Source organism: Rosa rugosa, chromosome 1, assembly GCF_958449725.1.
Source record: "Rosa rugosa chromosome 1, drRosRugo1.1, whole genome shotgun sequence".
Taxonomy (NCBI): Eukaryota; Viridiplantae; Streptophyta; class Magnoliopsida; order Rosales; family Rosaceae; genus Rosa; species Rosa rugosa.
Genome location: NC_084820.1, coordinates 23,444,320 through 23,588,498, shown reverse-complemented (window position 1 = coordinate 23,588,498; position 144,179 = coordinate 23,444,320). Strand labels below are relative to the sequence as shown.

At 40.7% G+C, this 144,179-nt stretch overlaps 4 protein-coding genes, 3 long non-coding RNA genes and 5 pseudogenes across 16 annotated transcripts; 5 read left to right on the top strand and 7 right to left on the bottom strand.

Moving 5' to 3' along the window:
• Window positions 1-8,107: 8,107 nt before the first annotated feature.
• On the top strand, window positions 8,108-9,956 carry LOC133724323 (cysteine-rich receptor-like protein kinase 10). The gene is made up of 7 exons (XM_062151018.1): window positions 8,108-8,210; window positions 8,298-8,427; window positions 8,581-8,711; window positions 8,839-9,049; window positions 9,172-9,409; window positions 9,516-9,664; window positions 9,751-9,956. Exons 1-7 carry the CDS (start codon window positions 8,208-8,210, stop codon window positions 9,822-9,824), a joined length of 936 nt encoding a protein of 311 aa, XP_062007002.1. The 5' UTR covers window positions 8,108-8,207; the 3' UTR covers window positions 9,825-9,956.
• An 18,351-nt stretch (window positions 9,957-28,307) lies between these two features.
• On the top strand, window positions 28,308-32,311 carry LOC133724317 (uncharacterized). Of its 7 annotated transcripts, XR_009853605.1 has the most exons (7): window positions 28,308-28,902; window positions 29,012-29,113; window positions 29,667-30,013; window positions 30,138-30,219; window positions 31,376-31,584; window positions 31,773-31,822; window positions 32,020-32,311. It is a non-coding gene; the product is annotated as an uncharacterized LOC133724317 (long non-coding RNA). The 7 variants fall into 7 exon arrangements; XR_009853608.1 differs by lacking the exons at window positions 31,376-31,584; window positions 31,773-31,822; window positions 32,020-32,311 and adding an exon at window positions 30,411-31,369; XR_009853609.1 differs by lacking the exons at window positions 31,376-31,584; window positions 31,773-31,822; window positions 32,020-32,311 and adding an exon at window positions 30,457-31,369 and having other exon boundaries at window positions 28,309-28,902; window positions 29,759-30,013.
• Window positions 32,312-40,049: 7,738 nt separating this feature from the next.
• LOC133724861 (uncharacterized) lies at window positions 40,050-51,909 on the bottom strand (annotated as a pseudogene).
• A 9,560-nt stretch (window positions 51,910-61,469) lies between these two features.
• Window positions 61,470-70,388, bottom strand: LOC133724318 (probable LRR receptor-like serine/threonine-protein kinase At1g56130). Of its 3 annotated transcripts, none has more exons than XM_062151008.1 (25): window positions 70,142-70,388; window positions 69,607-69,805; window positions 69,447-69,518; window positions 69,294-69,365; window positions 69,133-69,204; window positions 68,711-68,782; window positions 68,307-68,378; window positions 68,124-68,195; window positions 67,947-68,018; window positions 67,785-67,862; window positions 67,594-67,665; window positions 67,189-67,260; window positions 67,034-67,099; window positions 66,548-66,640; window positions 66,332-66,397; window positions 66,032-66,076; window positions 65,356-65,420; window positions 64,885-65,264; window positions 64,185-64,383; window positions 63,925-64,086; window positions 63,266-63,384; window positions 62,817-63,027; window positions 62,493-62,724; window positions 62,240-62,390; window positions 61,470-62,034 (listed from the first exon to the last, which is right to left on the bottom strand). In XM_062151008.1, the coding sequence occupies exons 1-25, from the start codon at window positions 70,272-70,274 to the stop codon at window positions 61,621-61,623; spliced, it is 3,261 nt and encodes a 1,086-aa protein (XP_062006992.1). In that variant the 5' UTR covers window positions 70,275-70,388; the 3' UTR covers window positions 61,470-61,620. The 3 variants fall into 3 exon arrangements, with proteins under 3 accessions (XP_062006992.1, XP_062006993.1, XP_062006994.1); XM_062151009.1 differs by having other exon boundaries at window positions 66,548-66,601; XM_062151010.1 differs by lacking the exon at window positions 66,548-66,640.
• A 4,161-nt stretch (window positions 70,389-74,549) lies between these two features.
• On the bottom strand, window positions 74,550-75,480 carry LOC133724325 (uncharacterized). The gene is made up of 3 exons (XR_009853612.1): window positions 75,334-75,480; window positions 74,903-75,084; window positions 74,550-74,777 (listed from the first exon to the last, which is right to left on the bottom strand). It is a non-coding gene; the product is annotated as an uncharacterized LOC133724325 (long non-coding RNA).
• A 7,542-nt stretch (window positions 75,481-83,022) lies between these two features.
• On the top strand, window positions 83,023-85,293 carry LOC133724320 (cysteine-rich receptor-like protein kinase 10; annotated as a pseudogene).
• Window positions 85,294-99,804: 14,511 nt separating this feature from the next.
• Window positions 99,805-117,348, top strand: LOC133724838 (cysteine-rich receptor-like protein kinase 10; annotated as a pseudogene).
• LOC133724324 (uncharacterized) lies at window positions 104,314-113,618 on the bottom strand. Of its 2 annotated transcripts, none has more exons than XR_009853610.1 (3): window positions 113,398-113,618; window positions 113,160-113,317; window positions 104,314-104,520 (listed from the first exon to the last, which is right to left on the bottom strand). It is a non-coding gene; the product is annotated as an uncharacterized LOC133724324 (long non-coding RNA). The 2 variants fall into 2 exon arrangements; XR_009853611.1 differs by lacking the exon at window positions 104,314-104,520 and adding an exon at window positions 105,569-105,628.
• A 1,280-nt stretch (window positions 117,349-118,628) lies between the features above and the next one.
• Window positions 118,629-122,204, bottom strand: LOC133724322 (uncharacterized; annotated as a pseudogene).
• A 1,445-nt stretch (window positions 122,205-123,649) lies between these two features.
• Window positions 123,650-136,075, bottom strand: LOC133724830 (probable LRR receptor-like serine/threonine-protein kinase At1g56130). Its single transcript, XM_062151709.1, has 28 exons — window positions 135,823-136,075; window positions 135,613-135,701; window positions 134,948-135,016; window positions 134,656-134,715; window positions 133,647-133,878; window positions 133,103-133,298; window positions 132,943-133,014; window positions 132,791-132,862; window positions 132,630-132,701; window positions 132,212-132,283; window positions 131,803-131,874; window positions 131,620-131,691; window positions 131,443-131,514; window positions 131,281-131,358; window positions 131,090-131,161; window positions 130,691-130,762; window positions 130,538-130,603; window positions 128,483-128,548; window positions 128,184-128,228; window positions 127,507-127,571; window positions 127,036-127,415; window positions 126,319-126,517; window positions 126,059-126,220; window positions 125,400-125,518; window positions 124,951-125,161; window positions 124,633-124,864; window positions 124,381-124,531; window positions 123,650-124,179 (listed from the first exon to the last, which is right to left on the bottom strand). Exons 1-28 carry the CDS (start codon window positions 136,073-136,075, stop codon window positions 123,766-123,768), a joined length of 3,735 nt encoding a protein of 1,244 aa, XP_062007693.1. The 3' UTR covers window positions 123,650-123,765.
• A 1,416-nt stretch (window positions 136,076-137,491) lies between these two features.
• Window positions 137,492-138,109, bottom strand: LOC133724822 (uncharacterized). Its single transcript, XM_062151684.1, has one exon. It carries the CDS (start codon window positions 138,107-138,109, stop codon window positions 137,492-137,494), a length of 618 nt encoding a protein of 205 aa, XP_062007668.1.
• Window positions 138,110-139,523: 1,414 nt separating this feature from the next.
• Window positions 139,524-141,731, top strand: LOC133724820 (cysteine-rich receptor-like protein kinase 29; annotated as a pseudogene).
• The last annotated feature ends 2,448 nt before the right edge of the window (window positions 141,732-144,179 follow it).

The window sequence follows — 144,179 nt, the reverse complement described above, 5'->3', positions numbered from 1 at the left end:
AGATTTCATTTGGTTAGTCTGCCACCCCTCCTTCCTTGTCTAGCTCGGTTTTTCCTAGCCGAAGTAGGAAAATATGCTAAAGTTGACTTTTCATACTTCCATAGTAGGCTTTATTTAGCCTCTAAATATATATTTCGAGCTTGTCGACAATATATAGCTTGAGCCACTGATATTGGCTCAATTTCTCCAAGACGTGCCTTGTCAGGCCAAAATGTTCATTTTGGGTCCAAACAAGAATATCGAAACCAGAGTTTTAATAAAAAGCCCCAAATCGCATTTCGAAACCCTCATTTGATTTTGAATTTTTGATTGTGATAAGTTTTCTAGAAGAACAATCTAAAGTCTAAACATCTAAACATCGATCTTCAAGCTCAGTAAATCAATTAAAGATTTAGAGAAGAGATTTAGAGAGCTTACCCTCGCAGGCTCTCGGCCGAGAGAGAAGATGGGATCGGAGCAGATGGGTCGAGAGAGATTGAGAGAGTTGGGAGAGGTCGAGAGAGATCGAGAGAGTTGGGAGAGGTCGAGAGAGTTTTTTTCTTTTCTGAAGAGAGACTGAGAGAGTGTTTTGGCAAATGAGGTCGTGCGGCCAGGTTTTGAGAGTATTAACCTATTAGGGTTTCTGCGGATCGAGTGCATACAAGTCTATGTAAGCTTGGTTTATGACCAATCATAATTAGACAAGTAATAAAATTAATTCAAAAATTAAATTAAATAAAAATGCGGTTCGGGCGGTTTAACTCGGGCGGTTTAACACCTGGACCCGATTCCGAACCGTTATGAACCGGTTCGGTTCGGTGAGACGTCAAAACGACACCGTTTTCAGTCGGTTCGGTTACCGAGCCGGAAAATTCGGTGCTGTCGGGTCGGTTACCGAATTTCCGGTTTGTTATGCCCACTCCTAATATATGCCTCAATCTGTAGCTGAAAACCCTATCGTTGAATATCAGTTAATTATCTTCTTCTTTTCCTTTACGTTTTCTTTGCATTTGCTCTCCAGTTAGGGCCTTTACCCTAACATTTGGTATCTAGAGCTAGCCGTTCAATGGGCAAATTGAAGGGGGGTGGGAAACCCCCATCCGATGACCCTCACGTTTCCGGTGAGCTATCTCACTTGGAATTTGAGCTTCAAGTACATCGTGATGAAACAAGTGCACAATTAGATGAGATGCAGGCTTCCTTGCATGATTCCATGGCCAGCACTCTGGCTAGCTTCAAAGCCATGCTGCTGGATGAATTTAAACAGCAGCTCTCTAATTTCACCAAGGAAAGCTCGGGGACCCAACCACAACCCACCCCACTCATTCAGAGTAGCACAGCCATTCCTTAACCCGATGGCTCTGTGAAATTTGGGTCCCTATCTTCTCCCATTGTCCACTTGGTTCCAGTCCCGACATCGGAGGAGTCCTCTTCAGCGGTGGTTAGATCTGAGGGTAATTTCACACAACTCCCCCCTGTTACGTCTTCCTCCTTCAATAATGCTAATGATGTGATATTGTACACCACAAATACCATGACTACTCAAGCTGTGAACATGCATATGAATACAATTGTTCCTAATTATGGCGAGAAGGACAAAGGAGTAGTACCCAACATGCTTGGTCCTACGTCTGTGGGAAATGTTTATTGTGATATCCCTCCACAGTTTGATAATGTTTGCCATGGGGCTCCACTCCAATTTCCCCAGCCATGTACTGCATTTCCTGCATCACATGCTTCTTCTTTGGTTTTGCAGGATAATAACCCCTTTGTTATGACATATTCTGGGCCTTATTCTGTTGCCATGCATCATTTCTCTTCAAAACCCCTCCACTTTCCCCTAGTCATAATCAATCACAGGCTAAAGGGACCTCACCTTTCAGTGGTACCAATGCTTTACCTACTATGGCCACAACCACAACCACCCACATGTTCCACCCACCTCCATACTTCCCTCACGTTTCCACACCTTTTTATCAACCTAATTTCCCTGTTCAAATGGGCCACCCTCAACCCCAATTTCAGAATCACTTGTTCCAACCCCCACATGTGGATCCCAATTTGCCTACTATGAAACAAATGCGGTTGAAATTTAGTGTGTACAGTGGAGGAGATCCAGTGGAATGGTTAAACAAGGCTGACCAATATTTTGAGTTTTATCAAATACCAGAGGATAGGAAGCTCTCAATTGCCACCATGCACTTAACTGACAAAGCTTCTGATCGATGGTATATGTTCAAGGATGAATTCCCTAACACTTGGCAAGGACTTGCTGACCTCTTGATGAGAGAGTTTAGTGGTTACAATAGGTCTGAATACCAGGCTGCCTTAGCTAGAATGAATCAAACTGGAAGTGTGGAACTCTATAAAGAGCATTTTACAAAATTGTCTAGGAGATGCCCTGGGTTTCCACCAGAAGTACTCCTCTCCTGCTTCATTGGTGGACTCAAGGAGGACATAAGAGTGGATGTGCAAGCACAAAAACCACGATCCCTGTATGAGGCTTGTGAACTCGCTAGAGTTTATGAGACAAGGAATGAAGGGCACAGAAATTATTTTAAGGGTTCTCATTCACACAACACTCATAGGACTACTGTGACCACTTACTCCCCCATCACCAAGTCCACTTCAATTAATCATCAAGCCAAGTCAACAGGTCCTGTACTCACTTCCAGAACGGGTCATACCAGTAGTGGAAATAGAAAACTATTAGATGCTGAATATGAGGCTAGAAGAGCTAGAAATCAATGTTTTTTCTGTGAAGAGCCATATCAGCCGGGACACAATTGTAGAAAAAGGGGCAGTTGATGGTAATGGAGATTGTTCCTGATGAGAGTGAACTAGCTGACCCCACTGATGACACTCAACTATTGGAAGTTCCTCCTATTGTTGACTTGGATGAACCCCTGATTAGACTACAAGTCATGGGTGATAACCACTCCAAAGCCGCCACTATGCAGGTTAAAGGCCGATTTAATGGGAGAACAGTTCATGTTCTGATTGATTCTAGGGTAACTCATAATTTTATCCATCCACACTTGCTTCGGGGCACTAAAGTGCATGTTCATCACTTACCTCCACTGAATGTTATCTTGGCTAGTGGGGCTAAAATGAAAACAAAAGGTGAAGCTACCATTGATCTTCAGTTGCAGCAGTTTCTATTTACTGATGAGTTTTACATACTACCTGTAACTGGTTGTGAAATAGTATTGGGAGCAGGATGGCTCAGATCATTGGGGGATATCTTATGGAACTTTGATACTATGAGGATGAGGTTCACTGTTAATGGCTCTGAGTTTCAGTTACAGGGTGAGACCACTATTGAAGCCACTGTAATAAATTGCAAGGCTATGACAAGGCTGCTCAGGAAGGAAAAAGAAGCTATGCTAGTTCAGGTTCAGCCCACCTTACAGAGTCAAGTGGTTTCGATACAGGACCCACAAATCCAAGCTTTGATTAACAAATATGATGAGCTGTTTACTACACCATCTACTCTTCCACCAACAAGGACTCAAGATCACAGGATTGAATTACTACCAAATACTTCTCCTGTGAGTGTCAGACCCTATAGATACCCTCATTTTCAGAAAACAGAAATCGACAAAATTGTGCAAGAACTGTTGGAAAATGGTGTGATCAAACCAAGTGTCAGCCCTTTCTCTTCTCCTGTGTTACTTGTTAAAAAGAAAGATGGCACTTGGCGGATGTGTGTTGATTACAGATCACTTAATGCTGTGACTGTTAAGGGTAAGTACCCTATCCCTGTAGTAGATGAGCTATTGGATGAAGTTCAAGGATCATGTATTTTCACTAAGCTGGATTTGCGGTCAGGATACCACCAAATCAGAATGAATCCAGCTGATGTGCACAAGACTGTTTTAGGACTCATAATGGCCATTATGAATTTTTGGTGATGCCATTTGGGCTTACCAATGCCCCTTCCACTTTTCAGTCTGTGATGAATGATGTACTCCGGGAATATTTACGAAAATTTGCCTTGGTGTTTTTTGATGATATTTTGGTCTACAGCCCCTCCATGGAGACACACTTAGATCACTGGGAAAGGGTGTTTCAAAAGCTACAACAGCATTCCTTAAAGGTTAAACACAGCAAATGTAGTTTTGGAGTTTCTCAAGTGGAGTATCTAGGCCATGTGATTAGTAGAGAAGGAGTAGCTGTTGATCCTGTCAAAATTGAATGTATCAAAAACTGGGAGAAGCCTAAGACTATCAAAGGCTTGAGAGGGTTCCTAGGGTTGGCAGGCTATTACAGAAAGTATGTTCGAAATTTTGGCATCATTGCCAAGCCATTAACTGACATGCTCAAGGTGGGGGGCTTTCAATGGAGTTCATCTTCTGAAGCTGCATTTGAAGAATTAAAGCAAGCCTTGATGAGTACACCAGTCCTGGCATTACCTGATTTCACCAAGGAATTTGTGGTTGAATGTGATGCATCTGGCATTGGCATCGGGGCCATTCTATCACAAGAAGGTCACCCCATTGCTTACTTAAGCAAAGCTCTTGCTCCTAGACATGTGGCACTGCCAGTTTATGACAAAGAAATGCTAGCTGTTGTCTTTGTCTTGCAGCATTGGAGGCCCTATTTGCTAGGCAATCACTTCAAGATCTTTACTGACCACAGAACCATCCAATATTTTCTTAATCAAAAGATTTCTACACCAAGTCAACAAAGGTGGCTACTAAAGTTGGTTGGGTATGATTACTCAATACACTACAAGACAGGTAAGACTAATGTAGCACCAGATGCCTTGTCTAGAAAAGATGAGCTACATGGAGCTCCCTCTGACGTCATTTCTAAGTATGGCAACTTGTCTGCTACCACGGGTATCTCTTCTCCAGTTCATAGCTACATTAATGAAATCCACGCTACTTGTTTGAAGGATTTGGAGGTAGGTGAAATTATACGGCAGTTGGAACAGGACCCCACCTCTCAACCTCAATACTCACTAGTTAACTCTCAATTGTTATACAAGGGCATGATTTTTGTACCAAAGTCTGATAATTGGAGGACCAAGATTATTAACGAATTCCACAATGGGTACTGTGGAGGACATGCAAGTGTACATCGAACTCAAAAGAGAGTTGCTAGATCTTTTTCCTGGCCCGGCATGCACAAGGATATTAAGGCATATGTTGCAGCTTGCCACACTTGTCAACAAAATCATTATGAAACCATCAACCCACCTGGCTTGCTTCAACCAAATGTGATACCAGATAAGGCCTGGACCAACATTTCTATGGATTTCATTGAAGGATTACCTGCTTCTGCTGGGAAAACAGTGATAATGGTTGTGGTGGATAGGTTCACCAAATATGGTCACTTTTTGGCTCTGTCACATCCTTATACAGCTGCCGTAATTGTTCAGCATTTTGTTAATGGCATTTTTAAATTACATGGAATGCCTGAGTCTATAATTTCTTACAGAGATCCTGTGTTCCTCAGCAATTTTTGGGAGGCTTTATTCAAAGCTCAAGGCACTGTTCTCAGCAAAAGTTCAGCTTACCACCCCCAAACTGATGGTCAAACTGAAAATCTTAACCGAACTCTGGAGCAGTACTTAAGATGTGTGGCTGGGGAGAAACCACACACTTGGACTAATGCCTTACCTTGGGCTGAATGGTGGTATAACACTTCCTATCATTCTGCAATTGGCATGACACCCTTTCAGGCTTTGTATGGCTATGAACCACCTACTATCTCCCTTTATTCTCCAGGGTCCACAGCAGTTGAAGCAGTGGATAGCCAACTCAGGCAAAGAGATGAGTTGCTAGCCATTATCAAACGCAATTTGCAGACTGCACAGGCCCGAATGAAGCTCTTTTATGATCGAAAACACACGGAGATATCCTTTTCAAAAGGGGAGTGGGTGTATCTGAAGCTACAGCCATACAGGCAACAAACTGTGGAAAAAAGACTTATTCACAAGTTAGCTCCAAGGTACTATGGTCCCTACCAAATTGAGAAGAAAATTGGTCCTGTTGCTTACAAGCTTAAACTGCCAAGCTCTGATCGAATGCATCCTGTATTCCATGTATCACTCTTGAAGAAAAAGGTGGGGAACGCTATAGTAACCTCTGCTCATTTACCACCTACTGTTGATCCACATAATCCAAGATGGTATCCAGCTCAAATTTTGGACAGAAGGATGTTCAAAAAAGGGAATGCACCAGTAACAAAGTGGCTGATCCAGTGGCTAGGAACATCTGAAGAAGAAGCTACATGGGAAGAAGTGGAGGAGATCATGCAATGCTTTCCTGATTTTCAAGCTTGAGGTCAAGCTTATCTTATGGAGGCTGGATTGTTACGAAAATAGCTTAGAAATGGTATCCTAATTAACTGGGAGAAGTCAGTCTCGTGCATGTGTTTGGCACGTGGTTAATTAGTTCATTTTGTTAATTAGTTGTTAGTCTAATTAAGCATGTTAAGAGTTCAATTAAGTCTCTGCTCACTCCATGTGCGACACGTGTCCACATGATAAGGGCTATATATGCCTCAATCTGGAGCTGAAAATCCTATCGTTGAATATCAGTTAATTATCTTCTTCTTTTCCTTTACGTTTTCTTTGCATTTGCTCTCCAGTTAGGGCCTTTACCCTAACAGCTTCGAGCGGAGCTGACAGGGACGGACCCAATCTTCTTCTTCTCCCTTCTTCCACGGTTGCATACCGGCTTCTTCACTGTTGCAGACCAGAACCTAACTTCTTCGTCGTCGTAAAATTAAACCCATTCAACAAAACCTTCAAATCACAGTGGCAACTCCAATCAAATACTGAACCCATTCAATGAGTTATTGGACAGATCGGTGAAGTCAACATACTCGAGCACATCGCTGGAGCAATTTACCGGAGCTGCTTTATCTCGAGGCGCCGCTTGTTCAGATCGAAGTGACCCAACGCTTACTGCAACATCGAATCGAGCGAGGAGAAGCCTTCGTCGGCAGCGACAGCGGAATCGAGCGAAGAAGAGGAATCGAAGAGAAGCCTCCGATGACCGCGGCGACGCGTTTGTCTTCGAAGCGGAAACTGGACAAGTATGCCGAGGAGTCCAGATATGGCTTCGTTCAGGTTTGAGACCCGAGTCTGAGAAGAAGGCAGCTCGATCTCGGAAACTGCAGTCCATAAACGTCGCAGGAGCTAACAGGGACGGCGAGAGAGAGAGAGAGAAGAAGAGGTCGTGATTCTGCAGAGGGAGAGAGAGAGAGAGAGAGAGAGAGAGAGAGAGAGAGAGAGAGAGAGAGAGAGAGAGAGAGAGAGAGAGAGAGAGAGAGAGAGAGATGTTGAGTGGCATGATAGTAGTTGTTTAATAAGGTTAAGGGCAGAATAGTCATTTTAGTTTAAATTGGGTTAGTGGGAACAAAAATCTGTTGCTGGGGTAAGTGGGATCATTTTGGATCATTTTTGTGCTTTGGGTCAAGAACCCTTTTTTTTATTCTTTTGTTTTTTATTTTGCAATTTACCATATTATCATTATTGATTAATTATATTTCATAGTTTTTTAATATATAAAGGTTAAATCGGTAAAAAATTTCAATTTTGGAGAGCAAGCTCTCTTCTCTTAATAATAGTCTAGATATAGACGCGCGTCTTTATACAAACTAGCAATGTGCCCACGTTTCTCGCGGGTGATATAATGGAAAATAGATCGACTAAAAAGAATAGTGATTATTTATTTTTTGGACATAAAAAAGTGGCGGTTTGGCTATTTTTTCAATTCACACTTTTATCTATTTATATTTTATTAACTTAATTTGATAATTATGTTATTGAAGGGTATTATATGCATTTCAAAATTTGGTGAAGCCCTTTGACACCAAAAGAGGGCCTCCATTTATAGTAGTAGAGATAGAACTGTAGTCTATGTTTTGTACGTATGAAATGAAGGGTATTCTGTGATGCTATTTGTTACTAAGCTGCAAGATGTTATAGTACCATGGGCTCGGCCAAGCTTATTGCCACTAGTACCATGATGATAGTTGAAGATACCTCTTCAATAATTGGAAATATATTATTTATGTGGACTTCTTTCTTTGTTTTAAATTAAATATTTTCATATATTATATAAATATGTAATGTATTATTATAATATTTACGGGAAAGGTGATGCCTTGAGGCACTCGCCTCACAAGGCACTCACAAGACGACTTCGCCTTTGCTTTCGCCTTTGAAAACATTGATAACAAGTAACAAGTCATTATTTAATTTGATAGTCATGGTAATCTATATAGCTATCTGTGTATATAACCGGCAGGATGCTTAATTACAAAAGAATAAGAATTCTAATTTTGCAGAACGGAAGAAGAGTAATAATTTGCGGACTGTAATCCTTGTGGTTGTGCCAATCACTGTGTCTCTGGTACTAACTGTATGCATCTGCATTTATTTAAGAGCGAGGAAGACAGAGAAAAAACTTGATCAAAGCAAGCTTCCAGGTACTGGTCAAACAAAATGAACTCCTCTGACATTTTTATTCTAGCTACTTGATTTGGGGAGGCCTATTACTGCATGTACTAAGCACTTGGATTTAATTATGTTACAACTCCTTAATTTTGGAAACTGATCAAACTTGTTGTATTGCTCCTTAGGCGCCGAAGATGCAGATGAAAGTAGAAGTGCAGAATCCTTGCAATTTGACTTTGGCACCATCAGAGTTGTTACAGATGATTTTTCTGAACCATATAAACTCGGACAGGGCGGTTTTGGTTCTGTATACAGGGTAAGGATACATCATCATATTTAAATGATCATTCATATCAATTATGTGCCAACTTAACTATAAATTAACTATCCTATGTTTTCCTTGAATGTAAATCCGATCCTATTTTGTATAAAAACTTTCTCAGGGTAAGCTTCCCAATGGAGAAGAGATAGCAGTGAAAAGGCTCTCTATGGAATCTGGACAAGGAGAATTAGAATTCAAAAATGAGGCCTTACTACTGGCTAGGCTTCAACACAGAAATTTAGTTAGACTTCACGGTTTCTGCTTGGAAGGAAATGAAAGGCTTCTTGTCTATGAGTATCTCCCCAACGCAAGTCTTGATAACATCATTTTTGGTATGACCGACTTCTGTATTTTCTTCAACTTCAAAAATCTACTATAGAATTTTCATTTGTGTGACACATGCAACAAACACTATAACAGATCAAATCGTTTTTCTTGTCTGATATACATGTAGATCCAATCAAGCGCGAACAACTGGATTGGGATAAACGTTATAAAATCATAGAAGGCATTGCTCGAGGGCTACTTTACCTTCATGTTGATTCTCACCTGAGGATTATTCATCGTGATCACAAAGCTAGTAACATCTTAATAGATGCAGAAATGAACCCCAAAATTTCAGATTTTGGCATGGCAAGGTTGTTTGTGCATGATGAAACACAAGGCAATACTAATCGTATTGTGGGAACCTAGTAAGTACTTGACAATGCTACAGAGCTTATAATATCAATAATTTTGTTCATTTTGATCCATTTTAGTGCAGAGCTAATTACCTAGCTTCTTCTTGTTCAAATGCAGCGGATATAAGCCTCCCGAATATGTGAAGCATGGACATTTTTCTGTTAAGTCTGATGTCTATAGTTTTGGCGTGTTGATTTTGGAGATAATAAGTGGACAGAAAAATAGTTGCTTCGATCATGGAGAGAATATGGACTCTTCCAAGCTATGTAAGTAAAAGGAAACATGTATAGTTTTGGTGATGAAAAAGAAAATTCAGTCTCTGACTTTATATATAATGCACAAATCAATGCAGGCATGGAAAAGCTGGAGGGAAGGGAAACCTTCAAATGTGATAGATCCCAGATTGAAGAAAGGTTCAAGGGCTGAAATAATGAGATGCATACACATTGGACTGTTATGTGTGCAAGAAAGTCTAGCTGATAGACCAACCATGGCTTTAGTTATCCTCATGTTCAATAGCTACTCTCTCAGTCTCCCAGTACCCTCAAAACCAGCATTTTTAATGTATAGTAGCGTCAGATCCAGGAGAAACTTTGTCTCTGTCAAAGTAACCGAAAATGATGATGCTTCATTAATCACTGAAGTAAATCCTCGCTAGAGCTTGAAGATTGATCGATATAACAGCACTTTTTCGATCATATTGTAATTTAATTAGCATCCATCCGTTTGATTCACTTTGGTACTAAACAGTGCGATTCATTCATTTATTGTCTAGATACGTGCTAAATAGGCCTTTGGTATAGACATTAATCAAAGAAGAGTACGTGCAAAGTCGGCTGCTATTCTGTTGCTTCAAATTGGTTTTGCAGTGGCTCTCATTTGTTTATTAACTTCTCTGGTACCATTTTAACTAATTCAGTTTGATGGGGATTTGCCTCCTCCTTTGTTATTTCGAAGTGTACGTAATAGTGACGGTTTAGTTTTTCCTCAATTTTCATCGCCAAAAAAAAAAAAAAACGTTTTTCCTCAATTTCATTTTCTTTAGCTAGTTGTATGTTGTGTTTTTATTATGAAGGTTTTGGCTTCATCTCCCTCTTTTTTGGTACCACTTTAACTAGTTCAGTTTGATGGGATTTGGCTCCTCCTTTTGTTATTTTGAATTATAATAGTGACGGTTTAGTTCTTCCTCAATTTCATTTTCTTTAGCTAGTTGTATGTTGTGTATCTATTATGAAGGTTTTGGCTTTGTCTCCCCCTTTCAGTTTCAAAAGTAGCTCTTATAAACAGCACAGTATGTGTTCATGTGTATATTTTACAATTCGATTTAATTACAAATCAAAATTTGAAGAAGCTTCGTTTCCTTAGTTTTTTTTTTTTTTTTTTTTTTTTGACAAGCCTTAGCTTTTTCTTTTAGAAGTTTCCTACTTTCCTTTATTTACAGAGTTATGGACCAAGATTATGCATTAGCGCAAAAACCACGAACTTATGGCAAAGAAAAGGAAGAACGTAGTCATCGTTCCACAAAAACACTACAACTTCAATCCATGGATTATTCTTCGTTTTCTTTTCTTCCCAAAGATTAAGTCTTGAAAAAGACCTCACTATTCGTCTGTTCGTAGTCCCGTGACTCCCGTCTCCATCAACATTTTGGAACAAAGTTTACTTGTTCTATGAGGTTAATCTTGATCGATTTGGCTAGCTGGACAGACCGAGTAACATGTTCGGTACTTGACAGTTGCTCGCCTATTTTTATGTCCAATACTCCAATAATGTCATCTTACCCATCCATTTCTTGCACTATCCAGAAAAGGTATGGTATTGTTTCATCTCTAAACAGTACATACACATATAATGTTTATGCGAATTACTTTTCATATATATATATATATATATATATATATATATATATATATATATGAGGGTAGGTAACAATATAACGTAAATAATGTGGTAGAATCTGTTCATGTAACCTTTTTTTTTTTTTTTGGTATATGGAAGTTACATTATTACTGAATGTATGATTTTCGGTTGAGTTTTTCTATTGGAACCTCCAAATTTACTCACTTGACCTCACTCTATTTTGAATTATTAAATGACATATATAACCTACTATAAAATGACTACTAAGGACAATAATTATACCAAAGAAATATTATATTAATTATGTCAAGTGAGCAAATTTGGAGGTCCCAATAGAAACACTCTGAAACACTCTTTTCGGTTTCCCTTAAATCAAATCATGGGTTCGAGCACCCACTACCTAATGACGAAGTCATGGGTTCGAGTCACCATGGGGGTAGGAGTGAAATCCTTTGATCCTCTTTTTAAATAAGAAAAAAAAAATCAAGGAAAAAAAGGTAACATGTTCACACAAGATATTGACCACCCACCAATGTCGTGTAGGTTGGGCACCGACTAGTTACTGTCACTTGCATGAATTAATGCATAAAATGTGTGAGAGAGAGAGAGTGTCAGGACCCACCCCGAGATCTCACCCTAGAAACCGAGGTGGCCCTGCGGGGCCCACTCATCGAGAAAATCCTACTGAAAATTCGGCAAAACCTCTCCTAAAAGTGGACAACCCAAAAAAAAACCTGTTAACCATAAAATAACACTTCTAACAATCACTCTCAAAACCCCTGGAGCCACCCTGCTCCCAAAATTGAACAACGCCATAATTTAGAGTGATAAAATTATCCGAGTAACTCAAATTTACAACCAAGTTATAGGTTACAATATTAATACAACAATTTAATGGTTATCCTAGAACCAAAAGAACAACGATAAACAAAGTAGGTTAGCAAGTAACCTACGAAGGATAGATGGCAGCGGTGGTGCTAAGCCTCAACTCCTAAAGCCGAACAGCTACACTGTAGACTGGGCATTAGAAACCGAAGGGCCCAGGGGAAAGTACATAAAAACGTTGGCGTGAGTGGACAAAATAAATAATTGTAAAGAAAAGGGACTTTATACTTTCCCACATTTATTCCTTTAAAAAAAATTCGATGCATGCAACAATGGTAAAACATTTATCTTTAAAATCGAGAATCTCGTAAAGACAAGCCAGCCCCGCTGGTTAAGGGAAATCAGACTAGCCCCGCTAATCAAAAATAATATAATAAGTAGGGGAAGATGATAGCCATACGAGTGAGCCTCCCAGGCTAAAGTACTCCCATACTCCCATATATACCCTTACGCCACTAAGTGTAGCGATTAGGATACTGGGCTTCAGCATTACTGTCACAAAGACAGTAACCAGCGCCACAAAGGCGGACTCAATGCTAGCATGATAAATAATCACCCTAGGTACGGCATAGGAAAACATGAGAAAACCAAAATCAGTAAAGCTTCCCCGACTCTCAAAAAAAATGCGTGCACGAGTACGGTTCCCAACCGCACTTGGAAAAATCTCTAAATAAGAAAATCAATAAATCAACGACGTGTCCCACACGCCAAAATATTCTCGGGTCAATGATGAATAAGCAGGAAGTTCAATAATGAACTAATATTTCATTTTGCAAAATATCATGGAAAATACTTCGTTGAAAAACAACATAGATCATAATTTTGAATCCGAGCATAACAAAATCAATATCCGAATTTTCATGAAAATCATCATTGAAAGTAATTCCACGAGATAAATCGAAATCAAAATCCGAAAAACAATCATATGCTCGAAAAGTAATATGATAATTAAATAAAGCACTAGTTCAAGAATTAAATACATACATCATTCTTTAAGAAATAAAAGTCTACTCTATCTTGCCGTCGGTCAGAATCCTCCTCAAATGGGGCCTCCTCTCGTCCTGTACAAACAATAATCGTTCGTGAATAATCACAGGACGGAAAATAATTTTCTGATAATTGAAACCGAATTTCTAATTGTCTCTTTAATCTCAACTTCTTAAATCATCCCCGATAACAATCCAAACTTCATAAATAAACTCTACAACATTTATAAGATTTTATGGGCTAAAAATCAGAATCGGAAGGCAGCCCTACGCGCGGGCCTCCGCGCGTCACCAACAGTGGCGGCGTGTGGGTTTCACGCGCCACCGGCCACCATCTCCAATGGCCACCAAATTTTGGCAGCAACAACTACTCATCAAGCCCAACACTTATCTCAACTACAACAAATTCCAATATTACCTTGAAGTGCTCGAAATCGGCCGGTGAAATTTTTCCAGAAAATTCAAAACCCTAGATTCGGGTTTTTAATTGATTCTCCCTCTACACTGCAAATTGATGCGTGAAACTTGAGAGGAATGACAAAGGGCCCAAGGTGCTCCTAATGGACTTGGTTTGGTGGCCGGATATAGCCGGAATTGGAAGAATCGCCGGAAAACCTCCAACTGCTACCGTGAGGGTTTTTGCTTCGATTTGGGGTTTTCCGGCCAAATCGCCGTAACCCACGATCCCTAGTGTGTAGAGGAGGAAGAGGCGCTCCAATATTGGCCGGTTGCACACCAGTTGGTGGCCGGACGGCGGTGAATCGAACGGAAAAAGAAGAAACCGGCGGAAACGAGGGAGAGAGAAATCGGGGGAGAGGAGAGAGAAAATTTACTGTGGGTTTCTAGAAATGGAAACCTACAGTGGTAACTTTCCATATATATACCCAATTTACCATGAACAGTAACGTCCTTATTTCACTCATAACTTTGGCATACGAACTCCGAATTTTACGTACCACATATGCACGCGCTTGGTTTAACGTCCTCTACAACTTTCATGAAGAACATTTTCTCAAATTTTGACCCAAACAAAAAGTCAACTTTTAGGGTCACTAAAAGTATCGAAACAAAGTAAAAAGTGACAGTAGTTGTCGTTTACCGTCCAGATGACTAGTAAACGGGTAAATTAAGATACGGGACGTTACAGAGAGAGAGAGAGAGAGAGAGAGCACGGGCAAACTGGCTTGCACATGCTAAAACTCATAGTCATAGTGAAAAAGCTTGAAATTGAAGTAACAATGGTGAACGAAACCCTAAGCTAGAGGTAGAAGACGAAGAAAAACAGAGAGAATAAGAAGAGAAACAGTTGGTATGGAGTTTGTACAATTTTGCAACTAACTACATACACATGCCATGCATTCAAAAATCGGTAGCTTGTGATATACATGCATATGTCTACGTGTTAGAGGCCCAACTGTTAGGCATGCCAGTGATAAGTCCATGTCTCCATGAGACCATGACAAATGCATATCCAATGATATTCACACCATACAGCTATGCTTGTAGGCCTAACCACATGACTATTAAATAAAATTTGTTATCTGCACATCTAGTTTTTGGTAATTACAAAGCTGACAAGGGCTCATGCTTTTGACCTTATAGCTTATGGGCACGAACTCATACACACACACACACACACACACACATATATATATATATATATACATAGGCTGTTGCATGCATATATCAAAGTGATTATCTCACTTGTGCCATTTGACTAATGCATTTACATATATATGATGCCGTCGCGGCTATGTTCAATCATTACCCATAAGGAATTCCGTTCCTCACACATTTGACACTCAAAATGGATATATATGCAACTTATTTATCATCAACTATTACTTGCTATACACTTTGCTTCAAATCTTATCAAAGTACATATGCAAATTATTGTTGTTGATTTCACAAATCCACATATTAATCATCTATTTTGTTTCAAGGAAATTCAACTATTTCTATGGGGCATTCAACCTCAACTACGAGTTGACGTGCATTATCGAAACACTTTATCCGCCACAAGCAATGGACCGTCATGCTCGGCCAACTCCGCTAGCCTCCAAATCGGCATAAGATAAGTCACTATATCTTATCTCTTACGCTCTTGCAATTAGAGCCTTTGCCATGACTATACATGTCTCCACGACCCTTACGCATGCCTACAAAATGTTATTAGCGAATTTACTACAAGTACATGCTATACACATATGTCATGCTTCTATTTTAATTGCAACTCAATTAAATAAATATGTGACATTCATCTAGAAGCTTGTGACACTTACGACTTAGTTAAAACATGCTCGGATAAACGACTTGCTCGGGTTGCGACTCGCTTGGTGTACATACTAGGGAAGTCTCAACTAAGTTTGGCACTATCGGCTGGGCCCCATCGGTACTCCCATGTGCTATGCCATGGGCCGGGTTCACGACCCACCATGGCGGGGCTCATTTGGGATGCCACCCCGGGCACCCAGGGCCCTGGGCAAGGCCAGCACAGCCCAACTAGTTACACAACAGAAGGACTGATATGGCATCAGAAGAACAACTAGTGTCCCACATCGAAGATGGGGGAGACTCCCTTCACATGCTCGAGTATAAAGGCATTAGCACAACCACCTTTTACGGGTAATAACTCATTTGTCCACTATTTACTTACTATACATCTATATCAGCTTCTCACTCAGGCATCGGAGAGGTGTAAACCGTCCGGTACGGTTTACCCCTCTAAGCGTGTGTTCTTGGTACAGGATTTAGGAGGTGCATCGGTACCCCAGACGGTATAGCATTCTGTGTGAGGTACCCGGAGAAAGCCACCAGAAACATTGGCGCGCCAGATAGGGGACTCGAACCATGACTGAGCCGGAAGGAACGGCAGGAGAGGGTAGAAGTGTCGCCCGGGCACTGATATTCTCTCCGGGTACTTCATCAGCAGAGGCGCCAGGTGTTGAAGAAATTCATGGTCTCGGATCCTTGGACCCGCAGGTACCGGACCAAGTGTCTCCGGTATCGGAATTGGAGTCCATGCGGGCGGAGATAGCAGCCTTCAGGGAACAAGCCAGGATCGATCGGGAACAACAGAGTACCGATAGGGAAACAAACCGCCTTGCGCAACAGAAGATGCAGGATCTGGAAGATGAAAACACAGCGCTGGCCCGAGCACTGGACCGGAGGCACCAGCACAACGAGGCGCTCACCCAGGCCCTGGCTAGGGCATCCCAACCAGCAACAGGCGTGAACGCTGCCCAGCGGGTAATCCAAGTACCGGTAGACTTATTCCCGGAAAGCTTGAGGCATCTGCCACCACCACCGTTACCACAGCCAGTACCGAATATCCCCCCGGTAACCGACGCAAACACGGCATTACTTGTGCAAATGAGCAACTCTTTGCATGATCTGCAGGCTAGGGTGCAGGCCACGGAAAACAGGGACACCTGGAGGGCCATGACCACCTACGAGGACCGCCCGGGTCCTTTCACCCAACAGGTTAGAGGAGCCATTCGAGCGGATATGTCGAAGCCACTGAAGATTGACTACACGGGGGTTGATGACCCCTACCAACATCTACAAGCCTTCCGATCGCAAACAAGCGCCAAGGGGTATACGGATGAGGTGTGCTGTAATATGTTCCAGGAGACCTTGTCAGGGGAAGCCTTGAGTTGGTTCTACGAACTGCCGGCCGGTTCTGTAGGGAATTTCAAGGAGCTAGCTGACAAGTTTGTAGCTCGATTCATCTTACGCACCGATGGGATACACACACCGAAGGGCCTGTTAAAGGTCCAGCAGGGAGAGAATGAAACTTTGAAGTCTTTTGTAAATCGGTGGCAGGCGGCTACCGCCAAGTGCCGGGACCTTAATAAGGAACTGGCCGAGCTGGCTTTCAGGAGAGGCTTAAGGCGCGGAGAATTTCTCTATGGGATCAACCATAATCCTCCAGCTAACTACGACGAGCTGATGGCCACTGCCATCAGACACGCTCAGGCCGAATTCGAAACGTACGGGGACACCCCCAGACCAGAGTTAAGGGTTCACACCCCGGCCTCGACGGTTAGGGATGAGCCACGAAAGAGGGAGTGGGACCATAGTCATGACAGGTCACCTCGTACCTCGAGCAAAAGAAGCAAAGAGTCCTCGTCCAGGACTAACACTCATCCTCACCGGGAGCCGAGAGTACAGCCGGCCCCCCGAACACCACCACCACCCCGGTATGAGATGTTCACTATCCTTAACGCTTCATACGAGACTATTTGGAACGAAAGTAGGGACGAGATACCGGGCCCACCCCCAAGGAAGTTCCCGAAGAGTAAACTTACCCAGCAGGATACCGGAAGGTTTTGCACTTATCATGAGGACGCCGGACACAATACCAACCTCTGCGTTGCTTTAAAAAATACTATCGAGTCCCTTATCCAGAGTGGCAAGCTTCAACGGTACCTGCCTGCTAAGGAGATAGGAGCGGTGGACGTGTACGGCCAAATCTTCACGATCCACGGTGGGGGCCCGAAGGAACTACATCCCCAGAGGAAGAGGCGAAATGCTAGTTTCGGTCATCCGGAAGTTTTCAACTTCCACAAGGCCCCGGGCAAGACGGTGGTACCGGATGGACATCGGTGACATTCCTGCAGGAGGAGGAAGCCGATCTGAAAATGCCCCATGATGATCCCTTCTTAATCACTCTCCAAATGGACCATTATATAATGTCCCGGGTGCTCGTGGACACCGGGGCCTCAGTTAGCGTATTGTTTCGCGATGCGTACAAAGCTTTGAACAGAGGGAGAGCCAAGCTGTCACAGGATAATGAGCCCCTCATTAGCTTTTCAGGGGATATCGTCCAACCACTCGGATCAGATTACCTATCCATCACGGTAGGCGAGAGTCCAAATTGTTCAACCGTCAAAACAGAGTTCATCGTGGTGGACTGCGTCTCATCCTATAATGCTATCCTGGGCCGACCGGCACTTTGGCGTCTGAAAACCTTCATTGCAGGTCACATGCTGATGATGAAAGTGCCAACCCCGGTCGGCATTGCTACGATCCGGGGTGACCAGGCCGCGGCAAGGAAATGCTATTCTTTGACCGTATCTCGCGGTAGGGGAAAGTTTGAGATGTTGCCCGTGGCTACTAACCCTCTGACGGACAGGTACGAGGATCCCAGGGATGATACCGATTCAGACGAAGAACGGCCCGGTGCCGTGGAGGACATTGAGGAGGTGGTGCTATCAGAGCAGTTCCCGGACAGGACTGTTAAGATAGGTACTAAGCTGTCTCCGGTTATCAGGGAAAGGTTGATCTCGTTCCTCCGCTCAAACTCATCTGCATTCGCCTGGTCATATGAGGACATGCCCGGTATACCAATGGAGATAGCCACGCACAATCTTAGTATTGTCCCTTATTCAGCACCGGTAAGACAGAAGAGGAGAGCCTTCACACACGATAAGTACCGGGCTATCCAGGCTGAAGTAAAGAAGTTGATGGCCATCAACTTTGTCAGGGAAGTCACGTATCCCCGGTGGTTGGCCAACGTGGTCATGGTGCCAAAGAAATCTAAGGGATCATGGCGCATGTGTGTGGACTACACAAACCTCAACCGGGCATGCCCCAAGGATAGCTTCCCGCTCCCGCGAATTGACCAACTTATCGACTCCACCGCTGGGTACCGGTTACTCAGTTTCATGGATGCGTTCAGTGGGTACAACCAAATTCGAATGAACCCGACAGACGAGGAGCACACTGCCTTTACCACAGACAAGGGTCTCTATTGTTACCAGGTCATGCCTTTCGGATTAAAGAACGCAGGCGCCACTTATCAGCGACTTGTCAACTCTATGTTTGAGGAGGTTATCGGTACCATCATGGAAGTTTACGTGGACGATATGCTGGTAAAAAGTTTAACTCCGGAGGACCACGTAACCAACTTGTCAATCGTCTTCACCATCATATTGCGCAATGGTATGCGGCTTAACCCGCAGAAGTGCATCTTCGGGGTCGAGGTAGGAAAGTTTCTCGGGTACATCATTAGCCACAGAGGGATCGAAGCCAACCCGGAGAAGGTGCAGGCTATATTGGACATGGTATCCCCAACCTACCGGAACGAGGTCCAATCTCTCACAGGCAAGGTGGCCGCCCTGTCAAGGTTCATCTCCAGGCTGACGGACAAGTGTACTCCTTTCTTCAAACTGCTAAAAACCCAGCACGTCGAGGTAATAGCCTGGACAGCTGAGCACGAGACTGCTTTTATTGGCTTGAAGGCGTACTTATCAGCGGTACCTCTACTTTACAAACCTGTTCCAGGAGAAATGCTCTACATATATCTGGCGGCATCTTCAACGGCTGTAAGCTCAGCTCTGATTAGGAAGGACTCCGATTGCGAGTACCCGGTGTACTATGCTGGAAAAGGGTACACTGGTGCAGAATCCAGGTACCCGGACATTGAGAAAATAGCACTGGCCCTCCTGGTATCGGCCCGGAAGCTTAGACATTACTTCCAAGCACACTCGATCACCGTTTTCACTAATCACCCATTGCGGCAGGTTTTGCAGAAACCAGAGACATCGGGCAGGTTAATTAAATGGGCCATCGAGCTGGGGGAGTTCGATATCAAGTACCAGCCCCGGACAGCTATTAAGGGCCAGGCAGCGGCAGATTTTATTTCTGAGGCGATTCCCTCTCATAACCCGTCCCTGGAATCACCTGAACAACTAGCCCCGGATCCGCCTCCACCAGACACTTGGCGATTATATGTTGATGGCGCATCCAACAAGAAAACAAGTGGAGCCGGTATCCTGCTAATTAGCCCGGACGATCAAGTCTACGAGTACGCCCTCAAATTTGCCTTCAAGGCATCCAACAACACCGCAGAGTACGAGGCACTCATAGCAGGTCTGCAGATCGCCCGGGAACTAGGGGTGCAGCACCTTAGTATTTTCAGTGATTCCCAGTTAGTCGTGAACCAGGTCAGCGGTAACTTCGAGGCAAAGGAGCTCCACATGTCCTCTTACCAGGCTCTGGCTCGGGCATTAGTTCAGAGATTTACCTCCTACATTTTTACCCAGATACCGAGGGCAGAAAACGACAAGGCAGACGCCCTTGCTAAGCTTGCATCAACTTCTCCAAGTCCTACCTATGGGGCCACTAAGGTCGAAATACTCGAAAGACCTAGCACTTCCAAGGCGGTGTCAGAAATATTCGCGGTGGATCACACCGCTTCATGGATGGACCCAATTTTGAAATACATGGTCGACGGCCTAGCACCGGACGATAAGGTCGAGGCCAGAAGACTACAGTTAAGGTCAGCTCGATACACGATCATGAATGGCAAATTATACCGGAGAGGCCACTGCTTCCCGAATCTGAAATGTGTAACACCGGAGGAAGGTCACAAAATAATGAAGGACATACATGCTGGTGTATGCGGTAACCATGCCGGAGCCCGATCTCTTGCACACAAGACCCTAAGGGCAGGATATTTTTGGCCAACCATGTCGGCCCTAGCCCAAACAATATCCAGTTCTTGCCACAAGTGCCAAATGTATGCAAATATCCCAAGGGCACCGCCCATTGCCCTCTCCATCCTCCTTGCACCGTGGCCGTTCTGTCAGTGGGGTTTGGACTTGATTGGTAAACTTCCCACAGCAGTAGGACAATTCAAATACGCCATCGTCGCCGTGGACTATCAAACAAGGTGGGTTGAAGCAGAACCTCTTGTCGCCATAACCACGGAAAAGGTAAAAAATTTCCTGTGGAAGAACATCTACTGCAAGTTTGGAGTCCCGGACACCATAATCACGGACAATGGTACCCAGTTTGACAATGATGAGTTGAGGGCTTACACAGAGAACCTGGGCACCAGGATTCTATATGCATCCCCGGCCCACCCCCAGACCAACGGTCAGGTCGAGGCTGTCAACAAGATCATCAAGAAGATACTGAAAAAGAAGCTCGACGATGCCAAGGGTCTTTGGGCTGCTAAACTCCCGGAGGTATTGTGGGCTATCAGGACCACGGCAACAGAGGCCACCGGAGAGACCCCATTCTGCATGGCTTTCGGGACAGAAGCGGTACTCCCTATTGAAACACAAATCCAGAGTCCCCGGATCGAATACTTCGATGCGGGTACCAACTCGGAAGGCCTACAGCTCGATGCTGATTTACTCGAGGAACGAAGGGATGTGGCACACATGCACAACTTGGCTAACAAGCGGAGGATAGCTCGCTACTACGATGCCAAGGTACAATCCCGCACACTGAAGTTGGGGGACTGGGTCATGAAGCAGGTCTACCCAGAGCCCCGGGGACTGGATCCGTCCTGGACAGGCCCTTACGAGATCATTGAAGAGGTAGGCCCCGCAACCTTTTTCATCCGGGACATGGACGGAGTCGTATCCCGGCATCCATGGAATACCCAGCGCCTACGGTACTATTACAAGTAGCTCCCGGAGCATCTTGTCCTAGCTTTTGCTTTTTTGGCCATACAGCTATGGCAAGCTACCCATCGGGTACTCATTCTGTATTAACCACCATGTGGTACTTGAATGGAAAAATGAATTATTCAGACCATTTCTAGCATTTTTTTTTTACCTACACCGGGCATTCCCGGACATAGCTATTGTCAATTACTCTATTCCGGTAATAAGTGATGCAAGTAAACGCTTAAAGCAAGGTACAAAATCCTAGAAATTTTAATTCCTTTCCAATTCCCATTCAAAATTCAAAAAAATTTTAACCCACAAAAGCCTGGACTACCAAGCACAGGAATTACGCCATTGTTCAAGGCAAGGATAACTTCAATAAAAAAGGCATATACAAAAAAAAAAGGGGGAATCCAAGTACTACTGCACCCCACCGGTACTCTGGGATCCACCGGCACCAGACCTGGCTGCCGCCTCGTCTTTCTTCTTCTTCTCGAGAAGGCCCCGCCTGAATTTGGCCTCGTCCAAGTACCCGGCCGCCACCCATTCCTTGAACTTCATGATAACAGCTTTGTCTTGGGCAGCAGCCAGCATGGCAATGAGCTCTTCGGAAGCCTTGTACTCCTCTACGGCCTCGTGCTTCTCCGCGGGAAGACGCTCCTCCAGGTAGTCTGCTTTCTCCTTCCAGGAGGTGGCAGACTCCGCAGCCTCTTTTTCGGAGTCCCGGGCACTTTTCACCTCTTCCCGGGCCTCAGAGATTTCAGATTCAAGCTCCGCGATTCGCTGCTTGGCCGCGTCCATCTCGGCAACCAGGGGAGTCAAAGACTCGATCTTCTTCTTCAAGGAGTCCCGCTCCTTCTCCAGCTTGGCCTTCTCGCCATGAAGATACTTCACCTGCCCGGAGAGATTGCTAACCTCCTCCTTCAGTTGCGTATCTTCCTCACTGGCATCCACCGCGTACACATTGAAGAGTGCCTGCAAGCGCACCGATTAAGGTATATATATAGTAATACAAGACTACATGGGTAAAACAAACCCGTACCCGCATCATGGATTCCCGGGCAAGACGGCGATTCTCTTTGGGAGTGTTGTCTTTGGCCCGCACCCGGTCGAGATCAATGTCCTTCAGGTCACTGAGCATGGACCGCACGAACTTCTCATCAGCAACCCCGTACTCACTCAGCAGCTGCTTGATGGGTTTCTTGGGGATTACCGGAAGGGCAGGAGACATCAGGGCAAGCGAAGGCGACGACCCAGGTACCGGGTGATCCTTCTTCTGTCTCTTAGCACCGGATCCCTTAACGTCCCGGCCGGTATACGTCACCTCATGCTTCTCGCTTCGGTGCCGATGCTTGTGAGATCTCTTCTTCTCACCTGGAAGCAAGGCCTCATCACTCCCAGTGGAGCGGGAGGAAATAGATACGGAGGCCGGTGCTTTTTCCTTTCCGGTATCAGCAATTGTAATGACGTCAGCAACCGACGGCTGCACGACTTGGGTCGCGGGAGCTTCAGGGTCAGGTTCCCCATACCCCGCATCAGTAAGCTCCAGTAGGGTCTCTTCAACGGACCGACCCGTAGTTTTCGACCCTAGGTCGACTTCAATGTGAAGGGCGTCTTCTCCCTGCCCCATCAGCATATCCATCAGCTGATTATCATCCATTTTGTCCTCCTCTTTGCCTTTCCGGGGTTTCCTCTTCGGTGCTTTCACTGCAATCAGTTCGAAGTTAGTCAAGGAAAAAGGACAGGGTGACACAAAAAAAAAAAAAAAAAAAAAAAAACCTTTCAGCCTCACCGGGAAGCCATCCTAGTCCTAGCCTATAAAGTATAGAGTGCCGAATGAATCTATAAGAGCTCCTCTCTTTCTCATTCCAAGCGGCGTATACCCGGGCTATCCTCTTCCTTTCTACCTCAGACAAACTGTAGGCCTGGTCCCCGATGGCTTGGAAGGTACCGGTCAGCTGCCACTTCTTATTTTTAATTTGCCACCGGCCCCCAGCTAGAAATACTTTATTCCTCCACCTTTTGCTCATCGAGGAGGGCATATCGATAACTAGTGGTTCGTAGTCCCTAGCAGCAAATGTCACCGTACCCGCACAGGACAGCTTCCTCGAGTACAGGACCCTGTGCACCGCGCGGAATTCATTCACGGAGGGCCACCCTTGTTGGCACAAGTCCCACATGGCCAACATACTATATATTTGGCGAATGGCATTCGGGGTCAACTGCCCCGGTGACAGGTTCAGCATCCTCAGCAGATACTGTAGGCACCGGGGCAGAGGTAGCGATAACCCTTGGTGGAACTGGTTCTCGTGCAGCGCCACCCACCCCGGGGCAGGATTTGCGGCCATCTCTCCATCCTTGAGAGGCCTAAGCTCTACTGTATCCGGTATTCCCCACTTCAGTCGCATGGCGATGATCTCCTTCATCGTCATACTTCTCCCGGGTTCGTCGCATACGATCCCGTCCGCCAGTGTATACCTAGGCTTCGGTATGCCCTCGGGAATTGCCACCGTGACTACCGGGGCCTCCGCCGACCCTCCCTCACTCTCACTCTCGTCGGAGTCCTCACTGCTCTCCGAGAACACCCCAGTCGAGGATCCGGTATTCTCTGCCAATCGACTTACTTGCGCTAAGTACCGATCGATGTCCACTTCAGCTTGCCTGGCAGAGGACTGGTACGACGATCCCGCATCCCCACCCTTGGTTTCTGATTCCATCCTAACTACGATACCGGGGACCTCAAAACTCGATATATCTGGAATCAGAAGCACAAGGGTTAGCCTAGCCAGATCTAAGACCATGTTGAAGCGCGGATCACTCCCCACTTCAAACAGAAACCCAGAAACGCAAACAGAAACCCAGAAACGCAAACAAAAACCCAGAAACCCAGAAAAAACCCAGAAACCCAGAAATTCAAGCAAAGTCCATAAACACCCAATCGGCGGTAGCAATTCCTACCCACTTTCACATATTGCTTATTCTGAGTAACCCAGAAACGCAAACAGAAAAGAACACAAAAAAAAAACATGCCAAACGGAAACACACAAGAAAAAACCAAAAAACCAAACCACATTCTCTTACCTCTTTTCCTGCAGTCGCTAATCCGGCCAAGGCCTTCTCTGCGATCGCACCTCAAGGCTTTCGTCTTCACTCCTCACAGCAACGGCGGCACACAGAGAGAAGGTAAAAAAGCAAAACTCGCAAATTCTCAGAATTTTGGAAAAAGTGAGAAGGGAAACAGTCTGTTTCCCTCTTAAATTCAATCTCCAAAGCATCAGGGCCGTTGAAGACGAAAAGCCCTCAACCGCAAGATCACTACACGTGTCCCACGTCTCGAAAACCGTTAGTCGAGGGGACGGGCATTTATTGCAGTCTGCCCCACGTGGCTGACATGCACCGCCTACCCCACTGGGTACCACGAGACTCACATCCTCTACCCCATCGGGTATCAGAGCCAAGTCCTCTCTCTACCCCATTGGGTACCGGAGGCTCACATCCTCTACCCCATTGGGTACCCGAGACTCACATCCTCTACCCCATCGGGTATCAGAGCCAAGTCCTCTCTCTACCCCATTGGGTACCGGAGGCTCACATCCTCTACCCCATTGGGTACCGGAGACTCACACCCTCTACCCCATCGGGTATCAGAGTCAAGTCCTCTCTCTACCCCATTGGGTACCGGAGGCTCACATCCTCTACCCCATCGGGTATCAGAGTCAAGTCCTCTCTACCCCATTGGGTACCGGAGACTCACATCCTCTACCCCATCGGGTATCAGAGTCAAGTCCTCTCTCTACCCCATTGGGTATCGGAGGCTCACATCCTCTACCCCATCGGGTATCAGAGCCAAGTCCTCTCTCTACCCCATTGGGTACCGAAGGCTCACATCCTCTACCCCATTGGGTACCGGAGGCTCACATCCTCTACTCCATTGGGTACCGGAGACTCACATCCTCTACCCCATCGGGTATCAGAGTCAAGTCCTCTCTACCCCATTGGGTACCGGAGACTCACATCCTCTACCCCATCGGGTATCAGAGCCAAGTCCTCTCTCTACCCCATTGGGTACCGGAGGCTCACATCCTCTACCCCATCGGGTATCAGAGTCAAGTCCTCTCTACCCCATTGGGTACCGGAGACTCACATCCTCTACCCCATCGGGTATCAGAGCCAAGTCCTCTCTCTACCCCATTGGGTACCGGAGGCTCACATCCTCTACCCCATCGGGTATCAGAGTCAAGTCCTCTCTACCCCATTGGGTACCGGAGGCTCACATCCTCTACCCCATTGGGTACCGGAGGCTCAACCCTCACCCCATCGCAGCGTGTAGATTAGCTACCTACAGCGTACCCGCTCAAGATATCCCTTGAACGGGAACTTGGGGGACTCCCTATAGGCACACTAGTGCCAAACTTCCGAGACAATAATAAGTCCCCACCCAAGAAACATCTTGAACGGGAACTTGGGGGACTTGTACATACTAGGGAAGTCTCAACTAAGTTTGGCACTATCGGCTGGGCCCCATCGGTACTCCCATGTGCTATGCCATGGGCCGGGTTCACGACCCACCATGGCGGGGCTCATTTGGGATGCCACCCCGGGCACCCAGGGCCCTGGGCAAGGCCAGCACAGCCCAACTAGTTACACAACAGAAGGACTGATATGGCATCAGAAGAACAACTAGTGTCCCACATCGAAGATGGGGGAGACTCCCTTCACATGCTCGAGTATAAAGGCATTAGCACAACCACCTTTTACGGGTAATAACTCCTTTGTCCACTATTTACTTACTATACATCTATATCAGCTTCTCACTCAGGCATCGGAGAGGTGTAAACCGTCCGGTACGGTTTACCCCTCTAAGCGTGTGTTCTTGGTACAGGATTTAGGAGGTGCATCGGTACCCCAGACGGTATAGCATTCTGTGTGAGGTACCCGGAGAAAGCCACCAGAAACACTTGGGTATCGAGTATGGCCACGACTTGCGCTTGGGCCACGCCCCGCATGCTCGCACAGCGCCTACACACTCAACTACACCCAACTTGCTCAACTACACCCAACTTGCTCGATCATGTCCAACATGTTTTACTTAAGCCCCAAGTTCACAAACGCTTCATACTATGTCACCGGGACTACTCCCACAATTTTATATGGACACCCATTACACTTGCCACTATCTATTGTGCGTGTTATATGGCCATAAGATCCACATATACAACTACCAATATTTTACATGTTCATACACATTAATGGAATGTTGAATTCTTCTACCATTTGTCGCTTGCAACAAATCGAATTCTTTTCGCATTCCATTAATACGAGCGGTAACCAATACAACAAAGCATTCTACATATGCGCGTTTTTTGTCTCATTGTGCAGGGTTAGACGAGTCCCTTCTTGCTTAAGGAGTTCGGGGACTTGTAGGGGCTCTGTGCCGCCCGGTTACTTATGCTTGATGACTTCATGCTTATAACTCCCCAACCAAGAAGCTCCTCTTACTCGGGGACTTCGGGGACTTGTAGATACCTACTAGCATGACTAGTTTGCTATCTCACCAAGCATAAGTAACACCCTCTTTGGGACACCCACAAGCCATGGTGAGGCCCAACCGCTACTTGCATCTTGTAGCCCTATGTTCAAGCTACGCTACGGTATTCGGAAGTCGCAAATACGTCGCCGGGAAGCCACCTTCCCGGCCTTGCAAAGTTGCCTTCACAAACATACTTTCTAGACTAGAATAGTGATTTTAGTCATCCCACATCTAAGAAAATGTAAAGGAGAAGCATTCCTTCACCTATAAAAGGAATGCCTCCTCCCACTTAAACATCCATCCCATTACATCTTTTGTAATCCCCTTGGGCCGCAAGGCTCAACACACTAGTGTAACATTCAAGTGGACGTAGTTTCCCGCTAAGGCGGGCGACGAACCACTATACATCTTGTGTCACTCTCTCTCTCTCTCTCTCTCTAAAGCTAACTAGGGATCCCTCGGATCACTAACGTTAACATCTACAAAAATATCTTAGGGTATCTAAGGAATTAGGAAGCCATGACAAAGACTAGATCCACATTTTGTGCTTACACCTTTGTCTATTACATCTAGCCCTTCATTTTCTTTTATCTCCACCCTCCATTCATCACTTTTGGCCTATATATAGAACCCCTCCTCACTTTGGACGTTTTTCATGTCTTCCTTCATCCATTTCATCTCCTTTCTCTCTCCATTTTCCTTAATTCTTCATCATGTAGTTCATAGTTTTTAGCTTTTGTGTAGAGAAAAGTGTATAGCTTCTTGGTTTTTGTTCTAAAACCGAAGAGTCTATACATCTTTGATCAATCACAACTTCTGTTTTCATACATTCAAGCCTTTATTCTTCATAGTTTCTAAGAGTTTTGTGGATTTGTATGACGATTTGGGTTTGAAAGAACCGAAATTTCCATACTTTGAAACATTTCTCACTAGTTTTGCATCAAGGGGAGCTAGTTTGATAACCAACCACTTTCTCCACTATTCCTCTCTTTCGCTTGATGTTATTATGTTTATGGGTTTGATGTATCACTACTAGAATTATGCCATCAGACATCACCACTATTAAATCGGTCGGAATTGCACGCGATGTAAAAAATACATCCTAACATCGGTTTATGAAATATCGATTTCTATTGTGATTATAAACATCGGTCGTTAAATTAACCGATGTGTAAAGTCTCGTTCAAAAATTTTGAAAAAACGCGGAGGGACTAACTTAAAAAGTTTGAGAGGCGCGGGGACCAAATTTTCATTCCCCCCAACACTTGGTCATTTTGTCTGAAACTTTCGAACCCGAATTGATAAACTCTCACTTTTATTTGCCTCCTTCTTCGCGTCCCCGACCTCAGCTCCTTCTCCAACCTGACCCGCGCCCCCGACCTCAGCTCGGAGAGCTGCCTGGAGCTCGTTCTCCGACCTGACCTCGAGCTAATTCTCCGACCGCCACCAGCGTAGGTCCTCTCTCTCTCTTCTCTGCAACAACTCTTTCACCTGACCAGCACCCGACCTCCTCCATCTCCTCCTCTTCCTTCTCCCCCTCCTTCTCTGCCGGCACTCGACCGCCACCGGTGTTTGATTTTCTGTCCGCCATACCCTAAAACCTTACCCGCTCACGCTCTTATATTAATACCAAAATCCTAACTGGTGCCTCCAAAAGCTCTTGTTGTTTCTGGGTCTCGGCGACACAGGAAGAAGAAGAAGAAAACAGAGCTCTAGATTCAACCATGGTGGCTGTGAAGAAAACCAAGAAGACCCATGAGTCTATCAACAACAGGCTCGCTCTCGTCATGAACCTCTGGGCTACAAGACCATCATCAACACTCTCCGTAGCTCCAAAGGTAGTATCTATCTCTCTGATTCTTTGACCCAAATTTTCAATCTTTGTCATTTCTGTGATTTGGGTTTTGAATCTTCGATGTGGGATTTTTCGATGTGGGTGAATTGCAGGGAAGCTGATTATAATCTCGAACAATTGCCCTTCTCTGAGAAAGTCGGAGATCGAGTACTATGCGATGCTTGCCAAGGTTGGAGTTCACCACCACAATGGAAGTAAGTGTTTTTATTGCTCGAATATTCTGGGTCCGCAAGTTTGTATTTTCTGTTTTGTTTTGATTGCATTTTAATTTGATGAAGTGACATGTGTGGATGTATAGAATACCAGTTTGTTTTTCCAAGTTATGGTGATTTAGAATGGTGTATTTTAGTTGAATTTGAATGGTGAATTATCCACGAAAGGTTAAAGAAGTTAAAATGGAGAACATAACTACTGTATGACTTACAATCTAAAGACAGAACTATTGTCAATGAGTGTGATACTTGTTCTTGAGTCTCATTGAGCTTATTGTTGCCTCTTCTTGACTTGATTTAGTGCAAGTGTCATAGATGCGTTGTCCTCCAAACTAACAGTCTGGGGAATTTGTTTTGATGTGTTGGTTAAATGGTCATGGTGGTTTATACTTTGTAGTTTTTCCCCCTGCTTCTGTTGTGATCTTATTGGATGGTAGATTTGTATTATTATGGTGCTTCTGTACTTTTTTTTTTTTGGAGTTGTGGACTTTATCCTTTGAAACATACAAAGTCTTGGGTTCATTGTCTTCTTCAGCATGAATTAGGAACTCATGAATTCTCAGCATAATACATTGCTGAGATGTAGGTCTTCTCTGTTTGCTTTGACTATGTGGCTCAACAGCAAAGGTGAACTACAGCTACGGCACGCCCTTGGCGAATGTTGATTGGCTACATGGTGAGGCTGAGTCACTTCTCACTCTAATAAACATATTCATTGTGTTGGGGTTGGGAGAAGCTCTGAGGAAAGCTAAAGAAAACTAAGGAACTTCAGATCCTGTTCCAGGGTTGAAAGAGGAGAAGAAAACTTCTGTTTAGGTGAACGAGACCAAGAACTTCTGTTTAACTTTATACTCCATTCTTGCCTCACATGACCAAGAAATTGTAGGTGTCTATTCTATTGAATCATCTTTCTATAGCTTACTGCATTCATATTAACTATGTTGCATTTCATGTGTTCCTCTATTATTTCATTCATTTTTTAATAGCTCTGTTTTTGGTCCTACAGCAGAACGGGGTTGGCCAACTCTTGCTTCAGCTATGAGCAACCTCACTCCGGCTTTAACATTCATACTTGCCATCATCTTCAGGTTAATATCACTTGCTTTTCTTCTAATTTTTGTGAACCTGTACCATAGAATCATAATATCTTCTACCTGGTTTAGTGCATGCCACCAACTAATAGACCAGAGCTTCTAATTTAGCTTACTGTTTTATTCTTTGATTGATTAAAACAGATATTTTTTTATGCATTAGTTCTTGTTTCTCTTATTGTAAGCAGCTTTTAATGTAATTGGGTGTGCATTTGTGGATGCCTCAATTAATAGGACGGAAAGGCTGAGTTTGAGAAGCACCAACACTCAAGCCAAAGTCATGGGTACTTTAGTGTCAATATCAGGTGCTCTTGTAGTGGTTCTCTATAAGGGCCCAACAGTTCTATCCACTACATCAGAAAGAGATTGGGTAAAGGGTGGCGTATTGCTAACTGTCGGGTACCTTTTGTTATCTGCCTGGTCTATACTCTAGGTAATTTCAAAAAGTTACTAAAATACTATGTTTTGGCCTAATGACATTTGTAGTCCTTGTAATTCTGGCAATCAAGGTCTCATAGTTTAGTTAAGCTCGCAACCAACTTCAATTTGTTATATCCATCACATGAAGAGATGTAAAAATGTAAAAAGAGTCCAACTTGGTGGTTTTGAGGTAAGAATGTAAGATCAGAACATAAGGTGATCAAAGGTAATGTCTATCATTTCAATCCATTGAAGTTGATAGTAAGTGTAACTAAACTACAGGACCTTAATGGTTGAAATCAGAAGTACATTAACCAAAGTACAAAACCAGGTAACAATCTTGTTGTCCTTAAAAATAAAAAAATAAAATAAATAAATCCAACCTGGTTCCTGGCATACTAGTCATGAATTCTGTAGCATGTTGTCACAGACTCATATCATTGGCTACTAAAATGTGGTCCTTGGCTACTAGCCAAACAATGACTGTTGTTGTGCATGATGCCCCCATTAACGACATGGCAGGGATCCCCAAGTTGAACCTCTTAGTAAATGGAAGCTTCGACAAGACTGTAAAGTATACATGTAAATGTTTTGAAAATGCTATGAGCTTGAGCCTGTATAGCTGTCTTTCTAAAATGTTATGAGCTTGAACATTTTGGTCATTTAAAGCAGAAATATGGTGCTATTTGTTGTTTGCTAATGCTTGATTTTCTTTATTAATTTTTATGTGCAGGGGCTTTCACAACATTATTTGCAGATGCAGTTGTAGTCACAGTTGTATTGGCAATCATGTCTTTGCTTTCTGGTTTTCTTTGGCCTCATTGTAGTTGGAGGTGCCAACATGATTGAGAAGGCATGGCATGGTGATCTGGTCTTTCACAAGCATGTCTTGATCCCTTTAAGTCTTTGTGTTTTCGCTTTTATCCGCTTGCTCGACAAATAGTAAGATTTGCCAAATCCTTTAGAGCAATTATTGTGGTCCTGTTGTTTGCAGTATTTTCCTACTGCTGTTTCTTATGTGGACTCCTATTTTACTTTTTTGGCTTTACCTACTTGAAAAAGGAAAACAAAAGACATATACTTTGTTTAGTTAATTAATTTTGTAAGTAAATGCTCATTTCTTTATGCAGTCGTAGATTGAGAAGGATGAGGAAAAAGGCAATGATTGTGATGCCAGTAGGTATGTCATATTGTTATATGATGAGTATATGATAATACTAGAAGTTTGGGCTGTAATTAGTGATTCATTCTGACCTTAATGAAGGTAGCCATTTTTAGCATGATTAATTGCGTTTGCATGTATTCTGTAGAGAAGTGAACTTCCTTTCTTATTAGTATGTAATTCTAATGTTGTAATTATTATAATTTCTGATGCAGATGAGAAGGATGAATGAGAAGATGGAATGAACAAGTTTCCTGACTGAAGATCGGGTCTTTCCCCAACTCTGCACAAATCTAGCTAACTACTTAGGAGTGTAATGTTGGTGCGACTGTTGTATGTCTTTAAAACAGTAGCCTTGTGTATATATATACCCCAATTACCGGGTGGTAGTCTAGTAGAAAATGATATCATCTATCTAGTGTAGCTCTTGGAAAATTGATGTAGGTTGACTTCAAAAATTCAATGATAACCCCCTTTTTTGTGGACATCATCCTCATCGAAAGAACATGATGTTTGTACATAAAGTTTAAATCAGTTATAATCATAAAAACTGATGTCCATTAAGAGAAATGCATCAGTTACAAAATGAAAATCGATGTCCCATTAATAACAGGAGATCGAATTACTATGTTGAAACTGATGTGCGACAAACCAGTGCACATCGTGTTTTAGATAGAGATCGATGTCTAGTATAAGTATTGTCATCGATAAAGACCAGAAAACCGATGTGTGAGACAGTATCAGTCATCGTTTCTTAAATGAATAACGATGTTAAAATGCATAGTTGTGTTGTAGGATCTATATTTCTTTAAGCATTAAAGGTAATAAGATGAGGGTTTAACAATATATAAACATACAAGTTTGTTATCATTTAAACCTATTTACATCGATTTATAATGAGGAACCGATGTGTATTATGATACTAGACATCGGCTAAAAACCGATGTCTGGATTTTCCGGACCTTTCTCATCACCCACTAAGACATCGGTCGGGATTCTTTTTCTCATCGATTTTTGGCCGATGTTTGAAGGCATAATTCTAGTAGTGTATGTAACTATGGGTTATGAGTATAATAAATTTGGGGCTAGGCCTTAACCCTAGCCAAACTCACGTATAAAACAATGTGATGCTATGTTTTTTATGAATATGCATGTGTTTTGAATCCTTTAGCTACTTTACTTCAATGCTTTCTTACATGTGTTTTTGGATTTGTCACCTAGAAGCATGTTATAGGAATTAATGAAATCAGAAACTTAAGCTTGACAATCTTTTGTAACTGAGAAGCATGTGTAGCTAATAGGATGGTGGTCTAGCTTATTCTTACGGGAAGAACTAGATTGCTTGGGTTTCTTACCTTAAAATTAATGCTTGGTGCCATGAGTTTAAGAGTCGAGAGGCCTTAGGCTTTACGGCATCAAAGCTCTTTTATGTTTTAGCGAATGTAAATGGGACTAAGGTTGTGTGATCTAGCTTTGCTCTAGCGACATCATTAGGTTGCATGATTAGTTGGTATCTCGGTTTCTCTAGCGAAAACCGAGGGGGAATTTATCAAAGTATGTTGTTATTTGAAAATAAGTTACATTATATGCATGAGGGAGGCTAGGTGTGAAACCTATGCTCTTATTTATCTCATTGATCAAAGTCTCTATTTTATTTTTATGAGCTTAATTTATTTTTGTGCAACTTAATTTACTATATAAAATTAAAATCAACCAAGCCGTTCACTACCACAATTGTAAATACCATCCTCGTGATCTTTAGCTTCCAGAGGGCTAGGGTTGTGAATTTGTAAAAAGATAGACTTACATGTGTTTTCTAGGTTTTATTTCGGGGTGATCTAGCTAGGGTAGAGTTACTCAATCCCTTGGGTACGATACTCTCACTTTTCCTTTACTAAAACTTGACCTCCTATACTTGGGAGTAAGGCACATCATCCATGTATTGCATACACATCTATGCTCGATGATGACCCAACAAGTTTTCGGTGCCGTTGCCGGGGATTGAGGTAAAACTCAATCCCTATTAGGTTGCCGTGGGGCTAGATCGAGAACCCATTTCTAGTTTATCTTTATGTTTCCTTTAATTATTTGGTAGTTTTTTTTTTGGTGTGGTAATTTAATTTTCAAAATTGCTATAAATACTTTGGGTTAGTAAATTTGTAACTTGTGGTAAGAAAAGACTAAATTGAGCATATTGAAATTAGTAAGATAGTCTTGCCTATTTACTATTTGCTTATTACTCGTGCAATTTCCCCTTTTAGTTACTTATTTAAAATTTTGTAATTAAATAGTGCTTTGACTTGTTTCTTTTAAATTGAAATTTGATTAGAGCTTGTAGTTTTTAAGTAAATAGGATTTGGATTTCATCTTTGTAACGTCGAGTTTATTCACTCTTCACAACTAGGCTCATCCAATTGGATACGATGTCTAGGTAAGATTTAAATGAAAGAAGTGTATTCAAGTGAGTTTCGGCTCCACCAAAATCTCTTCCTACTCTTACCTGGTTGTATTTCATGAGGAGTTACTGAACGGTTGAGTGTTAGACAACACCCAAATTTGGATTCCTTTTCTCTTTTGCTTTTTTACTTACAAATTCTAATTTGAGTTCTAATTTTCTAGAAATTGTTAAAGTTCTAATTTTATTAGTTTGTTTTGTTTTGAGTTGAGGCACATTGGACCTTGTTAATGTCCTTAAACTTAAACACGGATTGGTGGACTCCAAATCGAAGAAAGAATTAACCATGATGAAGAATTTGAGAGTTTAGTGGAGCTTTGGCCGAGAGCATTCATGGTGTGTTAAAATCCAAGTGTAAGATCCTCTTTGGTTCTTGATGCGTGGAGCTTAATGGATGGCAAGTGCCTAACTTGGCCTTGTGTGGTTATCAACGAGTTATGCATTATGGAGCTAAATGGAGGGTTTACAAAGAGTTTGCGCTTTCTTAAACCCTCATTCTTATCTTTCCTAAGCATGATTAGTTGTTTATGTGTTTTTATGTTAATAAATTTGTGGTTTGAAGAGTTTTGGATAGTTATTTCACCCTTTGTCAATGGATAAGACACAAAAGATTTAGCTTTTATTGAAAGGATTATCCAAAGCTCAAGTGTGAGGTGGCTATACCCTTTCTCTCTTGCCTTGTGTTAGTTTAATTGTTTTGAATGCTAGTCTCGGCCATATGATGCATGTTTCCAAAACATTGATAGGATCTTAATAGCTTCATTATACATTAAGGATTATATGATGTTTTAAGTGTGAGGTGCTTGTTAGGCCAATGGTTAATATTAATTAGTTTGTATTGACTAGCCTGTGGTAGTTAATAAGCATATTGTCTTATGCCTTAAATTTAGTTCACTATTGTTCATTACAAATTAAGGACAATGTGTGGTTTAAGTGTGAGGTGTAAGGCTAACTAATTTCATTCCTTATCATTTTATTTTCTTATTCGTGATTCAAAAACCCATAAAAATTGAAAATTTTAAAAATTCCAAAAATATTTTGGCTCACTTCTATGTGTTCCTAAAAAGAAACAACCCCCGATCATGAGATCGAACTTATGTCTGATTGGATCGATTGATTTTGAGCATGTTTAGCAATTAAAGATCAATGCTTGTTTAATGAATGGATTTGGCGTTTTGTGCTCACGTGCATTTAAAGTCATATTGCCTATGTCATTTTAGATGCATTCATGTGGGAAAGATGAGGATTAAATTTGTTGAAACTATCTATGCCTAATTATGTGAGCTTTTGAGCCTAAAAGAGTGCATGCAAGTTTCGAATGCACTAGTTCTTTCATTGAGTGATCAATTCATTGTGCATGTAATCTAGAAGTACTTGCTCCAAATCATTCGAAACTTTATATCAAAAGCATGAGTTGTTATTGGGGAAGACCAAGGCATTAGGAATCCACCATGACCAAATAGCTTTTGTCCTTAATGTTAACAATCCAGTAGTTAGCCAATTTGAGCCTATGTAAATATGTGTTAGCCTTTTTATTTCTTTACCACCACAAATGTCTACCCTTTTAAACTTAAACACTTTTCCTACCCTTTCTAAGCCAAGTGGTAAGCAATGTGAGTCCTAGTATTTTGGTGCTTGTAAATGGGAGAGGAATTGTCAAAAGAATAAGTGTGAGGTGGGTAGAAGTTATTTGTGTGTGTTTGTAGCCAAGAAAAAATGGGTGACCCTAGAAGCATGTTAAAAGAAAAAAATATATATATATCAAAAGAATTATCCAAAGTTAATATGGACTAGGGTCACCAAAGAAAAAAAAATAGAAAATGGAAAAATTGAAAGAGTGTTGTGCAAAAATAGTGTGAATGAAAAAAAAAAAATACAAAAAGAGAGTGTGTGTTGCAGAATAAAATTATATATGTAGTAGTTTCGTAGTTAGCTAGTTTGGGTTTGTGGCAAAAATAAAAAGAGAAGTTTACAAAGCACCTAGAGTCCAAAGTCTTAAAGGAACTCAACAAGAGAATTGCTTACTAGGAGGCTTATAATTTGTAATTTATTTTCCCTTCATTTGTTTAAACCCTCACCTAAGCCCCATTACAACCAAAATAAAAGACCTTGTGATCCAAGAGAACTTATGCAATGATCATGTGGAGAAAAGATGGAAGATCAAGCCTATGGAAATCATCTCAATTGAATTGCTTTTGAGTGCAAACACTAACCATTAAACACTTGAGTGAAAATGAGTGATATCCATGTGAGTTTGATGGTTAGACAAATGTGGTTCAAGTTAATACCATGTGAATCATTTACAGTGGCTCACATGACATATGCATTCAATATATTATGTTGAGCATGACTTTCCAAATCCAAGTATTAGCTTTGGATTTTGAAAATTTGGTTTCTAAACATGCTCAATTGAAAGTCATTCCACTAAGTCAATATTCTATAAGGGAAAGTGGTCAAATGACCAAGGATGCAAGCAAGTCATTTAGTTAATTTGTTTGTGCTAGTTTAGTTTATGTTTTTGCTTGAGGACAAGCAAAGTGTAAGTGTAAGGTATTTTGTTAGGTCCATAATTACCTATTAATTATCCCCCTAATCTTGCACTTTTGTTTAACCTTTGTGTTTATTTATACATATTTATTATATTTTCCTCATCATGCTAGGAAATGATGGAGAAACTTGAAAATGCCCTAAAAACTCAACTTTAGCACATTTTCCTACTCCGGTTAGGAGAAACCGAGCTAAGCAAGGAGGGAGGAGCGGCAGCCTGATCAAATGAACTCCAAATGAGCTGAAATTTTACTGAGACATTTTAGACATCCTGAGGATATTTCAATAGGGAAGGCCAATAGAAACGGTCCTCCAATACGGAAGTAGTCTTATCTCTGCCAAAATGACCAACTAAACCACCAGCATGCATTTCCCAAACAATATAGTCACAAATAGATGTGCGAGGAAGACATAATTGGGTACCATGAAAAAGACATCACAAAGGATGAAGTCAATATGATCTCGACGGTGCCCGGTGGAGACATCATGATAAATAGACCCAAAATCAGGACATGAAGCATAATCGGACTTCATGTGATCAAAACCCACCACGTGAACATTTAAGTTCCGTAAAACGCCCACAACACGACTAAGAGCATCTGCAGCCTTGTTATCAATACCAGGGAAATGACGAAGGACAAAGGTGAAGATTTGAAGATATTCTACCCAGGCAACATGTTTTCCCGTAATTTTACTTTGAGAATTAAGGTACTTAAGGGCTTGGTGGTCAATATATAGGACAAACTCATTAGGTAGCATGTAGTACTGCCAATGGTGAAGAGCATGGACAATGGCATAGAATTCCTTGTCGTAAGTAGAATAACGCTGTCTAGCCTCATTAAGCTTTTCACTGAAGTAGGCGATGGGATGGCCCTCTTGACTCAAAACACCTCTAATGCCAATGCCGGAGGCATCACAAGCACCTTCAAAAACCTTGGAAATATCATGATGTCGAAAAACAGGGGCCTTCATCATTTTTTTCTTAATAGTGTCAAAGGCTTAAGCTGCGGCAGGGGACCAACAAAATTCTCCTTGTTTCAAGCAATCAGTGATGGGGGCCATAATAGTACTAAACCCCGGGATAAAGCGGCGATAGAAAGAAGCTAAAGCATGGAAACTATGGGCCTTAGTAATAGTTCTAGGTGTAGGCCAGCACTGAATGGCAGCAACTTTTCCATATCAACACTAACATCGGCAGCACAGATAATGAAACCCAAGAATAGGACCTGCGGTTGTAAGAACGAACACTTCTTGAGGCTAGCATACAATTTTTCTTGACGAAGTGTGAGGAATACTGTGCGAAGGTGCTCTAGATGCTCGTCACGAGTCCGACTGTAGATAAGGATATCATCAAAGTAGACTGCCAAAAACTTGCCAATGTAAGGATGTAAAACATGGTTCAACTCTCATAGAGGTACTAGGGGCGTTAGACATGCCAAAAGGCATAACTAACCATTCATATAGGCCGTCAAGTGTCTTAAACGCGGTCTTCCACTCATCACCCAAACGAATACGAATCTGATGGTAGCCACTACGTAGATCAATTTTGGAGAACCACATAGAATCAGCCAAGTCATCAAGCATATCATCAATCATGGAATAAGAAATCGATTGATACTTGATGGTAACTTTGTTGATGGCACGACTATCAACACACATTCGCCATGAAATATCCTTTTTAGGTGTTAGAAGAACTGGTACAACACATGGACTAAGGTTATGTCGAATGAAACCTCTGTCCAAAAGACCCTGAATTTGCTTGTTTAACTCAGCTTGTTCAGCAGGATTCATGCGATAATGAGCGAGGTTAGGAAGTTGTACGTGAACCAAGAACAAGATCAATGGCATGTTGGATCTCCCACAGAGGTGGTAATTCATGAGGTAATTTGTCTGGAACCATATCAGTAAAGTTATCCAAGAGATGTTGAATATCTGCATCAGGTGAAGAATCGAGATTAGGAGCAGAACTTTCTTTTAAGACCAAGGCAAACATAAGACCAGACTCTTGACTTGCACGTGCAAACTCACCTAGGGTCAAAACATTGAGTTTGTGTGGCTCAGAAGGAGAGATAGATGGGGAAGGACGAGCTGCAGGTTTTGCGGGCCTTAAGGTAATAGTGGTGCCACCATGATGAAAAACATACGTATTTTCTCACCCAAAATGATGGATATCACGATCATAAATCCATGGGCACCCTAGCAAAATATGAGCAACATCCATAGGAAGGACATCAAAATAAAGATCCTCATAATAAGATCCCAACTTCAGAGGAACAAGGCATCTTTCGGTAACAGGTAATTGTGCCTTGTCAACCCAAGCCACACAAAAAGGATGGGAGTGAGGTTCGGGAGTAAAATTCAATTTTGTGATGGCTGATTTAGAGACCATATTCATAGTACTACCCCCATCAATGACTAGCTTGGAAGGACGGCCATTGCAGGGAACAAATCTATGGAAGATACTAGGTACGTTTCCAGGCATCCGAGTCTAAAGGAACAGAGTAAATACAACGGATGACCTGTAATTGGGGATGTGGATCACCGTTAGTGTAGCAATCATCAAGACCAAGATCATAGACATCCTCCATTGGTGTTCAATAATTTCCTCACTAGCGACCACATGAAAATTCTCAGTTTCTATAGGAGCAAGGGTGAAAGTGCGTTGGGGGCAACAAGAAGCAATATGGCCTTTGGCATGACAATAATGGCACTCAATTTGGGGAGAAAAAGTTGAAGGAGCAGGGGCCTTATTCGTAGAGAATGGAGGGTGAGGACTGGCAGAAAAATTAGGAGGACAAAATGAGGAGGTAATGCCTTGCTATGTGACGCGACATAGCGGAAGTTGTAGAAGAAGGAAGACTAGTAGATGGAACAGAGCACGTCATCTCTGACCACTACCATGCTATAAAAGGAAAGGGAATAAGCAAATTGGACTCGTGTTTATTATTAGTGAGCCACATTACTGGATAAGCAACCATTGCAAAAATAACTCTAATAACAAAACCTGATTTTCTTCTTTTCATTTATGAAAATAAACAAACAGCCAGCGTACATGGTATTTCTTAGATTGAGGAACATACCAAGTATGAGTAAGAAATTGTGGTATGAAACAACAGTACTCTCACGGCCGTCAAGTCAAAGAGACTAATGAGCATCCGATTTTTGTTGAAGCTGTGTAGATGAAGCTTTTTCGTATACGAGTTGGTTAACAGAGACACAATAGTTTAGCTTGGCAATTCCTTATTATTCTTTCATAGTTGAGAAAGTTAGCTGATGGGAGAGCAGAGACTTTTCATCATTATCATCCAACTCAATGCTCTCATGTGCTGCATATTCTACGTCAATATGACTTTCATCTTTTCCATTCAGCACTTTTGATTCTGAGACATTAAGTTGTGAGTATGCTGCAGCATTCTCTCTATCTGTTTCAATCTCTACAGAGTCTGACAATCCTTTCGGAATTGGTTTGTAACCAAAAACGTACGTGCTGAACCAAAATCCCAACGATTGGGGGAGCAAATGATGATAAGATGGATTCGAAAGATTGATCTAGAGCATAGATGCTCATACGGGACCCCCCAGGGACGATCTCTGCAAAGATTGGACTGTATCCAGCTTAGATATTGAACAATTCCCAAAAAAAAAAAAAAAGGGTTATATATGAGATCTCGTTACAATTAGCACAAAAATTATAATTGCACAAGCATCACATGAGTACATGAACAAGTTGCATATGAAGTGTAACTCTAGTGAAGATGATTTAACAACCTTAACTCATTAACACTAAAATTGAGAGTTCAAGCAAAGAGGTACAATGAAGGGTGCGCATAAGTGCATTTACTTGAGAATCCATGCCTACATTTGTTTCTGTCCATGACTTGATGCTAAGAGAGAGCATTTCGGTGTTTGCTGAAGAAAAATTGAAAGCAAAGATGAAGGAAGAACTATTTAGTTGAGACTAAGGGGCATATAGACCGAACTAATCAAACTATCAGGACGACAAACTTTTGAATAACTCAATGACCTGAGAAGATTTGAAATTATAATGTTGACACAACTTGTAAAGCTCACAAAAGTTGCTGGTTAAATTTCTACATGAAGGACCTTTCTAACCTACTTATAAACAGTCATGAAGGACCTTTCTAACCTACTTATAAACAGTCCTCCACAAGTGTTAATATTAGACTATTAGTATTACTAGAATATTGCTATTCCAGATTGCTAATTAATTTTTTAGCCCAAAATAGAAAATCTGAAACAATTGATCAGTGTAATAAGTATGGAACTTTCTTTAGATACCTACCAAACATAGTTTTTTTTTTTTTAATCCAAGGAGGTCAGCTATTTATTTTTTGGAGAAACGGATAAATCCATTAAGGGACAAGCCCAAAGAGAGCCCAAAGGGGGGCCTCAACCCAGAAACAAACGGAACAACAGCAAGGTTTGATCAACTCCACCTATCACAAACATGACAGGGAAAGGAGAGAAAAAACAGACAAAACCCAGAAAGGGAGAATACAATTACAATTACAAGTTTGCATTCGGAGGACAAGGGAGCCCGTCCGACTTCAGAACCCGAAGCAAGGATGGTGGTGGCAGAGCTGCCCATTTGACAAGACCCACCGTCCTAATGGCAAGCGATGCCGCAGAATGCGCGACTAAATTCACTTCTTTGGGAATCCATTCCCATTTGATTTCAGAGAAGAAACAGCTCTTTCTCCTAATTTCATGAATCAGAAGGTGACAATTCCAATTCCCTCTTTTGTTTCTTGATTGGATGTCTTTGATTACCTCCAAAGCATCATATTCAACAACCACATTTTTCAAATTTCGATCAATAGCGAGGTTTATCCCATCTAGAATTGCATTTACCTCTGCAGTTACAGCTGAATAGCAAATCTCCGACCGGCAAGAACCTCCCACGACTACTCCCAGATGGTTTCTGATCATCACCCCAAATCCTCCAATCATTGTGTGCTCAGACCAAGAGGCGTCACAGTTTATTTTCACCATATTTGGAGGGGGAGCTGTCCATACACGGGCTGGCAATGCACGGGAGAATGGGATCACCCAAAGGTTTTTTTGCTTCCCAGTACTCGAAAGCGAGGGAGTTGCGTCGATTGATTACCAACTGTGGGGAAACTTCCAGTCTTTTGAAAATGAAGTCACATCTCGCTGTCCAGATTTTCCAGCAAAAGACACTAATCATTGTAAGAACTCTTTTCTTCTCTATTGCATTGTGAGTAATAGATAGTAGACTCAAGAACCAGTTGTCTAGAGTTGTGATTTTCTGTTTGTCTATTTTCAAACCAATGGGAGAACCAAACCAGACCACATCCACCCACGAGCATAGAAGTAATGTGTGTCAATCAATTCCTCATATACTCCACAAATAGGGCACATAGGAGAGTGAGATAGCCTTCTCCTGAATAGGTTGAGTAAAGTAGGGATAGCACCGGAGATAGCCCTCCACAAAAACATTCTAACTTTTGGAATAGTTTCCAGGTTCCAAATGGTTTTCCAAACCCTACGGTCCACCACATGTGCAGATTGACATGTACCCAGAAGAGACCTCTTTTGTTTGGAGTGAAGCCAATGATACCCAGATTTCACAGTATAATCCCCATTTTTGTTCCAAGGCCAGATTTGCCTGTCACAGCCATCCACCCTGCCGATAGGTATTGACTTAATCACAGTAATTTCTCTAGGTTGTAGAAGGTGCAGAATAGGTTCAAGAGACCAGGTATGAGTATTCCAGTCAATGAGGGAGGAAACTCTATTTGGCAGGTGAGCATCTACTGTCCTATTAGTAGATAAAGGCCCCAAATAAGGAGGGGGGGAGCCAATTGTCCTTCCAAATGTCAATGGATGATCCATTGGCAACTTGCCAAGTAGAGCCTTTCAAAATAACGTCTCTAGGTTCTAACAAGCTGGACCATCCCCAAGATGCCCTATACCTCTTCACTGCATCTTTAAACTCTCTATCCAGAAAATATCTAGCCTTGAGAACTCTTGCCCACAAAGAGTCCGGGTCCTGTATCAACCTCCAGCATTGCTTGGCAATTAATGCCAAATTAAACTCGTGGAGATCTCTGAACCCCAAACCTCCTTCTTCCTTTGCTAGGCCCAAATGTCGCCAGCTTTTCCAGTGGATTTTATTTCCAGTTTCACTTGCTCCCCAAGAAGAGAATTGATCTCATCACATAAAATGGCAGGAAACTTGAAACAAGCCATAGGGTACGCAGGAATTGCCGTAGCGACATATTTTATCAAAGTTTCCTTCCCTGCCAGTGACAAGGCACCCTGCTTCCAACCATCGATTTTCCTGCTCATTCTCTCTCTAATATACCCGAGAGCCTCCTTCTTAGATCTTCCCCAAATAGTTGGCAGTCCCAGGTATTTTCCCGGGTTCTCAACCACATTTATGTCTAGCAATTCGCAAATTAGCCTACTCATCTGACTTGGGGTATTGGGAGAAAAAAATAGGCTGGACTTATCTTGGTTTATAAGCTGGCCAGAGGCCAGACAATATTCCTTGAAGAGACCAACCAGTTGTAGGCAGTTGGACAGAGTGGCTTTTACGAAAAACAGAGAATCATCAGCGAAAAATAGATGTGAAACCATAGGGCAGCCTCTACTCAGTCTAATACCCTTAATTGTACCAATAGATACTTCTCTCGTCAGTCTCAAGGACAGTACCTCACTCACAACCAAAAACAGGTAAGGCGAGAGGGGGTCGCCTTGTCTAAGACCTCTGGTTGGCTTGAAAAAAGATCCAGGGCTTCCATTTAAAACAATTGAGAAAGCAGAGACAGTAGTAACACATCCCATAATCAAATTAACCCAGCTTCTAGAAAAACCAAACTTCAGCAAGGCAGCCTCAAGAAAGTCCCATTCAACCCTGTCATAGGCTTTATTCATGTCGAGCTTCAGACCTAACTCGTGGTTTCCCCCTTCTCTTTTTAGCCGCAGGTAATGGAATGCCTCATGAGCTAGCATAATATTGTCTTGGATCTGACGATCCGGGACAAAAGCATTCTGGTTTGTGGAGATAATTTGGGGTAATAGGGCCTTTAACCTATTAGCAAGTAGCTTCGACAATATCTTGTAAGAACTATTACAGAGACTGATGGGTCTGAATTGAGCAGTCCTTTCAAGATTTGAGACTTTTGGAATAAGAGCTATGTGACTCTTCTTATTAATTAATAAAGAAGAGTTTACAAAGCATAAATATCAGCTACAATTACAGCTTGTAAAACATCTAGGACTAAAACATAAAATTCATTCTCTGTGAGAGAATAAGCATGGCGAGCTAGCAAATGGGCCACCATATTTCCATTCCTACCTATGTGACTCACATGTATGACATTCTGAGCCTCCAACAGCAAACTAACATCTTCATATATTCTGCCAAGCAATGATGTATTAACAGAATCATGAGCTGAGAGTTTACGCTGAACTTCCATTGCATCAGTCTCTACCATAACTGGCCCAAAGCCAAGCTCCCCCGCAAACTCCAAAGCCACCTTGCAGGCCAAGATTTCAGCGTGTTCCGGGGATATCAAAGCCACTCAATCGACAAGCACCACCTCCCAGCATGATACCATCCGCATTCCTAAATACAAACCCCAGTCCCCCTTTCCGAGAGACATGATGGAATGCCCCATCCACATTGATCTTCACCAAGCCCACCGGAGGAGCTCTCCACACCACTTTGCCTATGTTTTTAGGCGGGGACGGTTTCAAACTGTGGAATCTAAATTCCTGCAGACTTGACGCAAGTCCCACACTGACATCCACAGCCTGACACTTCTTCTGATTCCAAATCCGGTCATTTCTTTCCTTCAATAGTTCACCCAACTGAGTTAATGACAACTCCTGAGCACATTGGTTCAACCACCCAACAACATCACTACGCATATTGCGCGGGCTATAACAGACCTGCTGAAGAATGGGGTTTATTTGGATCACCTCCTTAGTGAAACAACAGTCCCTACATAAGTGAAGAGTCGTTTCACTTTGACTCTCACAGAGAACACACATATACGAGTCCAGAACCACACGTTTCGAAGCCAGCCTGCCCAAAGAAGGAGATATCCAAGCAGACTCTCCAAATATGTATTTTTGCTTTGTTTGGAATGACCACTCACCAGAGCTTTTTCCAAAAATCGGGACCAACAGGAAGTTGCAAAGTATTGTAGCTGGGTGAATGCATAAATGCAAACCGATATGCCGTTTTGACTGAAAACTTACCATCCTTCGAAAGCTTCCAACAAAGCTGGTCACTGACCACCCTCCGACTTAAAGGAATTGCAATAATTGCAGCTGCTTCCTCCTCCAAAATCTCTTGTATCAGAGGAACATTCCACCTTCCCACATCACTCATCAGCTCACTAACTTGTGTGACCTCAACTGCTGCCAACCCCGGGTTGGTAGGCCACCTAAGGGGTAACGCCACCACCCAATTATCCGAGTAGATGGCAACATCCGCCCCATTACCCACCTGCCAGTAACAACCATGTTGAAGTAATTCTCTAGAAGAGAAAATACTTCTCCACGAAAAGGAGGGAGATGTATGAGGCATAGCTCCACAAAACGAAGTATCCGGGAAGTATCTCGCCTTGTAAATGCGAGCAATAAGAGATGAAGGAGTCGTCAGGATCCTCCATGCTTGTTTGGCTAGCATGGCAGAATTGAAGTCGGATAGGCTTCGGAACCCCAACCCACCCTCTTCCTTCGAGTTACAAAGAGCATTCCAATTCTTCCAGTACATCTTCCATTTGTCTAACGTGCTCCCCCACCAAAATCTTGCACATTGTTGTTCCAAATAATCGCAAAAGCTCTTCGTAAGTTGAAAAACACTCATAGCATAGGTAGGCAAAGCTTGAGCCACCACCCTGATCAATATATCCTTCCCTGCATGCACCACTCTATAATTTTCCTTGCCAGGAAGATAATTTTTTTGACAACATCTCCTTAATATACTGGAAAGTAGACGTCTTCTTCCTCCCGACATAAGTGGGCCAAGCTAAATATTTTGCATGTGATTCCACAACTTCCACTCCCAACAAGTTGGAAACCTCATCTTGTAAATCAATCGACACATTCTTACTAAACACCATCGAGCTCTTAGAAAAATTAACTACCTGGCCAGAAGCCTCCCATAAGTCTCCAAGACCTCCTGTATAGCATAACAGGATTCCAAAGAGGCTTGTGCATAAAGCATACTATCATCCGCAAACAATAAGTGATTCAATGTGGGTGCATTAGTACATACCTGAATACCCGGTAAAAGACCCATTGCCTGTTTTTGTTGCAGCAATGCTGAAAAGCCTTCAGCACCAATAAGAAATAGGTAAGGTGACAACAGATCTCCTTGTCTTAACCCTCTGCTAGGAGTAACAAATCCCCGTGGTCTTCCCCTGATCAAAAAAGAATACCGCACAGTCCTTACACATTGCATCACCATTGAAATCCAGTTTCGGGCAAACCCAAACCGACACATCACTCTCTCCAGAAAAACCCATTCCATCCTATCATAGGCCTTACTCAAATCCAGTTTCAAAGCTATGTACCCATCATCTCCATCACGCTTGTTATGGATTACATGAGCAAGTTCATTGGCTACCAATATATTATCCATAATCAATCTGCCAGGAACAAACGCACTTTGGGAGGGGGATATCACCTCAGGTAGTATGACCTTCAGCCTGTTAGCAATAACCTTTGAACAAATCTTGTAGATAACATTATAGAGGGCGATTGGTCTCAAGTCTGACATGTTCTCTGGATTACTTACTTTCGGAATAAGGCAAATGTGGGTAAAATTGATTTGCTTGAGCAATTGGCCAGTATGAAGAAAACTATGAACTGCTGCAAATATGTCTCCACCAATAAGTTCCCAATGGTGTTGAAAAAAAAGAGGAGGCACCCATCATGGCCAGGAGATTTAGTAGGGTACATCTGAAAAAGAGCAAAACGTACTTCCTCCATGGTATAAGGTGCACACAGTTGATCATTCATCTCTTGAGTAACACATGGAGTAATAGCCTCAAGAGTCGAATTCATAACCTCAAAGTCAATTTCGGAAGCTTTAAACATTTTAGAAAAGTAATCAGTAACCACTTTCTCAATACCTGCGTCATCCTCTTGCCATTGCCCATCTTCGTTAAATAAAACTAGCAAGGTGTTCTTTCTCTTCCTATTCTCTGTTTTCCGATGCAAGAAGCCCATATTCCGATCACCTTCTTTTAACCAAGTGATCTTTGATCGCTGCCTCCAAAACAATTCCTCTTGGAATAATAGCTGCTGGAGTTTATCCAACAGCTCTTTCTTCTCAGATTGTACACTCACCGAAGGGAAAACATTCAACAATTCCTCCATCCTCGAACGAATTCCCAACATCTGTAATTGCCTACCCCTAAAAACCTCATTCTGCCACTTATTCAACTGAATTCTAGTGTACAGGATCTTCTTGGTAACACAAAACATAGGTGTACCAGACACGTCCATACCCCACGCCTCCTTCACTACCCCATCACAATCCTGGTGTTGTAACCAAAACGCTTCAAACTTGAAGCGATGACATTTAGGCCTTACCCGCAGAGGGGATGTACTAGCGCGCAGAAGTATAGGAGCATGATCTGAGTCCGAAGGTGCCAGATGAACGACTCTAGCATGGTTGAAGATATCAACCCACGACGGGGTGCACACAGCACGATCCAACCGCAGCAAAGTTTATGAGTTCCACCAAGTAGCCATGGCCCCCTGATACCCTAGATCCAGCAGATGACAATAGCCCAATGCCTTCCAGAAACCTCGCATTTGTCTCTCCGGTCGAAACGGGCCTGCAATCATCTCCCCATTGTTAAGAATCTCGTTGAAATCTCCTATTACCACCCAAGGAAGGGAATCAATATCTGAAAGGTCACGCAACAACTGCCATGACCTATCTCTCTCACCGGTTCGAGCATATCCATAGAAACCCGTCAATCTCCATGACGGAACCCCAGATTCACCCACAACCACGGCGTCGATATGAAGTGCAGATTTGGTGCCAACCTGAAGCTTCACATCATCAGTCCAAAAGAGTCCCAGGCCCCCAGCCTGCCCTGCACTTAAAAACTCCTCAGCATGAGCGAAACCTAACGCCCTGCGTAGCTTCTCAAAGTCCTCAACTCTGCTAATCTTAGTCTCACATAAGAATACAATCTGTGGGCGATTCTGAGAGCACAAATCCTTCAGAGCCCTAGTTGTAGCATCATTGCAGATTCCTCTGCAATTCCAGCTAAGAACATCCAAATCCATGGACGCTAAAGTTTGCTTCCTACGTCAAGAAAGTAACCCTAGCTCTTGAGCGGCTAGGTCCAACTAAGTAGCATTATTGACACAACAATACCTATAGATATAGTACCTACCAAACATAGTTAAAACAAACCTCTTCAAAAGTTCATTTGAGCAAAGACTATAAGAAACTTATTCCAGACTCTACTTAATATTGTGCAAACAAGTGAAAAATCATTTCGCCACTATGCCAAGTATCAAACTCTTATTAACTGTTCCTTCAATTCAGTCGCACTGTGACTTATGTTAGTACCTTATACCTAAATGGAAATTTACATAAACAATAACTGATGCTTGCAGATAAGATTGCCTAAGGTGGACAAGTGTATCTACTAAATTTGAAGGCATATATCATGTGCAGAATTTTAGAGAAAGTAATCCTCCGCCACGCAAGTAATAGAAATAGAGATAGAAAGAAGAAATAAGCAAGCCAAGAAGACAACAAGATTTAATGAGGTTCGGCCAATATTCTTGCCTACGTCCTCGGAGAGTTTCACCTTCACTAATGAGAGAATTACACAAGTACAAGATTACACCGCTCAAGTTTATGCCCAACCCAAGCCCTTGTACCCAAAAGGATACCTATTGTACACCCTCTCTCAACCTAGAAGATCACTCTACCCCAAGAGCTATTCCCACTCTTGAACACAACTCAATTTGCTTCTATACATGAAGACCCCTAGAGTTGCTCTTGACCTCTCCTTGTCCTCTCCTTTCTTGCCTCTACACAAGCTTCATCTATTTATACCATTGATAGAAGTCTCTAGATTCACTTCATCAATGCTCATTCATGAATCAACCACTTATCTCCCACATTAACTCCCTAGGAAGACTAAAAGGTCAAAACATGAATTTAACTAGGATTAAATTATGTTTAGTCCCTGTACTATGACCCTTTTTTCGTTTCAGTCCCTGACATTCTCAATTAATCTGAAAAATCCCTAACGTCAAAATTTCCGTCTGATTGGTCCCTCCCGCGTCAAATTAGGAGTTGACCTTAGATGAAATGTCCAATATACCCCTATGTTATTTCTTTTTCCTTTTTAATTTCTTTTTCTCCTTTTTTTTCTTTTTCCTTTTTAATTTCTTTTTTTTCCTTTTTTCCTTTTTTCTTTTTAATTTCTTTTTTGCTTTTTCTTCTTTTTTTCTTGTTCCTTTTTAATATTTTTTTCCTTTTTTTCCTTTTTAAATTTTTTTTTCCTTTTTCTTCTTTTTTTCTTGTTCCTTTTTAATTTCTTTTTTTTCTTTTCGTTTTGCCTACTTTCTCCTTCCTCAACCCACCAATCCCATTCCGATCAAACTCCACAACCCATATGTTTCTCTCCCCAAATTGAAACCAAACCCAGCAAAGACCTAGCTTGGGGTGCAGAGATGGACATCGAGCAAAAGAAAGAGGCTAGGAGCTGATCGATCACTTCTTCACCTTCTCTGAAGCCATCTCCCTTTGTTGGGATCCGCCCTCGCCTCCATCGTCGCCGATGCCATCTCCCAAACACAAGCATATCCCAATCAGCTCAGAAATTCGCCGCTAAACCACTCCCCTCTTGTTTTCACAGCCTACTTCTCTCTCTTCCACTCAAATCTCACTTTCTCTCCACATCAAGCCTCAATTTGGAAACTTTTCACTGAAAACTACCATTTTTTCAGACCCTGAGGTTTTTGGGTCTTGCTCAAAATGGTGATTTGGATTTTGGATCTGGTTGAAATGATGGTTTTTGATGGCCAAGTTGACCAAAACCAAAAGTGAAGAAGCAGAATAGTGATGGAAAAGAAAAATGGCCGCCGGCGTGGAGAACAATAATTGGGGTTTCGGGTCGATCTGGATTGGTTCGCCGACGTGGCGCTACCGATGCAGCAGGATACGATGGTCATTACAAAGGAAAAAGGAAAAAGGAAAAAGAAAAAAGAAAAAAGAAAAGAAAAAGGAAAAAAGAAATTAAAAGGAAAAAATAAAAATAAAAAAGGAAAAGGAAAAAAGAAATTAAAAAGGAAAAAGAAAAAAGAAAAAAAAAGGGCCGCCGGCGTGGAGAACAAGAATTGGGGTTTCGGGTCGATCTGGATTGGTTCGCCCACGTGGCGCTACCGATGCAGCAGGATACGATGGTCATTAAAAAGGAAAAAGAAAAATGAAAAAAGGAAAAAAAAAGAAATTAAAAAGGAAAAATGAAAAATAAAAAAGGAAAAAAGAAATTAAAAAGGAAAAAGAAAAAAAAAGGAAAAAAAGAAATTAAAAAGGAAAAAAGAAAAAGAAATAACAAAGGGGTATATTGGACATTTCACCTAAGGTCAACTCTTAATTTGACGCGGGAGGGACCTATTGGAGGGAAATTGTGAGGTCAAGGAGTTTTTAGATTAAATTAGAATGTCAGGGACTGAAACGATGAGAGGGACAAAGTACAGGGACTAAACATAATTTAATCCTTTAACTATGCATATCTTCCCAATGCATCAATTTGACCATGCATTTATACCCAATGCAAGCACTTGACCATGCACCAATTTTCCATGCATAAGTTGTCATCTTGAATGCACAAACTATTAATACCATGCATTCATGCCATGTAAAATATCTCCACTAAGGAGAGATAGGCACCAAACCTAATATAGAATTGTGCGGTTATCCCACTTAACAACAGATTTCACTCTTTCTTTCTTCCCCACCCCACAACAAAATAGGAGGAACATTGAAAAGAAGAAGGAAAAAAAAAAACTTCTTTTTAAATACTACAAGACAGAAAAAGGAGACTATGGCAATGATACGCACTTGTTAGTTGCCAGAGCATTCCAGGAAATGAACCATCCCATGATGAATAATACCAGCCCATGCATGAATCCGGTGGATTGGTCATCAGGCAACCCCAACAGCAAAAGAGCTGCAAAAGGAATGGCTGATCCTGCACTTATTTGTGAAAGAACTATCCTCCCAGCATTCGAAAACGGTTTTGCAAGGACATCCCCCATTTTTCCTCCAAAGAGACTTCCAAGTGAGGCGCCGATTACAAATATGGTCCAAAAAACTGCCGTTTCTTTGTGGGAGAAGCCAATAAGCTCCAACCACAAAGGAGCAAATGACAAACCTGACCAGGGGAATGATCCAAAGACACCCTGAGCAATGAGTATTTGAAAAGTTGGGATTTTGATAACTGACTTGGATTCTTTAATCAGGTTCTTCACTTCTTCTGAAAAAGTACGTGGCATTTCATCTTTAGCTCTACCATTGTTCTCTATATAGTGCGGATCATTAGCGAAGAGGCGAACCAATATACCGACTATGACACTAATGAGCCCAACCAGATGGAATGCAATTCTCGAACCATCTATACCCATTACTGAAGTGGAGGCTATTAGTACAGAAAAAAGACCACCTATTATGGAGCCTAAATGTTGAATTATAATCTGGAATCAAGTAAATGAAACAGGTTCTTATGTCAGAATGGTAGAGTTTAAAATACGAATACAACCAATGCAATGTACTGCGTACATGAAGAAGCCAACGAGAAAAGTGGCGGCAGCCCATAGAAAGATAAGCACCAAGAGCAATGACATGGGCTCGGTTGTGACGCATAGCAAGATAAGTAGCAAGTGGGTAGCAGGAGGATTGGACAATGGATCTAAACAGAGTCAGAGAGCCCAACCCAGTTGGGTCTGTGTTAAGAGAAGCTCCTACTTCTTTGTAGACTCCAGGCAAAAGGGACTCATCCGCACTAGTGTCATAGTCTTTGGTTTCATGGCTATCTCTGTTTGCACTGAAAACAGCCCAAAACAGAGGGACGAATCAGAGATTTAGGGAAGACGAGAGGTCACATTTTTGGTTGACTTGGAACGAGGTTGATTTGGGACCGAGTAGATCTGGGATGTTTGACACGTGTAGGGTTGGGGTTTGATAGGTTTAGAATGGAGCGGTGAGATTTGGAGCTTGCATGTTCTTATTGAGACCAATCTGGAAATAGTAATAGGTTGGTTTTTATGGAAGGAAAGGGGTAAGTTTTGCATGCAAGAAGTTCGGGATCTGCTATTGAGTTTACCTTAATTAATTTGTCTTAATTTACCTTAATTTGTGCTTATTGAGTTTATTTATACAGTAAGAAAACTTACGGGATGACAAGGCATTGAGCGATACTCTTTGAGTCTGTCTCATGACCTGTGTGACACATTATAAAATACACGTTACAAAAGAGAGTTGTAAAAGATTACAAGTGTCACACTCTTTAGTAACACATGACTGTCATCGTTAGTTGCAATAAGACACGAGAAATGGCAGAGTAGCTTCATGAATGATGGGATCATCTCTCCTTCAAGTTTTTTTTTATTTTCTTTTTAACAAAAAATATATATATACACACACACACACACACACACACACACACTATTATTAAGAGAACCCACTTTATTAGTTAAAATGAGCGTGAAAAGACATAAAAACTCCCACACCATATATTAGTTTTAAATCATTTTTAATATTTGAAGGTTATTAAAGTAAATAACAAAATACTAACAAAATAATTAAAAGAAAAAAAAAATATTTAATAACTACTCATATGAGATATTTTTCCATTAACCCTATATGCACGTCGATAACTTCCCACTACCATCATCACTAGATAACTTCCCACTATTCTCATCTATAACTTTCCGTTTTTCTCTCTTTTCAAATAACTAGCAAGACATAAACTTTATATTTATAATTTTTAAAGTTTTGTTGAAGGAAGTCGACATCATGTGTGCCTCTTTAAACTAGGGTTTAGTCCTAGAGTTGTAATAGGAGAAGGTTCTAGATTTCCTAGTTATGTTCGGATTCTATTACCTTTTGTGTACTCTGTAAATCCCTATATATAGGGCTCTTATTATCAATAATAAGACACAATTCTCTCTGCAATTCCATTTTTACTACAACACGTTATCAGCACGAGCCCTAACCCTAGCCGAAAAGAAAAAGAAAAAAAAACAAAACCCTAAACTCCCCTCACCAAAACTGCCGCAAGCCCTAGCCGCAAGCTGCTCCCCGCGCTGCAGCCTACAACCCGTGCTAGCCTCCTGCACGCCTGCTCCCCGCGCTGCAGCCCTGCCCCCGCAGCTTTCCTGCGCACCCGTGTGCTCGTCCGCCTCCCATGACCTGCAGCCCTGCAGCCTACACCCCGCGCGCACCTGCAGCCTCCTGCTGCAAGCTCCCGCGTTCCAGCTAGCAAAGCCACCGACCGGCAGCACCCGCAAACTGCTTCCTACATCACCACCGAGCCATTAGCCACGACCAGGATTGTAAACAAGTTACAATCCCAAATTAGGATCGAACAGCCACTGCAATCCTAGCTTAGGATTGAAGTAGCATCTGGAATCCCGACCCAGGATCGATAGCACGTCTGCAATCCTTTCACTGTTTCAAGCCCTGCAGCCTCCTGCCACAAGCACTGCAGCCCACTGTCGCAAGTCCCGCTGCTGCCCTGCGCTGAGCCTGCTGCTGCCCCGCCACCTGCTGCTGCTGCTGCCAATTGTTGCTGCTGCTGCCCTAACACGCCTGCTCCAACACGCGTGTGTTCTCAAGCCCCGAATCATCAAGTAAGCTTTTGTGATTAAAGTTCCTGCTTTCTTGTCTTTTAAATTTCTTTATTTGCTGCAGGATTTGCAATATACGAACATAGGTTCGATTATTTAATAAGCGGAATTGTGGGGATTCACGCTAAACGAACTAAGAGCGTTCGTAATCAATGAACTAAGGGTGTTCATAATATTCGAACTAAGAGCGTTCGTAATCAATGAACTAAGAGTGTTCATAATATTCGGACTAAGAGCGTCCGCAAGCATCAAATTGTGACCATATTAAACATCAATGTTTCGGTCTAATCCAAATATTCTTGGAAATCGATTTCTTGGTAGCATAGCTCGGAAATCTTATTATTATTAGTTTTCGTGGAAGTTTAGCTCCGAAACTAATTCGTTCTTGCTTCACCCTTTTTCAGGATGTCAAACTCCAACATACTCGATTTTGTTCCATTAGATTATGCAGGCAAAAGATACCTAATGTGGGCTCAGGATGTTGAGCTCCACCTTATTGCCCGTGACTTATTGCATACAATCCAAGAGCTTTGTCATAAAGGAACTGCTCCAGACCCTCAAACTGAGATCGACAATTCTAGGGCACTTGCCCTAATGATACGTCACATGGATAGGGACCTCAGGTTTGAGTTCATGAATGAGGATAGCGCTATAAAGCTATGGCAAGCGCTTCATGAATGTTATGGCAACGTTCGTGACTCCATCCCTCCGAATTTAGAAGCAAAATGGAATGATCTTCGCTTCTCCGACTTTTATACAGTCATACAATTTTATTCGGAAGCTCTCCGCATCACAGGAATGATGCGCTTCTGTGGCAAGGCGATCACAGAAGAACAATTGATTGAGAAAACCCTCAATACCTTCCCTGTCTATGCTATGAGAACCTGTGATTTATTTTGGACTCATATAAATGCAAGACGGATCACAAGCTTTCAACAGCTTATTGAAGCTATGGAAATTGCTGAAAGGCAAGGCAACGAGCTTGTGAGAAGAGAATTTGATAGGCTTCGAGATAGCTATCCAGAGCATCGTCCCATGGCTAGAGAAAGTCGCCATAGACGTCATGATCCATATGATCGAAATGCTCATGAAGGTAGTCACCAAAGGCGACAATCACGCCACCGTAGGAGCAGTGACTTTGAGGGACTAAGGGTTGGAAACCATAGAGCCAACGTTGGCCATGGTCATAATTTTCCAACGCCTCCGGTCCTAGGGACCATGCACATTGCGCCAATGCGCCTCAATCAAGGGAGAATCCTCTTCATGGTGTCTATTTCTGATATGGAACGTCTGATCAATGGACCTGAGTTTGCAATGTACCTAAGAAGGTAGCCGCCTCATGGCGATCATGACATCGAGTTCAAGAAGACTTTAAATATGGCGATGAAGAAAAAAAATGCCGCAGATTTTTATTTAGAATAGTCTTTTATTTCCAAGAATTACGTAATGCCAGTAATGACATTTTGTATTAACTCTTTCTCTCTAGGCTCACCTAATTAAGTATGATGTCTAGGAAAGTAATTGAGATTAGTGGTACTTAAGAGAGCCTCGCTCCACCGACATCTCTTCCTACTTTCCTGGTCATATTTGATTGGAGTAACCGAACGGATTGAGTGACTACAATCTGTCTAAGTTTGATTTCATTTTGGATTAGACTTTGGTTAAAGAAACTTTGATGTAATCATTGGCTATTAATAAAGTGTCGATTCTTTTACTTAATGTCCTGGACATACCTTAATTCGAACTTTATTATTTGAAAGATATAAGAGCCAATGGTTTTCATGTGGAAACACATTGTGAGAATGGACAAGAGTTCCTTTGCATCACCTCTAATGACTACGGACATAAACGAGTATTAGAGAAACTTATGTGTCGCTCTAGTGGGTTGTATGCAACCACTATTCGAGTTATTGAATCCAACCATGTCATGAGAGACGACTTATGGGATTTTGACACATAGGCTTTGGCACGACCGTTTGGGACATCCAGGTTATGATATGATGATCCGTGATACTAAAGACTTCACACGGACATCTCTTCTTCAGAACGAAGAGAAGTAAGAATCAAAAGTCGATTCAAAGAGAGCATTGCACCGCCGCCGTGCCTTGGGGCGCCGCCACCATGCACCACCGGCCGGCCAACGCCGGCGCCATGATCCCCCTGCGGCAAATTGATGGCTTTGACGCCATGTATGGAGACTTGGCTCCTCTCTCTACTTCTCAAAGTAAATTGTGACATTGTGGCTCAACTAAAACCTTCATTGGTTTGATTATAAGGCCAATCTTTCATTCTGTAAAGCCTGTTTTTTTTTTAAGCATCACGACCATCCTATGCAAATGACACTAAAGAAATAATTTCATTCTTACAAAGAATCCAAGGGGATTCTGTGGATCGACTCAACCAACTTGTGGACTGCTTAGATGTTTTATGTTGTTGGTTGATATGCGGACACGCTGGTCACGTGTCGCACTATCGTCCACTCGTAATGCTGCTTAAGATTAACTCCTAGCCCAAATCATATGGCTACGGGCTCACAACCCGGATCATCCAGTTCAGTTAATTCGACTTGAAAATGCTAGAGAGTTTACATCGAAAATTTTCGATGACTATTGCATATCATTAGGTATTGATATCAAGTATCATATTCCCATGTACACACCCAATTGGTCTCGCAGAAAAGCCACCATTAAACGACTACGATGGTAGCCCGGACATTGGTAATGCGCACCAATATTTCAGCTTGGGTTATGCAATATCGCATGCAGCTATGCTAATTCGTCTATGACTCATAGCAGCCACTCAACTTTTATTTGCGTTACAGCTAGTGACTGGGTTCAAGTCTAATATCTCGTACTTATGCATATTTGAGTGTGCGGTTCATGTGCTAATTGCGCCGCCACAGTGCATCAACATGAGTCATTGCAACGAATGCATATATATATTTGTGTTGGACATGAGTCTCCAACTATAAGTCCGCTATGTAGAACCCTTGACAGGCGATCACTTTTTTCGCTGGATTTGCGGATTGTCACTTTGATGAGACAGTCTTCCCATCATTAGGGGGAGATTAGAATGTAATGTTCAACAGGAACGACAGGAATTGTCGTGGTCTGTCCCCACAATGTCTCATCTTGATCCTCTAAAAGTGACGATATCACATATACCTGCTGCAAACATGTCTGCAAGGATTGATGTCCCCACAAGAGGACATGGTGCCACCCAGAGGAGATGGGTACGGCACCACTATCATGGATGGTGGTATGGTGACGTCACAAGGTGGCATAATGGCGTCATAGGCCATGGGTTCCGCTAGAGAGTGTAGGAGACCCATAAGTTCGATGGATTCTCGCCCTAGGAAGAGAGCGAGTTTGGCACAACTTGATCCATTGATCATTGATACTCAAAATCCGTCTCATGAGAATATTCTGGATTGTGGTTATGTCCAAGAGACATCGTTGGGGGATGCCTCAATGTTAGAACCAATTCCTGAGAATATAGAGATCTCTACGAACTACACTAGTGTACATGAGGACGTGGAATTATTGAGACCAATGACATCGAACCTTACTCCGTTGAAGAATGCCAACGTAGAGAAAATTGGCCTAAATGGAAAGATGTGATCTAGGTTGAATTGGATTCACTAACGAAGAGGAAGGATTTCGGGCCTGAGATGCCAACAGCTCCTAACATAAAACCTGTTGACATTAATAGGTCTTCGTTAGATAGCGTGACGAGAAAAAGAGATGATAATCTCGCCTTATGGCGCAAGGCTTCTCACAAAACGCCCTGGAATCGACTACGAGAAGACATATTCTCTCGTAATGGATGTCATTGCACTCCACTACCTTGTCAGTTTGGTAGTTTCCAAATAACTGAACATGCAGCTTACGAATGTGGTCACTACGTATCTCTATGGGGATCTAGATACGGAATATAATGAAGGTTCTTGTGGACTTCATTTACCCAAATCAAGTGGCTCTTGACCACGGAGCGCGTTTGCAATGAGGGTGAAACGCTCACTAAAGTGACTACTTGATTGGGAAGGGATATGATGAACTATGCCCCTGCGTTTTCATGACAAGTTCTGGATTTGCAATTGTCACGGTTTATGTTGATAAACATAATTGGAACCCTTGAGAGTTAAGGGAAACCGCTGAACACCTGAAATCCGAGTTTGAGATGAAGGACCTTGGGAGAACACGGTTTTGTCTAGATTTAGAACTTGTATACCGTGTCAATAAATGCTTTGCATTTTGATAAAGTCAAAGATGCACTCCTATGGTCGTCCGTAGTCTTGACCCTAAGAGGGATATGTTTCCTCCTAGGCATGATGACGAAGACACGTTAATTGGCAGAAGTGTCTTACCTAAGTGCAATAGGCGCATTATTGTACTTTACACAATACAAGACCGGACACCTCATTTGTTATGAACTTGTTGGCTAGATCTAGCCCTGCGCCAACGCAATGACATTGGACTGGTATAAAGACAATCTTTCGTTACTTAAAATGTACAATAGATATGGGCTTGTTCTATCCCTGCAGAGAGAAAAGAATGACGGAAAAATGAGAACGGATCTCATTAGCCCAAGTGGCACCGTCCAAGATGCCGTGATCAGCAAAGCCGCCGGCCACCCATCCTCCTCCCTTACATCAAAACGATGATGATGTTTTGATGGATTTTGCTGATGTAGGGTATCTCTCTGACCCTCACAAAGGTCGCTCTCAAACGGGTTATGTCTTTACCATGGGAAGCACTGCGATATCTTGGAGGTCTACAAAGCAGACCCTTGTTGCTACTTCCTCAAATCATGCAGAGATTATTGCTCTACATGAAGCCGTGCGAGAATGCATATGGCTGAGGTCTGTAATTAGACATATTCGAGGAACTTGTGGTTTGAAGTCTACCACAGAAGAACCTACATGCATTTATGAAGATAATGCAGCTTGTATTGAGCAAATGAAATTAGGTTTCATCAAGGGCGACAACACAAAGCATATATCGCCTAAGTTCTTTTACAATGAGCAACAACAGGCACTTCTAAATATTGAAGTGAATCAAATCCGATCTGAGGATAATGTAGCGGACTTATTTACTAAGTCGTTACCTAAATCCACATTCGAGAAACATGTAAAGAGCATCAGATTGAGAAAGTTATCCGAACTCCCATGATTGTAGCAATCAGGGGGAGATATTGACATCAGGGGGAGGTATGATGTCTACATGTTCGATCTCGAAGAGTGAAGGACGTGTTGTGCTCTTTTTGTCCTTCGACCAGGGTTATTTTTGTCACACAGGGTTTTTGTTACCTGGCAAGGTTTTTAGTGAGGCAACGATCAAAGCGTCATCACCAAGTTAGAGCGGCACAAGGGGGAGTGTTGAAGGAAGTCGACATCATGTGTGCCTCTTCAAACTAGGGTTTAGTCCTAGAGTTGTAATAGGAGAAGGTTCTAGATTTCCTAGTTATGTTCGGATTCTATTACCTTTTGTGTACTCTGTAAATCCCTATATATAGGGCTCCTATTATCAATAATAAGACACAATTCTCTGTTTTTTCCAATATACTAATACTCATTTGTGAACGAGATTTTCTCTCAACTAGGTTTTCTCTCCAAAACCCTAGCAAGCGGCCTCCTTGCCGCTCCCTACCCCCAGCCTTTCTCTCACGTCGCTTTCATGGCTTCCATCGACACCGTCACCGCTAGCTTTGCTGCCTCCTTGGCTCTTGCTGAGGGTGGTCAAGCCCCGGACCTTGGAAAAATTGGTGGAGGCCCGGTGAAGAAATCCTCCCAATCTTTTCTTCTTGGGAAACCTCTCACTTGCAAACCTGTGGATTCTGCAACTTTCAAATCTCACTTCCTTCGAACTTGGATGGTGGAAAAGGAGTTTAGGGTACAGGAAAAGATTGACAATCTATTCCTATTCTCTTTCGGATCAGCCCGAGACCGAAATAAGGTCCTCAAAGGTGGAGTTTGGTGTTTTGATCGTGCTCCAGTCTGCCTGGAGGAGTACGATGGAGTTCTACCCATTGCTGAAGTTTCCATGAAACATGTTCGAATCTGGGCTAGGGTTTCAGGTATTCCCCCACTATATGAAGAGCTTGATAACCTTGTCCTCATTGGGAATCTCTTGGGGGGGGGGGTTCCTGGATTATGACAAGAAGGAGTTTCGAAGAGGATCAATGCGCATCTTCTTCATGCATGACATCTCCAAACCTATTCTCTTGGAGAGTAAAATCTTCTTGGATACAGGGATTGAACCAATCTTGAAGTTTCAGTTTGAGCATCTCAAAGGTAGGTGTTCTCAATGCGGCCTGCTTACGCATTCGGGGGTCAAATGTCTGGCACCCAACCCAGCCATCTCCACCCCTAGGGTTATATCGTTTGGTGGTCCTCCAACTGCGGGTGGAACTTTCTCCTTTACAGCCCAGGCCAGCCGAGAACTCCCACAACTCTCCTCTACCTTGCTCAAGAAGAAAAAGCCTGTCATCCGAAAGCTAGACAGATCATTATCAGCAGTTGATCCATCTGCGAGTTCCGTGGCCGATATGGCTGCTGAGGAATCTGATGACCCTGTAGGAGCTCAGCAGACAGAGCAGGTTGAGACCGATGCTTCCGGTTCGGCCTTCAAGGTTAGGAGTTCCGAATCTAGCCCACCTGTTCATACTGCACCAGTGGAACCTAAGGTGTATAAGAAAAGAAACAGGACTGGAGGTTGCACTCCCTCCCCAAAGAAACTCAAGACAATCCTGGGTGGTAAGATACCCATACTGCGAGCAGAGGCCCTAGGGTTGATTGAAGCTGTTAATGAGAGTGAACAAGGAATTCTGAAGAAGAAGGTTGGAAGACCTCTGGGAAGCAAGAACAAACTTCCTCGCCCTCAGAAGAAGTTGAGTGGGACTTTGCGTCTGACTTACCCTTCGGTTGAAGCTGCTCATGAGATTAGCCCTAAGAATAAGGGCAAGGGAAAGCTCTAAGCTTCCCGTGTTCGATACCTAGCATTTGATTCTAGTCTATTTCTATTTAAGTTTAGTTTCTCTGATTGTACACCAATTGAGGTCCTTGGCAATTAGGGTTACTCTAGAAAGGGTTTAGATAGTTGTTGGATTGTCTCCTTATGGCTAGGTCTAAATTTTGTGCTCAAAGATGTTCCCCAATGAGGGTTACCTGTTATGTGCTTAACAGCTTAGACCATCTAGGTTTTCATTTGGTGTAAGACAGCATATGATGTACGTGCCTTCTGGCCATGGATAAGTAATGAAATTATCTACTTCTCAAAAAAAAAAATAAGACACAATTCTCTCTGCAATTCCATTTTTACTACAACAAGTTTAAAAGAAACAAATTAAAACTAAAAATCTGCTTTACATGTGCGTACATGCACATGTAGGGAAGACTAGTATATATTAAATGCTCAAGGATTGGATTTCACTCCTAGTTTAGGTCCACAATCTTTGTCATCCCTTGTAGTAAGGATGTGTGGCACTCACGTTCTTTGTAAGTTAATTTTCATAGTCACATAGTGCTTGCTAATCGGTTGAAACGAGTACTTCCGGAGTTTGTGATGGGGAGAATATCAGAGTGCTTTTGTCACTAATCGTTTAATTCATGACATATAACTTAGGCATTGATGGACCTTTCCCCATTATTTTACCAACCCTGGAAGTTGATCGAAGGAACACACTTACATAAATCGTAAGTTCTTCGATTACTTTCCCATTTACAAATAGTTCCAGAGCTCCAGTTTATCTTCAACATAAGGCTGGTCCAACCAAAAGACAATAAGATACAAAAACAATAAATGAGAGTTTCACTTTATACATGAAGAATCAAAAGTTGCGTGTATATTCTCACGCCCTCCTCAAAGAAAATGAAAACAATCGATCTTTAGGGACGTACCACTCGATTCCTTGTTCAGAATTCTCACCGACCATCAACATTATTTTTAGACATAGAATGAATGGCATTAGGAGGTGATTGCCCCATTATGCTTGTAGTTGCTGATGAGTTGTTGAAGCTAAAATCAGTTCCTCTAGTCGTCATATCAGTCACGTTGGTGACAATACTTACACCGTCCAGTTCTGTTAGGCTGGTGACTGTAGTTAAATCATCAAATTTCCAGTCTGTCAAGTAACCGGGCTTTGAAGTTACTGTTGTCAATTCCATATCTCCTGAAAGCATTCCCACTACACGGGACATGGATGGTCGCAGCATTGGTGATGTTTGAGTGCACAAAAGTCCTATTTTGATTATTCGTTGTGCTTCTTCCTCATTGAATTCAGATAATCTAGAGTCCACTAGTTCAACTGCCCGTCTGTTTTCATGCAATTGCCAAGCCTACGAAGCAAGAACACAATAGTATCATTAAAAATAAAACATATGCAGAAGATAGCTAAAAGGCATATAATGATCAACCTGTGTTTCATGAAGCGCTTTTAGAATCATAAAGCAATGAACACATCAAGAGTCAAAAACTGAAAAATACTCGGAACATTTGTGGCAAGGAAGGATAGACAGGGAGCACAAAAAACAAAGTTCTTACCCATTCAAGAAGATAAGTCATTTCTTCACCCAAACTCGGATCAGAATTTGGCCTACCACTGACAATTTCAAGAGCCACAACACCAAAGGCAAAGACATCAGTCTTCTCTGTAAGGTGTCCACGCATGGCATATTCCGGTGCAAGATACCCACTGTATCATTGACAATAGCATAACATGTTTGTAAGACAAAAAGGGAATGGAAAACTAATATTTGAAAAGAAAATAAGGTGACCGAATCTTGTAAGATCTTACATTGTTCCCGCAACACGGGTACTTATGTGGGTCTTTTTCTCATCAAAAAGCTTAGCCAAACCAAAATCCGATATCTTGGGGATGAGATTAGTGTCAAGCAGAATATTACTGGCCTTCACATCTCTGTGTACAATTCGAACCCTTGATTCTTCGTGAAGATAAGTTAAACCTCTAGCTATGCCCAAGCATATATTAAAACGTGTTGACCAATCAAGATTTAAACGTCTCTCTCCTGATTCATGCAATCCATAATAACAAATTCCTTTAGTGCTTTGTATTATATCACGCATAATGCATAATAAATTAACAGTCTTATTCTCATACCAAATAATGCTTGATCAAGGCTGTTGTTCTCCAGATACTCATAGACAAGGAGCCGTTTAACTCCCTCAGTGCAGAATCCGTACAACTTTACGAGGTTATTGTGTTGCACAGCAGATATAGTGGCAATCTCAGTTACAAACTGGTTCTTTCCTTGGTGGGATGCTGCAGACAATTGCTTCACAGCAATTACTCTTCCATCACTAAGTGTTCCCTATCAATCAAAACATTATGAAAAAAAGTTTAGCAAGATTATTGTATGCGCATTGTCCAGTATCTGTAGTGAAAACGCGAGTTCAACAACTAAAGAGTTCGATGGGTTGAATATTGTAATGTTTCAGGATGTCATGGTCTACATTCAGGCATATGAACTAGGTATGTAGAAGTGCAACGCCTGTATCGACTAGTAAACATTAACACATGGATCCTCTTTTATTACAATAATAACTTACTCTATAGACAGGTCCAAATCCTCCCTCTCCAAGCTTATGAGCTTCATCAAAGTCGTTTGTAGCTGTCTTTAGTTCAGGATAACTGAAAGTAAGCGGTCCAACATCTATCCCATACAGCTCTGCAAATTTAACATAACACACTGTTATGTCTGTAACTGTAAGCCCGTTCTTCAGCCAATCAGTTTCCCTTTTCCTTTTTTTTTTTTTTTTTGGTTTTGTTTTCAGTTAACCATGAAGTATGCAGCTACTGAAACACGCTATATGTATCTGACATACAAAGAGTTTGCAATGAAAAAATAAAAAAAAGTTGAACTACGTAGTGATATAGAACAATGGATTCACTAAAACCAAATGATGCAGAACATGGACAGAAACTGAAAGAGAACAAGGGCAATAAAAAGAAGATAATAGATAAAAATTTAAAGAAGAGCAACAGAAAACTAAGTGAACTTCTGAATATTGGAAATCTTCATCACTTAATGATCAAAGCCTCAGTTACTATTACTAAATAAATAGTAAATTCAAAAATTCTAGTCCTAGATAAAAACGAAATAGGTTGAACTTAATTTATGAGCATCTATAGCAAACACAAAATTTAATTGCAATTGCCACAGACTAATGATAGATTTCGTTGAACAAGAAAAGAAGTAGCAGTTTACCTTCGTCATCATCAGGGTCAGACCTTTTTCTTCTTTGAATAAGATAAAAAGCCACAAACAACAGAACCAAAATTACTCCACCAACCACAACAATCCCAACAATCAGCCCAGTTCTATTCTTCTTACTAGTTGGAAGGCTGTTACTGACAGTAGGTATGAAATCTGTACAAAATCTCTTTAGTTGATTATGTGAAACCACTTCCAAAAACATCTGAACCTAAACATGCTAAATTGCATCTCAAATTTCCACATTATATTACCCGGTGTAGCACTGATGGCTGCAATAGCAGGTCCATAAGTACCCCGCTCAGGTATACAGCAAGTCCCCTTTCCAGCCCAAAAGAGATGGATTTCAAGGTAGTTCTCCGAAACATGAGCCGTGTATGGCTTCTGAACAGCTCCGAAAGATGACATACCTGCCTCCTTTAGTATATCAAAATTCTTTGATACCAGAATGCCCTGAAAAGTAATAAAGGAGGATATTAAGTTTGCTTAGTATGAGAGAGTACATTGATGCTTGATTCACTATAGTTTACCATAGAGATTGGCATATTTAAGATTTGAAATGACTTTGAATTATCGAGGTTTCAGAAATTAATTGAGATGCGAAAGGTGGTCAAAAGGTTATTGTAGGGGTAATGAACTAAACTTCGGGGATAAAGAAGACATACGTGATGATTATTGGCAATAGATGGGGAGTGAAGACCATATCAAGTAAGAGCTTGAGTAATTGAGTGGTGATTACTTTTGGATCTACTTCATATATCCATCAGATTTTAAAATGACGAATATAATTAATAAATTTGTTATAGACACTTGATCTAATTTATTCAATTCAACAATTTAATATATATACCAAGAGAACCCCAAGTCAACTTCACTAATTCAATAAAGAAAAGTTATCATAAGAGCTCATAACATGGTTTTATATATGAAAAAAAAGTTTAAGATGATACGGACCTGGATATAAATATCAAAAAGACGTCTCCCAAGAAATTTCCCGGTAGTAGCAGCCAGAATGACATGTTCTGCAAACTTGAGGTTCACGGTGTAGTTACCATTCTGAAGCCCCAAGCCAAAGTATCTAATTGATGAAGCAGAGAGCCTTGCAGTCTGGAATAGCACAGAATCAAAAGTATTTGTGAATTGAGATAAGGAGAAACTTGTATACTGAGGATTGGTACTGCCAGCGAAATGTCCGACATTGCTAACTCCCCATCTGCTTGTGCCTGTCACAAAATATGAAGCTGGTCCAAGGGGTTCATTTTCCTTCTCATACACAATCCCATCGGAGGAAGACGTAATCTCAGGTCCTCCACAATTAATCCCAAAATTATAATCTGCAGAAAGATGCAAGAGCACATATCAGAGAATGGTCACAAAGGCATTTTAACTTAAAATAACAATGGTTAAGGCTTCGACCATACTTACAGATTGCAGGGCCACGATTGCAAGGAAAGTTTCTTTGAAGGCAAGCCAACCCTGAAGGAAGACCACTGAAATAAATAAATGAGTAAACACCGAAATGAGTATGGCAGTTAATTTCTGGGTAGCAAGAAATGACCAGATTCTCAGGTCCCCAATTTTCTCACCATGAATAGCTTAATGTGAAATGTGCTCTACAACTAGTCCAAAAGGAAAAGAGAAATATTATTTATAGCTATGAGTTCTTGGCTACAATAATTACGTATGCTAATCATTGAGTGGTTGATACTCATGTCGCTTCTCATGGGAGGGCAAGGGACAAGGGAAGGTTTGGTTAAATGCTAGGTCTGATTTTATATTCTATATAAGTAGAGATTGTATTTCTTAGTGATGACCAAGAAATTGATTTCTATCTTCCGCATTTTGATATTGGTGCAACACATATCTGGTACTTAGATATGATGATCATTGGATTGGTAGCGGGAACCTGAGTTACAATTGAAACGACAAGAAATTTGATTTTGAGGTGCAGCCTGACAGAGAGGTATTACAATAGTAGCCTCAGTTGCTATACTTAAGAACCAAAACAATGACAGGCATATATGTAAGTGAGATGCAACTCTCACATCCCTTATCAAAATGTCCAAAACACTAGAGATGAGCTCAGAGGTAAAGGAATCACCTGCTCTGTAAACTTTCTATGCTGAAGTTGTTGGCAACTAAATTACTGCAAAATACACCCAATTGTCAATGTTAATTTCATCTAATAAAGGGACATTAGATACTTATGAAGGAAGCCCATCCTGCCAACCAAAAAAAAATCTGTATACTTGGACAAAATATCACTAACCAACTAGCACATCATAATATAAGGAGAGTAAACAGAGTCATTAAACTAGAAGCCTTTTAACTGATAGAATAAAAATTTTGTCAAACAGAAAAGTAAAAAAAGCTAGATAAATAGTGGAAAATGAAGACATACAGCTGTAATTTTTCTTCTTTGACCCAAGAAGGAATGCTCCCATCTAGATAATTGTACGACAAATCTCTGCATACATATCATGACAAAAAACATCAAATACCATAGTTCATAAATTTTAATATAACAATACTGCTATCATTATCAAACTTCAGCATATGTCACATGATATTAATACTTTGATATATGATTTGCATCATGATAAGTTGAATATAAAACCTCATTTTCTCCATGTGTCCCCCTGAACCCAGTAGATTATATTTCAGGCTTTTGCTAGAATAGGAGTCCACATCATGAAGAGAAACAATTTGACTGAGCAAGAGAATATACTGTAGGACTAAGAATGAGCTCCAAACAATCTTGAAGGAAAAACAATATCAAAAATGCTTTATACTATGTATCAAGGTCACTGTCAATGTTAAGTGGAGCACTCAGAATCCTTCAAGTTCAGGAAGCGTGCAATTCAGGTAAAATCATCGCAATCTGTTCATTGACACAGAGATGACTTATTCAAGGGGTGTGATTTTGGCACTCCACCCTTCAACATATTTTACCACTTGCACTCAACTTTCAGCCCCTTAGAAGTGGAGTTAAACTGTGAAATTGGAGTGCCAAAACCACTACCCTTAGTTAATGGAAACCAAATATATCAGAAAGCTCGAGTTTAATGCACTAAGATCTGTAGCATATATGCTGAAAACTTACATATTGAGAAGAGATGCTGTCTTATACTCGGGAAGGGTGCCATTCAACTTATTGTTTCCAAGAAACCTAATTATAAAGACAGAAATACATGCCTCAATACTAAATGACTACATTTGGGTGGTATATAAAACAATCAAGAGGGATTGGTGTATTACAAGATGGAGAGAGAACTCAAATTAAAGAGTGAGTCTGGTATCTGTCCAGTTAAATTGTTGAAGCTCAAATCCCTGGGAGAGGCAAGAATATAAATCAGTTACATGCTTTAAGCCAATAAGAAGTAGCGGTAAAAATTCTTATAAGAAAAAAAAAAGAAAAAAAGAAACCATAATCATCATTCATCTAAAACTGGTTGGATGCAATTGAATGAAAATTACTCTATTTAGCCTTGTATGCATTACAGTCATGTTAGAGAAGAGGATAATGTTGCAATTAAGAAGTCGTATTGGTTTCCTTCTGTATTTAAAAAGATATACCAAAAAAGTATTTAAAAAAAAAGTTCCAGTTTTGGCAATTTGGGTTTTCTCAACATGTATGGTCACCATTCACCAAGAAAAACTTACAGCTGAGACAAACTTTGGTATAATCCAAAATCGGAAGGAATTGAATCAGAAATATTGTTATTCCTCAGCACCCTGCAGGATGTGAAACCAAATTGCCATGATAAGTTTCATAAGGAAAACAAACAAGAAGACAGAAGTATGATCCCGATGTTGTGATAGGTTCAAATATAAGTGAGAAATATTTGCCTTACAAGATACTTAGAGCCTTCATATTCTCAATAAACGCAAGAGAAGAGCTCCCATTGGCATTCGACAAATCACTAATGTGTCTGATATTACATCAGACAGCAAATGGTAAGCTTTGTAGATATGAAAAAATAAAAAGAAAGTGACAAGTAGATCTAGATACTCACAGCTCTTTAATAGATGTCAGATTGGAAAATGCAAATGGTATAGGACCTTCGAAAGAGTTTCCTTGAAACCTCCTAAAGTAAAATATAGTTAAAAACCCATAGAGCCTAACTAAAGGATGAAAATATTGTCAATAAACTGCAAATAAACAAAAGTAGTATTCATTTACAGTATCTTACAAGGAAGTAAGCTTTGACAAATTCCCTATGAAGTCTGGTATCCTGCCAGAGAGTTCAACGTCTCTAGCCCAACTGCAACAAGCAAATGTACAAATTTCTTATATGTATAAACTATAAACCTTCATCATATCAATTAATGCTTTTTTCATTTCTGGAAAATAAACACATTCGTAAAGCTCTTACAAAAACTCCAAGTTTTGTAGATTAGCAAAAGTTGGTGGAATCTCACCGCTAACTCCACAACTCGATACGTAACTGCCAAAGTAAACAGTAATTAATTGTCATAAACGTATTGCTACCTTACATCTTTTTGTAAATTGACACCTAGCAGTCATTAGAGAACAGATGAATGTTCAAAATAAATTACTAAAATATGGTAATAGACTAATAATGTAAATAATAGTTGTATCAGTTCCGATTTTGCAGATTTTGTACCTATACATCTGCATATACCCACAGTTCACTATCCATTCGCATATAACCAAAAAACTGAGGTTAGAAATTTTTTGTATGTAGGATCATTTCATAACACCTGAAACCCTCATGCCAAAGCTCTGAAAAAGAAATGAACAACATATCAAACTTACAGCTGTTGTAATTTGAATAAATTCCCTAGCTCAGATGGCAGAGAACCCGAAAAGTTGTTTCTCCCAAAAGACCTACAAAAGTGACAAGTAATTTCCAATTGATATTACTCTTTGGTGCAGATAATCAAGATTGAGTGCAAGCAGGTATATGACAATAAGTCTTGTTTGAATCAAGCAATACAGAGACAACATCGAATAGGGAGACTACTAAATGGAACTATATTGGAAACACGTCTTAATATTTGAAATAAAGAAGATATATATAAAGAAAGCAGTCATATACATCAAGGCCGGTCTTTGCTTTAAATAAGAGTCCACCTGATCAAACTGTCATATAAAGCTAAGTTCTCTTGTTTTGAATCACACATTCAAACAAAGTCCCCCTAATCAGTGGTCTGAGGCTCCCAAATGAGAAAACTTACAATGATCTCAGTTCAGTAAGTTGTCCAATTTCTTTTGGTATCTCGCCTGATAAATCGTTGATGCCAATAGTACTGGAAATTAAAATCAAATAAATGATCATGAACACCAAAATAAATCCATTGAATATAGCATTCAAATAAAACGGTTTAGATGTGCATACAAGTATTGCAAGCCAGTTAGATTTGCAATGGCTGCAGAGAGAGGTCCTGTCAGGCAATTCCTTTCCAAATTCCTACAATACATGGGAGAAATATCACAAATTGGGTAACTAAACTGAGTCCAACTCAAGTGCACGAGTTCAGAGAAAGCATACAGATTGGTGAGGGAAGTCAAACTCCATAACTCGTCTGGAATTACACCAACAACTTCCAGGTCCTGAACTTTCCTGCAAATTCAAATTATGTAAAGCTAAAAAATTGAAGTTCTAGGGAGCGGCACTGAAGTAGAAATGAGAGATTAGAAGAGTGAATTACAGTTGTGTAATGTGGCAAATGGTGCCGGATTGATAAGAGCAGTCACATATGATGAAGGGGTTGTAAGCGGGGTCATCAAATTTGGTGGAGTGACTGGTGGAGTCTATGGCAGCTCCACTGCATGGGTCTCCGGTTGTGTTCCATTGCTTCGGATTGGCCCGAATATTCCATTTCTCAAACACTGAATTCAAAACTCTTGCTGCAACACCAATTACAAGGATTGAAACCTTTATGTTAAAAACACAAAAACCTCAATTTGCCAAACCAACCAAAAAAAAAAAAAAAGACTGCGCCAAACATATGGGTTTTCCATCAAAAAAATGGGTAACAGAAGGTCAGAAGCTTTTGGCGGGGAAAAGAGGTTAGCAAAGTGGTGATAGATGAAGTAACAAGATTGTCCTGTACCATTTATATGGGTTTTTTTCATGCATATAAGTTATTCTTATGAACTAATGAAGTTGATGACAGTCACTTTTAGCTCTTCTGTAACAAGAAAATAAAAAAAAGCTGTCATTAGAAAGATTTAGAAACGTACCTTGAGATGGGTCAGTGGTGGCATTAGTGGCTTGAGGTTGCGGAGCAGGAGTAGGAGCAGAAACTTGAGCTTGTGCTACACCAGAGATGCACAAAAATAAGACCAAAACTGATGGGGAAGCAGTTCCTGACATGATTGATTGATAACAGATGGACGCAATGAAATTGGGTTCAGAGAGGGATCAAAGTAGCTACAACAAAGTTGAAGAAGGGTCGAAAGACGCACGCTTTTGAGCTGACAGACATGATCTATACTTAAAAAAAAAAAATTAAAAAAAAAAAAGACTTGATCTATACCGTACAAAGACTTGTTCTTCAGGTAGACCTGTCACGTGGTGAACCTCTGTCCATTCGAAAAGGAGTGATTCTAGAAGTACCAAACTCTTCTAAGTGAGCATCGAGTGTGACATGGACGCCCGCGTCCGGGGACCAAGGATGACAAAGCCAGAGGACAATCTCATCTCCAACGGAGTGGTGGAAATCCAACGAATAGTTTTGACATAAAGCTTTCCCGGCCCCTGTCATTTACACGTAAATTTGACATAAAGCTTTCCCGGCCCCTGTCAAATTTGACAGCCTGAACTCTTATGGTCATTTATTTTTTTATTGTTTCACCGTCTTTCCTTCTCGCCTCTCTCTTCCTACATCTCACACAAAACATAGAAATTTCACAGAAAGAAACAATCTTCCTACAAAATATCTTCTCTGTTCTTGAATATCATGAACATGGATTGAAATGTTTTCAGATTCGTCTTCAGATGTTGCAAATCAGGAATTTTGGAATCTTGCTAATTCATCAACAGATGAAGAATCGATGAATTTGCAGATTATTGCTCTACAAGAGAATGGAAGGAGAAGGCGTACTGATTTCGACCTTGTGGTCACCAATGCCCAGACCAATGAAGGTTGGTTCGATTTAGTTTTAGTTATTCCATTCTTAACTTATTTTCTAATTGAAATATGGGTCCTGGGAGTGTGAGTTGATTGGTAATTTATGATCTTGGGGTTTTCAAAACTAGTTTTGGGGTTGTCTTAAATTTTGAGTGATCTTCGGTAGTTATATACTGATCTAGATTTCAAGAAGGATGTTATATTGCTACAATGCAGTTCACAATAAGTTCACTAGTTGCCACCATGTGTCTTGAATTTAGAGTGACTTCATATGGATGTCTTCACAATTTTTATTGAATGAACAAAGTTTTGTTGGCTGGTACAGAATGTACAAAATTTGGCTATCAAAACTTTAGTGGTGAGTTGGATCATTCTTAGAGGGGACAGGTTCTGTGAGATTGAAATCTGGGTTATGCGAAATGGTTAATCTGACTTTAACTTCCTAGGAAACGCATTTTGGTTGCTCAAATGCAGCAGATATATGCCTCCCGAATATGTGATGCATGGACATTTTTCTGTTCAATCTGATGTCTATAGTTTTGGCGTGTTGAATTTGGAGATAATAAGTGGACAGAAAATAGTTGCTTTGCTCATTGAGAGAATGTGGAGACTCTTCCAAGCTATGTAAAGTTTTCTTTCCTCAAGGAGAGAATGTGGAGACTCTTCCAAGCTATGTACTCTTCCAAGTTATGTAAGTGAAATGATACATATATAGTTTTGGTGACGAGCAAGAAAATTCCGTCTCTGACTTTATATATAATGCACAAATCAATGCAGGCATGGAAAAGCTGGAGGGAAGGGAAAAACCTTCAAATGTGACAGATCCCACATTGAAGAATGGTTCAAGGACTGAAATAATGAGATGCGTACACATTGGACTGTTATGTGTGCAAGAAAATCTAGCTGATAAACCAACCATGGCTTCAGTTATCCTCATGTTGAATAGCTACTCTCTCAGTCTCCCAGTACCCTTAAAACCAGCATTTTTAATGTATAGTAGCGTCGGATCTAGGAGAAACTTTGTCTCTCTCGAAGTAACCAAAAATGATGATGCTTCATTAATCACTGAAGTAAATCCTCGCTAGAGCTTGAAGATTGATCGATATAACAGCACTTTTTCGATCATAATGTAATTTAATTAGCATCCATCCGTTTGATTCACTTTGGTACTGAACAGGGCGATTCATTCATTTATTGTCTAGATACGTGCTTAAATAGACCTTTGGTATAGACATTAATCAAAAAAGAGGGCAAAGTCGGCTGCTATATATTCTGTTGCTTTAAATTGGTTTTGCAGTGGCTCTCATTTGTTTATCAACTTTTTTGGTACCACTTTAACTAGTTCAGTTTGATGGGATTTGGCTCCTCCTTTTGTTATTTCGAATTATAATAGTGACGGTTTAGTTCTTCTTCAATTTCATTTTCTTTAGCTAGTTGTATGTTGTGTTTCTATTATGAAGGTCTTGGCTTCGTCTCCCTCTTTCAGTTTCAAAAAGTAGCTCTTATAAACAGCACAGTATGGTATATTTTACAATTTGATTTAATAACAAATCAAAATTTGAAGAAGCTTCGTTTCCTTAGCTTTTTTTTTTTTTTTATGACAAGCGTTAGCCTTTTCTTTTAGAAGTTTCCTACTTTCCTTCATTTACAGGGTTATGGACCAAGATTATGCATTAGCACAGAAACCACGAACTTATGGCAAAGAAAAGGAAGAACGTACAAAAGAAAGTCATCGTTCCACAAAAACACTACAATTTCAATCCATGGATTATCCTTCGTTTTCTTTTCTTCCCAAAGATCTTGTCTTGAAAAATACCTCACTACTCGTCTGTTCGTAGTCCCGTGAATCCCGTCTCCATCAACATTTTGGAACAAAGTTTACTTGTTTTATGAGGTTAATCTTGATCGATTTGGCTAGCTGGACAGACCGAGTAACATGTTTAGAGCTTGATTCATATTTAGAGCTTCATAGTTTTCCTTCATCGCTTTAACAACGCAATCCCACCATGACAATGGTTTCCTCAGCAACTCTATTCTTCTGTTCTCATATTCTGTTACTCGCGGTCACTCAATCCCTTCCTCAGCCATCGTTTTCAGCCTATTCATGTTCCAATGGAAAAGGTAAATACACCGCTAATAGTACCTACCTAACAAATTTAGACACCCTTCTCTCCACACTAGTCTCCACCAACGGCAATGGCTATGGCTTTTACAATTCCTCCTATGCCGAAAACTCATCCAACCAAGTTTATGCAACCGGAGTTTGTAGAGGAGATTTCCTGGAGGATGCTTGTTTTTAATTTTTTTTTAATACCATTTTACCCCTCACCCCTTTGTTACTTAGAGAGAGAGAGAAAATGGAAGAGAGAGAAACCATAGGAGACTTCGCCGGAGCTGGTCACCGGCCGCCGGAATCCGGTCACCGGATTCCGGCCAACTTTCACCGAATTCTGCCCAACTTTCACCGGATTCTGGTCACCGGCCGCCGCCCACCGGATTTTTCTGAAAACCTCTATTGCCCTCCAATAGAGGGGGAATAGAGGAGACCTCTATTGCCTCCCAATAGACGTCTATTGCCCCCCAATAGAGTGGCAATAGACGTCTATTGCTCCCCAATACACGTCTATTGCCCCCTAATAGAACTTTCGGTAGCCGGAATGGGAACTAATCTTTCTAAGATTAGACAAATAAAACTTTGATTAAAGAAAAAAATGAGGTAACTACATCAATTCAAAACATATATTGCCCCCCAATAGACATTCAAAATTTATTTTCTTTCCTTCTGTCCCGTTACTTAAAAAAAAAAAAAAAAAAAAAAAATCTGATTTGGGCACCCAGGTTCAAGAGCTGCATTTCTCGCCGGTGGTCCGACCGGAGCTTCGACCAGAGAGGTAGCTTCTGTTACGAAAATAGCTTAGAAATGGTATCCTAATTAACTGGGAGAAGTCAGTCTCGTGCATGTGTTTGGCACGTGGTTAATTAGTTCATTCTGTTAATTAGTTGTTAGTCTAATTAAGCATGTTAAGAGTTCAATTAAGTCTGCTCACTCCATGTGCGACACGTGTCCACATGATAAGGGCTATATATGCTAGGGGTGGGCGCGGTGCGGTTCGGCCCGGTTTGAGGCCCAAACCGCATCCGCACCGTATTTTGCGGTTTGCCTTTTTTGGAACCGCAACCGAGTTTCTTCAGGCTGTACCGCATTTTTCGGTTACACCGAAATGCGGTTCGGTGCGTGCCGGTTACCGAATTTTTTAGGCCCATTAATAAGACCTTGTTTAATCAGCATTTGAGGCCCTAAAGCGATGCCTAAACTGCTCAATACATCATCCAAAAATCAAAAGTTCATAGCTGCAAAACTCCAAAGTCTAAAAACATCCAAACTGCAAACTGCTAAAAAGACTCAAGCATCAATTCTTCTAAAAAAAACATTCATGAAAGTGCAATTCAAAGTTCCAAAATCCAAAGTGTTGAACTGCAAGTGAAACTGCAGTTCAACAATCAACAGTTCAACACTTCATGAAAACATCAATTCTGCAAAGTTCAAACTTCAAACTGCTGAAATTAAAACCAACAAGGCAAAGTGCAGTTCAACACGATACACACCATCAAACTTCATAGTTCATAGTTTCATACATAAAACCAAACAGGAAATAACAAACTGAAAGTCTAAAACATTACATGCCGGAAAATTGCTTCGGCCTCCATTCTTCAATCTTCATCATCAGAATTCCCTTCGTCTGGATCTATCCAAGTATTCAACAATCCCAATAGAAAGCAACAAAATAGTAAATTACATCGAAAGTTAGAATTCGAAACAACGTTAACAAAATGCAATAAATCTGAAAGTTTTTCCAGTTTTTGAACTTACCAATTTCAAGTTTTTCCAACACAGCGTACAGCTCCATCTCATCTTTGGTGGGCTCCTTGTATGCATCAAAGCCTCCTCCCTTTAGCCAGTCACTCATGCAGACCAAAGCCTCAACCATCTTAGGGGTGAGTGATGCCCCAATGAGACTCATAAACCCAGAACAACAATGAAGCTCAGAAACCCTAATTTCAAATTTCCATTTTTATCATAAAGCCCCAAATCAATTTTGAAACCCAAAACCTTAGTAAGAATATCGAAACCAGAGTTTTAATAAAAAGCCCCAAATCGCATTTCGAAACCCTCATTTGATTTTGAATTTTTGATTGTGATAAGTTTTCTAGAAGAACAATCTAAAGTCTAAACATCTAAACATCGATCTTCAAGCTCAGTAAATCAATCAGAGATTTAGAGAAGAGATTTAGAGAGCTTACCCTCGCAGGCTCTCGGCCGAGAGAGAAGATGGGATCGGAGCAGATGGGTCGAGAGAGATTGAGAGAGTTGGGAGAGGTCGAGAGAGATCGAGAGAGTTGGGAGAGGTCGAGAGAGTTTTTTTCTTTTCTGAAGAGAGACTGAGAGAGTGTTTTGGCAAATAAGGTCGTGCGGCCAGGTTTTGAGAGTATTAACCTATTAGGGTTTCTGCGGATCGAGTGCATACAAGTCTATGTAAGCTTGGTTTATGACCAATCATAATTAGACAAGTAATAAAATTAATTCAAAAATTAAATTAAATAAAAATGCGGTTCGGGCGGTTTAACTCGGGCGGTTTAACACCTGGACCCGATTCCGAACCGTTATGAACCGGTTCGGTTCGGTGAGACGTCAAAACGACACCGTTTTCAGTCGGTTCGGTTACCGAGTCGGAAAATTCGATGCGGTCGGGTCGGTTACCGAATTTCCGGTTTGTTATGCCCACTCCTAATATATGCCTCAATCTGTAGCTGAAAACCGTATCGTTGAATATCAGTTAATTATCTTCTTCTTTTCCTTTACGTTTTCTTTGCATTTGCTCTCCAGTTAGGGCCTTTACCCTAACATTTGGTATCTAGAGCTAGCCGTTCAATGGGCAAATTGAAGGGGGGTGGGAAACCCCCATCCGATGACCCTCACGTTTCCGGTGAGCTATCTCACTTGGAATTTGAGCTTCAAGTACATCGTGATGAAACAAGTGCACAATTAGATGAGATGCAGGCTTCCTTGCATGATTCCATGGCCACCACTCTGGCTAGCTTCAAAGCCATGCTGCTGGATGAATTTAAACAGCAGCTCTCTAATTTCACCAAGGAAAGCTCGGGGACCCAACCACAACCCACCCCACTCATTCAGAGTAGCACAGCCATTCCTTAACCCGATGGCTCTGTGAAATTTGGGTCCCTATCTTCTCCCATTGTCCACTTGGTTCCAGTCCCGACATCGGAGGAGTCCTCTTCAGCAGTGGTTAGATCTGAGGGTAATTTCACACAACTCCCCCTGTTACGTCTTCCTCCTTCAATAATGCTAATGATGTGATATTGTACACCACAAATACCATGACTACTCAAGCTGTGAACATGCATATGAATACAATTGTTCCTAATTATGGCGAGAAGGACAAAGGAGTAGTACCCAACATGCTTGGTCCTACGTCTGTGGGAAATGTTTATTGTGATATCCCTCCACAGTTTGATAATGTTTGCCATGGGGCTCCACTCCAATTTCCCCAGCCATGTACTGCATTTCCTGCATCACATGCTTCTTCTTTGGTTTTGCAGGATAATAACCCCTTTGTTATGACATATTCTGGGCCTTATTCTGTTGCCATGCATCATTTCCCTTCAAAACCCCCTCCACTTTCCCCTAGTCATAATCAATCACAGGCTAAAGGGACCTCACCTTTCAGTGGTACCAATGCTTTACCTACTATGGCCACAACCACAACCACCCACATGTTCCACCCACCTCCATACTTCCCTCACGTTTCCACACCTTTTTATCAACCTAATTTCCCTGTTCAAATGGGCCACCCTCAACCCCAATTTCAGAATCACTTGTTCCAACCCCCACATGTGGATCCCAATTTGCCTACTATGAAACAAATGCGGTTGGAATTTAGTGTGTACAATGGAGGAGATCCAGTGGAATGGTTAAACAAGGCTGACCAATATTTTGAGTTTTATCAAATACCAGAGGATAGGAAGCTCTCAATTGCCACCATGCACTTAACTGACAAAGCTTCTGATCGATGGTATATGTTCAAGCATGAATTCCCTAACACTTGGCAAGGACTTGCTGACCTCTTGATGAGAGAGTTTAGTGGTTACAATAGGTCTGAATACCAGGCTGCTTTAGCTAGAATGAATCAAACTGGAAGTGTGGAACTCTATAAAGAGCATTTTACAAAATTGTCTAGGTGATGCCCTGGGTTTCCACCAGAAGTACTCCTCTCCTGCTTCATTGGTGGACTCAAGGAGGACATAAGAGTGGATGTGCAAGCACAAAAACCACGATCCCTGTATGAGGCTTGTGAACTCGCTAGAGTTTATGAGACAAGGAATGAAGGGCACAGAAATTATTTTAAGGGTTCTCATTCACACAACACTCATAGGACTACTGTGACCACTTACTCCCCCATCACCAAGTCCACTTCAATTAATCATCAAGCCAAGTCAACAGGTCCTGTACTCACTTCCAGAACGGGTCATACCAGTAGTGGAAATAGAAAACTATTAGATGCTGAATATGAGGCTAGAAGAGCTAGAAATCAATGTTTTTTCTGTGAAGAGCCATATAAGCCGGGACACAATTGTAGAAAAAAGGGGCAGTTGATGGTAATGGAGATTGTTCCTGATGAGAGTGAACTAGCTGACCCCACTGATGACACTCAACTATTGGAAGTTCCTCCTATTGTTGACTTGGATGAACCCCTGATTAGACTACAAGTCATGGGTGATAACCACTCCAAAGCCGCCACTATGCAGGTTAAAGGCCGATTTAATGGGAGAACAGTTCATGTTCTGATTGATTCTAGGGCAACTCATAATTTTATCCATCCACACTTGCTTCGGGGCACTAAAGTGCATGTTCATCACTTACCTCCACTGAATGTTATCTTGGCTAGTGGGGCTAAAATGAAAACAAAAGGTGAAGCTACCATTGATCTTCAGTTGCAGCAGTTTCTATTTACTGATGAGTTTTACATACTACCTGTAACTGGTTGTGAAATAGTATTGGGAGCAGGATGGCTCAGATCATTGGGGGATATCTTATGGAACTTTGATACTATGAGGATGAGGTTCACTGTTAATGGCTCTGAGTTTCAGTTACAGGGTGAGACCACTACTGAAGCCACTGTAATAAATTGCAAGGCTATGACAAGGCTGCTCAGGAAGGAAAAAGAAGCTATGCTAGTTCAGGTTCAGCCCACCTTACAGAGTCAAGTGGTTTCGATACAGGACCCACAAATCCAAGCTTTGATTAACAAATATGATGAGCTGTTTACTACACCATCTACTCTTCCACCAACAAGGACTCAAGATCACAGGATTGAATTACTACCAAATACTTCTCCTGTGAGTGTCAGACCCTATAGATACCCTCATTTTCAGAAAACAGAAATCGACAAAATTGTGCAAGAACTGTTGGAAAATGGTGTGATCAAACCAAGTGTCAGCCCTTTCTCTTCTCCTGTGTTACTTGTTAAAAAGAAAGATGGCACTTGGCGGATATGTGTTGATTACAGATCACTTAATGCTGTGACTGTTAAGGGTAAGTACCCTATCCCTGTAGTAGATGAGCTATTGGATGAAGTTCAAGGATCATGTATTTTCACTAAGCTGGATTTGCGGTCAGGATACCACCAAATCAGAATGAATCCAGCTGATGTGCACAAGACTGTTTTAGGACTCATAATGGCCATTATGAATTTTTGGTGATGCCATTTGGGCTTACCAATGCCCCTTCCACTTTTCAGTCTGTGATGAATGATGTACTCCGGGAATATTTACGAAAATTTGCCTTGGTGTTTTTTGATGATATTTTGGTCTACAGCCCCTCCATGGAGACACACTTAGATCACTGGGAAAGGGTGTTTCAAAAGCTACAACAGCATTCCTTAAAGGTTAAACACAGCAAATGTAGTTTTGGAGTTTCTCAAGTGGAGTATCTAGGCCATGTGATTAGTAGAGAAGGAGTAGCTGTTGATCCTGTCAAAATTGAATGTATCAAAAACTGGGAGAAGCCTAAGACTATCAAAGGCTTGAGAGGGTTCCTAGGGTTGGCAGGCTATTACAGAAAGTATGTTCGAAATTTTGGCATCATTGCCAAGCCATTAACTGACATGCTCAAGGTGGGGGGCTTTCAATGGAGTTCATCTTCTGAAGCTGCATTTGAAGAATTAAAGCAAGCCTTGATGAGTACACCAGTCCTGGCATTACCTGATTTCACCAAGGAATTTGTGGTTGAATGTGATGCATCTGGCATTGGCATCGGGGCCATTCTATCACAAGAAGGTCACCCCATTGCTTACTTAAGCAAAGCTCTTGCTCCTAGACATGTGGCACTGCCAGTTTATGACAAAGAAATGCTAGCTGTTGTCTTTGTCTTGCAGCATTGGAGGCCCTATTTGCTAGGCAATCACTTCAAGATCTTTACTGACCACAGAACCATCCAATATTTTCTTAATCAAAAGATTTCTACACCAAGTCAACAAAGGTGGCTACTAAAGTTGGTTGGGTATGATTACTCAATACACTACAAGACAGGTAAGACTAATGTAGCACCAGATGCCTTGTCTAGAAAAGATGAGCTACATGGAGCTCCCTCTGACGTCATTTCTAAGTATGGCAACTTGTCTGCTACCACGGGTATCTCTTCTCCAGTTCATAGCTACATTAATGAAATCCACGCTACTTGTTTGAAGGATTTGGAGGTAGGTGAAATTATACGGCAGTTGGAACAGGACCCCACCTCTCAACCTCAATACTCACTAGTTAACTCTCAATTGTTATACAAGGGCATGATTTTTGTACCAAAGTCTGATAATTGGAGGACCAAGATTATTAACGAATTCCACAATGGGTACTGTGGAGGACATGCAAGTGTACATCGAACTCAAAAGAGAGTTGCTAGATCTTTTTCCTGGCCCGGCATGCACAAGGATATTAAGGCATATGTTGCAGCTTGCCACACTTGTCAACAAAATCATTATGAAACCATCAACCCACCTGGCTGGCTTCAACCAAATGTGATACCAGATAAGGCCTGGACCAACATTTCTATGGATTTCATTGAAGGATTACCTGCTTCTGCTGGGAAAACAGTGATAATGGTTGTGGTGGATAGGTTCACCAAATATGGTCACTTTTTGGCTCTGTCACATCCTTATACAGCTGCCGTAATTGTTCAGCATTTTGTTAATGGCATTTTTAAATTACATGGAATGCCTGAGTCTATAATTTCTTACAGAGATCCTGTGTTCCTCAGCAATTTTTGGGAGGCTTTATTCAAAGCTCAAGGCACTGTTCTCAGCAAAAGTTCAGCTTACCACCCCCAAACTGATGGTCAAACTGAAAATCTTAACCGAACTCTGGAGCAGTACTTAAGATGTGTGGCTGGGGAGAAACCACACACTTGGACTAATGCCTTACCTTGGGCTGAATGGTGGTATAACACTTCCTATCATTCTGCAATTGGCATGACACCCTTTCAGGCTTTGTATGGCTATGAACCACCTACTATCTCCCTTTATTCTCCAGGGTCCACAGCAGTTGAAGCAGTGGATAGCCAACTCAGGCAAAGAGATGAGTTGCTAGCCATTATCAAACGCAATTTGCAGACTGCACAGGCCCGAATGAAGCTCTTTTATGATCGAAAACACACGGAGATATCCTTTTCAAAAGGGGAGTGGGTGTATCTGAAGCTACAGCCATACAGGCAACAAACTGTGGAAAAAAGACTTATTCACAAGTTAGCTCCAAGGTACTATGGTCCCTACCAAATTGAGAAGAAAATTGGTCCTGTTGCTTACAAGCTTAAACTGCCAAGCTCTGATCGAATGCATCCTGTATTCCATGTATCACTCTTGAAGAAAAAGGTGGGGAACGCTATAGTAACCTCTGCTCATTTACCACCTACTGTTGATCCACATAATCCAAGATGGTATCCAGCTCAAATTTTGGACAGAAGGATGTTCAAAAAAGGGAATGCACCAGTAACAAAGTGGCTGATCCAGTGGCTAGGAACATCTGAAGAAGAAGCTACATGGGAAGAAGTGGAGGAGATCATGCAATGCTTTCCTGATTTTCAAGCTTGAGGTCAAGCTTATCTTATGGAGGCTGGATTGTTACGAAAATAGCTTAGAAATGGTATCCTAATTAACTGGGAGAAGTCAGTCTCGTGCATGTGTTTGGCACGTGGTTAATTAGTTCATTTTGTTAATTAGTTGTTAGTCTAATTAAGCATGTTAAGAGTTCAATTAAGTCTCTGCTCACTCCATGTGCGACACGTGTCCACATGATAAGGGCTATATATGCCTCAATCTGGAGCTGAAAATCCTATCGTTGAATATCAGTTAATTATCTTCTTCTTTTCCTTTACGTTTTCTTTGCATTTGCTCTCCAGTTAGGGCCTTTACCCTAACAGCTTCGAGCGGAGCTGACAGGGACGGACCCAATCTTCTTCTTCTCCCTTCTTCCACGGTTGCATACCGGCTTCTTCACTGTTGCAGACCAGAACCTAACTTCTTCGTCGTCGTAAAATTAAACCCATTCAACAAAACCTTCAAATCACAGTGGCAACTCCAATCAAATACTGAACCCATTCAATGAGTTATTGGACAGATCGGTGAAGTCAACATACTCGAGCACATCGCTGGAGCAATTTACCGGAGCTGCTTTATCTCGAGGCGCCGCTTGTTCAGATCGAAGTGACCCAACGCTTACTGCAACATCGAATCGAGCGAGGAGAAGCCTTCGTCGGCAGCGACAGCGGAATCGAGCGAAGAAGAGGAATCGAAGAGAAGCCTCCGATGACCGCGGCGACGCGTTTGTCTTCGAAGCGGAAACTGGACAAGTATGCCGAGGAGTCCAGATATGGCTTCGTTCAGGTTTGAGACCCGAGTCTGAGAAGAAGGCAGCTCGATCTCGGAAACTGCAGTCCATAAACGTCGCAGGAGCTAACAGGGACGGCGAGAGAGAGAGAGAGAAGAAGAGGTCGTGATTCTGCAGAGGGAGAGAGAGAGAGAGAGAGAGAGAGAGAGAGAGAGAGAGAGAGAGAGAGAGAGAGAGAGAGAGAGAGAGAGAGAGAGAGAGAGATGTTGAGTGGCATGATAGTAGTTGTTTAATAAGGTTAAGGGCAGAATAGTCATTTTAGTTTAAATTGGGTTAGTGGGAACAAAAATCTGTTGCTGGGGTAAGTGGGATCATTTTGGATCATTTTTGTGCTTTGGGTCAAGAACCCTTTTTTTTATTCTTTTGTTTTTTATTTTGCAATTTACCATATTATCATTATTGATTAATTATATTTCATAGTTTTTTAATATATAAAGGTTAAATCGGTAAAAAATTTCAATTTTGGAGAGCAAGCTCTCTTCTCTTAATAATAGTCTAGATATAGACGCGCGTCTTTATACAAACTAGCAATGTGCCCACGTTTCTCGCGGGTGATATAATGGAAAATAGATCGACTAAAAAGAATAGTGATTATTTATTTTTTGGACATAAAAAAGTGGCGGTTTGGCTATTTTTTCAATTCACACTTTTATCTATTTATATTTTATTAACTTAATTTGATAATTATGTTATTGAAGGGTATTATATGCATTTCAAAATTTGGTGAAGCCCTTTGACACCAAAAGAGGGCCTCCATTTATAGTAGTAGAGATAGAACTGTAGTCTATGTTTTGTACGTATGAAATGAAGGGTATTCTGTGATGCTATTTGTTACTAAGCTGCAAGATGTTATAGTACCATGGGCTCGGCCAAGCTTATTGCCACTAGTACCATGATGATAGTTGAAGATACCTCTTCAATAATTGGAAATATATTATTTATGTGGACTTCTTTCTTTGTTTTAAATTAAATATTTTCATATATTATATAAATATGTAATGTATTATTATAATATTTACGGGAAAGGTGATGCCTTGAGGCACTCGCCTCACAAGGCACTCACAAGACGACTTCGCCTTTGCTTTCGCCTTTGAAAACATTGATAACAAGTAACAAGTCATTATTTAATTTGATAGTCATGGTAATCTATATAGCTATCTGTGTATATAACCGGCAGGATGCTTAATTACAAAAGAATAAGAATTCTAATTTTGCAGAACGGAAGAAGAGTAATAATTTGCGGACTGTAATCCTTGTGGTTGTGCCAATCACTGTGTCTCTGGTACTAACTGTATGCATCTGCATTTATTTAAGAGCGAGGAAGACAGAGAAAAAACTTGATCAAAGCAAGCTTCCAGGTACTGGTCAAACAAAATGAACTCCTCTGACATTTTTATTCTAGCTACTTGATTTGGGGAGGCCTATTACTGCATGTACTAAGCACTTGGATTTAATTATGTTACAACTCCTTAATTTTGGAAACTGATCAAACTTGTTGTATTGCTCCTTAGGCGCCGAAGATGCAGATGAAAGTAGAAGTGCAGAATCCTTGCAATTTGACTTTGGCACCATCAGAGTTGTTACAGATGATTTTTCTGAAGCATATAAACTCGGACAGGGCGGTTTTGGTTCTGTATACAGGGTAAGGATACATCATCATATTTAAATGATCATTCATATCAATTATGTGCCAACTTAACTATAAATTAACTATCCTATGTTTTCCTTGAATGTAAATCCGATCCTATTTTGTATAAAAACTTTCTCAGGGTAAGCTTCCCAATGGAGAAGAGATAGCAGTGAAAAGGCTCTCTATGGAATCTGGACAAGGAGAATTAGAATTCAAAAATGAGGCCTTACTACTGGCTAGGCTTCAACACAGAAATTTAGTTAGACTTCACGGTTTCTGCTTGGAAGGAAATGAAAGGCTTCTTGTCTATGAGTATCTCCCCAACGCAAGTCTTGATAACATCATTTTTGGTATGACCGACTTCTGTATTTTCTTCAACTTCAAAAATCTACTATAGAATTTTCATTTGTGTGACACATGCAACAAACACTATAACAGATCAAATCGTTTTTCTTGTCTGATATACATGTAGATCCAATCAAGCGCGAACAACTGGATTGGGATAAACGTTATAAAATCATAGAAGGCATTGCTCGAGGGCTACTTTACCTTCATGTTGATTCTCACCTGAGGATTATTCATCGTGATCACAAAGCTAGTAACATCTTAATAGATGCAGAAATGAACCCCAAAATTTCAGATTTTGGCATGGCAAGGTTGTTTGTGCATGATGAAACACAAGGCAATACTAATCGTATTGTGGGAACCTAGTAAGTACTTGACAATGCTACAGAGCTTATAATATCAATAATTTTGTTCATTTTGATCCATTTTAGTGCAGAGCTAATTACCTAGCTTCTTCTTGTTCAAATGCAGCGGATATAAGCCTCCCGAATATGTGAAGCATGGACATTTTTCTGTTAAGTCTGATGTCTATAGTTTTGGCGTGTTGATTTTGGAGATAATAAGTGGACAGAAAAATAGTTGCTTCGATCATGGAGAGAATATGGACTCTTCCAAGCTATGTAAGTAAAAGGAAACATGTATAGTTTTGGTGATGAAAAAGAAAATTCAGTCTCTGACTTTATATATAATGCACAAATCAATGCAGGCATGGAAAAGCTGGAGGGAAGGGAAACCTTCAAATGTGATAGATCCCAGATTGAAGAAAGGTTCAAGGGCTGAAATAATGAGATGCATACACATTGGACTGTTATGTGTGCAAGAAAGTCTAGCTGATAGACCAACCATGGCTTTAGTTATCCTCATGTTCAATAGCTACTCTCTCAGTCTCCCAGTACCCTCAAAACCAGCATTTTTAATGTATAGTAGCGTCAGATCCAGGAGAAACTTTGTCTCTGTCAAAGTAACCGAAAATGATGATGCTTCATTAATCACTGAAGTAAATCCTCGCTAGAGCTTGAAGATTGATCGATATAACAGCACTTTTTCGATCATATTGTAATTTAATTAGCATCCATCCGTTTGATTCACTTTGGTACTAAACAGTGCGATTCATTCATTTATTGTCTAGATACGTGCTAAATAGGCCTTTGGTATAGACATTAATCAAAGAAGAGTACGTGCAAAGTCGGCTGCTATTCTGTTGCTTCAAATTGGTTTTGCAGTGGCTCTCATTTGTTTATTAACTTCTCTGGTACCATTTTAACTAATTCAGTTTGATGGGGATTTGCCTCCTCCTTTGTTATTTCGAAGTGTACGTAATAGTGACGGTTTAGTTTTTCCTCAATTTTCATCGCCAAAAAAAAAAAAAACGTTTTTCCTCAATTTCATTTTCTTTAGCTAGTTGTATGTTGTGTTTTTATTATGAAGGTTTTGGCTTCATCTCCCTCTTTTTTGGTACCACTTTAACTAGTTCAGTTTGATGGGATTTTTTTTGACTTTGTCAAGGGGAACCCAAAAGCTTCCTAGGCCCAAGATAAACTCCTTCGGCGCATGTGAAATGCTCCAACTGTGCATTGCAGCACAGTGCCTCGCCACTTTGACAGCTTCGGGGTTCGAACCTAGGTTGGGGAGCACACCCAACTAGGCAAGAACCACTAGGCCACTTGCAGTGGTTAGTTTGATGGGATTTGGCTCCTCCTTTTGTTATTTTGAATTATAATAGTGACGGTTTAGTTCTTCCTCAATTTCATTTTCTTTAGCTAGTTGTATGTTGTGTATCTATTATGAAGGTTTTGGCTTCGTCTCCCCCTTTCGGTTTCAAAAGTAGCTCTTATAAACAGCACAGTATGTGTTCATGTGTATATTTTACAATTCGATTTAATTACAAATCAAAATTTGAAGAAGCTTCGTTTCCTTAGTTTTTTTTTTTTGACAAGCCTTAGCTTTTTCTTTTAGAAGTTTCCTACTTTCCTTTATTTACAGAGTTATGGACCAAGATTATGCATTAGCGCAAAAACCACGAACTTATGGCAAAGAAAAGGAAGAACGTAGTCATCGTTCCACAAAAACACTACAACTTCAATCCATGGATTATTCTTCGTTTTCTTTTCTTCCCAAAGATTAAGTCTTGAAAAAGACCTCACTATTCGTCTGTTCGTAGTCCCGTGACTCCCGTCTCCATCAACACTTCGGAACAAAGTTTACTTGTTCTATGAGGTTAATCTTGATCGATTTGGCTAGCTGGACAGACCGAGTAACATGTTCGGTACTTGACAGTTGCTCGCCTATTTTTATGTCCAATACTCCAATAATGTCATCTTACCCATCCATTTCTTGCACTTATATACGCAGAAAAAATCCAGAAAAGGTATGGTATTGTTTCATCTCTAAACAGTACATACACATATAATGTTTATGCGAATTACTTTTCATATATATATATATATGAGGGTAGGTAACAATATAACGTAAATAATGTGGTAGAAGAACAGAATAATGTAACCTTCTTTTTTTTTTTGGTATATGGAATAATGTAACAGTACTTACTGAATGTATGATTTTCGGTTGAGTTTTTCTATTGGAACCTCCAAATTTACTCACTTGACCTCACTCTATTTTGAATTATTAAATGACATATATAACCTACTATAAAATGACTACTAAGGACAATAATTATACCAAAGAAATATTATATTAATTATGTCAAGTGAGCAAATTTGGAGGTCCCAATAGAAACACTCTGAAACACTCTTTTCGGTTTCCCTTAAATCAAATCATGGGTTCGAGCACCCACTACCTAATGACGAAGTCATGGGTTCGAGTCACCATGGGGGTAGGAGTGAAATCCTTTGATCCTCTTTTTAAATAAGAAAAAAAAAAATCAAGGAAAAAAAGGTAACATGTTCACACAAGATATTGACCACCCACCAATGTCGTGTAGGTTGGGCACCGACTAGTTACTGTCACTTGCATGAATTAATGCATAAAATGTGAGAGAGAGAGAGAGAGAGAGTGTCAGGACCCACCCCGAGATCTCACCCTAGAAACAGAGGTGGCCCTGCGGGGCCTACTCATGGAGAAAATCCTACCGAAAATTCAGCAAAACCTCCCCTAAAAGTGGACAACCCAAAAAAAAACCTGTTAACCATAAAATAACACTTCTAACAATCACTCTCAAAACCCCTGGAGACACCCTGCTCCCAAAACTGAACAACGCCATAATTTAGAGTGATAAAATTATCCGAGTAACTCAAATTTACAACCAAGTTATAGGTTACAATATTAATACAACAATTTAATGGTTATCAGAGCAGTCTAGAACCAAAAGAACAACGATAAACAAAGTAAGTTAGCAAGTAACCTACGAAGGATAGATGGCAGCGGTGGTGCTAAGCCTCAACTCCTAAAGCCGAACAGCTACACTGTAGACTGGGCATTAGAAACCGAAGGGCCCAGGGGAAAGTTGATTTGAGCGTTTTTCTTTCGCCTATCGCGTAACAATCAACACGGTTATCAAAGATGGGAAGTATTTACGTCCCGGTTTATCGTACCTCGGGGATTACGAGCTAGATAAGAATCCTATGGTTCTAGGTCACCGAAAATCACTTGCACAAACAAATAAAACTAGAAAAAATGCTAAACAAGGCACCGAGCCTCATTCAAGCATGACTTTGCATCACACAAAGTCACATAGACGGCCTTGCACCAAGCAAGGCCTAGATAGGGCCGTGAAACACACAAAAGTGCTTGTAATGCTCACGCCCACATGGATTTACAAATGAATGGTAGTGGGAAAGTCACAATGTTTTTGGATTTTCATAAATGATAAATAAACTAACTAACTACGGCATAAAAATAAGATAGATAGAAGGATGGGATGCATCGCATCAAGGGTCACCATGGAATTCAAGGTTCTCCACACAAATCTAAAATCATATGGAATGATGATGATTAATTCAAATGATGCTTCAAATGTTTTGTCGGATTTCCATTTAGCATTAAGAGGTCGAAAAGAAAGCTAAATTGATTGTCATAAAATAGTAGTCAAACCCTAAGCAAAAACAAGAAGAAGAAAGAATACTTAGTTTTTGGCTACCCTATACTAGTCTCAAACCTTATGCCTTGTTAGGGCCATAAGTGCTCAAAACTAAATGCTTTAGGTTTCGACAATCGATTGTAACACACTAGCAACCATCACCACAAATAATAAGGTCGAAAAGAGTACTTGTGATAACAATTACCCTACCCAACAATTCCGAATACTATTCCGACAATCAAGGGTAATAATACTCAAAATTGGGTGACTTGAGAACCACAACCACAATCTAAGAAATCCAAATGGAAATAGAGATATGCAATGGGCAAATTAATTCCACCATACTCATGCCATAATCTAAATTGAAATATAAATTCCCCAATTTAATATTCCAATTCCAACACACCAAACATAGATTAAGGAGGGGAAAACCTAAACCATACATCTAGAGTGAAGAAATTAAAGCAAGAGTACACAAATCATATGAATAAACATCAATTTTATTAATTCCTCAACAAAACCATATAAAACTAAACTTGGGTTTCAAAACCCTAAAATCATGAGAGGTCACACACAAGTATATATCAATACACATCAAACAACACCATAAGCAAGAAATAAGAGAGAGAAAGAAGAGGGAAAGAGAGGAGAAATCCATGAAATTTAAGGCAAAGCTTGTCACTAGCTATTGCCATAACTTCATGGCTTCTATTGCTACCCTTATGAAGCCATGGTGTAGAGATGGTGGTCTAGATACCGGAGATGTGTGTGCCTCCTCCTTGTGCAAGCCTACATGTGAAGAATGGGGGATGAAGAAGAGAAGAGGAGATGAGAAGGGAGAGAAGTCCCAAATTCGGCCAAAAGGCCTAGGGTGGAGAAAAATGGGTCTTAAGCTTTTGAAATGTGTGTGCAAAGGTGCTTAAATACCTCCTTGGGTTCAAGGGTCAAGATTAGACTTGTACCCTAGATCCAAGGGCTCAAAAACAAGTAGAAAAATGGTAAAATGAAAAGACTAAAACAACCTAATAAAAAAGTAGAGAATTAGAAGTTTAGAAAATATTTTGGAAAATATAAACAAAATAGGAGGGCAAAAGTGTAAGTGAGTGTGTGCCTAGTGTGAACACAAATAAATATCTCCATCCATATGTGTGATGTGTGTGAAGTGTGTGGTCCACTAATTATTATTGTCATTATATCAATTTTGAATTTGAAATTTAAATACAAAGATGTAATACAAATAGGCTTGGGTCTTCACTTGTGTGCTTCTTTGGTCTTGGGCCTTGAACTTCTTGCTATTGGGCCAAGTTGTTGGTTGACCCGATGGTCAACCAGTTGACTTTTCATCCTTTAGTCGGAGTTGACTTTTTGCTCAAATTCGCTCTTTGTTTCATCTTTTCCCTCTCTTGACCATAATTTCCTACAAATGAAGAAAACAAAGTAATACTACAAAATAATGCTCGAGTATTCGCTAATTTCAAGGTAATTAAAGTTAGAAACACACGTAAATTACGTGTGAATCAAAAGTACATAAAAACGTTGGCGTGAGTGGACAAAATAAATAATTGTAAAGAAAAGGGACTTTATACTTTCCCACATTTATTCCTTTAAAAAAAACTCGATGCATTCAACAATGATAAAACATTTATCTTTAAAATCGAGAATCTCGTAAAGACAAGCCAGCCCCGCTGGTTAAGGGAAATCAGACTAGCCCCGCTAATCAAAAATAATATAATAAGTAGGGGAAGATGATAGCCATACGAGTGAGCCTCCCAGGCTTGGGTGATAGCCTCCCAGGCTAAAGTACTCCCATATATACCCTTACGCCACTAAGTGTAGCGATTAGGATACTGGGTTTCAGCATTACTGTCACAAAGACAGTAACCAACGCCACAAAGGCGGACTCAATGCTAGCATGATAAATAATCACCCTAGGTACGGCATAGGAAAACATGAGAAAACCAAAATCAGTAAAGCTTCCCCGACTCTCAAAAAAAATGCGTGCACGAGTACGGTTCCCAACCGTGTTTGGCTCCAATTTTGCTGCAGTTGGTCAACAGTCTCTTTTCTTGCGCGGGCGTGCCAGCACCGTCGGGTGCGGTCGTCGGGGGTGTCCCTTGACCTGACTTCTTTTCAAGCGATTGTGGACGAGGAGAGCACCAACCTCGTCGTGGGATTCTTTGTGCCTCGTGGTGAGGACTTTGCTGAAATTTCTTCTTGTTAACACAATCGATACTCAATATTGTAGATCGAGCAGAGCGACATCACCGGGAACTGTTGAGATCTTGCTAAAGCGTGACTTTAGCTTGGCTGGGTTGCTAGGGCGTTACCCTTGCTTGGCTGGTTCTGTAACCGTTGTGGTCGCGGCACTACCGTCGGCTCCCGAGGAGACTAGGACCGAAGCACGTTGACAGAGGGTTTGGTGGCACTGAAAGTCGGCTTCTGAGAAGACTAGGACTAGGAGTGTGATCACCGGTAAGAGAAAGAGAAGGAGAGGAGTTGCTCTTAGAGAGGTTTGCTCTAGAGAGAACTTAGATCATGTTAGAGATGTTGTTGTTGAATGTGAATGGGTGAATTGTGTTTCAATGTAACCTCTATTTATAGGCTACCATGCCAACTACTTTGGCATTAAACAAATGAAAGTGGAGCACTAATTGGAGATAAGGGAGGTGGAGGTGTAGGTGGAGCACTAATAGGAATGATGAATTTGGGAGATAAGGGAGGTGGAGATGGAGGTGGAGCACTAATAGGAATGATGAATTTGGGAGATAAGGAAGCACTTTCGGCTCCTTTATTCCTTCATGTATATCTCCATCAGAAATTCAGATTCTGGCCATGATGTCTGCATAAAAAATGTTCCACTATGAATCTAGATCATGCTGACCAAATTTCAGAGCTTTCTTCCATGTGGTTGGGCCGGAAATGCTGCTGGACCTCTTACAGGTCCAGTTTTCCAGTTTTGCTTCTGCAGAGAATTGGACGGATTGTTTGAAGGCCTTCAACTCAAAACTAGCTCTGGGACTCTTCATAAGAAATGATCCTTGGGCTGTCTAGAATGGATCTGCAGAGTTTCAGCTCATTTAGAGTTTATTTGGTCAGGCGGCCGCTCCTTCTGTTTAGCTCGGTTTCTCCTAGCCGAAGTAGGAAAATGTGCTAAAGTTACCTTTTCATGCTTCCATGCTTCCATAGTAGGCTTTATTTAGCCTCTAAATATATATTTCGAGCTTGTCGACAAAATATAGCTTGAGCCACTGACATTGGCTCAATTTCTCCAACACATGCCTTGTCAGGCCAAAATGTTCATTTTGGGTCCAAACATTGCCCCCCAGACCTCGAAGTCAAAGGTCCTCGTCTTGACTAAAGAGGTCTTGAATCAACACTACTCCTATAATGTTGTTGCTCCAAAGCCACTTGTATTGGCTTGACTGTTTCCATATAGGCCTCTAAATAGGCCATAAAGCTTGAATGCCACAATCTGGATTGCCTTTGTTATGAACTGATGCTTCCTTTGCCAACTTTATTGCCCCCCATGGATCTGGCGAAACTTGGGCAGGTTGTAGGAGATCAGAACTTTAGCGTGCCCCCCATGCGAAGGAGACTACTTTTGATCGCGAATGAGGATCCTTCTCTTCCTTGGTGGTAGCTTCGCCATGTGTATAGCAGCAAGTATCTGCCTTGTTTGCTAGCTCTCTGTTGAGAATGCAACTGCTGCAAAAGAAGCCCAACTCGATGAACCTTTGGCTGCTTCTGAAGAAATGGGCCGCAACCTGGCCCATCTCAGAGAACGGGCCACTCAGGCCGAAGCTGGTGCCATTGTGGCGGAACTCCGCGTGGAGGAACTTTGCTTGAGATTGAGATTCGAGGGCCAATCACTGTAGGCCCCCTCGAAAACCGTTCGGTCTCCTCACATGCTGTTAATCCCTTCTTTTCCGAGATTTAAGGCATTAATCACTCGTTGAAAAACAACGGTCGTGAAAAAATAATCTCGTGAAAAGAACAGTTACTTCCTCGAAAACCGTTCGGTTTCCCCACATGCTATTATTCCTCTAATAATAGCTAACTCCTCAAAAACCGCTCCTCACATGCTGCTAGTCCCTTTTTTCCCGAGATTTGGAATCACTAATCTCGATTTACTGACATCGGTTTTGAAATTGAGCTTCATCCAAGGGTGGGGATTTGCCTGAAGTCCCTATAAATAGTTGTATTTCAGGAAGGGAATACTCACAACAACTTTTCTGAAATATTCGAGAAATGGCCTTTCAATCCTTGCTTCTTTTTCTCCTTCTTCACAAATCTTCCCCTCATGAAATGACCTTTAGCCTCTAAATTTTAGGCTTTATGGCGTAATCTTAAGCCTGGGTTAGGCCTCATGGCGTAATCATAGGCAACCCCTTGTTTCGTCCTTCTGGAGTTCTGCAACAAAAATGCCAGGCTTCAGATTGGTTTAGAAACACGAGGGGGCTCCAAGTGTGGGATCTCCGGTCATGTAAGATCATTTTTTGAGAAAATCCCATACGCGGAGCGAAACGGGGAGAGGGAGGACGGCCACTCTGAGGTTCATCTTTCCTCCTCTGTTTCCTTCCTTCTGGACCTGGCCCGTGTTGTGCCCTCCAGATGGAAGGGGCTTTGGTTCTCACCTCCTTCTCCCCCTTTCTCTTCTTGATAGAATCTTGGAGGGATGAGAAGGGATGGACTCTTTGAAGGAATGGGTTCAAGCTACAGAATGGTTGTTCCTGTACTTCACGTCCAGCTAATGGTGGTTACCAAGGCTAGAGGGGGTGCAGAGACTCAAGCTGATATTTGGTTCCTTCACTCTCTGCCCCTCCAGGAGATAATGGCGCGGCTCAACCCGGCGTTGGATTCCATAGCTGCTTCCAATTGAGGGGGCTTGGAGGCTCCATTTTCTTTCACTGGAGTCTCCCATGCTCATGAATAATGGTGTTGGCCAAGCTTATGTTGTATTCCTCTGCCGCTTCCATGTAAAGGGGGCGCGGGGGCTCCGTTACTCCTCTTTTTCCTTCCCTGAAGTCTGCCCCTCCTTGAGATAATGGCACGGCTCAACCCGACGTTGGATTCCATAGCTGTTTCCACTTGAGAAAAGATTCAGAAGATATCCGAAGATTCATGTTTTGTATTCTAGCCACTTTTGGCTTTGTAATGAATGTACTGCTTTTGGCCGCAAAGCCACTTTATGAATATAATAATATTTTCTTATCCTGATATCCAAATATCCGTGAGAAGTCAATAATTGTGTCTCACAAAGCCCCAAATATAGGCCCCTATAGTTGTATATTGAAAATAATATGAACTTTTAAAATATGCTCCGCGTCAAAAAGAGACTCGCGGCGAGGGTTTTGAGAAAATATGTATCTTTTGGATCCACTTGCTGGCTCCCAACTCAAAACTCTTAGCGCCAATAACTCCTTCTTTTCCGAATTTAAGGCATTAATCACTCGTTGAAAAACAACAGTCGTGAAAAATAATCTCGTGAAAAGAACAGTTACCTCCTCGAAAACCGTTCCGTTTCCCCACATGCTATTAATCCTTTAATAATAGCTAACTCCTCAAAAACCGCTCCTCACATGCTGCTAGTCCCTTTTTTCCCGTGATTTGGAATCACTAATCTCGATTTACTGACATCGATTTGACTCCTCTTTGACTGTCCAGCAGGTGGAAATGCTTTTCCGAGACTGTCCGTCCAAGGGTGGAGATTTGCATGCCCTGTTCCTATAAATAGGTGCATTATGGGGATGGGAACGTTCACGCCAAAAAAAAAAACCTTCCTCTGAGTTTCAGATCCTCAACAATACCCTTCCTTTTTTACGAACATCTCTCTGTCAATTTCAGTCCTTCTCTCACAGATCTTCAGTCCTTCCCAATAATTCTAACAGCAATCTTTCTTAATTACTTGTCATCACCATTCTTCAATTCTCGCATTCTCTCAACCCTTCACCAATGGAACCACAAACCCAGCAACCAACCGAGGATGGAGGAAGCAACAAAGCAGCCGGGAGTAGTGCTAACATGCTGCGGGGGCGGAACAGGTGGAATCCCACTACTGATCAGATAAGAATCCTCAAGGAGCTTTTCTACAATAAGGGAGTTAGGTCCCCAACTATAGAGCAGATTCAGAGGATCTGTCTCCAGCTGAAATGGTACGGCAAGATCGAGTTCAAGAACGTCTATTTTTGGTTCGTGAACCAAAGGGCTCGGGAGAAGCGGAAGAAGAGATCCACTTCGGATGTTCATGTGCCCATGCAAAGATCAGGGCTTGTTGGTGATGGCAATGGTACCAATTGGAAACCTGAGGATCAGTATATTAACTTCGAATCTTCAGCATCTGCTTCTGCTTCTTCAGCTGGTGTGATTGCTTTTAACGGGCAGATGGGGAACTATGGTGGTTATGGATCTATGAACATGGAGATTGAAACCCTTCCTCTGTTCCCCATGCATGGTGAGGACATCTTTGGCAACATGAAGACTACTTCCGATGGAGGTGGCGGTCACGGTGGTGGCTCTCACATTTCCCTTGAGCTCAGCCTTTCCTGCGAGGGCAAAGCTGGAAAAAGTTTCTGGAGCCGCTGACTCGGCTTAGTAGCTTTGCGAGTGTAGGAACACTTAGAATTTGCCCCCTAAGAGTTGTATTTATGACTTTTTTATGTTTATTTATTTATTTATTTATTTATTATTATTTTTTTTTTTATATTTTAGCCATAATTCTGGAGATTATAAACTCATCATAGACAGTTGAAATGGCATCCTAAGACTCAAAATAAAAACAAGAACAACACGCAACATACAAGAAAAAACGTTTTGGACTTAGGGATATTTCTCTTCTCCTTTCGGTAACTCCTTTGGAACATGACCAGGTGAAGAGAGGAACGATTGATTGACAGGGGACGAGACCCTTTGTCAGCACTTCTCGTATCCAAACTAGACCTCACATCCCATTGGATGCGCCCTATGATGAAGAAGATATTTACCCAAAATTCATTTTGACTCTAATAATAAACAAACAACCAACGAAATAAAGAAAAAAGATAAACAAAAACTGAAATATGAATATAAAACCTAAAACAAAGTTAACGAAATTTGCCTATTTTTATTTTTTATTTTATATATATATATATTTTTTTTTTTTTAATAAGTAGCTGAATTTAATAAGACAATGTGAATCAAGGTTTAGACATGCGGCCCAAGTATAGTCGCCTAGACACAAATTTTCTGTCAAATCCTTTGGGCAACCTTACTGAAATGGCCAGGTGGGGGAGGGCGAACAAGAGAGGCAGAATCCATTTTGGCATGAGCTACTCCCACATAGTGGTTTAGGCCCATTTGCACGCACTTCTGGATTCAAGAACCTGTCATGAACGTTGTCCCCTTTCTAGACACCATTTCACATAGGCTATACTTACTAAGATGTGAAAGGTCATAAGTGTGAAGACAGTTCAACAAGTGTTAATAAAAGCCGCCCTTAACCTTAAGGGACCTGAACTAGGCACCAATAAGGAGTTTAGGCCAATATTAACAAAAGAGACTTCACCTATTCCGTTATGATTCACAACCTCTTACCAAATTCAACGTTTTTTTTTTTTATATATATTTTTTTTTATTTTTTATATATATATTTTTTTTTTTACGAAAAGAAAACTAGAAACGAAAAAATTAACAGAAAATTAAAAGCAAAGAAAGAAAGAAGCTAGCATCACCATGTTTGGCTAACCTCTAGGAGACCACGGGGGAGGCTATCTATGCTTCATTCCAAGCTCCGATGTATCAAAATTTGTAGGGTAAAAATCCCTCCTGTGAGAGCTTGTAGGAAAAGAACAAAGATACTTCTCCTTGAAGAATTTGGAGGAATTTGGCTCGAGAGAGGGGTAATCTTGCCCCCCAAGTATCTTTGTTGGTTGACGAGGCATGATCTTCAATTGCAATTTGGGAGATGACGGTGTCCCAAGATCGGCTTTGTCGCCAACTGTCGCCAACTTCTCTTGATCAAAGGGATGATCATGGGTCATATCTTGCCCCCCATGCATCTGATCAGTAGCCACATATTTGGCTTGATCAGTGGAGACATCAGATATTTGTTCAGAGACAATTTTCTTGTCTGAAGAACAATCTTGTTGATGACGTTCTCCATAAGTAGCCTCTATGTAAGGCTGTGATTCACCAGTGAGGCCATTAGGTTGATTGCCACCTATAGGCAAATCAGCCTCATAAATGACCTCTTCTCGAGCGTTCTGCTCAATTTCTAGGTCCCAATCGCGAAACTTCTGCTTTGTTTTTGCGATCAAAATGGCCATGTCCCTGGCTTGCTTTTCTTTATTCCTCTCGATGTTGGCCATGATGATCGCGAGCTGTTCATCAATGCTTGCCCCCTCTGGGATGGGAATAGGCATAAACTCATCATTAATGGCAGTATCGCCAGTGGTGGCAACATTGACAATCTATTTACTTTAGGAATTTCTTTTGGTAAAGATTTTCCCCTAGCATCCCAATGATGGTGAACATAAAAAGACTCTGGTGTTGTCCCACTTGTCCCACTGGTCGTGCCAAAATGTTTGGCTCCAATTTTGCTGCAGCTGGTCAACAGTCTCTTTTCTTGCGCGGGCGGGCCAGCACCGTCGGGTGCGGTCGTCGGGGGTGTCCCTTGACCTGACTTCTTTTCAAGCGATTGTGGACGAGGAGAGCACCAACCTCGTCGTGGGATTCTTTGTGCCTCGTGGTGAGGACTTTGCTGAAATTTCTTCTTGTTAACACAATCGATACTCAATATTGTAGATCGAGCAGAGCGACATCACCGGGAACTGTTGAGATCTTGCTAAAGCGTGACTTTAGCTTGGCTGGGTTGCTAGGGCGTTACCCTTGCTTGGCTGGTTCTGTAACCGTTGTGGTCGCGGCACTACCGTCGGCTCCCGAGGAGACTAGGACCGAAGCACGTTGACAGAGGGTTTGGTGGCACTGAAAGTCGGCTTCTGAGAAGACTAGGACTAGGAGTGTGATCACCGGTAAGAGAAAGAGAAGGAGAGGAGTTGCTCTTAGAGAGGTTTGCTCTAGAGAGAACTTAGATCATGTTAGAGATGTTGTTGTTGAATGTGAATGGGTGAATTGTGTTTCAATGTAACCTCTATTTATAGGCTACCATGCCAACTACTTTGGCATTAAACAAATGAAAGTGGAGCACTAATTGGAGATAAGGGAGGTGGAGGTGTAGGTGGAGCACTAATAGGAATGATGAATTTGGGAGATAAGGGAGGTGGAGATGGAGGTGGAGCACTAATAGGAATGATGAATTTGGGAGATAAGGAAGCACTTTCGGCTCCTTTATTCCTTCATGTATATCTCCATCAGAAATTCAGATTCTGGCCATGATGTCTTCATAAAAAATGTTCCACTATGAATCTAGATCATGCTGACCAAATTTCAGAGCTTTCTTCCATGTGGTTGGGCCGGAAATGCTGCTGGACCTCTTACAGGTCCAGTTTTCCAGTTTTGCTTCTGCAGAGAATTGGACGGATTGTTTGAAGGCCTTCAACTCAAAACTAGCTCTGGGACTCTTCATAAGAAATGATCCTTGGGCTGTCTAGAATGGATCTGCAGAGTTTCAGCTCATTTAGAGTTTATTTGGTCAGGCGGCCGCTCCTTCTGTTTAGCTCGGTTTCTCCTAGCCGAAGTAGGAAAATGTGCTAAAGTTACCTTTTCATGCTTCCATGCTTCCATAGTAGGCTTTATTTAGCCTCTAAATATATATTTCGAGCTTGTCGACAAAATATAGCTTGAGCCACTGACATTGGCTCAATTTCTCCAACACATGCCTTGTCAGGCCAAAATGTTCATTTTGGGTCCAAACAAACCGCACTCGGAAAAATCTCTAAATAAGAAAATCAATAAATCAATAAATATTCTCGGGTCAATGATGAATAAGCAGGAAGTTCAATAATGAACTAATATTTTATTTTGCAAAATATCATGGAAAATACTTCATTGAAAAACAACATAGATCATAATTTTGAATCCGAGCATAACAAAATCAATATCCGAATTTTCATGAAAATCATCATTGAAAGTAATTCCACGAGATAAATCGAAATCAAAATCCGAAAACAATCATATGCTCGAAAAGTAATATGATAATTAAATAAAGCACTAGGTCAAGAATTAAATACATACATCATTCTTTAAGAAATAAAAGTCTACTCTATCTTGCCGTCGGTCAGAATCCTCCTCAAATGGGGCCTCCTCTCGTCCTGTACAAACAATAATCGTTCGTGAATAATCACAGGACGGAAAATAATTTTCTGATAATTGAAACCAAATTTCTAATTGTCTCTTTAATCTCAACTTCTTAAATCATCCCCGATAACAATCCAAACTTCATAAATAAACTCTACAACATTTATAAGATTTTATGGGCTAAAAATCAGAATCGGAAGGCAGCCCTACGCGCCTCCGCGCGTCACCAACAGTGGCGGCGCGTGGGTTTCACGCGCCACCGGCCACCACCTCCAATGGCCACCAAATTTTGGCAGCAACAACTACTCATCAAGCCCAACACTTATCTCAACTACAACAAATTCCAATATTACCTTGAAGTGCTCGAAATCGGCCGGTGAAATTTTTCCAGAAAATTCAAAACCCTAGATTCGGGTTTTTAATTGATTCTCCCTCTACACTGCAAATTGATGCGTGAAACTTGAGAGGAATGACAAAGGGCCCAAGGCGCTCCTAATGGACTTGGTTTGGTGGCCGGATATAGCCGGAATTGGAAGAATCGCCGGAAAACCTCCAACTGCTACCGTGAGGGTTTTTGCTTCGATTTGGGGTTTTCCGGCCAAATCGCCGTAACCCACGATCCCTAGTGTGTAGAGGAGGAAGAGGCGCTCCAATATTGGCCGGTTGCACACCAGTTGGTGGCCGGACGGTGGTGAATCGAACGGAAAAAGAAGAAACCGGCGGAAACGAGGGAGAGAGAAATCGGGGGAGAGGAGAGAGAAAATTTACTGTGGGTTTCCAGAAATGGAAACCTACAGTGGTAACTTTCCATATATATACCCAATTTACCATGAACAGTAACGTCCTTATTCCACTCATAACTTTGGCATACGAACTCCGAATTTTACGTACCACATATGCACGCGCTTGGTTTAACGTCCTCTACAACTTTCTTGAAGAACATTTTCTCAAATTTTGATCCAAACAAAAAGTCAACTTTTAGGGTCACTAAAAGTATCGAAACAAAGTAAAAAGTGACAGTAGTTGTCGTTTACCGTCCAGATGACTAGTAAACGGGTAAATTAAGATACGGGACGTTACACACACAGAGAGAGAGAGAGAGAGAGAGAGAGAGAGAGAGAGAGAGAGAGAGAGAGAGAGAGAGAGAGAGAGAGAGAGAGAGAGCACGGGCAAACTGGCTTGCACATGCTAAAACTCATAGTCATAGTGAAAAAGCTTGAAATTGAAGTAACAATGGTGAACGAAACCCTAAGCTAGAGGTAGAAGACGAAGAAAAACAGAGAGAATAAGAAGAGAAACAGCTGGTATGGAGTTTGTACAATTTTGCAACTAACTACACTAAGCTTGATTAAGGAATAACCACTAAGCTTGATTAACCCTTCTATACTAATCGTGTTGTAACTAATTATTCTACTCTTTCATCCAGGTTCCGGTTTAGACATGTGGAGCTCATTTTGTGGTCTAGCATTGTCCATGTGAGTATTTGCTGAGCTCTCTTCCATTTTGTCTTGACTTTGACCTTGATTCATATTCAGAGCTTCATAGTTCTCCTTCATCATTTTAACAGTACAATCCCACCATGACAATGGTTTCCTCAACAACTGTATTCTTCTGTTCTCACATTCTGTTACTTGCGGTCACTCAATCCCTTCCTCAACCATCGTTTTCAGACTATTCATGTTCCAATGGAAAAGGTAACTACACCGCTAATAGTACCTACCAAACAAATCTAGACACCCTTCTCTCCACATTTGTCTCCACCAACGGCAATGGCTATGGCTTTTACAATTCCTCCTATGCCAAAAACTCATCCAACCAAGTTTATGCAACCGGACTTTGTAGAGGAGATTTCCTGGAGGATGCTTGTCGTAGCTGCCTCAATGACTCGAGCCACAAGCTCACAGAGCTTTGTCCTAACCAAAAAGAAGCTCTCGTCTTTTATGACACTAGCATGTTACGCTACTCAAACTGATCCCTCTATGGCCTCATGGAGGATTCCCCTCCTTTCTATCTCGTGAGTCCAAGAAACGTAGCATCATTGGAAGTGGAAGGGTTCTTTGAAGAGCTATGGAAGCTAATCCAAAGATTGAGTAGTGAAGCTGCAGCAGGTGGTTCACTTCGTAAGTTCACAGTAAATAGCACAACTACTTCAGATTTCAAGACAATATATGCACAAACGCAGTGCACGCCAGATTTGTCCGAGCAAGATTGCACTGATTGCTTGGTTGGTGCTTATGGAGGCATCACAACTTATAGTTACGGGAAGGATGGGGCCAGAATTCTTAAACCAAGTTGTAACATTAGGTATGAGATTGCTAGCTTCCTCGACCCTGCAAATGTTGCACCACTTCCATCATCGCCACCAATATATCCACCTTTACCATCAATCAATACCATAAATTCGGAAGGTACATAAGTATATATGCTGCATTTATGTGTGTGTGTGTGTGTGTGTGTGTGTTTTACGATCTTTCCAAATTTGTTGTTCGTCTTTCGTTCTTTTTTTGCTAGAGTGATGTTTAAGGCATCTAAAAAATAAACAATTATGTCACCGAGTACTGGGTGCAGAAGGTGATTAGCTTCATAGTATGAAGCTAAATGGCTAGATCCATCTATGTTATGTGATTTTAATATATAGTACCTGGCTACCTGCATAACTTTTCGGTTCTGAAACTTTAGTGGATGATAACCAGTAACAAGTTATTATTTAATTTGATAGTCATGGTAATATATTTGTGTATATAACTGGCAGGATGCTTAACTACAAAAGAATAAGAATTCTAATTTTTGCAGAATCGAAGAAGAGTAATAATTCGCGGACTGTAATCCTCGTGGTTGTGCCAGTCACTGTGTCTCTGGTATAATTGTATGCATCTGCATTTATTTAAGAGAGAGGAAGACAGAGAAAAAACTTGATCAAAGTAAGCTTCCAGGTACTGGTCAAACAAAATGAACTCCTTGACATTTTTATTCTAGCTACTTGATTTGAGGAAGGCCTATTACTGCATGTACTAAGCACTTGGATTTAATTATGTTACAACTCTTTTGGAAACTGATCAAACTTGTTGTATTGCTCCTTAGGCACCGAAGGTGCAGATGAAAGTAGAAGTGCAAAATCCTTGCAATTTGACTTTGGCACCATCAGAGTTGCTACAGATGATTTTTCTGAAGCAAATAAACTCGGACAGGGTGGTTTTGGTTCTGTATACAGGGTACGGATACATCATCATATTTAAATGATCATTCATATCAATTATGTGCCAACTTTTTTTTTTTTTTTTTTTAACCAAAGAAAAGAATATTTCATTTAAAAGAGGATTACCCCAATGGTTTACAGTCATTCTTAAGTAGCTCCAAAATGAGGTATGGAGGCTGGGTTAACCAAACATAAGCATTACAATCTTCATAGGCCGAGTTAGCTAAACGATGAGCGACTCGATTACATTCTCTTGGTGTGTGCTGCAGCATGATAGTAGTCCTCTGATGGAGTTCTTGACGGATATCATCAATTAAGCCATCTTCATGCACATACGTAGATTGCATCAGTAATATTCGAGAGAACCTCCAGGCTGTCTGTTTCGATCACTACAGTGCTAATTTGTAATGTTGCTGCCAAGTTTAAACCTTCTTGTATAGCTCTCAACTCCACCTGTCTGGCAGAGGCCACATCCGGTATAGGCTTCGTAAAGGCAGCTCGAAACTGACCTGTATCATCTCTTAAGACACCTCCCACACCCCCTAGAGTTGTGTTTGGAATGAAACTCCCATCCACATTGAGCTTCCAAACTCCAGCTTCCGCCGGTTTCCAGGCTTTTCTCGGTTTTAAGTGGGAAGACTTATCCACTTGTTGTGCCCTGTTAAAGTCCTCCAACCACGCTAACAAGCTAAGGACCAGCCCATCAGCTGGCTGCTTTGTATTGCCCCACAACACATTGTTCCTATTTTCCACAAGGCCCATAGAAGCATCAAGAGCTTCGCAAACAATTCCTGCTTTAGCCGCAATGCATCGAGCATCCAATCCTTGAACTCCATCTGAGGCCTGAGATTACTGCCAAAGTTAAAAGGAGGTGCTTTGAGTACAGCAGCTGCAGTAGGGCACCTACAAAAGATGTGGGACGTGTCCTCATAAGGATAAGAACACAATAGGCAGGGAAGATCCCCCTCATATCCCTTAGTAGTAAGTTGAGCCCTTGTAGGAAGCAAATTTGAGCATGCTCTCCACACACAGATCTGGACTTTCCTCGGTACTTTGGCCGTCCAAAGTTTTCTCCACAGCTCCTGAAATGGATCCCCATAAGAGGTAGAGACAAGCACATTCTCTAGTACCTTAGTCCTGGCAATCCAGTAAGCCGTTTTAACAGAATAAAAGCCTTTTTTCTCCGGCCTCCAGCAAAGTTTGTCACACCTATTTCGACGACTATGTGGAATACATAGTACCTTTTGAGCTATGTCGGGTGGGAAGATTGTGTGAACCGCTGCTGGAATCCATTGCCTTGTGTGTGAGTCAATTAAGTCCGAGACATTCTCAAAGACACAATCATGAGGTTTGTGGATCAAATATTGCGGGCAATGTGGTAACCACCTATCATTCCAAATATTGACTTGAGTCCCATCTCCAATACACCAGTGTACCCAAGCTTTGAGGACCGATCTCCCACTTAGGATGCTTCTCCAAGAGAATGATGGAGAGTCACCCAATTCAGCCTCCTAGAAGGAGCAATTGGGAAAATATTTGGCCTTGTACAATCGTGCAATCAACGAATGAGGATTGGACAGTAACCTCCATCCTTGTTTCCCAAGCACTGCTAAGTTATAAGCGTAAATGTTTTTAAAACCCATTCCACCTTCTAATTTGGTGAGACAAAACTTTTCCCAACTCCTCCAATGAATCTTTTTCTTGCCATCCGTGTCTCCCCAAAAGAAAGAGGCACATAGCTGATGAATGTCGTCACACAAGGTTTTTGGTAGCAAATAGCAGTTCATTGCATACAATGGCATGGTCTGAGCCACTGCTTTGATGAGAATTTCTTTTCCTGCCGAACTTAGGATCTTTGCCTTCCAGTTGATCAAGTTTTTGGTTAATCTTTCTTTGATGTATGCAACAATGGCCGATTTAGATCTTCCCACCCTCATAGGTAATCCCAGATACTTGTCATGTTCCTTGACACATTTCACCCCCAATATAGTTGCCAGTTGATGTTGCTTATCCTCCTGAACATTATTACTGAAGACAACACTGCTCTTCTGGAAATTCACTTTTTGTCCAGAGACCTTCTCATAAGTATCAAGAATCAATCTGTACTGCATACATTCTGCATCACTGGCAGAACCAAAGAGAATACTGTCATCTGCAAAGAAAAGATGATGCAAGGTAGGGGCTTGAGGACACATAGTGAGTCCTTGAATAGTATTCTGTTGTACAGCCTGTGAAATTAAGGCTGACAATCCCTCACTACAAAGAATGAATAGATAAGGTGATAATGGATCACCCTGTCTGATGCCTCGTGTGGGACTAATTATAGCAGAAGGCTCGCCCTGGAGTAGAATAGAATAGGTCACAGAGGATATGCATTGCATGATAACTTGTATCCACTGAGATGCAAACCCCAATTTTGTTAGGATGGCACGAATAAACGACCATTCAAGTCTATCATACGCCTTGGAAATATCTAGCTTGAGAGAGAAGAAACCCGCCTCTTGATTCCGTAATTTATGCATGAAGTGTGCTGCCTCATTTGCCACTAATGTGTTGTCTGAGATTAACCTGCCCAGAACATATGCACTTTGTAATGGGGACACGATTTCAGGAAGCCAAGTTTTCAGTCTATTTGCCAACACTTTCGAGCCAATTCTGCAAATGACATTACAAAGGGCAATAGGTCGAAAGTGGACATCCTCCTTGGGACCTTTTATTTTCGGTATCAAGCAGAGATACGTATAATTCGATTCCGACCACATTTCACCATAAGTAAGCAAGTGACTGTCACGCCCCGAATTTAGAATAAAGAAATTCAAATCCGAAACGCGAAGACTTAACCAAATGCCCAAAATACTTAGAAACTTTTTCAAATAAACCTGAGCAACAACAAACGTCAATAAAGACTCGATCACTTAAGTCGAATATCACATCAACAAGTGTGTACAAAACTCGAGAGAACTGATATACAAATGTACACGCTCTCTAGGAGCATACCAAAAACAGCAGTACGCTAACAAAAATAGGTTATGAACCTAACACTGCTGCACTCCTTGCCTCGATCTCAACCCTGGTGGTCCTGACCTGCAGGAATAACCGCTACACCATGGAATAGTGAACCGGGATTGCAAACAACAACTCGGTAAGCTTTTGAAGCTCGTTTGAGTAATCTCAATTAAAATGACTCACGTCACGCATGCTTATAATTTCTCAGCTCGTGAGATAAATTAAACCAACAATATTTAACTCCACAAAACACAACCAAACATACAATCACACTTGGTAAAAATTAGTAATCCCTGCGTAGAAATTTAGTTCAGGAGATCACCTGGAAATCGACAATAGAAATTAAAAAGGAAAATAAATAAATCAATCAAACAACTCACGCTAAAACCAAGAATTCACCCTTCAACTCCGAATACACAATCTCACAAAATAACTCGTTTCAAAACTCGACATCGTTACCTCAATCGTAGCCCGTCACCGCCTAGGGTTATGGCATCTGATACACTCGCCTCAATCGTAGCCCGTCACCCGCCTAGGGTTATGGCATCCGATACACTCGCCTCAATCGTAGCCCGTCACCCGCCTTGGGTTATGGCATCCGACATACTCGCCTCAATCCCGTCACCACCTAGGGTTATAGCATCCGATACCCTTATCTCGATCACCAATGTGATAAAAGGTCCTTAGACCGAACATTTGAAAGTCCACTTGACTCAAATCCTTTCCTCAAGCAAAACACACTTTTACACAAAAATCAACACATCATGATAATTGTATGCTTGTAAGAGAAATGCTCGAAATAACAATTCAATCAACTCTCAATCATTACTTCACCAATGTCACACCATCCAATATATATATTCCACGTAAATATATATATACGTAGTCATTCACGCAGGAATGACCACTAATACCAACTATAGTTTATACGTATTAAAACCAAGAAATTCATTTTATACTTAAATTCATTTTTTTACCTATGAGCCGTAGCCCTATGAACCGTAGTCGATCGAGTTCATATTATTTCAAACAAATCTTTATTTTCGAAAACGATTTACAATTACCAATCAATTCCGACAATTAAATAACTCGGTTCGTAAATGAACCACGTGAGATTTACTCACCTCAAAATTCCCACTGCGTCTTCTTAACAGCTCAAAACACGATTCACAATTGTCCGCCAACTCAAACCATCAATCACCTAACGAAATACGATATTTAACTTAGCGCACAATTCATAAAACGCACTTATACAAAGATCTAGCGGTCGGATCTTCACCCGTGACCACACAAAGTCATCGGGACAGTCCTACGATCATTATATCAAAACTACAAGTCGATCGGATAGCCAAATCCTCACAGATTGAACATCGATCGAATCGAAAACCCTAGCATGCATCAACTTTCTACAAAATGACCTTATAATAAATCAAAATGACTGTATCGATGCGTAGATACATAAACTAAAAACAGTACCCAAAAATATGGTCTGACGCGCCGCCATGCGCCGTCAGTAGTGGGCGGTCAACGCCGGTAACCACCTCCGATGGCAAAGTGACCAACAAAAAACTTTTTCATATTGAAGAGCTGAGCAACCTTCATACCTGGAGCTAAGTGAGAATCGGTCTAGATCGTCCTAAATCAAGCTTGGTAGTTGAATTAATCTCGGCCCTCTAATCAGATTCCAGATTCGTTGTGGACCGTCGAAAGCTTCAAACCTTGATCTTTCACTCCACACTCAAAATCGTGATGCAAGGCCCACATGGGGATGACCAGGAGGAAGGGAAGATCCCAAAACCGTGAAGAAATACGCCGGAGCACGCAAAACCGATCGGGTCCCGATCTCGCGTCTGGGAGCTTCAATCTCCATCTGGGGACTGCGGCAAGTGCAACGGACACCGGGGGTCGGCGGCGGAAGGGAAGGCGCGTCGGTCAGGGCCGGGTCCTCGGTCGTCAGCCGCCGGGAAGGCTGGTTTCCAGCCGGGTAGGGTCGAGCGCAACCCGTCGGGTCTGAGGTGAGAGAACGGAGAGAAATCTGGGGAGGAACATGAGAAAAAGGGAACTTTTGGGATTTAATGAAAAATCCGGAATTTTCTCCTATTTATAGAAATTTCCCCATATTTCAATTGCTCATAACTTTCTCATACGAACTCCGATTTCCGCATTCCACATGTCCACGAACTCGTATCGACACGCTCTATGACTTTCGTGAAGGAAGTTTTCAGAGAAAACCAACGTATAAAAAGTCAATCTTTGCGTCCCCCCTAAAGTCATACTTTCCGAATAAAAATTCGTCCGAAACACTTCCGCTCCACCCTCAAACCACGAACTCGTACACACGAACACTTTATTAATCCCAGGAAATATTTAGAAATTAATAACAAATTTCTGGGGTCTTACAGTGTCTCACTGCCAAACATAAATCATGGTTAACAATATCCCAATATTTCTGGTAGAAAAAAGGTGACATACCATCCGGTCCAGGGCTCTTCAACGGGTGCATCTGGAATGGGGCTGTTTTGATCTCCTCATTAGTGTATGAAGCTAATAACAAAGCATTATTCATTTCATCTGAAACCTTGCAGGGCACAGCAGCTATCACAGTTTCAAGTGCCTCCAAATTGACCTGTTCAGCTGAAAAAATTCCTTGAAAGTACGACGATAAAAGTCATTTAATTTCCTGCGGCTCCACCTGCCAAACATTGTTCTCATCAAGCAAACCCTGTATCATATTCCTACTCCTTCGATTACTTGCTTTCCGGTGAAAATAGGCAGTGTTCCTATCACCCTCTTTTAACCATAACGCCCGGGACCTTTACTTCCAGTATTTCTCCTGATTGGACAGTAACTGGCTATATTGAACGTGCAACCTTCATTGCTCTTCGTACCCCTGAATTGAGTGAGGCTGCTGTTTGTACCCACATTTGCATGTCCACTTGGACATAGCTAATGTGCATGGTTATTGAATGACTTCTAATTACAATAGGCCGCTCAACAAGTAGTTGGGCCGATAGCCAGAAATGTTGGCCAATGAATAATTGGACAATTCATTTTGGTCCAAGACAAGTCACATACAAACTAAGGCCAATGGGAAGTTTCGAAAGTTAGGCCATTGGTTATCGGTCGGCCCGTAGTCGTCAATTTAAAAAGAGACTTATTGTCTAAAAGCCCATCGGCCATTTGTTCAAATCATATGAATCGATTTCCAACTTGAACTCAGCAACTGGGATGATAATAGCCGGTTGACAGAGAAGGCCGATAAGTGATAGAGACGAAATCTGATCAAGTTAGTAGTTCAATCAAATTGAACGTTAGCCGATGAAGAGAGTTCAATCCAAGATAGTCTACTTCAAGATTAATTACAGCCGTTGATGACAAGCATCAAAGCCGATCAGGATAGAATCCAGCGTCAAGTCAGCCGATGATAAGTGATGGAGCCAAAGCAAGATAGAGTCACTGGGCCAAGAGGAGGCCGAATTCCACTCTACTTCAAAGAGCCAAGAGATCAGTTCAAGTCACAGAGCAGCCAATATAAATAGAAGCATCGACAGAAGACAATACACACAACTCCAGAAACTCAAGCCATCAAGCTTTTCTCTTTCGTTTTACCTTTTGCTTAGGTAGAATTTCTGTTTGTCTATTAGTTAGTTTGCTCTGCTAGTTACAATTTCAGTTGCTTTACTTTCCTTGTAGCCTAGTATCGATTTTGAATTGTTCTCTTTGTTTTCTTTCAAACAATAGTTAATAATTTTCAGCCGTTCCAGATTTTAGTTTCGTTGTTATTATATTTTATTTGCTCCTTATTGTCTTTATGCTTTATTTGTTTGATCATGTTATTTACTGTTCGTAGTCGCATAGTAGCTATCAATCTTGAAGATTTCATTCGTTACGAGTTCACTTTTACTGTTACTTGTTATTACTTGGATCCAATTGACTTAAGCCTTGTGACCAGACAATTTGTATTCACTCTCACAACCACACCCAATTCACCCGACCTTCAGCCATCAAGTCCTTGATCCAAAGGCAGCGAACCATCGGCCGAGAATCAGTTCGTTCCTCGGCCAACAATTGCTTGATAAGTCAAAGCACGCGCACTTCATCTACTACATCTACAATTGCACACTTGGCCTTCTGGCCGTGTGCTGGCACGCCCCGCACTACTCACCAAGAAGGACATTTGTTCTTTGATCTCTCGGCTATCTTGGCCGAGGTGATTTTTAGAGGCAACATCTTTTGGCACGCCCAGTGGGACTACGAGATTACTAATTGCTTAGTAAGGTTGAATGCTAGGGAAGGAGGTTAGTCAACAAAAACAAGACAACTCGTACAGTGTAAACAGGGGAAAGAAGTGTCTTCGGTGTGGAGAGTCTGGACATAATTCAACTTTTTGTCCATCACGGCCGAAGCTCGATCTTACTCCAATCAGAATGTCACTTGAGTCAAGTGGGAATGGGACTTCAGATTCTTCATCGGCAGAGCAATCAGCCGATGAACGTAGAGCTCAAGAAGCAGCAAAGACTGCAGCAGCCGAACTAGCCGCAAGACAGGAGGCTACACAAGCAGCGGCAGCCGACGCTGCTGCAAGGCAAGAAGACATGAGACGAGCGGCCGCTGAAGTAGCCTTGGCCAGGCAATCTACTGAAAGTTCGTCTAGAGGCTCACCACTTAATGCTTTTCAGAATGCCTCGAATAGTGCAACCACTCCCGGTGCTATCATATATGCCGCACTAGATGGTAGAGTTAGAGATACTGTGGAAGCTGATTATTTAGAACCGACCGACGTGTCAGCCGAGTATATGTATAAAACATTGAATGAGGTTTTTCAATTGCAGGCCAATGAACTCGCTGCCGAGGAGAAATCAACAATAGAACGTTGGTAGATCAGTTAGCTATTGTTTTGGGAGAGAATACTAACCGATCAATCGGAGGATTGCAAATGTCTCTTGAGCAGCTGAACCAAACAATGGCGGCTATGGTGAATGGTCAAAACACTTTGCAAACCTTGTTGATACAAAATCAACAAGGCCAACTCAACCAAGCACTTCAGCCTTCATGGCAGCAAGCTCATGCTTATGTTCCACAGCCACAGGCTCAGTTTCCTATTGGTGGACAGCCATTCCAAGCTCAACCCCAATTTGGAATGGCCAATAATTATGTGCAACAGCCGATAAATAACAACAACAGTTTAGGAGGACAAAATCCACCTAGGAATGGGTTGACAGTCGAAGAAATTAGGAGAATCTGTGAAGAAACTGTAGGGCCGGCTCCTAGGAGAACGGCCAGGCCGAGATACACCAAACCATATCCGGAAAGGGGGGAAAACAGAGATTATCCGAGGGGATTCAAATTTCCTGACTTTCCTCTCTTCAGTGGAGATGATTACCAATCAACTATAGCACATATTTCTCGGTTCACAGCACGGTGTGCCGAACACTCTAGAGATGACGACTTGAAGCTAAAGTGGTTTGAAAACTCATTGACCGGCCCTGCACATGCGTGGTTCGTTAACTTGGCACCTAATTCTATTCAAAACTGGGCCGACATGGAAAGAGCTTTCCATGAGCAATTCTATCGAGCTAAACCGGAAGTCACAATTGCCGATTTGGCAAAGATGTATCAGGAAGCACATGAATCAGCCCAAGATTTCTTAGACAGATTTAAAGCCGCAAGAAACAAGTGCAGAGTTAATTTGGGAGAGCTAGAGTTTGTCCGGATAGCTCAACAAGGTCTAAATTACGAGTTGCGCAAGAAGTATGAAGGAGTTGATATTAGGGATATCTTTGAATTAACCACTAGCGTGGCTAGATATGAGGCAATCATCAGAGAGGAGACTCAAGCTAGATCAGCCTCAAAGGGAACTTATTATAAGAATCCTACTGTTCATGCGATGGAGGCCAATTTCGAAGGTTTGAAGGTCGAGGAAGAAGATTCGGCCGATATCAATGCTGCCGAATTGTTTATAAACAAGCCAATGGTTTGTAAAGCCCTTGCAAAGCCAACAAACCCAATCAAAGATAAACCTCAGCCGATAACCTACCATACCAAAGATGGCACACCTTTAAGATTGACACCTACCCGCACTTACACTTTTGATAGCACAAAGGCTGACATAATTTTTGATCAACTTCTTGCTGAGAAAGTAATTAAATTGCCAAACGGCCATGTTATACCTAAGGCCGATAAATTTAGAAATAAGTCTTATTGTAAATTTCACAATTCATGGAAACATTCTACTAACAATTGTGTGGTTTACAGTGATGCTTTGCAGGATCTCATCGAAAAAGGAAAACTGAAGTTTCCAGAGACGAGCAAACCAGCTCAGCTTGTCGATACCGACCCTTTTCCAGTCAACATGGTGTACGTCAACTTCCCAAGAGGTCACAGGAGGAACTGGCCTAATATGAACTTGTCTGATCCTAGGGCCCGTAGGAGGTATATGTTTCGTGACCAGAGGAGGGAGCCAGTTTATGACAGTCAGGATGAGGATGCATATGATATGACAATGCCACCGGCTTTGAAGGCCTCATCGTCATCTACTTCAAAAGCACCGCTGGCCAGTGCTGTGATTCTGTGCAGCCGTTGCAACTGTGAGGTAACCCTCAGTAATCTTCTGCAAATCAAGAACCAAGAGTTAGCTACTGATCAACAGGTAAAGCCAGAGTTAAAAGCTCCTACTAATTGTGAAGAAAGTAAGAAAAGAGACACAGGAAAGAAACATGCTGGCAATGAATTGGAGACTCCCGAGGCCAATTCGGCCGAGGATGAAGTACTTAAGCTTTTTGGCCCTCACAGTCCCAAGGGATTTTATCAGGGACAACAAACTTCCCAAAGTGTTTTTAAGAGGATAAAGGAATCTGAAAACGCCGAAAGCGGACGACTTTCGGTGAGGAGGAGGTTGACTTTTGAGGATGATGATCTAGAGGGAAATTTTGCTGACGGTTTCAATTGCCGACGACGATCAGGTTTTGACCAAGATGATCGATTTTATGACCAAGATTACTTTGCTAGAAATAGAGGTCGTAGACCTTATCGGACATATCGGCCACCAGTAACTCATGACAATAGGTGGTATGGCCGAGCGGCCAGAGATCAACCATTTTCCCCTTTGACAAAAAATCAAAAGAGACGCATGCAAAGGGAAGTGGCGGCCGCAAGGCAGCAAGGGTCTGACGGGCAGGAAATCAAACGCTCAACTGAAGCCGATAACAGAGAAGCTCCCATAATAAGAGAGGACTTTCATAAGGATTCAAGAGAAACTATGGAACTTGAGACCATCGGTGACCAGTTTGAGAATGTTCTTAGCTTCCCAAAGCTACCTCATTTGCGGTTTACTGAAGGAGGGGTTAAGATCTTCAAACATCTCAACCCTCCATTTAAGTTGGCTGAATTAGACACAATGAGAAAATTCCATCAGAAACATTCAGCCCTTGCAGTCTATGGGCTTCCGAGGAGCCAAGATTATATTCTCAATACAATAATAGCAAATTCTGATGCAGATCATGCTCTGATTCGGCAGGGTTTCCATAGCCGATTCATTACTCCTGGTTTGAAAGCCTTGTATCAAGCACATCGCAAAGGAATCCAAAAGAAGGATATCGTCGCTCAAATTCCAGTTTTAGAAGCCGACTTTCATTTCCTTAGATGTTTTCATAGAAGTCACTCGGCTGAGGAAACCTATGGCATAACGCCAGAAAAGGTCTAGCTCGTAAGAGAATTAGATGATTATTTAGAAAAGAAAGACTTCGCAGCTGAAGAGCAAGCGAAGGCCGATGCCAAAGCTAAGGATATTGAACAACAGAAAGAAATACAGAAGGCGGCTAGGGATAAGACGCCAAATGGGAAAATCCCCACCATAAGAGTATTGAGAGGACAGGATCCGCCGTTCTCAAATCAAGATCTGGGGATGATGAAGAAATATCATAGGATGTATTCAGCATTGGCCACTTATGGCCTAACTGAGGAGGAAAGCGCGATGATGAAGATGTTTAAGAAACCCCAAGTTTCTTAAGCAATATGAACGGCACAAAAACCATAAGGTGATGCCGACTTGAATGAAGAAAATACACATGGTCATGATTTGCCAAAGTTGAGATCTGCACGCAATTGCACATGGGAATACAATGCCAAGAAAAAAAAAAATTATGTTTGACTAATTGCATTAAAGCAAGTTTGGGAAAAGCTAGTCCAAGATTTCACTACCAGAAGAAACAAAAACGTCATTAAACATAACCCCATCTATTCAAGATAACTATGAAGTTATATTTGACTAAATTCTTTGACTATGGGTCTTTGAAGGCTAAGTCAAAGTTATCTTTGATTAATGGTAGAATCTAGGAACATGAGCAAAGAGCAAAGCGTGCAAGTTCATAATTAACTTCAAAGCTGCAGTTGTTTGCAGAGTGGCATTAAACAAAGTCTGAGAGCTTGACAGAAAGCGCACTTCATGTAATTACATATTGGACATCATATCGTTGCAGTACCTATCACTGAATATTGAACCGAGATACTTATGAGCATAACAAGCTGGTAAGGATCAACGAGAGCTTAATTGCAATCATGAATTCATTTATTTAGTTCATGGGATGTACTGTAGATTTTCTGGGAAATTAGAAGCTCAAGTGCAGAAAGCCAAAATTACATAATTAACTTTGAGAATTATGACTTCATGATTCGCCGCATCCTACCAATTTTCAGTCATGCACTTGCGAAGCAACGAAATACAAATATCATACCTGCAGTTTGTTGAGCCGCGCACAATGAGAAATTAAGGGTTACCCAGCCTCCAAACAGTTCTAATAAAACGGGATTTGCTCGAAATCAAGAGATACCCAGCTATGATTTCAGCTCTGGAATCATGGGAGAGGTGATTACACAAAGCCAAATTCGAAATCTGCAGAGGAGATATTCATCAGATTTGGCAAATCTGGGTTTTCTGGTTTTCAATGTCAAGTGAAAAATTCCAGATCGTACCTTTCGTGTGATGATGATAGCCGATTTCGTCACCTACTCCTTCCATACCCAATTCATTTGGTGAAGATTTGACAGATTTGAAGATGGGATCTGTGAGGCCGCCCGTAACACAGCTTTGTGTTTCTGTCAAAATGAAGAAGAAGAAGAATATGTGGTTGTGAGGAACAGAGAAGAGGAGGAGATAAAATGATTAAAGAAAGCATTGAAAGAAAATGAAATGGGTCGACCCGTAGCAAAATGGGTGTACAGCCAACCCGTACAAAAAAAGGAAATAGATAATTGGCTGACCAACTTTCATTTTAAGTTGGCTGTCACTTTCTTTTGTGTTGGCTGTAACTTTCATTTTGAGTTGGCTGCCAACTTTCATTTTGGGTTGGCTCCCTTTCATTTTGAGTTGGCTGACTCGAATTTCCTCATGCATTTGGCCAACTTAAAAATTTGAACTCCCTTGTTGGCTTACTCCTCCTTACTTTGGTCAACTTGAAAATTTTTGGCCAACTTCAACCTTTTCATGAGTTGGCTTATCCATAAAAAAATAGCTTTGTTGGCTTCCTTGAGATTTTTCATGTGTTGGCTCCCACTAGCCACTCATTTAATGGCCAACTTAAGGTTTTTTCATGTGTTGGCCAACATGAGTTACAAATTGGCTTTCCTGTGGCTGTGATATGTTTTGTTTGTTGGCTGATACTTAGCATTTTTCACTCGTTGGCTTCCAAGAGCCACTCTCACTTGTAGGCCAACTCCAATTCTATCAATCAGCTAAACTCTAGTAAGCTAATTGTTAGCTGATTTGCCTACTCGCTCTTCTGTTGGCCGATTTGAAAATTAATAGTCATTGGCTTCCTTGTATCTATCGAATTGTTGGCCACCAAAAGCTATATTTCCGTGTTGTACTACTTAACTTGGTTTCGGCTTACTCTTGAACAACTCACTTGTCTACTCGAATGTCATTTGATCAAGTTGTCCAATTACTTCTGTACTCGAGCGTGAATATAGTTGCCGACTTCTCAACTTGGATTTCGGCAATATTTACTTACTTACTCATTAAATTTGGTTCGCCAATTTAGTCGATTTCCGGAAATCTCGTTCGACCAAGACAATCATGGAGGTAGTAAGGGACATAAACTCATGAGTTTTCAGAAGTCGACTAGGGGGCCAAGTTGACTCAAATTTCTCAACCCACATTTGCATGTCCACTCGGACATAGCTAATGTGCATGGTTATTGAATGACTTCTAATTACAATAGGCCGCTCAACAAGTAGTTGGGCCGATAGCCAGAAATGTTGGCCAATGAATAATTGGACAATTCATTTTGGTCCAAGACAAGTCACATACAAACTAAGGCCAATGGGAAGTTTCGAAAGTTAGGCCATTGGTTATCGGCCGGCCCGTAGTCGTCAATTTAAAAAGAGACTTATTGTCTAAAAGCCCATCGGCCATTTGTTCAAATCATATGAATCGATTTCCAAATTGGTCTCAGCAACTGGGATGATAATAGCTGGTTAACAGAGAAGGCCGATAAGTGATAGAGACGAAATCTGATCAAGTTAGTAGTTCAATCAAATTGAAGTTCGTTAGCCGATGAAGAGAGTTCAATCCAAGATAGTCTACTTCAAGATTAATTACAGTCGTTGATAACAAGCATCAAAGCCGATCAGGATAGAATCCAGCGTCAAGTCAGCCGATGATAAGTGATGGAGCCAAAGCAAGATAGAGTCACTGGGCCAAGAGGAGGCCGAATTCCACTCTACTTCAAAGAGCCAAGAGATCAGTTCAAGTCACAGAGCAGCCAATATAAATAGAAGCATCGACAGAAGACAATACACACAACTCCAGAAACTCAAGCCATCAAGCTTTTCTCTTTCGTTTTACCTTTTGCTTAGGTAGAATTTCCGTTTGTCTATTAGTTAGTTTGCTCTGCTAGTTACAATTTCAGTTGCTTTACTTTCCTTGTAGCCTAGTATCGATTTTGAATTGTTCTCTTTGTTTTCTTTCAAACAATAGTTAATAATTTTCAGCCGTTCCAGATTTTAGTTTCGTTGTTATTATATTTTATTTGCTCCTTATTGTCTTTATGCTTTATTTGTTTGATCATGTTATTTACTGTTCGTAGTCGCATAGTAGCTATCAATCTTGAAGATTTCATTCGTTACGAGTTCACTTTTACTGTTACTTGTTATTACTTGGATCCAATTGACTTAAGCCTTGTGACCAGACAATTTGTATTCACTCACACTCTCACAACCACACCCAATTCACCCGACCTTCAGCCATCAAGTCCTTGATCCAAAGGCAGCGAACCATCGGCCGAGAATCAGTTCCTTCCTCGGCCAACAATTGCTTGATAAGTCAGAGCACACGCACTTCATCTACTACATCTACAATTGCACACTTGGCCTTCTGGCCGTGTGCTGGCACGCCCCGCAGCAATCTACTCACCAAGAAGGACATTTGTTCCTTGATCTCTTGGCTATCTTGGCCGAGGAGATTTTTAGAGGCAACAGCTGCCTCATGAAGTCCTTTAGCTTTTCCTGGATCACTCTCATCTCATTTTGTTGCCTGTTGAACTCAGTTCGATGCCATGCACTCAGTTTAAGCCCTAGCTCACTTGTCTTGCTTCCAATTTGTTGTAGACCATTACTCGTCGTAGGCATGGCCCAACCTTGCTTTATAATGTTTAAACAATCTTCCTTGCCAAACCACTCTTCTTCAAACCGGAAAGGTCGATTAAAATTTCTTTGAACTTGTGGTTCAGTGTGAGCCTCAATTAGCAATGGACAATGATCTGACTCTGAGGGACTTAGGGTGATCACCCTACTGTAGGGGAAGCATTGCCGCCAGTGGACACATTGAAACCCCCTATCTAGGCGCTCCTTTGTGTATCTATTTGACCATGTAAAACGACTTCCCACGAACCCCATATCGCTCAAACCACACCGGGTCATTGTTCTTCTAAATTTGGTCATCGATGCAAGAGCCCTAGGAGGCCCCCCTGATTTGTCATTTCGCACTAATACCTCATTGAAATCTCCTGCCATCAACCAGGGCAGCAGGCAGGCCTGCGCTGCTAGGGTTTCAATCAACTGCCAAGTTCGATCCCGTCCACCCCGTGTAGCTACTCCATAGATGCCAGTAAAACGCCATAGATGAGATCCCGGGTGTCCAACCTCAACATCTATGTGATTTGGGGAATGACTTCGCACATCTACGTGAGTCTCATCTGTCCATAGAATGGCTAGGCCCTGCGAGTTCTCCTCATGTGGGACACAGAAGTAGTCCTTGAAGCCCAGACGACGTGTGATTGAATCAATTGTAGTCTTCTGTGCGAGGGTCTCTGATAGAAAAATCAACGTAGGTTTCTTAGCGAGCACAATATCAACCAAGGCACTCTGAGTTTCAGCATTATCTATGCCTCTGCAATTCCATAGCAAGATGTTACCCTGTAACATCACTGAAATTTGGTTACCGTCCCGGTGCGGCGGTTTTGATGGCAACGCACAGGTAGAGCCTTAGGGTTCTATATAATTTCTTTCGTATTACAGAAGAATTCTAAAGAGATGAAACCTATAATATCGTAGATAGTCATACTATTAGTTGTCATACACGGATTATTATGTGCCAACTTAACTATAAGTTAACTATCCTATATTTTCCTTGAATGTAACTCCTATTTTGTACAAAAACTTTCTCAGGGTAAGCTTCCCAATGGAGAAGAGATAGCAGTGAAAAGGCTCTCTATGGATTCTGGACAAGGAGATTTAGAATTCAAAAATGATGTCTTACTAGTGGCTAGGCTTCAACACAAAAATTTAGTTAGACTTCTCGGTTTCTGCTTGGAAGGAAATGAAAGGCTTCTTGTCTATGAGTACCTCCCTAACTCAAGTCTTGATCACATCATATTTGGTATGACCGACTTCTGCATTTTCTTCAACTTCAAAAATCTACTATAGAATTTTCATTGTGTGACACATGTAACAAACACTATAACAGATCAAATCTGTTGAAGAATATTCGATTTATGTGTGTCTTACCAAATTAGGATTACTTTCTATTGTTGTAATATGAGAAAATGTTCTAGATTTCTAGTTCTAATTAGAATAGGATTCCTTGTACTCAAAGATTATGTACTTGTATCCTCTATAAATATAGGCTCCTATTATCAATGAAAGTTACAACAATTTCTCTCTACAATCTTCTCTCAAATCTCTTACTCTAAAACACGTTATCAGCACGAGCCCTAACCTTAGATCAGAAGCCAAAAACTCTTTTCTTCTCTCCTCTTGTCGTGAAACCCTAGAACCGTACCCTAGGATCACCCTATGCGCGCCACCATCTCTACGCACGGTTTTGGGAAGAAAACCAGAAGACTACAAGGAAAAGAAGAACAAGAAAATCGAGCATCAAGAAAGCACCAAGTAAGTTTTAAATTAATGTTCCTGCTTTCTGTCTTTAATATTCTTTCTTTTTCTTCGGGGACTTGCAATGAACTAATCAAACTATCAGGACGACAAACTTTTGAATAACACAATGACTTGAGAAGATCTGAAATTATAATGTTGACACAACTTGTAAAGCTCACAAAAGTTGCAGGTTAAATTTCCACATGAAGGACCTTTCCAACCTAATTACAGTCCTCTGCAAGTGTTAATATTAGTATTACTAGAACATTGCTATTCCAGACTGCTAATAATTTAGTCCAACATAGAAAATCTGAAACAATTGATCAGTGTAACAAGTACGAAACTTTCTTTAGAGACATCCCAAACATAGTTAAAACAAACCTCTTCAAAAGTTCGTTTGAGCAAAGACTAGAAGAAACTTATTCTAGACTTTACTTAATATTGTGCAAACAAGTGAAAAATCATTTGGCCACTATGCCAAGTATCAAACTCTCATTAAATGTTCCTTCAATTCAGTCGCACTGAGACTTGTGTTAGTACCTTATACCTAAATGGAAATTTACATCGACAATAACTGATGCTTGCAGATAAAATTGCCTAAGGTGGATGAGTATATCTACTAAATTTGAATGCATACGTCATGTGCAGAATTGTGCGGTTATACCACTCAATGACAGATTTCACTCTTTCTTTCTTCCCCACCACACAACAAAATAGGAGGAAGAAGAAGAAGAAGAAAAAAGTACTTGTTAAACACTATAAGACAGAAAAAGGAGACTATGGGACAAGGATGCATACTTGTTAGTTGCCGGAGCATTCCAGGAAGTGAACTATCCCATGATGAACAATACCAGCCCATGCATGAAGCCGGTGGATGGGTCATCAGGCAACCCCAACAGCAAAAGAGTTGCAAAAGGAATGGTTGATCCTGCACTTATCTGTGAAAGAACTATCCTCCTAGCATTGGGAAACGGTTTTGCAAGGACATCCCCCATTTTTCCTCCAAAGAGACTTCCAAGTGAGGCGCCAATTATAAATATGGTCCAAAGAACTGTCGTTTCTTTGTGGGAGAAGCCAATAAGCTCCAACCACAAAGGAGCAAATGACAAACCTGACCAGGGGAATGATCCAAAGACACCCTGAGCAATGAGTATTTGAAAAGTTGGGATTTTGATAACCGACTTGGATTCTTTAATCAGGTCCTTCACTTCTTCTGAAAAAGTATGTGGCATTTCATCTTTAGCTCTATCATTGTTCTGTACATAGTGTGGATCATTAGCAAAGAGGCGAACCAATATACCGACTATGACACTTATGTGCCCAACTAAATGGAATTCAATTCTCCAACCATCTATACCCATTACTGAAGTGGAGGCTATTAGTACAAAAAAAAGACCACCTATTATGGAGCCTAGATTTCATGTTAGTTGTAACCATCCAAATGTTGTACCATGGTTATTATCATCTGTTGAGTCAGCAACAAGTGACTGCATGGCAGGAATGACTATGGCAAGTCCAACACCATTTAAACCTCTTGAAATAGCTACCTAATAACCAAATCAGACAACGAAATGTTGAATTATAATCTGGAATCAAGTAAATGAAACAGGTTCTTATGTCAGAATGGTAGAGTTTAAAATACGAAACAACCAATGTCATGTACTGTGTGTCTGTGTACATGAAGAATTTTTCATCTGCATTTTTTAGTTTTTTTTTTTTTTTTTGAAAAGATCTGCATTTTTCAGTTGCACCTTAAAATTTATACAATTCTTTAGGGAACCAAATTTGCTCACCACCTTTGGTTAGGTGGTGATACCACCACTCCATAAACATTTCCACGTGTCGCATAATCTAACTATGGTTAAGTTTTTAGAATTACTGTTAATAAATTAATAATAGGGAGAATATCATAAATGATCACTCAATTTTTACCTGTTCGATACTTTGGTCACTCACTTTTTTTTTTGAAAGGGTCACTCACTTTTTAAATATATCACTTTGGTCACTCAACTTTAAGTTCTTTAACTATGTTGATCACTTTAGTCACTTCATTAATTTTTTTCATTGAAAAAAAAATTATTTGCCACAATATCAAGGATATTTTCGACCAACCAATTGTGAAAAATTAATAAATCTGAATTGGAATGAATGAGAGAAGTGATTAAAGTGAGACAAAATGCCTCTTTGGTGACTAAAGTGATTGACAGAGTAATAACTGAGTGACTAAAGTGATATATTTGAAAGTTGAGTGAACAAAGTGTCGAATAAGTCATAGTTGAGTGACCATTTGTAAAATTCTCCTTTAATAATATTAATGGTTAATGAAGAGAGAGAAATAAAAAAGAAACAATACTCTCTCTCTTTCCCTTCAAAGTTCAAACCTTCCCCTTCAAACCCATGCAATAGCAAAAATAGCACCACAACTTTGAATTGATGTTAACAAAGAGAGAGAAATACGAAATACTCTCTCTTTCAGACCAGAAAACCCAGGTTTGGAATTTGATTTGAGTTCTGCAAACTTTTTCATTATCAATTTCTCCAAGTGACATAACAAGTCTTAATACTATAATACCCAACCTTTTCCAACAAAATTTTCACCTGTTAGTCTTTTCATATAAAAAAAATAAAAAAATAAAATTTTCACCTCGAAAACCCAAACTGAAATTGGTTGCCCACAATTCATAGAGCTTCAATTTCTCAAATTGCTTTGAACTTCATGGAAAATTAAGCCCAAAAGTAAAAATAAGTTAGAAGAAAATCGATGGTAGGATGGTCTACAATTGAGTTTGCTGGGATTATTTGGTGAGTTGCCTCGTGCTGGACTAGTGTGTTGGGAGGAAGATGGAAAGTGCTGGACGAGATCTGGGTTTGTTGGTGTGTTTCTGAGAATTGGGAGGGAAGATCTAATATGCACTCACAAACCCATCACTGCTCTCCTTCGTTTTCGCATCGCTTTCTATTAGTTTATGTGGCAGACAAAAGCCAAAGAAGAGTTTATGTCCATTTGAGTTTTCTAGGTATGTAGGATTTTGCTGGGTTCTGAAGTTGAAACAAATCATGGTAGGTTTTGCAGCTTTGCTGGGCTAGTGTCGATGAAGAAGATGAGAGAATTAATATCTTTTATTTAATTACTATCTTCTTTATTAGTTGATTTAGTGAATAATTAAAGTATTAAACAAGAATTTTATTATTATTATTTTTTTTCTGATAATTAAGTTAACCATGGTTAGTTATGAGTATGATTTATCAGACATGGTAGTTTCTTATTGGGTGGTGGTATCACCATCTAAGGAGTAGTGGTTAGCAAATTTGAATCCGTTCTTTAGGGCTTCTTTACTTCTAACTAGTTTAAGGTTTATGACCTCCGCTCAAGAGCTACAAGCTTTGTGTTAACCAATGCAAACATTCCCAAAAGGGGCATCATCATAACTCATACTTAAATATTTTTAACTCAAACACAAAATATGTGCTTCATGTAACTGGTATCCCAAATATACAGCATGAGCTTTTTTCAGTAATGAAGGAGCCCAAGTACATTATGCTAAGAAGGAAAAAAACAGAAAATTTGCTAGGTTTGAATTGGCTATTGATACGCTTGATTCTTTAGGACAATTTCACTATGTCACTCCAGCGAGATCTTCAATATGAAAAATGAAATGAAAATAGGCGAAATGGAAACTAAATTTATGCCAACTTCAACTATTCTTTTTAATTAAAAAAAAAAAAAAAGAAGCAACTAATTCACCTAAAAAAACTATAACATTTCCTTTAGTATCCATGATCCATCATCATTCTTCCTAGATCAAGCAAAGCTAGACCCATCTTCAAGATTAGTACTCTAATCCACTTTGCTTGTCAATATGGGAAAATCAACACTACATTGACAAAACTGACTAATCTATCTTATCAACCACAAGACTAAACTGTTCAAGAATATCAAAATCACCCAATAAAACACAAACAGCCACACTCGCCTAATCAACCAACCCAATGACTTCGATCTATGATTACAAGTACCCAATACACACTATAACAAAACCAATCTGAGACAAAAGAGAGAGATAGAGACCTGAAGGAAAGTAGAGAAGAAGCCAACAAGATAAGTGGCGGAAGCCCAAAGAAAAGCACCAAGAGCAATGACATGGGCTCGGTTGTGACGCATAGCAAGATAAGCAGCAAGTGGGTAGCAGGAGGATTAGACAATGGATCTGAACAGAGTCAGAGAGCCCAACCCAGTTGGATCTGTGTGAAAAGAGGCTCCTACTTCTTTGTAGACTCCTGGCAAAAGGGACTCATCAGCTCGCTGCATAATACTGGCTAGATTGACCAGCACCAGAGTCACATTCTCTGGTTTCATTTTCATGGCTATCTCTGTTTGCACTGAAAACAGAGGACTCTACCAAAGCCTAAAATAGAGGAAGACAAATCAGAGATTTGGAGAAGACGAGAGGTCACATTTTTGGTTGACTTGGAACGAGGTTGATGTGGGACCGAGTAGATCTGGGATGTTTGACACGTGTAGGGTTGGGGTTTGATGGGTTTAGAATGGAGCGGTGGAGATTTGGAGCTTGCAAGTTGTTATTGAGACCAATCTGGAAATGGTAATAGGTTGCTTTTTATGGAAGGAAAGGAGAAAGTTTTGCATGCAAGAAGTTCGGGATTTTCTTTTTAAAGATTTTGAATTTTTTTTTTTTCCAAATAGGATCAAAAGATTTCACTCCTACCCACATGGTGGCTCGAATCCAAGACCTGTATCCTAAGTAGTGGGCGCTCTAACACTCTAACCACTAAGCTAACACTACTTCATCGCATTTTGAAATTAATTTATCTTAATTTACCTTAATTTGTGCTTATTGAGTTTATTTATATAATAAGAAAACTTACGGGATGACAAGGCATTGAGCAACACTCTTTGAGTCGGTCTCATGGTCTGTGTGACATGTTATAAAATGCACGTTATAAAGGAGAGTTGTAAAGGATTACAAGTGTCACACTCTTTAGTAACACACATGACTGTCATCGTTAGTTGCAGTGAGACACTAGAAATAGCAGAGTAGCTTCATGAAGGATGGGATCATCTCTCCTTCAAGTTTTTTTTTTTAATTTTCTTTTTAACAATATATATATATATATATGCATGTATTATTATTAAGAGAACCCACTTTGTTAGTTAAAATGAGCGTGAAAAGACATAAAGACTCCCACACCATATATTAGTTTCAAATCATTTTTAATATTTGAAGGTTATTAAAGTAAATAACAAAATACTAACAAAACAATTAAAAGAAAAAAAAATATTTAATAACTACTCATATGCAGATATTTTTCCATCAACCCTATGTGTACAATAACTTCCCACTACTATCATCTCTAGATAGCTTCCCACTATTCTCATCTATAACTCTCCGTTTTTCCCTCTTTTCAAATAAGTAGCAAGGATGTAGTAACATCGTTTTTCACTCTTTCCGTTTTTCACTCCTGGTTTAGGTCCACAATCATTGTCATCCCCTGTAGTAAGGATGTGTGGCACTCACGTTCTTTGTAAGTTAATTTTCAAAGTGCTTGCTAATCGGTTGAAACGAGTACTTCCGGAGTTCGTGATGGGAGAATATCAGAGTAGTGACATCGTTTAATTCGTGACAATGTTATAACCTAGGCATTGATGGACGTTTCCCCATTATTTTACCAACCCTGGATGTTGATCGAAGGAACACACTCTTTCATAACTTGTAACTTTGTAAGTTCTTCGATTACTTTTCCATTTACACATAGTTCCAGAGCTCCAGTTTATCTTCAACATAAGGCTGGTCCAACCAAAAGACAGAACAAGATACAAAAACAATGAATGAGAGTTTCACTTTATACATGAAGAATCAAAAGTTGCGTGTATATTCTCGCGCCCTCCTCAAAGAAATTGAAAACAATCGATCTTTAGGGACGTACCACTGAATTACTTGTTCAAAATTCTCACCGACCATCAACATCATTTTTGGACATAGAATGAATGGCATTAGGAGGTGATTGCCCCATTATGCTTGTACTTGCTAATGAGTTGTTGAAGCTAAAATCAGTTCCTCTAGTCGTCATATCAGTCACGTTGGTGACAATACTTACACCGTCCAGTTTTGTTAGGCTGGTGACTGTAGTTAAATCATCAAATTTCCAGTCAGTCAAGTAACCGGGCTTTGAAGTTACTGTTGTCACTTCCATATCTCCTGAAAGCATTCCCACTACACGGGACATGGATGGTCGTATCATTGGTGATGTTTGAGTGCACAAAAGTCCTATTTTGATTATTCGTTGTGCTTCTTCCTCATTGAATTCAGATAATCTAGAGTCCACTAGTTCAACTGCCCGTCTGTTTTCATGCAATTGCCAAGCCTACGAAGCAAGAACACATTATCATTAAAAATGAAACATATGCAGAAGATAACTAAAAGGCATATAATGATCGACCTGCGTTTCAAGAAGCGCTTTTATAATCATAAAGCAATGAACACATCAACAGTCAAAAACTGAAAAATACTTGGAACATTTGTGGCAAGGAAGGATAGACAGGGAGGACAAAAACAAAGTTCTTACCCATTCGAGAAGATAAGTCATTTCTTCACCCAAACTCGGATCAGAATTTGGCCTACCACTGACAATTTCAAGAGCCACAACACCAAAGGCAAAGACATCAGTCTTCTCTGTAAGGTGTCCACGCATGGCATATTCCGGTGCAAGATACCCACTGTATCATTGACAATAGCATAACATGTTTGTAAGACAAAAAGGGAATGGAAAACTAATATTTGAAAGAAAATAAGGTGACCGAATCTTGTAAGATCTTACATTGTTCCCGCAACACGGGTACTTATGTGGGTCTTTTTCTCATCAAAAAGCTTAGCCAAACCAAAGTCCGATAACTTGGGGATGAGATTAGTGTCAAGCAGAATATTACTGGCCTTCACATCTCTGTGTACAATTCGAACCCTTGATTCTTCATGAAGATAAGTTAAACCTCTAGCTATGCCCAAGCATATATTAAAACGTGTTAACCAATCAAGATTTAAACGTCTCTTTCCTGATTCATGCAATCCATAATAACAAATTCTTTTAGTGCTTTGTATTATATCACGCATAATGCATAATAAATTAACATTCTTATACCAAATAATGCTTGATCAAGACTGTTGTTCTCCAGATACTCATAGACAAGAAGCCTTTTAACTCCCTCAGTGCAGAATCCGTACAACTTTACCAGGTTATTGTGTTGCACAGCAGATATAGTGGCAATCTCAGTTACAAACTGGTTCTTTCCTTGGTGGGATGCAGCAGACAATTGCTTCACAGCAATTACTCTTCCATCACCAAGTGTTCCCTATCAATCAAAACATTATGAAAAAAAGTTTAGCAAGATTATTGTATGCGCATTGTCCAGCATCTGTAGTGAAAACGCGAGTTCAGCAACTAAAGAGTTCGATGGGTTGAATATTGTAATGTTTCAGGATGTCATGGTCTACATTCAGGCATATGAAATAGGTATGTAGAAGTGCAACACCTGTATCGACTAGTAAACATTAACACATGGATCCTCTTTTATTAGAATAATAACTTACTCTATAGACAGGTCCAAATCCTCCCTCTCCAAGCTTATGAGCTTCATGAAAGTCGTTTGTAGCTGTCTTTAGTTCAGGATAACTGAAAGTAAGTGGTCCAACATCTATCCCATACAGCTCTGCAAATTTAACATAACACACTGTTATGTCTGTAACTGTAAGCCTGTTCTTCAGCCAATCAGTTTCCCTTTTCCTTTTTTTTTTTTTGTTTTTTTTGGTTTTCAGTTAACCATGAAGTAAGCATCTACTGAAACACGCTATATGTATCTGACATACAAAGAGTTTGCAATGAAAAAATAAAAAAAAGTTGAACTTCGTAGTGATATAGAACAATGGATTCACTAAAACCAAATGATGCAGAACATGGACAGAAATTGAAAGAGAACAAGGGCAATAAAAAGAAGATAATAGATAAAAATTTAAAGAAGAGCAACAGAAAATAAGTGAACTTCTGAATATTGGAAATCTTCATCGCTTAATGATCAAAGCCTCAAGTTACTATTACTAAATAAATAGTAAATTCAAAAATTCTAGTCCTAGATAAAAACAAAATAGGTTGAACTTAATTTATGAGCATCTATAGCAAACACAAAATTTAATTGCAATTGCCACAGACTAATGATAGATTTCGTTGAACAAGAAAAGAAGTAGCAGTTTACCTTCGTCATCATCAGGGTCAGACCTTTTTCTTCTTTGAATAAGATAAAAAGCCACAAACAACAGAACCAAAAGTACTCCACCACCCACAACAATCCCAGCAATCAGCCCAGTTCTATTCTTCTTACTAGTTGGAGGGTTGTTACTGACAGTAGGTATGAAATCTGTACAAAATCTCTTTAGTTGATTATGTGAAACCACTTCTGAAAATATCTGAACCTAAACATGCTAAATTGCATCTCAAATTTCAACATTATATTACCCGGTGTAGCACTGATGGCTGCGATAGCAGGTCCATAAGTACCCCGCTCAGGTATACAGCAAGTCCCCTTTCCGGCCCAAAAGAGATGGATTTCAAGGTAGTTCTCCGAAACATGAGCCGTGTATGGCTTCTGAACAGCTCCGAAAGATGACATACCTGCCTCCTTTAGTATATCAAAATTCTTTGATACCAGAATGCCCTGAAAAGTAATAAGGGAGGATATTAAGTTTGCTTAGTATGAGAGAGTACAGTGATGCTTGATTCACTATAGTTTACCATAGAGATTGGCATATTTAAGATTTGGATTTGAAATGACTTTGAATTATCGAGGTTTCAGAAATTAATTGAGATGCGAAAGCTAGTCAAAAGGTTATTGTAGTGGTAATGAACTAAACTTCGGGGCTAAAGAAGACATGTGATGATTATTGGCAATAGATGGGGAGTGAAGACCATATCAAGTAAGAGTAATTGAGTGGTGATTACTTTTGGATCTACTCCATATATCCATCTGATTTTAAAATGACGAATATAATTGATAAATTTGTTATAGACACTTGATCTGATTCAAAAAAGACACTTGATCTAATTTATTCAATTCAACAATTTAATATACCAAGAGAACCCCAAGTCAACTTCACTAATTCAATAAGGAAAAGTTATCATAAGAGCTCATAACATGGTTTTATATATAAAAGAAAAGTTTAAGATGATACAGACCTGGATATAAATATCAAAAAGACGTCTCCCAAGAAATTTCCCGGAAGTAGCAGCCAGAATGACATGTTCTGCAAACTTGAGGTTCACGGTGTAGTTACCATTCTGAAGCCCCAAGCCAAAGTATCTAATTGATGAAGCAGAGAGCCTTGCAGTCTGGAATAGCACAGAATCAAAAGTATTTGTGAATTGAGATAAGGAGAAGCTTGTATACTGAGGATTGGTACTGCCAGTGAAATATCCGACATTGCTAACTCCCCATCTGCCTGTGCCAGTCACAAAATATGAAGCTGGTCCAAGGGGCTCATTTTCCTTCTCATACACAATCCCATCGGAGGAAGACGTAAACTCAGGTCCTCCACAATTAATTCCAAAATTATAATCTGCAGAAAGATGCAAGAGCATATATCAGAGAATGGTCACAAAGGCATTTTAACTTACAATAACAATGGTTAAGGCTTCGACCATACTTACAGATTCCAGGGCCACGATTGCAAGGAAAGTTTCTTTGAAGGCAAGCCAACCCTGAAGGAAGACCACTGAAATAAATAAATAAGTAAACACCGAAATGAGTATGGCAGTTAATTTCTGGGTAGCAAGAAATGACCAGATTCTCAGGCCCGCAATTTTCTCACCATGAATAGCTTAATGTGAAATGTGCTCTACAACTAGTCCAAAGGGAAAAGAGAAATATTATTTATAGCTATGAGTTCTTGGCTACAATAATTACGGATGCTAATCATTGAGTGGTTGATACTCATGTCGCTTCTCATGGGAGGCCAAGGGACAAGGGAAGGTTTGGTTAGATGCTAGGTCTGATTTTATATTCTATATAAGTAGAGATTGTATTTCTTAGTGATGACCAAGAAATTGATTTCTAGCTTCCGCATTTTGATATTGGTGCAACACATATCTGGTACTTAGATATGATGATCATTGGATTGGTAGCGGGAACCTGAGTTACAATTGAAACGACAAGAAATTTGATTTTGAGGTGCAGCCTGACAGAGAGGTATTACAATAGTAGCCTCAGTTGCTATACTTAAGAACCAATACAATGACAGGCATATATTGTAAGTGAGATGCAACTCTCACATCCCTTATCGAAATGTTCAAAACACTAGAGATGAGCTCAGGGTTAAAGGAATCACCTGCTCTGTAAACTTTCTATGCTGAAGTTGTTGGCAACAAAATTACTGCAAAATACACCCAATTGTCAATGTTAATTTCATCTAATAAAGGGACATTAGATACTTATGAAGGAAGCCCATCCTGCCAACCAAAAAAAAATTTGTATACTTGGACAAAATATCACTAAGAACTAGCATATCATAATATAAGGAGAGTAAACAGAGTCATTAAACTAGAAGCCTTTTAACTGATAGAATAAAAATTTTGTCAAACAGAAACGTAAAAAATGCTAAATAAATAGTGGAATATGAAGACATACAGCTGTAATTTTTCTTCTTTGACCCAAGAAGGAATGCTCCCATCTAGATAATTGTACGACAAATCTCTGCATACATATCATGACAAAAAACATCAAATACCATAGTTTATAAATTTTAATATAACAATACTGCTATCATTATCAAACTTCAGCATATGTCACATGATATTAATACTTTGATATATGATTTGCATCATGATAAGTTGAATATAAAGCCTCATTTTCATGCCCCTGAACCCAGTAGATTATATTTCAGGCTTTTGCTAGAATAGGAGTCCACATCATGAAGAGAAACAATTTGACTGAGCAAGAGAATATACTGCAGGACTAAGAATAAGCTCCAAACAATCTTGAAGGAAAAACAATATCAAAAATGCTTTATACTATGTATCAAAGTGTTGAGAATATATACATCCCACATGGGAAAAATGGGACCTTGCCTATGAATTTATAAGGGTTTTGGCCACTCCATCCATTGCCAATTGGTTTTAGATGTGAACCTCAGATTACTTTATCATGGTATCAGACCAGGTTACCCACGTGTGCATGCCTCACGGTAGAGGTGGCAAACGAGCCGGCCCGGCCCGACCCGGCCCATTTTAAGCGGGCCTAGTCGTGCTTCGTGCCGTGCTTGGGCCGGCCCATTTATTATCGTGCCGGGCTCGTGCCGGCCCATTTACTTAAACATTAAGCCCGGTCCGGCCCATGGCCCGAACCCATATTGTGCCGGGCCGTGCTCGTGCCTACCCACTATAAAGCACGATTTTAAAATCTTAATTTGAATAAATAAAAAATAATTTTATTTAACTATTTAGAAAATTCAAATAAATTAAGTTCTACAATATTTTTCTCAATCTTAGCTTTTTAAGATTAGTTTTCTAATAATTTTTTATATTCCACTACAAGAAAAAAATAAAGAAAGAAAAAAATAACTCAAAATATATTGCTTTTAGTATATTATTGTGAGATTAATCTTTATTAATATAATGAAGATTTAGTATCATATTATTCTTTCCTTCATTCTGTAGTTGTATTATTATGAGATTAGTCTTTATTAATAAACATATATTTAATATTTAGAAAAAAATACTTTATGTCAAAACAAGGATATAATGTTTTATTTCACTATTTTGATAACATAAAAGAAATAGCATTGGTGGAATTGTCATGAGATTTTAAATAAAAAAGTCTAATATTCAAATCTCATCATTGTGATTTTTTAATATTTTTAAAAACAAAATGAAATTTTGTGTTTGTAACGGGCCGGCCCACAATATGTCGTGCTTGGGCCGTGCCGGGCCCATTATGGGCTCGGGCCGGGCCGGGCCAATGGGCCAATATTCCTAGGCCCAACCTGACCCGTTATTCTAACGTGCTCGGGCCGTGCCGGGCCACTAACGGGCTTGGGCCCTGCCAGGCCGCTTTTAAGCGTGCCGGGCCCGTGCCGTGCTCGTGCTTAGCGGCCCGTTTGCCACCTCTACCTCACGGCCACACGGGCTCCACGTCACCCAAAGTTGTCCACGTGCGGAGGTGTGTTGAGAATATATACCATCCCACATGGGAAAAATGGGACTTTGCCTATAAATTTATAAGGGTTTGGGCCACTCCATCCATTGCCAATTGGTGAGAATATATATCATCCCACATGGGAAAAATGGGACTTTGCCTATGAATTTATAAGGGTTTGGGCCACTCCATCCATTGCCAATTGGTTTTAGATGTGAACCTCAGATTACTTTATCACAAGGTCACTGTCAAAGTTTCAAAGTTAAGTGGAGCACTCAGAATCCTTCAAGTTCAGGAAGCGTGCAATTCAGGTAAAATCATCGCAATCTGTTCATTGACACAGAGATGACTTATTCAAGGGGTGTGATTTTGGCACTCCACCTTTCAACATATTTTACCACTTGCACTCAACTTTCAGCCCCTTAGAAGTGGAGTTAAACTGTGAAATTGGAGTGCCAAAACCACTACCCTTGGCTAATGGAAACCAAATATATCAGAAAGCTTGAGTTTAATGCACTAAGATCTGTAGCATAAATGCTGAAAACTTACATATTGAGAAGAGATGCTGTCTTATACTCGGGAAGGGTGCCATTCAACTTATTGTTTCCAAGAAACCTAATTATAGACAGAAATACATGCCTCAATACTAGATGACTACATTTGGGTGGTGTATAAAACAATCAAGAGGAATTGGTGTATTACAAGATGGAGAGAGAACTCAAATTAAAGAGTGAGTCTGGTATCTGTCCATTTAAATTGTTGAAGCTCAAATCCCTGGGGGAGGCAAGAATATAAATCAGTTACATGCTTTAAGCCAATAAGAAGTAGCGGTAAAAATTCTTATAAGAAAAAAAGAAGAAAAAAAAAAGAAAAAAGAAACGAATGATGATTATGATCTAAAACTGGTTGGATGCAATTGAATGGAAATTACTCTATTTAGCCATGTTAGAGAAGAGGATAATGTTGCAATTAAGAAGTCGTATTGGTTTCCTTCTGTATTTAAAAAGAAATACAAAAAAAGTACTTAAAAAAAAAAGTTCCAGTTTTGGCAATTTGGGTTTTCTCAACATGTATGGTCACCATTCACCAAGAAAAACTTACAGCTGAGACAAACTTTGGTATAATCCAAAATCGGAAGGAATTGAATCAGAAATTTTGTTATTCCTCAGCACCCTGCAGGATGTGAAACCAAATTGCCATGATAAGTTTCATATGGAAAACAAACAAGAAGACAGAAGTATGATCCCGATGTTGTGATACGTTCAAATATAAGTGAGAAATATTTGCCTTACAAGATATTTAGAGCCTTCATATTCTCAATAAACTCAAGAGAAGAACTCCCATTGGCATTCGACAAATCACTAATGCGTCTGATATTACATCAGATAGCAAATGGTAAGCTTTGTAGATATGAAAAAATAAACAGAAAGTGACAAGTAGATCTAGATACTCACAGCTCTTTAATAGATGTCAGATTGGAAAATGCAAATGGTATAGGACCTTCGAAAGAGTTTCCTTGAAACCTCCTAAAGTAAAATAAAGTTAAAAACCCATAGAGCTTAACTATAGGATGAAAATATTGTCAATAAACTGCAACTAAACAAAAGTAGTATTCATTTACAGTATCTTACAAGGAAGTAAGCTTTGACAAATTCCCTATGAAGTCTGGTATCCTGCCAGAGAGTTCAACGTTTCTAGCCCAACTGTAACAAGCAAATGTACAAATCTCTTATATGTATAAACTATAAACCTTCATCATATCAATTAATGCTTTTTTCATTTCTGGAAAATAAACACATTCGTAAAGCTCTTACAAAATCTCCAAGTTTTGTAGATTAGCAAATGTTGGTGGAATCTCACTTCTAACTCCACAACTATCAATGTAACTGCCAAAGTAAACAATAATTAATTGTCATAAACGTATTGCTACCTTAAATCTTTTTGTAAATTGACACCTAGCAGTCATTAGAGAACAGATGAATGTCCAAAGTAAATTATTAAAATATGGTAATAGACTAATAATGTAAATAATAGTTGTATCAGTTCCGATTTTGCAGATTTTGTACCTATACATCTGCATATACCCACAGTTCACTATCCATTTGCATATAACCAACAAAACTGAGGTTAGAAATTTTTTGTATGTAGGATCATTTCAAAACACCTGATACCCTCATGCCAAAGCTCTGAAAAAGAAATGAACAACATATATATCAAACTTACAGCTGCTGTAATTTGAATAAATTCCCTAGCTCAGATGGCAGAGAACCCGAAAAGTTGTTTCTCCCAAAAGCCCTACAAAAGTGACAAGTAATTTCCAATTGATATTACTCTTTGGTGCAGATAATCAAGATTAAGTGCAAGCAGGTAGATGACAATAAGTCTTGTTTGAATCAAGCAATACAGAGATAAAATTGAATAGGGAGACTACTAAATGGGACTATATTGGAAAAACGTCTTAATATTTGAAATAAAGAAGATATATATAAAGAAAGCAGTCATATACATCAAGGTTTTTGCTTTAAATAAGAGTCCACCTGATCAAACTGTCATATAAAGCTAAGTTCTCTTGTTTTGAATCACACATTCAAACAAAGTCCCCCTAATGAGTGGTCAAAGGCTCCCAAATGAGAAAACTTACAATGATCTCAGTTCAGTAAGTTGTCCGATTTCTTTTGGTATCTCGCCTGATAAATCGTTGATGCCAATAGTACTGGAAATTAAAATCAAATAAATGATCATGAACACCAAAATAAATCCATTGAATATAGCATTCAAATAAAACGGTTTAGATGTGCATACAAGTATTGCAAGCCAGTTAGATTTGCAATGGCTGCAGAGAGGGGTCCTGAAAGGCAATTCCTTTCCAAATTCCTACAATACATGGGAGAATATCACAAATTGGGTAACTAAACTGAGTCCAACTCAAGTACACGAGTTCAGAGAAAGCATACAGATTGGTGAGGGAAGTCAAACTCCATAACTCGTCTGGAATTACACCAACAACTTCCAAGTTCTGAACTTTCCTGCAAATTCAAATTATGTAAAGCTAAAAAATTGAAGTTCTAGGGAGCGACACTGAAGCAGAAATGAGAGATTGGAAGAGTGAACTACAGTTGGGTAATGTGACAAATGGTGCCGGATTGATAAGAGCAGTCACAGATGATGAAGGGGTTGTAAACGGGGTCATCAAATTTGGTGGAGTGACTGAAGTCTATGGCAGCTCCAGTGCATGGGTCTCCGGTTGTGTTCCATTGCTTCGGATTGGCCCGAATATTCCATTTCTCAAACACTGAATTCAAAGCTCTCGCTGCAAACACCAATTACAAAGATTGAAACCTCAAACCTTTATGTTGTAATCACAAAAATATCAACTTTGCCAAAACCAAAAAAAAAAAGGACAACTTTGCCAAACATATGAGTTTTCCATCATAAAATGGTAGCAGAAGATCAGAAGCTTTTGGCTGGGAAAAGAGGTTAGCAAAGTGGTGATAGATGAAGTGACAAGATTGTCCTGCACCATTTATATGGGTTTTTTTTTTTTTTTTCATGCAAAGAAGTTATTGTTATGAACTTATGAAGTTGACGACAGTCACTTTTAGCTCTCTTCTGTAACAAGAAAAAAAAAAAAAAGCTGTCATTAGAAAGATTTAGAAACCTTGAGATGGGTCAGTGGTGGCATTAGTAGCTTGAGGTTGAGGAGCAGGAGCAGAAACTTGAGCTTGTACTATACCAGAGATGCACAAAAATAAGACCAAAACTGATGGGGAGGCACTCCCTGACATGAATGCTTTCATCTTGGTTGACATGCAAACTGAGGGACACAGTGAAATTGGGTTTAGAGCCAGGGTGATCAAAGTAGTAACAGAGTTGAAAAAGACGATCTGTACCTGCACAAAGCATTTTGGGCTATCAAGTCTGAAACAAAGAAGACGAGGTGACATCTGTCCATTCAAAAAGGAATGATTCCGGTCTTCCAGAGGTATTAAAGTCTAGGTGAGCATTGACTAGGTGAGCATTGAGTGTCAGTGTGACATGAACGCCGGCGACCGGGGACCAAGATGATAAAGCAAGAGAGACAATCTCGTACAAGTTAAACTCCAATTGGAGAGAAAAGGCACGTTTTCATTCCTTTACTCAAAAGATTGTTAAAAAGTAAAAGATATTTCCACAATCTCGTGCTCCCATTGAAACTCTCGTTGACAGATGTTATTACCAACAAATTTTCGTCACAATATGTCATTTACGAATCTTCATCTGCAAACGTCATTACTTGTTCGCAAATGCTACTACCCCCAAGGCCCCAACTATTGTTGGAAAAGCTGATATGCTGTTATAAGTTCAAGACCAACTTTTATTCGTTTTTCGAGCCCATTATGTAGGAGCCCAAGAAAGTATGCAAGGCCCAATGCCATATCTTTAAGTATTGTTAAAGGCTTAAAGCTAGTTATTATCATCAATTGAGCCCAAGAAGTTAAGCTAACGTTAAAACCCACAGCTATATAGCTCTCAATTTGTATTCTACAGAACCGTATGACCTAGGGCTGGGCTCGAATCGGGCCAGGCTCGAAAATCAATAAGACCGAGACCGAGACCGAAATTATCGGTTTGGGCCGGTTCGGTCTTTCGGACTTTTCAGGCCCAATTTTCAGTTCAACAAACTTTGCCTGTTTTCCCTGTTTTCCAAACTGCAGTTCTGCACTTCTGGTACCTGGAAGACTAGAAATCTAGAATGCATATCCAAATATCCAATTATCTCATTAACATAACAATAATCATGCATTACTACAAGTTTATACTTTATAGCTTACAACACAAACTCACAAATACATTGTCTCATTGTCCATTGTCCAACAGAAAACAATCCAAATTTAAACCATGTGTTCGATCAATTGAAATTCAAATTTTAAATGGTACTACAAGTCTACAACTGCAAGTCTGCAACACAAAGTCACAAACAGGAACACAATTTCCAGTTTTGCACAACAGCTCCAGAACTCCATGACAAGTTGACAACTCCCTCCAACTCTGCATTCACATTTCAAACCTGATCAGAGATCAATTTACAAATACAAAGTTAACATGTAGTACTCTCCAATCAAACATAGCAATGATGCAAGATAATATAAATTATAAAAATGGGCAGTTTGCCAAATCAAACATTAACACAATACCAAATCATGAACCAACATAAATGCAACAGAAACATGAAATCATGAACCAATACATTATCCAACAGAAATGCAACAGAAACATTAAATCATGAACCAATAAAATGCAGATTGTAAAAATGGGCAGTCTGCCAAATCAAACATTAACACAATACCAAATCATGAACCAACAGAAATTCAACAGAAACATGAAATCATGAACCAATACATTATCCAACAGAAACAGTAAATCATGAACCAATAAAATGCAGATTGCAAAAATGGGCAGTCTGCCAAATCAAACATCAACACAATACCAAATCAGCATCCACATTAGGCAGATTAAGTCATGAACCAATAAAATGCAGATTGCAAAACATAAACTGATAAACCAATGAACTGCAGATTTTTAAAGAAAAACTGGGCAGTAGCAGTACCTTATTTTGCTGTTTTTCTTTTGCCTGCATCAACTACTTTTGAATTCTTTGATGCTTTAGATGATTTAGACGTAGATGGCTTTTCAGGCTGATCAGTTGTAGAAGCACCTTCCTCCCTTGCATGTTCTGCAAAAGTGCGAAGTAAAAAAATAGTGAAGTTCAAACATTGAATGTAGTGTTTTTCAAACGTTGCATATAAACTTGAAATAAATTAACAAGGAAACAATTCGAAAAATAAAAATCATACCATCCTCCACACTTTCATAAAATTCAATGTCCTCGATAGTAGGAACATTTTGAATGTTGTTGATGCTCTCAGATCTGATCCAGTTTTGGTAGCATATCAATGCTTCCACTGTTTTTGGAGTTAGAGAACTCCTAAAGGGATCGATGACCCTTCTGCCTGTGCTAAAGTAAGACTCACTTGCCATTGTGCTAACTTGTATTGCCAAAACATCCTTGGCAAGTGCAGCAAGGTTAGGATACTTGGCACTATTCATCTTCCACCACTCCAATATATCCCACTTTTGAGGATTTGGAGGCTTTTCAATCGGGTCCAATAAGTATCTATCCACTTCATGCCCAACAACGGCTTCGTCGGAGTCTTCCAATTCTCTCTCCCAATCCTACTCCATGTCGGCTATTTTTCCAGTAGCCTCATTGTCTTTTTGGAGCTGGTTTTGCTGCCTTGGCTAATTGAGCTCTCTCCACTTCTAGATTTTCCATTTCCAGCCCTTGAAGACATCATTAAGGAGCTGTACAAATCACAAAGAGACACTAGGAGCTCTTTAACCTCGGCAGACTTCTTCTTAATGTCATCAACCTCCATTTTCAGCCACTTATTGCAAATACTTTCAAAGTTTCGGATCTTGAACCTTGGGTTTAACACCAAGGCAATGAATAAAAGCTGATTGCAGTCTTCCAGGCTTCCAAAATACTTATCATACTTTCCTCTCATCTTCACAGACATATCGAACAAGATCTTCTCAGTCTCTGAACAGGTGCACATATACGGTTGAGTGAACAATTCATCGATCTCCGATTTGATGGCCACTATATCATGAAAAGCCTTCCATGAAGTTGGGTGATTTGAGGCACTAATCCTCATTGTCACATCATAGAAGACCTTTAAGAACCTCACAAAAACTGCAGCCTTTTCCCAATCCTCTTTAACCGGTGGCCCCACCCTTTTTCTCTTCTGCTTCTTCCTTGAATCAGACCCTCCAACTTGCAGCTCATCAACTTCCTCATCGATGTCTTCATCCTCATCAAAGTATTGCGCATACTTGTTGTCCTCCTCATCTGCCATTCTATCAAATGCTTTTCGCAGCTCTAATGCAGTATCTAGCATTAGGAAGGTAGAGTTCCACCTTGTTGCATTGGCACATCAAGGATGCAAACTTTCTTCGACTCAACCTTCTCCTTCTCTGCACATATTTTAAAAACATCAAGCCTTTGTCCACTACTTCGAACATAGCGTATTGCATTCCTAATGGAAGCAACTGATCTCTCCATCGTTTTTAGGCCTGATCTGACAATGAAGTTTAGAATATGTGCAAGGCACCTAACATGCAAGTACTTGCCTCCAAGAACAGGTGGTTTCTCCCAGCCTAACATCTTCTTCCTAATGTACTCAATTGCAAACATGCCTCTAACAACTTCCCTATGTTATTGCCCTGATGATTAGGAATCACCCTAAAATTTAGTATTCTTTTGTGCAATGTCCAACCAGCATCAATGAAATGGGCAGTCACCACCATGTAGTTAATATTTTGCACCGATGTCCATGTATTGGTGGTTAAGCAAAGGCAATGATTCCTTAACTCTTTCTTCAGCTCTAATCTGGCCGCTTTATACATGGACAAAAACTGTTTCACAATAACCCTCCTAGAAGGCACAGCCACACGACAAAAATATCAAAACCCCGGCCTTTCAATGAAACTAAAAGTCAGTTCATCCATTACTATCATCTTGCAAGCTGCTTCCCTGCAAGCTTCCTGACTCCATTTCACCATCACTAACTCCTTAGTACCACCAGTACTCAATACCTGCTGCCCACTTTCTAAATCAACCTTACCCGGATATTTTTTGCACACTTCTTGTATATGTCTCCTAAGTGAACTAGTTCCGTTTCCATAACTATCACATGCCAGATCAGTTCCACAGTAATTGCACTTAGCTCTCTCTTTAACACAAGTTTGAACTTTCTTACCATCCTTAATCGCAAACTGAGGCTTCTCAAACTTCTTGAAGTGCAACCACACCCAAGATCTTCCAGCAGGTTTTTCTTCTTTTTCATCATCTGCAGCATTGCTCGTTCCAGCATCTGCTGCTCCATCACGTTTTCTCTTCACACTAGCCTTCTTTTTCGAGCTTCTGAATGTTTTCGGAATCGTCTGAACTCTTAAAGCATCAGTTGGTGTTGGAAGAGCAATGGCTTTTGAATTGGAATTGGTATTGGAATTGGAATTGGAATCAGAACTTTGGGATGAATTGGAATCAGAATTGTGGGATGAACTCTGACGAGAAGCCATGCAATTTTATCTCCTGTGTTCAACACAAAGTAATTTTATCTCATACATTTCAATTTCATTCACAGATCAAGAGGATTGAAAAAGTCAAATTGAAAACCCTTAAATCTAGATTACTCACTGAACTGAGTTGCGAGGAGTGTCGACGGCGACGGGAGAATCGAAAGTGCGAAATGGTGGAGGCGAACTTCTGGAGCTTCGCATCCAATCAAGGAGTCGCTGGCGGAGGAGGATTTCCGATTTCGGAGACGGAGAGTGGTGCAGCAGCTGGTAATGGACGGAAAGAGAGAGAGAGAGAGAGAGTGAGAGAAGGGTGAGACCGTGAGGGAAGGACTGAGTCAGTCTGAGAGGGAGAATCTGAGATGGTATCGAGTATCGACTCGATCTTGATACTATCGAGAGAGACTGAGAGAGGGAGGCTGAGGTGAGTGAGGTCGGGTTACTCGACCTGTTTTACCGTTTTAGGGTTGTTATTATTATTTTTTTAATATTTAACATATTATTATATCACCCAATCAAGGACTGACATGTGGCAACTGATACAAGGTTCGGGTCGGGTCGGGCCTTCGGTCCCTGAAAATTTGAAGCCCGAGACTGAACCGATTATATGAATTCGGGTCGGGCTTTCGACCGAACCGAAAATTCCTATATTAAAACCGAACCGAATCGGGCTTTTTCCCTCTGTTCGAGTCGGGTCCTCGGTCTTTTGGGTCCGGACGCCCAGCCTATGACCTAAGTTAGGTCCTATAAAGAATCCCTTAAATCAAATCAAGGGAAAAAAAAAAGTACATGTTCACACAAGCTTATGATCTTCAGTTCTTGACCACCCACCAATGTCGTGTAGGTTGGGCGCCGACTAATTACTATCACTTGCATGAATTAAATGCATAAAATGAGAGAGAGAGAGAGAGAGAGAGAGAGCACGGGACAAACTGGCTAGCACATGCTAAAACTCATAGTCGATCATAGTGAAAAAGCTTGAAATTGAAGTAACAATGGTGAACGAAACCCTAAGCTAGAGGTAGAAGACAAAGAAAAACAGAGAAAATAAGAGGAGAAACTACTGGTATGGAGTTTGTACAATTTCGCAACCAATCACACTAAGCTTGATTAACCCTTTTATACTAATGGTGCTGTAACTAATTATTCTACTCTTTCATCCAGGTTTTGACACGTGTAGCTCATTTTGTGGTCTAGCATTGTCCATGTGAGTATTTGCTGAGCTCTTTTCCATTTTGTCTTGACTTTGACCTTGATTCAGATTCAGAGCTTGATAGTTTTCCTTCATCACTTTAAAAGCAAAATCCCACCATGACAATGGTTTCCTCAGCAACTCTATTCTTCTGTTCTCATATTCTGTTACTCGCAGTCACTCAATCCCTTCCTTAGCCATCGTTTTCAGCCTATTCATGTTCCAATGGAAAAGGCAACTGCACCGCTAAATAGTACCTACCAAACAAATCTAGGCACCCTTCTCTCCACACTTGTCTCCACCAACGGCAATGGCTATGGCTTTTACAATTCCTCCTATGCCGAAAACTCATCCAACGAAGTTTATGCAACCGGACTTTGTAGAAGAGATTTCCTGGAGGATGCTTGTCGTAGCTGCCACAATGAGTCGAGCCACAAGCTCATAGAACTTTGTCCTAACCAAAAAGAAGCTCTCGTCTTTTATGACACTTGCATGTTACGCTTCTCAAACCGATCCCTCTATAGCCTCATGGAGGATTCCCCTGCTTTCTATCTCGTGAGTCCAAGAAATGTAGCATCAACAGAAGTGGAAGGGTTCTTTGAAGAGCTTTGGAAGCTAATCCAAAGATTGAATATTGAAGCTGCAGCAGGTGGTTCACTTCGTAAGTTCGCAGTAAACAACACAACTACTTCAGATTTCAAGACAATATATGCACAAACGCAGTGCACGCCAGAATGCCAGATTTGTTCGAGCAAGATTGCACTGATTGCTTGATTGGTGCTTATGGAAACATCACAACTTACAGTTACGGGAAGGATGGGGCCAGAATTCTTAAGCCAAGTTGTAACATTAGGTATGAGCCTGCTAGCTTCCTCGACCCCGCAAATGTCGCACCACTTCCATCATCGCCACCAATATATCCGCCTTCACCATCAACCAATAGCACAAATTCATAAGGTACATTAAGTATATATGTTGCATTTATATGTGTGTGTGTGTGTGTGTGTGTGTGTGTGTGATGATTAGCTTCATGTTGATTCTCGCCTTAGGATTATTCATCGTGATCTCAAAGCTAGTAACATCCTAATAGATGCATAAATGAACCCCAAAATTTCAGATTTTGGCATGGCAAGGTTGTTTGTGCTTGATGAAACACAAGGCAATACTAATCGTATTGTGGGAACCTAGTAAGTACTTGACAAGGCTACAGAGCTTATAATATCAGTCATTTTGTTCATTTTGATCCATTTTAGTACAGAGCTTACCTAGCTTCTTCTTGTTCAAATGCAGCGGATATATGCCTCCCGAATATGTGAAGCATGGACATTTTTCTGTTAAGTCTGATGTCTATAGTTTTGGCGTGTTGATTTTGGAGATAATAAGTGGACAGAAAAATAGTTGCTTCGATCATGGAAAGAATGTGGAGACTCTTCCAAGCTATGTAAGTAAAAGGAAACATGTATAGTTTTGGTGACGAGAAAGAAAATTCAGTCTCTGACTTTATATATAATGCACAAATGAATGCAGGCATGGAAAAGTTGGAGGGAAGGGAAACCTTCAAATGTGATAGATCCCAGATTGAAGAATGGTTCATGATAAAGTAATATGAGGTTCACATCCAAAACCAATTTGGCTATGGATGGAGTGGCCCAAACCCTTATAAACTCATAGGCAAGGTCCCATTTTTCCCATGTGGGATGTATAATCTCAACACGCGCCACAATTTGGCAATGGATGGAGTAGCCCAAACCCTTATAAACTCATAGGCAATGTCTCATTTTTCCCATGTGGGATGTTTAATCTCAACATGCGCCATAGGCAAGCCATACATGTGGACAACATTGGGTGACGTGGAGTGGGATGTATAATCTCAACACGCCCCCGCACGTGTGACGAATTTTCAAGCCATACACGTGGACAACATTGGGTAATGTAGAGCCCGTGTCGCCGTGAGGTATGCACACATGGGTAACCCGCTCTGATATCATGATAAAGTAATCTGGGGTTCACATCCAAAACCAATTTGGCAATAGATGGAGTGGCCCAAACCCTTATAAACTCATAGGTAAGGTCCCATTTTTCTCATGTGGGATGTATAATCTCAACACGCGCCACAGGCAAGTCATACACACACAACATTGGGTGACGTGGAGTGGGATGTATAATCTCAATAGTTCAAGGGCTGGAATAATGAGATGCATACACATTGGACTGTTATGTGTGCAAGAAAGTCTAGCTGATAGACCAACCATTGCTTCAGTTATCCTCATGTTCAATAGCTACTCTCTCAGTCTCCCAGTACCCTCAAAACCAGCCTTTTTAATGTATAGTAGCGTCAGATCCAGGAGAAACGTTGTCTCTGTCGAAGTAACCAAAAATGATGATGCTTCATTAATCACTGAAAGTAAATCCTCGCTAGAGCTTGAAGATTGATCGATATAACAGCACTTTTTCGATCATAATGTAATTTAATTAGCATCCATCCGTTTGAGTCACTTTGGTACTAAACAGTTCGATTCATTCATTTATTGTCTAGATACGTGCTAAATAGGCCTTTGGTATAGACATAATCAAAGAAGAGTGCAAAGTCGGCTGCTATTCTGTAGCTTCAAATTGGTTTAGCAGTGGCTCTCATTTGTTTATTAACTTCTCTTGAACCACTTTAACTAATTCAGTTTGATGGGATTTGGCTCCTCTTTTTGTTATTTTGAATTGTAATAGTGAATGTTTAGTTCTTCCTCAATTTCATTTTTCTTTAGCTAGTTCTAGTTGTATGTGTTTCTATTATGAAGGTTTTGGCTTCGTCTTCCTCTTTTTGTATCTTTTTTTTTTAATAATTTTTTTTTATGTTGCATCTCTTTTTTTATATATTTTTTTAATCCAAAAATGTCATCCCAATATTGTATTTTAATAAGCAATACAAAACCACCCAAAAGAGTTCATCAGAACTCAAGAGAGCCGTTTGCAGATTACCCTGAAACGCTAGTCTAAAAAAGAATAAGAACCAAGCATACTCCCAGTACACCCATCTTTTTGAAAGTCCACACACTTTTATTTAACCAAAACCCAAAAACTCCAAAGTAGGAATAAAAAAAGTCAATAGAGCAACTGGTCTTTGCGACCTAACAAAATTTAAATACTACTATGGACCATAGAGACCCAATCCATCCAACCCCACACCAAAGAATATTCCAACCCATGAGCCCAAAAATGAGTCCCACAATCCAGTTCGAGGCCCAAACACTCCAAGCTTGGGAATGAGCAGGAAGATAGGCACCACCACAACTGCCAGGGGTAATATTGTAATAAAAAGGTTTGTTGCAAATGATTAGAAAGGAAAAAAAAACAAAAAGAGTTAATTTGATTAAAGTCCAAAATCTAGATCCTATATTGATTGTAGTCCGGATGGATTTTTTTGTTAATCGCGGTCCTATGACTCAGCTGCCATATTAGAATTATTTCCTTTTCTATCTTGTTGATTCAACACCTAAATTTTTCATTCCTAATATACCCTTATTTAATATCTTTTGCACACAAAATCAATATATTAACTGTAATCCTAAATTATTGCAATCTGTTTTAATATAATATCAGAAAATTTAATATGTTGACATTAATTTATATTATTAGTTCCTTGATTGAATTCAAAAGAAAAATCTATATATAATAAGACATTATTCTTACTTGATCTTGCCTGATACATATTGCCTCATTCTCTTTCTCATTCTCCTTATTCTTCTTCTTCTTTCTCTCATCTCCTAGCAATATTGTCTCATCTTTCTAATCACCATCACTTTTCTTATCACCACCATTGAGGTAAATATTATTATTCCGTTTGTGTGTGTACTGAAATTGTTGACTTAATTTGTCTTCATCACTCTCTTACATGAACCAATATTTCTCTCTTATCAATGGATTGATGATTTGTTATAGTGTAAATGTAATTTTTGTTTATGTATCTGCATATGAGGTATATATAGTGCGTGGTTAAACTTTTACCTTTATTTTAGACATATATAGTGAAAAACTTACCTCTTTATGAGGTGAAAATAATTATACCTCTATATGAGGTTAAACATTGTAGTTTGTATATTATTTTTTATGTTGATTTCGTGTTTTATAATTACATGTACCTTGTAGTTAGGTTGATTTATAATTATATGTACCTTGTACCCTAAAGCACTTTCTACCTTTTGGTTAGGTTTATACTAGAATACCTTTTTTTCTCTTTGCGAAGTGAAAATATATGCCTTTGCATGAGGTAAAACACTTATGCTTGCATACTTTTTGGTTAAATTAATTTTAAATTCTTTAATTATACCTCGTGATTAGGTTGACTTGATATTTTAAGTTTTAGGGAAAATGATCATTTACCCAATTTTAGCTTAAAAATTGCCCACTTACCCAAACACTCTAAGAGATCATTTCCCTAATACCCAATTATGTATTTTTTATTTATTTTTGGGACAATTTTGCCCTCTCCTTCTTTGTCACTTAGAGAGAGAAGTGATCGAAGACCTTGCCGAACTCCGGTGACCAATGGCCGGCCGCGGACTCAGGCGACCGGTGACCGGAATCCGGCTACCGGATTCCGAGTCAGATTTTATTACCCCCCAATAATACCCAGTAATCATATTATTGCCCCCCAATAACAAGTTTATTGGGGATCAATAATTAGTGAAAAATGAAGATGTTTTGAATTTTGAAAGCTTTCAGAGGTTTATCCAAATAAATAATCTTATTATTGCCCCAATAAACATTTTATTGCCCCTCAGTAATCTTATTATTGCCTTCCAATAATCTTATTATTGCCAACCAAATCATAATAAAAAAAGCAATCACTACTGGCAAAATTTCCTTCCATTCTCAGAGTTCACAGTT

Excerpts from the sequence above, each read along its gene's own strand:
- LOC133724323 (XM_062151018.1), top strand. Across the intron at positions 9,050-9,171 it reads TCTTGATAACATCATTTTTG|ATCCAATCAAGCGCGAACAA; the intron begins GTATGACCGACT and ends ATATACATGTAG. Across the intron at positions 9,410-9,515 it reads AATCGTATTGTGGGAACCTA|CGGATATAAGCCTCCCGAAT; the intron begins GTAAGTACTTGA and ends GTTCAAATGCAG.
- LOC133724318 (XM_062151008.1), bottom strand. The coding sequence starts at position 70,274 with ATGTCAGGAACTGCTTCCCCATCAGTTTTGGTCTTATTTTTGTGCATC. Across the intron at positions 68,783-69,132 it reads CTTACTGAACTGAGATCATT|GTCTTTTGGGAGAAACAACT; the intron begins GTAAGTTTTCTC and ends TCACTTTTGTAG. Across the intron at positions 67,666-67,784 it reads ATGAAGGCTCTAAGTATCTT|GGTGCTGAGGAATAACAATA; the intron begins GTAAGGCAAATA and ends CACATCCTGCAG.
- LOC133724830 (XM_062151709.1), bottom strand. The coding sequence starts at position 136,075 with ATGAATAGTGCCAAGTATCCTAACCTTGCTGCACTTGCCAAGGATGTT. Across the intron at positions 131,162-131,280 it reads ATGAAGGCTCTAAATATCTT|GGTGCTGAGGAATAACAAAA; the intron begins GTAAGGCAAATA and ends CACATCCTGCAG. Across the intron at positions 126,221-126,318 it reads AGCCATCAGTGCTACACCGG|ATTTCATACCTACTGTCAGT; the intron begins GTAATATAATGT and ends GATTTTGTACAG.
- LOC133724822 (XM_062151684.1), bottom strand. The coding sequence starts at position 138,109 with ATGGCTTCTCGTCAGAGTTCATCCCACAATTCTGATTCCAATTCATCC.